General features: G+C 40.1%; 3 protein-coding genes across 6 annotated transcripts; 2 read left to right on the plus strand and 1 right to left on the minus strand.

The window, feature by feature from the left end:
- Window positions 1-7,192: 7,192 nt before the first annotated feature.
- kcnk12 (potassium channel, subfamily K, member 12) lies at window positions 7,193-30,800 on the minus strand. The gene is made up of 2 exons (XM_072391192.1): window positions 29,885-30,800; window positions 7,193-13,406 (listed from the first exon to the last, which is right to left on the minus strand). The coding sequence occupies exons 1-2, from the start codon at window positions 30,222-30,224 to the stop codon at window positions 12,514-12,516; spliced, it is 1,233 nt and encodes a 410-aa protein (XP_072247293.1). The 5' UTR covers window positions 30,225-30,800; the 3' UTR covers window positions 7,193-12,513.
- Window positions 30,801-48,358: 17,558 nt separating this feature from the next.
- Window positions 48,359-69,574, plus strand: golga4 (golgin A4). 4 transcript variants are annotated; one of them, XM_072391193.1, is made up of 25 exons: window positions 48,359-48,589; window positions 49,535-49,612; window positions 51,096-51,197; window positions 53,706-53,774; window positions 53,858-54,184; window positions 54,282-54,329; window positions 54,445-54,501; window positions 54,587-54,685; window positions 54,969-55,119; window positions 55,221-55,411; window positions 56,545-56,628; window positions 56,969-57,116; window positions 57,230-57,408; window positions 57,618-57,716; window positions 57,819-57,974; window positions 58,325-62,109; window positions 62,238-62,359; window positions 63,214-63,344; window positions 63,709-63,795; window positions 65,466-65,486; window positions 65,639-65,707; window positions 66,044-66,119; window positions 67,796-67,893; window positions 68,734-68,820; window positions 68,905-69,574. In XM_072391193.1, the coding sequence occupies exons 1-25, from the start codon at window positions 48,512-48,514 to the stop codon at window positions 68,917-68,919; spliced, it is 6,357 nt and encodes a 2,118-aa protein (XP_072247294.1). In that variant the 5' UTR covers window positions 48,359-48,511; the 3' UTR covers window positions 68,920-69,574. The 4 variants fall into 4 exon arrangements, with proteins under 4 accessions (XP_072247294.1, XP_072247295.1, XP_072247296.1 ...); XM_072391194.1 differs by having other exon boundaries at window positions 63,214-63,281; XM_072391195.1 differs by lacking the exon at window positions 51,096-51,197.
- Window positions 69,575-70,767: 1,193 nt separating this feature from the next.
- Window positions 70,768-120,414, plus strand: itga9 (integrin, alpha 9). The gene is made up of 28 exons (XM_072391197.1): window positions 70,768-71,423; window positions 71,674-71,801; window positions 73,038-73,144; window positions 75,317-75,440; window positions 76,936-77,003; window positions 81,114-81,243; window positions 81,374-81,459; window positions 81,553-81,615; window positions 82,081-82,218; window positions 82,646-82,751; window positions 83,760-83,854; window positions 84,342-84,432; window positions 84,764-84,809; window positions 84,943-85,097; window positions 86,379-86,539; window positions 102,128-102,280; window positions 103,139-103,215; window positions 103,535-103,682; window positions 109,420-109,506; window positions 109,652-109,731; window positions 109,864-109,947; window positions 110,416-110,524; window positions 110,647-110,754; window positions 112,083-112,208; window positions 112,378-112,497; window positions 112,584-112,679; window positions 116,119-116,238; window positions 118,120-120,414. The coding sequence occupies exons 1-28, from the start codon at window positions 71,233-71,235 to the stop codon at window positions 118,216-118,218; spliced, it is 3,096 nt and encodes a 1,031-aa protein (XP_072247298.1). The 5' UTR covers window positions 70,768-71,232; the 3' UTR covers window positions 118,219-120,414.
- Window positions 120,415-120,680: the final 266 nt, after the last annotated feature.

Consider the following 120,680-nt stretch of genomic DNA (forward strand, 5'->3'; position numbering starts at 1 on the left):
TTATTTGATATATAACCAAGGTGTGTGAGGCAGAGCTCAGTTATGACTTTGGAGTAAAAGAAGATTAAGGTATTTGTCGCATCAAATTTGAATGTAAATTTGAAAGTCCTGTACATGACATCTTTCTTGTGAACTCTGAAATCAAAAAAGCAGATGCAACGCTCTCTCCAACCCTCTTCTTCTTCCTCCCAATCCCCTTAAATGGGCTGCACCTCCGCTGCTATACCTGCTACGGTATTATTATTTCTTTATTGATTTATCTACTCTTTTTTTTTGTTGTTGTTCTTGTGTGTCTTACTTCCCCTTTCACCACTGCCGAATGCTGCTGTTACACAGTAAGCTCTATGGGGTTTCTGAGGGATAATGAGGACTGCACAACAGGCTCATGAGGAGAGTAATTCCCGAAACACTGCTGAGTCGGTATAGAGAGATAAACATAAAACAATACTCTCTTCTCCTTCCTCTTACACTCCATCTTGTGCCTTATAAGGTGACTACATAAAAATAGGTTCTATCTTTGTTGCTGATCTTACTTTTCACCAACATAAGACAGATTTTATGAGCATAAGGCTTTGTTATTTTCTCCTACTAAAACAGAGTCTTTCCAGTTTGCAGCTCAGCGCTCTGCTCTTTTTTACTGTTGTACCTTATTGAAATACCATAAACGTGTAAGATTCATTCACATATCAATTTAGCAGCCTCTGGGGAAGCAGAAGCGAGGGCAGCCACTGATAGCAGAGTGATAGTGCAGTCAGCATTTTTAACGCCGACTGCAGTATCTTTTTCAGCACAGCACTGTCTCCTCTATGATGCAGCATTAACAATTATTTTTCATATTTACATGAATTTGGTTTTCTTTTTCTTTGCAAACAATGTTATTTCAAGCACCCGCACCAAATTTTTACTATAAACTACCAAAAAAAAAAAAAAAATACCAAAAAGCCTGGTGTTATATTGTTTTTTCATCACTTCTAGTATATCTGCTCTACTTGAGATGTACCAAAGTTGTGCACTCTGCAAACAGATTTGCAATTCTAAGGCTTTTAAAGAGCTTCATTTTTAGAATCATTATTTCAAAGTGATGGAAAAACACACCGTGCACACGTTTCAGTATTAGTATGCAATGCACTGACTCAATATTTAGCTAGAGTTCAATCAAAGTAGGTAATTGTGCTCTTCATTTTGTTCTTTCCTTTTTAAATAAACACAAAAGTCCTGTCAAACTGAACCAACTAATTCTCACCGGTTTGCTCGAGGCAAATACAATACTTTTACTCAATTTCCAGTTAATTCCAATTTTTCTATCCCAGATCATTTTTGCTCAAGTTCCTCTAACTTGGGCAATTTTGACTTAAAACGAGGAGCTCACTGAACGGTTGATTGCTCACCAAAACCATTGAGTTTGTCTTATACGAAAAACATCCATCCATCCATCCATTTTCTATACCGTCAATCCATCGGTCGGGTAGCGGGTGGGCCGGAGCCTATCCCAGCAGTCATCAGGCGAAAGGCGGGGTACATACGAAAAACAATGAAGATAAAATATTAGGAAAATGCTCAGTGTTTGTTATTAAAAAATGAGAACTTTCTGGAACCTTTTTCAAATCAAGCAGATAGGAATGAACCTATTCCTAAACCTCACTTAAAGCAAATTTGCAGAAATGTTAATTGTCTGAAATTTCAGCAACAAATGATACACTATGATGTTTGGGTTCAAACAAAACCTATGTCTCTGATGACTTTACACTGGTTTAAATTGGAGCAATTTAGATTAGAGTGATTAGGTTTTCATTTTAGATTAAATTTACTTTCACTTTGCAGCGTACTGGGCTGCTGTTTATCTGAGTTAGAGTGACAACTGGTGAAAAGGGCCTCACCTATCACTCAAATTTTTACTTTGGAAAGGAAATGTGTTGAAAGAGCTGCGTGGTACTACCAAGGTCAGTTCATAACTGTCTGGAGAGTCATCTTACAGCACAGTTTTTCTGCACAAGTCTCTGACTGTACACACAGTAGCACACATATGATTGTCTTTGCTATAAAATGTCTCCACTTGATGCCATCACTCAGTGTCAGGCGACCAGCAGGAATCTACAGACAAAAAAAGAGATCACTTTTGCCCTTCAGCTCTTTAAAGCTGCTTCTGTTCAAAGGGAGTCAGCCTGAACAGCATATCATAAAAACAGTTGAAATATCTGAAAGAACTCTCTATGACTGTGGAAATGAGCAGAAATGTGGTTAAGATTAAGGTCTAAGGTTATTTCTTCTCACCTCCAGTCTGATTAGCTGTTTCTCTCCTGCAAACTCTCTGGTTTACAAATTGACAATGAAGAATTTCTTCAAATAGATTTGCACTATTCTTCAATAATACAAATCACTGCTTTCTAATTGGAGGAAGAGATCATATTAAACTCTATTAGCTGAACTGGTGAGTTTTCTTATCTTTTAACCCCTCTCTCCCTCTACCTCCCCTGTAGTGGTAAATGAAATAGCAGATGTTATGCTGTGATTGCCTCCTCATTGAGACTGCTAAGCTCCTCTACACTGTAAATGTCCCATTTTCACAATGACTTTTGATTTTCAAGCGCTACTTTTATTCAGATACGTTTGTGGTCTTTTCAGACACCATTGGAATTCAGCACGGCATTTCAACACACTGCCCCTGGTGCTTTCATTAACAGATTGGTGAAACAGTGACCAACCTAATGTCACAGTCTGCTCAGTGTGCCATGTCATAGTTTATGTTAATCATGTTTTCAGGTTTTGTTCTGGTCATGTTTTTCCCCTGTCACGTTCAGTTCACTCTTGTCACCTGGTTAATTGTTCACAGCTGCACCTCATGTCACTGATCACTCCCCTCACAGTATTTAGCTTCCTGGTTTACTTTCAGTCACTGCAGAATCCTCACAATCCCTCCATGCTTTGTTGCACTAAAAGATAAGTCTGGTTTCATGCCTCATAGTCATAGTGGTTTTTCATAGCCTTGTTTTGTTATAGCCTCGTTTTGTTTGTCATAGTTCTTTTTCATAGTCTAGTCATTTTGATGATCCGGCTTTGCCGCGCCCTTTGTTCATGCTCCCTGTCTTGTTTTGCGAATAAACCTTGTTTTTTTTTTATCTAAAAGAGAACTGCATCTGGGTCCTACCTTCCCATCGATCGTGGCACCTAAAAGGTTTATCTAAGATGAGGTTACTGGGTTAAAAGGGATCCCTAATGTGGTAAAAAAAATATTACTGCTTCATGAATCTCACTGGGGAAGACTTGACTGATGGCAATCAGTCAATTATGATAACGGTGATTGTTTCAGTTATTTATTAAACTGGTTTTGTAATGGTAAAATATAGGAATATATAATAATTTGCAAATCATTTACAGACAACACACCTCAGATGAGGAACAGCCTTTTCATACAGTCCATTAATCGGATCCAAGTTGTACACAACTTAGTTTTGTACAACTTTTGACAGAACCCAAAAGAAATGAGCACTCTCACAATTGTTCCAGCCTACTCGCATTGGCTTCCAGTACGTTTCCATTTATTTCCATGGCATCTCATCTATCGGACATTTTAGTACTAAATGAGTACAAGATCCTGAGGCAAAAGACTTCTATTTGTTCCAGAGGGATGGTTTAAGACCAGAGTTCCCTGATGAGATCAGGTCAGCAAGCTCGATGACCTCTTACTTTAATCAGAGTACTTCAGAAAAGATGTTTCTATCAAGTTATGTTATTTGATCAAAACGTACAAACAGACAAGACACAAAAATAGCAGATCACGTTCTGCACAGCTCAGTAGTGAAATGAATAAGTTTGTGCCTTTAATGCAGAGCTAAAGATCACAGATCAGCATCTAATTGGGTTTTCCGTCTTTCCCTATTTGTGCAGACCTGTGGATTCCCTCCCCAACATTTCCGACTCAGTCACGTTACTGAGCTGTTGCTGTTAATTCGAGAGATGTCCCATCAGGAGCTTTTTCATTTTGAATTACACAACCATCCCAGTTTCTAAATTATAGGTTTGAGATGATTTTAAAATCTGTTTTTTTTTACATCACTGACAGTGTCCTGATGTATTTTTGCTTTTCCTTTTGTCAGTGGATTATTTTTTTTGGGATGTGAAATGACTTTCTGTAATAACCAGGCACAGTGATAACTGTAATCATTTTCTGAAATTACGTATTTTGTCAGTGGTGAGTTTCAGCTGCAGATTGAAACACATTCGGTGCACCAGAGTCGGATAACAGAACCCAGATGGTAGATTTCGAGTTGTCTCAAAAAATTCATTTTAATGAAGCAGCAAACCACTCATCTATGGTGCAGCTCACTGATGTATTTCTGGTATTTTTGGGAAAAAAGCTAAGGTCTTTCGACACATTAGAATCTGTTATATCATGTCTTATGTAACAAAGTACGATCAGATCATTGATCTGAAAATTATTTGGATATCAAACGAAATACAACAAAACTACGAGTCATTTCAATGCCAAGTGGCCCTCAAAATAGTGTTCAAAATAGTGTCTTAAATGATCTTTTTCCACCAGTTTTACTGACACCAAATTGTATTCATTCCTGTCATTTCTCCTGTTTCAAGAGTGATTGGACAGCATATTTAATTTGACAAGAATTTGAAAGATTTGACTGTCAAAAGTTTTCAACAAAATCGCTTGTGACAACGTTAAATGAAGATAAATCATAAATGAACAGTGTGTGCGGGAAAGAGGTGGTTTCATGAGGACTAACTACAGAAAGAAATGATCAGATGGCAGCTGTGACCAGACTTTTTATAGTTTGTGGAACTGAATAAAGAGAAGAGGGACGGAAACAAGGAAGAGATGCAGGGAAACAGTGTGAGCAGTCCTTGACAAATGGCAGGGATTCAGTGCCGCAGTATAAGAATTGAGGCACATGTCTCTGACTCTGGCTGAAACCCAGAGGAAACACTTCAGCCTGCTGCTGGAGGTCTGACTGCAGTCCTGTCTCCCTGTGGAATAAGTTGTTCACACTAAGAACAGAGAGGTGTGACACAGAGGTTTGTTTTGTGTGGCTGGTAAGCTAAAAAACTGAGGAAACATACAATGAGGGATTACTTTTTATTCTCAAAAAAATTGTCGAGCTTGAAGCTAGACTGAAGGTGTTGCTGTAAAGTTGAATTCAGCGTATTTTGATTACTTTTGGGAACATGGAGGCAGTTCTGGTTATTTTGCATAGGTCTGGTTGCATGTCAGTATTACAGTTTAATGCAAGCCCTGGTGTGGTCAAGCATAAGAAGAAGGAGAACTGCAGCTGCTTTAAGTGGGTGTTAGCCGCCTCAACAACAATTCTGGACTGTTTTTCTGTCTATCCTCATACAAAAAACAAGCCTTGTGAACAGAAAATTGCTGCCGAGAGCAGACTTTGTTGCGCATTTCCTCTGCACCGACTCGTCGGCCTCTGTGTTGTGAAATAATGTATGCTGTTTTTCAGCATAATTTGCTGGAATCAGACTCATCTCAATAATGAATGCAATTACAGGTTCCCCTTTATGCCTAACATCCTGATCGAGCCATTACTGGAGAGCCAAGCTGTTTCACGGTCGTCTCAGTGAGCCGTATGTGTTCTGGTGGTACAGGGCTCAAGAATATTAATTCATGAGAGTTACTAACAGAGAACTACTATTAATATATTCTTAAATCAGCATTGATGAACTCAATCAAAGGGCTTTAAGTGAATGTCAAAATGAACCTCTTCTTGTTTCTTATCTCAGAAATTCGGGCAGCTTGCCCCTGAGAAATAAGGGGAATAAGGGGCAGTTGAACTAAACAAATCAAGACGAGTATGGTACTGCACTTCTCTCTTAGTGCCAGTTTTGATGCTTAATAGCCCTCTTGCAGTATTGCTTGAATGTATATTGAGAGTTTTTATACAGTCGTTTGAAATAATCTTGTAATAAAACCATTCACCAGGCCACCATTCATACAACAGCATAGAGGGCTTTGTTCATTAGTTGTAACTATTACATTTATTCATTATCAGTTTAAAAAGACTAAATTGTGGCAGATACGTGAAAAGCTGTTATCAATCTGATCTCGGTTGCGTGGTCGTGAAACAAAATCTCCCTCACTGTTGCGTTAATAAAACAAAAGGGCATCTAGAGAAACAATTTTAGTCTGAGAGAATTTCCATAAAATCTATAAGTGCTGGTGTTGAACTCCACCTAGAATAAAGGTTAGAATAAAGAGAAGCACTTTTCTTGGCACTGTCTGTTGTCAATAAAAATCTCCCTTATAAACGTTTAGGCTTTTTTGAAATTCACACAAAAGCCAAATGTACAAATAACATGTTTTTATGAGGCTTTCTTGATGCACCAGTTTATTCTTGGCAAGCCTCAGCAACTTCTTGGAATCTGTGCAGCTGTCTGAAAATCTCACTGTGACTCAAGAGGGATCATTAGTGACTTACAATTCTCATTTGTGACATATGAGAGTTAATATCCACTGCAGTCTCACATCAAAATGTCTGACAGTTATTTTGGTCCACAGTGCAAATTGTAGCACTTTCACAACAATAACTATAAATAAATTATTGCATTTTCAAGGCTCCATAATGTTACATACCTACATTTTCCTTACATTCTGCAGTGTACAGAGCAACCACAGATGTGATACTGTGCATCAGTGTGGCATTACCGCTTGTACTGTCATACAGGAGAACCATGTTCCAATTACATTCCACTGAATATTGTTTTCTCCTTCTGTGTAGTTCTCAGTCCTGCTTGGCTTTGGTTAGGCATAGATAATAGATGGTTCTATTTAGATATCAATAAAAATGTGGTCAGTTAATTCAGTTTCATACTTGAGAAGGCTTTAGGCTTAAAGCTGAATAAACACATGGTAACAAGTTTGCATTGTATTGCTTCAACGCATCTCTACATGAAACAACAGGCAATGAAAAACGTCACCATCTCACAATTTCTTCTCCTTTATTGAGACACTATTATACTTTGGACATGTGGGCAAACTTACCTATTACACATGTTTCGTGAGACAGGGCTGATGTATCACCCAGGCCTTTCTGAAAACCCTGTATGTGGTTGCAATCATTCCTTTTAGCTTGCCCTAAAGTCTGTCATTCGATATAATTAACTGCAGATAGAAAATCCGATATTGTCCCTAAAAAGACTTGCACTCAAAGGGATCAAAGGGATGTCAGTAAATATCAGTGTTTAATGATTCTCCTTCCTGTTTCATATATGCTTTACGTTTAAATACATAAATATAAAAGTACAATCATTCGTATAAATGTGCAACTTGCAAACAGAATTCATTTCCATACATTAACTGGATGTCACACCACAATGCAAGCAACATGAGACACACGCCAAGGTGTGGATTTATGTTGATGCCAAGAGAGTCAACGGTCAACATAACTGTGGATCACAGACACATGAAACACCTTCTACATCGAGAGCGTTGCTCTGAATCATCTGCTGTCAGAGGAGGAAGAAAAAAAATAAAAATGAAAAAAACAAAAACAAAACAGACACACATGTCCTTTTGGTTTGGAAATTCAAGCTCTGTATCAAAGCCAACAATATGACTCTTTTTAAAGATTAGAGGCAGCCAAGCACAGTGTATAATCAATCATTCTCTTGCAGTGCCACCCAGGTATTTACCTGCCCTCTGGTAACAGCCATTTCCAGTGTGCTCCAGGCAAATTAATGTAAATCCATACTGAACCTGAAACAAGCAGTTTAACATTCTAGCAACATTTAAGGGTCCATGCACTCTTCTTTAGCAGAAACTGGAGAGGGGAAAGTGTTATGCATCACCCTGTGATTATAAGTGTGCCACTACAGCATCAGCAGTTATCAAGATTAAACACCAGCAACGTCCCCGGTCTTTTCTTATGTCAAACAAATTGTTTGATTATCAGGTAATGATTATGGAAGCAAGACATTTTAATGGACCTTCTTTTTTCTTTTTTTTTATACAAAGAGCTGTTGCCTACAAACGAATGCTAATACAGTGTGATATTTGTTTAATGGACAACACTGCCGGTGGTGGTTTTGACCATTCAAGCTTAGTTTAACACTCACGTCTCCACTGAATCTCATGCAGCACTGTGATCCAGGTCTGGATGAACAGTGCAGCCTCCACTTTCATATTTTTCATCACTTCAGTCTGATTGTTTTTTTATTTCATGTGGATATGAGTTGATAAATTAGACTAAAGAACAAATCAACTGATATCACATTTAAGTGGTCTGCTTTTAGCAAATACAAACACAGTAAATCCTAACAACATGTCTCCTCTGACAGAAAAGACACAGAGGACATTGGGGAAATTAAAGCCATTGCAATCAATGGAGATAAATTTTGCAAAATGCAAAAGGATTGTATAGGATTGGATAGTATAACACACACAAGCTCTACACACTAAAACTGTTTCTAAAAGGAGCCTTTTTTCAATATGCAAGGACTAACAAAGGTCAATTGGTTTAAAGCCCCACATGCATTTTAGGTGACCAAACATTACTCTAAATACAATAATTTACTCTCTTAAAAATCTGATGTGTTTCAGGCTCAAGGAAAATACATTTCAATGTATTATATGGTGCTGAGTCAAATAACTTCCTGGGGGTTGAGTGTTGTGTTTCGGAAAGCATTTGAAATATAAAACAGTCTTTTAGTTACCCTTTTAGTCCCTTGAGGTGTGATTTAGATGCAGAGATACATGCGACACACATGTGATCTTTCTAGAAAATGAGGTTAAGGATACAGAGCAGCAGCAGGAGAAGTCATGAAACCTCTAACACTGTAACTTTAAGACTCAGAGGGAATCTGAGGGTTTCTGCAATGTATAATTCAGGAATTATTTATCTCGAAAAAAACAGCAACTTCCCACCAGTCCATGGAGACATATTACAGCGAGAAAATAGCACTGAATTGAATTGGTGCAGCACGCCCAAGCGGCTGCTCATACGTCCCAGGGTTTGTCACGTTTTTTTGTTTGGAATTTCACTGCAGTGTGTAAGAAAAGCATGACTCTTCCTGGTGCTGCTGCCGGCCTGTTGCCACCATGCGCTCAATTCTCTCCTCATTAGCCACTCAATTGGGAACTGTTGAAAGAAGAAACTGACATTTTGGGAAATACATAGGACTGCTTGGTGAGGAGAGTTTGATAAAAAACTCTTCCAATCTAAGATGCGAGAGCTGCGTCAGTATTGTCAGCTGACTCCGCAAAAAAACCCTCAAACTGCTCCTTAAACTCAGGAAACACTTTGTTCTGCTGGTTTTTCATATATTAATGTTTTTCATAGAGGATGCAGGTTCTGAATCTGCTGACTGACAGTGTTAGAGACATGTGACAGTGAGGCTTTTCAATCATCCACGTGTACATTTTTGAAAGCTATATGTAGAAAAATAGATTTTAAAGAGTACTCTGTTTTATATACAGCTATGGCTTTACCATATTGGCATGCAGGAAAAACTAATACAAGCCTGAAGAATTAACTACCTGAGTCATTTTCTCTATTCCTCCTGGTAAAACTGGGGAGTAAAGGAAATTATTCAGATATATGTATTGAAGTAATCCAAGTACAGCTCCAGGTTCAATTCAAAATTATTGTAAAAAGGGCATTTTAAGACATTCCAATACTTTACATATATATGTATATGTTTATGCATATATATACATTTATGCATGTCGCTTATTCACAGTGAAAAAGTGATGAGCGTGAAAGAAAAGCCGAAATCTGCAAGAAAAATCAGGCAGGAGGGTTTTGCTGCAGTGCATGGAAAGTGAATGCAGAGATGACAGGAAAAAAGAGGAGAGCGGTCTGGAGGGACATTAGATGCTGAAGATGGATGGCTGCAGTGGATTAACCCTTGGCTGTTGATTTGCATCATGCAGGAATTTGGATCTGAAGGGAGCCGATTAATGCCACCTAAGCTTCCCGCTACTGCTGTCACCAGCTCCACTCTCTGGTTCCCCTCTTTCATCACTGTCGCCAGGACAGTTTGACTATCAACATCTCCTCCTCTGACGTGCTGTTTGCAAACATCAAACAGCGTCACATCACTTTAAATCACTAACGCCTTAGAGAAATAGTTGCCAGCAACAAGAACATTGATCGTCAGCCCTGACAAGGCAGCGACACATCGTCTGCAAACACCTTCCATCCATTAAAACTCAGCTGCACATTTACGCTGAACTCAAGATGTAAATCAATCTCTTCAGGCTTTTGGGCAGCATCCTTTTTAACATGTAACATGTAAATGTGTTTCTTGTTTTGAAAACAGAAAATCCTTGCAATGATAAATCAGTCTGCATCTCAGTCTGACCCCGATATTTTCAGTCTAAATCATTTAACATTGTGTAGAAATGGGAAGAAATTATCAGTGGCACGTAAAGGTTTGGGCACCCCTGGCCATCATTTTTCTCAATGTGAACAGTTACCTGAGCAAAAGGTTACCTGATTTCCTAAAAACATAAAGGTAATGGTGGTACATGCCATGAATATTCAAAATGATCCAATTTCTAATCTTTTACTAATCAAAAAAGGGTGAAAGGACCATAATAAAACCATCAGCTCGCACAATCTGAGGTAGCCTGTTGTTGATTTATAAGCGGGTTTTCAATTATTACGTTGTTGTAGAAGTCATCCTCTTTTCAGAATAATCTTTCTTTGTTTTGTTTTTTTCAGACAGTCTTATGTTTGCCATGAAATTTTGCTGGTTTTCCCAAAGCATAATCAACACAAGAGAGGTGTTGTTTTGGTGAATTTCAGCACCCTGCTGAAACCATATGTAACCATAACGTTATATTTCAACATAATCAGCACACACAGGACAGGTTCATTTAGATTTGTACGCTTCTACTGCTGTATTTCTTGATGAAAAATTCAGGGAACATTTTCCTGAGACTACTCATCCATGAAGGTCATACTGTATTTGCTTGTGAATAGTGCACTACCACTTCAGACTGATGAGTGCTGAATCTTTTTGGAACTTTTTTGGATCCAACCTGGGATTCTGATTTGCCTTTCCAACAATACAATTAGCTATTTTCTGAGAAAGTTTTCTTGGTCTTTCAGAGCTCAACTTAGCCTCCACCCTTCCTGTCAATTTCTGCTTCTTATTTACATCGCATACTGAGGAATCGACTGCTTGATGATGTTTTGCTATCTGCTTAAAGCTTGCTCTTACTTTGTGGATACCAGATACTTTCATTCCAGTGCAGGTGCTTAGAATACCTTAAACTGATGATTATTTAAGGAAAGAGGTGCCTAAACTTTGGGATGGTACTTTTTTTCTTATCAATTAGAACTGTAATAAACAAATATAAAAAAAAAAATCCAGCTTCAAATGTTTATAAGAATGTTTCATCTTTAAAATGATGCCCTTTGGAGATCGTTCAGCTCATTTGTAGCATAGTTGCTCACAGAAACTTTTGACAAACTCTTGCATGCCACTGTAAATGACCTCCTTCTACACCTCCTTCCAATCCAAACAATTGCAAATGTATTTCTCACTGATACTCTCTTGCAAATATTTGTCTAGACTCTGCTTTCAATGAGTAATTAAAACACTTAAAGCCTGTCTTTCTCTACAGACAGCTGTAAGCTTAAAAACCTAAGAAAGAGAATGGCTCCTTCTTTTGCCCTTCAAGCTAATGTCTTTGGCCACCAAAACATGTGCTCAGCTGATAAGAGGGCCAGTTCCTCTCTCGCAAGAAATACATTTTCATTCTTCAATGCTGCTCTTTTCTCCGTCTTGAGAGAGAGGAAATTACTCTGTGTGTTCTGTGAGTAGCACTGGAAAACTGTCCTGTACTGACACCCTGCTGAAATCGGCTACATCATGGCCATGCTCAGAAAGTCTATTTCCCACAGTTGCCCCCAGAAAACAAATCCTTCACCTGAGGATGAAATAAGAAAAATGGGTTTTGCAGAATCAATGGAAGGTCTTTAAATGGTGCAAAATGCATGAGAAGTACAGTATTATGCATAGATCAGTATGTGCTATATCGCTCAGTTTTTATACTTTTTTTTATCGGCATTCAGTATGTACATTTAAATGAACTGCCAAAATCCCAAGACAATATAAACTGTGCTGTACGCTTCCATTGGCTCCATTACACAACATTTCAAACATAAAAAGGTATGATATACTGACCATGTACAGTAAACAACTTCTTCTGCAGTCAAACACTGATATTTTAAAGACTCACTGCAGTTTGTTCTGTCTTGGGCTTGAGGAATGAAATGGTTGATGGGTGGTCCCCATGCTTCCAGATCAACTTAAGTTGATCTCGCTTGACATTTTCATGAAATCTTTGCTAAAATATTCACAATCATGACCTGTATTATCACTGCAGGCTGGTAATTCCAGTCGAAAGCATAAAAAAATCACATGGATCATGCATAAAAAGTTACACTGGCAATCCCTTCCAAAAGTCCTGTATTTCAAGGTTATTTGTTGTACTGTGTGAGAATAAAAAGCTCCAGGTCCTTGTTTTCCTCCCCTCTGTGCCCTCTACCTGGAGTTACTCGTCTCTGCGAGCCTGTTGTTCATGATTCCGAGGGCGCCAACTCCCCCAGAGAAACCATTATGGCGTGAGCTACCACAGACTGTCCTGGGATATCCGTTGGCAGACTCAGACAGCTGTTTCTGCATGATGGCCAGCGACACCTTGTTCGAAGCTGCAAGGTCTTTCATTGAGATCATCTCCCCTGATAGTCTCCGTCCCTCAGTGTCACTATCACAAGGTCCATCTGAGTCAGGCAGCTGGCCAAACCGAGCCTGGCGACCCTTGGTGCCTGGGCGGATGGCATTGCGTCTGCCCAGGAAGGCGTTGGCCTTATTGCAACGCTGACAAAACAAGCAGCTCATTTTCTCCAGCATCCAGTTGAGCACCTGCTTGATGACAATTGAAATTACATTAAATAGCGAGTAGATGCAGCACACACCCATTAGCATGAAGAAGAAATTAGCCACCCTGTAGAGGCTTTGGTAATCGTAAGCAGCACTCTGGCTGCTGACAAAGTCTCCAAAGCCGATGGTGCTGAAAGTGACGAAGCAGAAGTAGAGCGAGTCTAAGTAAGCCCAACCCTCCACAGGGGTGTACATGGCTGATGCACAGCAGGAGATGGTGATAGCTGACAGGCCGAGAATCAGCATCACATGGTACACAGAGGGCTTCCATCCTGGGAGGGAGTAGGCTGAGAAGTCATGGCGGATGCCTGGTGGGAGGAGACCACTGTTTCTGATTCGCCTCTCCCTCACAGCCTTCATCACCACAGCCAGGAGCGTGATGATGCGCTCCAGGAAGAGGTTAAAGAAGAGGATGGTAGCAGCACAGCCCAGAAGCCCGTAAAAGATCAGGAATACCTTGCCTGCAATTGTCACAGGTGTTGTCATCCCAAATCCTGCAGAGACAACAGAGATATCACACCGTTAATCCCTCAGCCGAGGACAAAAACAAACTCTCACCAACAGGATGCCTTCTGTCTCCCCAAAGGAAATAACATCTGTAGTTTGAGACGAGGAAGGAATTTATGAAAGTAAAACAGCCTCAAGTCTAAACTGAATTTTTAAACGAGTCTTAAATGCAACGTCACTTTTTTGTGACTGTAAGTGATATAAAGGAATGAATTAAACACAGTGCCCACAAATAGTGTGCTTGAATTCTCAAAAAAAAAAGAAAAAGACGTTTTACACTGGGACACAAGTTAATGTCATGTAGTAGAGAAAGTGACTCGAGCATCATTATAAAGAAAACATGATGTATGTAAATTAAGCTGAACATTATGAAGTCTCCTTGGACTCGTTTGCAGGGTTTTAATGGTTTATTCCATTTTAACACCACATACAATTAGTGTATATTCTAAGACATTTAATATGTAGACAACAATGATTTGTATGAAGGTTGTCATGAAAGCTTTAGATTGCAAACAAACAGCAACGGCATCAGCAGGTGACCCTGTTAAACATAATCCTCTGTTGTTTGATTTTTCATGTGTAAATGTTCTGCTCTTATACACACATGGTACATGGAGCTCTCATATTTCTAACCCAGGGCCAATGTGAGGACATGCAACACACACACAAGCACACACACTCACATTTTGTCCCTTATCAACAGAATAGCAGATGGTCTATTTGTCAACAAATAAAATCGTGCTGAAAGATCAACAAGTTCACTTCAAGGCCAAGGTTAATAGATTTTTCCATCATCCATTTCAGTCTTCTCAGAGCATTAAGGCAGAGCGTTTCTTCCTTTTTCCACCAACCATCCTTGTCAGGTAATAAATGAAATCAATATCTTGACAATACTTCCGTTGTGATAGCCAAAATGGCTTTTTTGACCTTATCTGTAGCAGTGAAAACCACTCTCAAGCAGGTCTTCTGTTGACATCTTGGGTCATTTAGATCAACATTGATTGACACAGATTGTTTTATAGACAAGAGGGGAAAATAACCGCTACATGTCCGCACATATACCCTAACCTTATGGCCTCAAACACACAGTTTTACACATCACCTAAGACATCAAAATACACTTTTATGATTGTGACAAAGTTCAGTGCTGGACACCTATAGGTAATACTGGGTTACATAAGGGTGAAGGACAGTGATTACCCAAATTAAGCCCCTCAGTAAAATCCCATTTCGGTGATTCATAGTTAATTAATTAACCCATGACTCTTTAACCCATCTGAATCAGTGGGAAAACAGATTACATATTCTCAAGACTCGCAGAGACAGCCTTCTGCAGCATCTCTCATTACCAAGTCAATTACCTGAGAGAGGAAAAGGCACCAGGCATTGATTCAGTGTAACATTTCAGAGCCATTAATCCGGAGCGCTGTGCCAAGATGCGTTAGGGAATACCGAACAATAATAGAGAGCAAAGCCCCAGCAAGCAAACATGGTGTTATCTGCTCACAAAGACTACTCCATTTATACTTTAAAACTCTTAAATAAAGGCCAAAACCGATGTCAGCAGACTGGTGATGCAGCGGCTGACCTTGCTGAACAGGCCAGGATGAGTCATTTCATTCAGCAGGACTTGATAAGGTAAGAAATCATATGTGTGCTTATCCACTTTCATCATGGGAGATGATTTATTCTTTAACATTCAATAATTTATGAAACTGAATAAAATTTGCTCAACTCCACATGCAAAATTATGTGATACTCTACTCTACTCTTATGTGTACATAATTATACACTAGAGATTCAACTTGGAGGAAAGGCTATGGAGATAGTGCCATTTGTATCCATTAATTGCAAATTGGCAGCCCTAAGAATAGTAGGAGAAGGGGCTCTGACTGGGGACTCTTTCTCAGACTGAGAGGATATCAAATGGGAGGTTGATTCATAGATTATAGATTACTAGTGGGCTAGTGGGCTGTAGTTTATTTAGCTTTTAGGTTGGCTTTTATCGGCAGTGGTAAAGTGAAAATCCCACGCATTTGTAGCTACCAGCTGACACAATTTAAAATGAGCATCTCTCATTACACCCAAATGGCAAATTACTGTGGTTCATTAAGTCGTGTGGTTGGGACCCAAACAAATCACACAAATTACTAAGTGAGATGCCAATAGACATATTGAATGCTCTGCATTAGTTTTGATTGATTCAGCTGACCGCTCGCCTCTAAACAGCAATCAGTCATCACATTTTATATCGTGTGGGAGAACAGTGTAAATGCTTCAACACTCAACAGGTATTCATTATATGAAACATTGGCAACAAGGACGAGTTGACGGCAGCAATCAAATAACCTATAAAATCCAGCATTCAGTCACTCATCAGGTCCGGGTGTAAAATGTCCTCTGCCAATAAGTGATAATATGTGCAACTCAATAGAAATTAGTTTATTGAACCAATGGGGCAGTTGACATTATTTCCCAATACGCATTTGATTACAGAAGTGTGACAAACTGTAAAATATTTACATGAATGGAAAACCCTCCTGCTCGAACCTGAGGTTGGAGATATTCTGTGTTTTAGCTTGTCAATATATCAATAAATGACTAAAACAATCAGTGCATTTATGTGACTTCAGATTAAATCAAATTATTATGTTTGTCTGACTAACTCCAGACTTTTAAGATGCACGTTAACTAAAAATCGTACAAAATCCAATTTCTAAAAGTTGGACCACGGTCACAGTCAGTCAACACGTACACAGTCAGGTCATTTTATTGGACCACTGTCTTTGCCCCAGTACAGTGTACATGTACAGGAGGGGAACAATATCTGACGGCACATTGCTAGGTGCTGTTATATGCTCTTGGTGTTGAATTTATTTTGGTTGAGCTATTACACCATGGACTGAAACGACTGACAAACAATCTAGCTGGGAGCAAATCAGTATTATTAGACAACTTTACAGGTTTATACAGTTTATAATGTCTAAGTTTGGTTTTGGTCTAACTAGTGTTATGTGTTTAGAATTACCACAAGAGATGGCCTGCATCTTATTATGGAAAAAAAGCCTAATTTCCACCTTAGCGTTTTCATATGCAAGTCAGCCAGAAGACTACTCATTCTAATGAATTCACCTAAGGTACATGTGTGAAACTTTTCCCTGTTTTGTTCCTCTGGAATTAACTTCAAGTGCATTGAAATATTTAGATTTTTTGTGGTGGATTATAAAACTGTGTGCCTGGAAGTTTTAGAAATAAAGTAGAGATTAACAACTGGCTTTACAGACAAACTGATCCCTACATTTTGAACACATTCAGTCGTTTTTTAGCCAACATCGGCATTGAGATTTTGGGAGGTTGTGTAATGTACAGAGTATATGCATGGCTCATCAAGTCTTTCAACAGCGTCTTTTGCAGAAATTACTACCAGGCAGACCAACCTCTTAACTTATCTCTCCCTTTCTGTTATTAGTGTCATTCTGCCCCTGTAATTCCAAGCGAATGCTACTGTCAGCGTTTCCCATTGCTGAAACTATTTGTATCAGGCCAACAAAAAAAAGTAATATCCTTATGTTGAACACTAAGTGACTTAGTCAGTATATCAGACAGAATTTCAGTACACAAATATATGTGGAAACAAGGGAAGAAGCACAAAACACACAGGAAATTTAAAGAACAAATCACGTGCCATGTTACTCATGTGCTTTATGCTAAACTGTTTGTCAGTTATTTTGGTCCATGATGTAAAAGATGAATCAGAAAAGCCCAAGAAGAAGCCTGAAAGGCTTTGGTCCATAAATCAATTTCTTTCTATGCCTGTATTCTGGAACAAGACTAGTTGTCTAATTAAGTTGCCCATCTGAGCTATGACTGTAGCTCAACTTAACTGTGCTCAGAAATATACTTAATCTGTTAGTCTGTCTGTGGCACACAGACCAAAGCCCATGATGTCCTATTGAAGAGGTATATATGTAAAACTGTTATAATCAATATTCTTAAAATAAAAGCAGATTACATGGCCTCTTGTGCTGTAAAATATAATCATCATCCAACACTGCGGTTCCTCTCAGGCCCTTTTAACAGCGTGGTTACTCTCAGAACATCGGTACATTTAACTACAGGCTGTGGTGGACCACATTTTTTGATAAGTGTACCTTTCTGAGAGGAAAAATGTTTTTTTTTATTTGCTCGGCACATTTAGCTGAGCAAGTGTGTCCAACCAGATGTCACGTTGACATCACTGACAGTTGGACTTGTAGCAAACATACAGATAAAGAACAGATATTTCCGTCAAGTAGAGGGTAATTGTATTTCTTCCTAGGCCTTATCTATATGATTTTTTTTTCTTTTTTGTGAAGCCCCTTTTTTCTTGCTTAGTTTCCTTTTGTCCATATTTCGCACCTGGGTTCAGTAACTGAGTCCCGCTCACCTGTTTCGCATAAGTCCTCTCTATATATTGTGAATATTTTACCATTTGGTTCATTGCTAGATTTTCACAGCTGTTTGTCGTGTCTGTTATATTTTCTCTCCATGTCAGGAGATCATGTTGTTCCTGCCTTGCTTGTATTTCTTATTTGGATTTTTGAAAGCCCTGCCACCATATCACTATTTGGTTTGCTTAATTAACGTTATCGTTCTGCCTCCTGTCTGTGGTTCTGCATCTGAACCCTCTCCATGATTGCACATCTTTACACAAGCCACAAGTATATCAGCATTAAAATAGGAATACATTGCTATTGTGATAGGCTTTTTTGTTACCAAAAGTATTTTCTAAAATATCAACATATTAACTATCATTAAATGAGTTTAGCTAAGGTTTTGGTCCACTGTCCACTGTTTTGCTGTCTTGAATATGACAGGACATTTAGTACACACAAAATAAACTACTGTAACCAAGTTCATTTTAATGAAGGAGCCAGCCATCCAGTGCAACAATGGCTTAGAGAAACAAAACTGATAGCTACTTTGTTAGGCTTTGGACACACTGACACTGGCTTTTTTTGTATGTTTGCAAGTAAGTTGAGAATGACAAAAATATGTTTTTGCCTTGGATTTTCCCTTTTAAAAGTGCAAAACATTTGTGAACAGTATGTCAATTTTAAAAGGCAATAAAAGGAATGTTATTTGTCCTGTGTCTGAAAAAAGCTCACCTTGAATCTTGTCTCATAGCTGGTATCTTATTACAAAGCTAAGGATCCTCAAGGAGGCATATCGATTTGGTTCTTAAAAATAGCCTCACAAGGCTGTTGCCTGTAGAATGAATGAGCCCACTGGATAATTTAGGGATTACAAGAAAAACTCTCAATTAATTGGCAACAGTTAAGAAGATACTGAAGATACAGTAGAGGGAAAAAAGCAAATAAAGCTTCTTAAAAGCACTCAGAGTCATGAGTCCATAATCTTTCATCTAATGTTCACCACATGTCATCATGGATAACATGTCACCACTCCACAACTCCCTGAAGAGGACCATTTTGTTACATTTACAAACCAGAAATAAAATTTCTGCACCCTTTTACCAAGCGCATTAATGTCCCCAATTAATGAGCTTAAAAACAAGACCCCAGTCAAAACCAACTGTGTCCCACCAGTGGGAGCAATCTTAAATTGACCTGAGAAAAGCAGCAGTAAAGAACGCCATGCGTGCCTGTCCGTCTGATGACCAGCTTATGTGACGAACAGGAAATCATTAGTCACGAGTGTTGCGCCGCAGGGATCTGCAGAGAGGACAGAGGGCTGAGGAAGCAGCAACATGGCCAGACCTGCGACATCTTCACCGCACCATCTGCTGAGGAGCTGCCAAGATTACTGCCAGACTGGGTAATAACAGGAATATTCACGTTGTGCTGCCAGTTTTACAAAGCAGATGACAGATTACAGTAGGTCAACTTTAGCGTGAGATGTGGCTTTTTCACTCTGACTGCGCAGTGCATACACAGACTATGCTATTGCATGTTTGAATATAAAAAAAAAACAAAGACATGCCGCAATGTTTCTATAGGACCCTGAAGCAGATTAATGAGGCTTTGCATTTCTCACAAGGCTCACCCACATGTGGCACAATCAATGGAATTTGCTCTTCATGTCAGTGCATTCATAATGAGCATGCAATTATAAGAAATATTGGACTGATGTGATTCCTGTGATTCCTGTAAGAATCCTGTGAGTAACATTTATTAAAACAGGTTGACTGAGGTGTAAATTGGAAGTGTACATTTACACACTGTTAGAAATAGCAGCATAAAACAAATTTGGTCACGACCTAAAATACCTTGCATTCTGCCTGTATAAAAACTGACAAATTCTTCATAAATTGTATTTCAGTTTTCAATTTACTCGCAATGAGAGCCTGGAGGACTGATGACTCCACCGCAGTCTATATTGATTTTTTTTTGCCATTAAAAGAAATGCAGCATTGTTTTTAGATCAGCGTCGACATTTATTCTTTTGTCTTCATTCTTCGATCTGTTTTTCTTTTTAACTGGATTTGAGCAGAACTGGAAAACAGATCACAGATGGAGAACTCTGATCTTAGACAGGCAGAAAAGAAATTAAGATTTAATTAGTGTTCATCTGCAAACAGTAGCAGATATTTTGTCCTACCAGGTCACTGAGGAGTCATTCACTCATCAGATTAATAGCTTCTGCCTGATAGATCTAATGGCTTAGTTTTTGTGCTTCTTATTATCGTATAATGTGTGTTTCACTGTCAATGTTTGAATAAAAGCTTAATCATACAAAAGCCCTCTTGTTTTATTTCCCAAAGCAAACACACCTGTCCTGGTTCTGCCTTTGAAACCCTACTACAGATCTACTTAGATCAGTGTGATACGCCTCCAGGTTCAGCTAATAGATAATACAGTCTTGGTGTTCAATACAGTACTATAATATGTCTGTCATAGTTGCTTCAGAATTTTAACCATCACATGAACACAATCAAATGAGATGCCAGCAGCAAATTAGAGATTGAGTTTCAGCAGGCATACGGAAAGTGAAAGCACATGTCCATGAAATTCAAAGCTGTGTGAAAACTGGATCCCTGTCAGGGACTGCTAAGTTACAGACAACTGCAATAATGATCTTGGAACACACATAGAGAAAACCCCAGAAAGTTGTCTTAGAGAAATGATGAAAGAATGCTCAGTTGCTCATAGTTTGATCGTGTGCTTCTTTCAGGGAACTAAAAGCACCCATTATTTACCTGCCTGGAGGTAGCAGAATCATCCATGAATTCTGGCCTGAGGACAAAATGTGTTCATCAACATGAAATCCTTGTGTTTTACAAGGATAACAGTTATTTAATCTAACATGTTCAAGAGTCAAAATGGTGAAGAGTTGTGTGGGTGCGTTTGGGGACAGTGCAAACTAAGAAGCTCAAAAGGTTTTACTTAAAGAGCATTTTTCTTCTCATGAAGAAGAATCTAATTCAAACACATAATAAGATATAATCAGTTGTATTATATGTATGACTACAGCTATGTGATCCATGTTCTCAGCCTTCGGAGGTGGCATAGTGCTCCGTCATATTTTTATTTTTTTTGTAATCCAGTAATAACGGTGAACCATCAAACGGATTCAAGGACATGCTGAGGACTCATGTGTGCCTCCCCAACTTTCTCACGAGCCCCACTATTATCAGATTTGCTTGATTAAGTTCCTTAAGATCAAGGAAAAGTGATCAAGTTTATGGTAATTTTCAATTGGATTTTTGGGAATTAAAAAAAATGTGTTTTTACTTGTGTTGCCTTGTTTTACCTTTAATGATCTCCCAGTTAGCTGTAAGTGTTTAGCAATTTGGACTAGTCACACCGGTAGGCTCGTCTTTATGCAAAGAAACAGAAATATACCGATAAACGTTCCTCTTGTGCACCGATGGAGTTCCTGTAGAGGCATCTTGCAACTTGCTAACACTTTGCAACTGCAAGTTAGGGTTTTTTTTAAGGTGAGGTTGCCAGCTTGCAAGAAAGTTTCTCAAGAAAAACTTCTTCGCTTGTGGGGAAAAACTCTTTCCTGCAGGTTACTGATGGCTCCAGGCCATTTACAGTAAGGGAGTCTGCAAAAGTTATAATTATCAAAATATTCAAACCAGAATATAATTGAAATGGTGTCAAAGTCAAACCAAACAGGGAGCGGGTCAGAGTTTATTCTATCGCTGCCCTATTGGTGTAAGGAGCAGAATCATTGAAACTGTAATCAGTTGGAAGTCCAGAAAATGTTGCTGTGTCCTCTAAAATGAACTTGAAATCGCTTGGCCATGATGAGTTGGGTCTGTGAATTACTGTACGTAGGCAGTACAAGAGTCGGGGCAGATTTATGACCTGCTGCGCAAGAGCGCAGAGGTGTGCGCAGCATCCCGTACAGCAGCATGATAGGGATTTATTGAAGTCTGCTTCTCAGCATGTTTGCCTCTCACTGACACGCACACACACAGAAGTGCACTTCGACACTACCCAAGGAGAGACCCTGGATCAAGATAAACTGTGAGAGTGGAGGAAATAGGAAATGACATATGAGCATAATCTGCATCAGTAGATCTTTATTCACATTACTTTTTATGTAGGTTGTTGCCTGGTTAAGTCCTCAACAGTTAAACTAACTGTCCTCTAGTGCACGTTAACATGCTAACAAGATACACCAAGATGGTTATTGATGAGAGAGCAATATGTGGCTGCTTCATGAACTGAGATGAGACCAAGTCAAGTAAACACTGCCCCTGCCTGAACTCAGCATGTCAACACTGTCACAGTGAACATGTTGGCTGGCTGATTTTAGTATTGAGCCAAAAACAGGACAGTGTCAGACTTTTGTCAGGTCAGGTACACCCTCATATACCCTGTTCATCAAGATTTCTTGTCATTTCTTTATATTAGTCTTAAGGAATAGCTCTCCAGGCTTCTTGAAGGACATTTCAAAGCTCTTCTTTGGATGGTGGCTGCCTTTTGTTCCGTTCTCTATCAAGATGATCCCACACTGCTTCACTCCATAATGTTCAAGCTCTGGGGAGGATTAATAAGTCCATAATACCTGCTGCCCCTGATTTTCAGTCCACTTTATTTGTCATTTGGCATACCATAGCCTTTACTTCTTGTTTCCCCTGTGTAAGATTGGCTTCCTGACAGCCACCCATCCACTGAGACTGTTTCTGATGTGGCTTCAGTGAACACTAGATAGAATAACTGAAAAGGCGGATGCATTTCTCAAGTCCTGTATAAGGAGTTTGTTGGATTTTTTTCCTTTTTAGATTCTGTCTATCTGCTGTAGATAGCTTGGTATTTAATTATTTATTTGTTTATTTTTGTTCTAGTCAAACTGTGTTATCTTTGGCATTTTTCGTAGATGCAACAAAAGAAAAAGGTGCTAATAATCTTATTTGCGACAGGCTGCTTGCACCGGTGCCTAATGATACGATTTAAAAGGTGTTCTTTTAAATGTGTTTTCTAGGTGTTCAATTATGTGTAAATACAATAATGATTCATCCCTTGAGTTAGGTGACGTTTTTATGCCTAAACTAATAATTTGACAGTGTTAACAAACAAGCATATTCTTCTTGGTCAGGTCTGAGATTGTGTGGGAGATAGAACTGGACTTTGTCACAGAAGACATTTTGACATGTCACGCTGGACAAAGTAAGGAACATTGATGACGGCTGACTAGCTTTATATTCTGCCATTGGTTGACAATTAAGTCGCACAAGTCCATTGCTAATATTATGAGTCACAGCTGCGCTTTCCCTACTTTTGCAAGTCAGAATGTTTAAGGTGAAGTCTTATAGGAAACCCTCCTGTATTAATGCATGGACAAATCTCTTCAGCCTGCTCCTAATTTCTGCTTCACAAAAGGAGCTACATCACCCTCTCCTTGTCATGCAATAATTCTCTGTGAGCCTGTCACTATAAGCTAGGTTTTTGTTTTTTAATATAAAGTTTTGATTTGGTCAACTTTAAGGCAGCCAATGTATATTGTGCAGAAATGATTTGCCCCATAATTTAGACTTATCTTTATAGACCTTCCTTGCTGCAGTCAAACTATTCAGCTCAACTTAATTACTGATGAGGCCGTTTTTGTGCTGAGCGTCTGAACTGTACACTCTCTGAAAAGGCCCGTGGTGCCTTTCATGTCACTGAAGGCCCCCTGTTTTCCATTTTTAACAGTGACATTTCCTCTGAGTCTGTGGTTTCATAGAGCAACCCTGGAGATCTAAAGAGAAGAGAGGAAAGAACAGACTGCAGTAGAAATGAGTCCTACTGACCAGCTGAAATGTAGCTGACAATAATGGTCCCATAATGTGATCCTGATATTGTGCTATATGTACACCTTTCATTTTTGTAACAAATTGGAAATCCTATCGAGCTGAAATGTCAAAATGATTGAAAGAATAAATCAAAATAAACTGGTGTACATTGGAAGTAGCGATTAGATTGGCGATAGCGGTTAGATAGGAATCAGCGGCAGTCTGGCAAAAGCACCACAGTGAGAGACAGACAGCGACAAAACGTCTGAAACATTGCTCTGCAAAGATAATTTGCTTTCACAGATTGCAAACCCGTCCCACCCACCTGATAGCACATATACCACACAGTAACACCAACACAGATGGTTTTGCTCAAGCAAGGCAGTGCAGAGTTGTTGATCTAAATAAGAACTCTACATCAAAGCAAAAACACAGCTTGCCGTTGGGAATGCACAGCAGTCTATCATGTGACTTTTCACCCTGCTTTAATGGCAAATGTACACTCCACCAGGCTGAGGGGACATTACCTTGTGACTTCACCAGCACGTGAATTACAAAGCTAAGTACGTTACGACGAAGGCATTTGATTTAAAGTTCTACTTTAAGTACAGGAGCCCTGGATAGACATAGTTGTCCGGACCTCACAAGAACGAGTCAACAGAAGTCAGACATCAAATCAAGATTTTTTTTGGCAAATTTTTTGGCAAATTGGCACTGAAAGATATAGAAAGAATTTGTGAATAAAGAAAAAAATATTTTTTTACTGAAATTGATGATTACAAGACAAATTTCTAATCTTTATCATTAACAAAATACTATTATTTGTACCACTTCATGCTACAAACTAAATACTTGGAAAATTAGTTTGATTACTTCATTGTAAAACCATTGCTTTTTACATCGAGATTAGAAGATTTTCTATGATTGTCTGACAAAGAATAAAAGCCTGTCTTCCAGGGGTGCCTGCATAAGAAGCATGAGCTCTACAGATCTGCTGCTCTCTATCAAAACAGAAAAATGATGGAGTCAAATTTTGGGCACAAACATAAAATAAAAAACAATACTGAATCAGTGTCTGGTTAGAAGGACATCTGAAGCACTTTGGTGCTGTGTCTTGGACTTTGAAATATTAACTGATAGTTTTGGCTGTGCTATTTCAGTAGTATTGCAGACCATGTTTCTAATAAAGGATTGTGTCAGAGTTGCCCACTTTTAGCAAAATTTGAAGGCATACTACCCCTCTTTTGGATAATTAGATTGATGACATGGGCAAGTTGATTTATCTTGCAACCTTTTTACAATCTATTGCTAAGAGCCCCGTGTTAAATGTTATTTTACAGTAAAGTTTGTGCTGTAAATAAAGGTCAAATTTCACAATGCGTATGATGTCCATTTAGCTCACATGCTCAAATGAGCTTCAAAACATTCCAAAACATAACAGGCTACCATAGTAAAATGTTAAAAAGCAGCTAACACATTAGACAGCAGGTACAGTAATTCCCAAACACAGCAAACATTAAGCGATGTTCGTGTTTAGTCTTCAGGTGACTCAGCGGCATTCAGTGCATCATTTACCTTATTTTTAACTGCAAACTTTTTATCTACAACTTTGCTTGTTATGTGTTCCACTATGTTCACAAATCAGTCTCTAACCTTGTCTGTCTCCTGTTATGTTATGAGCAGGAAAAGTACCGGGGGGCTTCTCCATGCAGATGAGTCGAGGGAAGCTGAGCCAAGAGAGTGAAGTTGTATGCTGCAGAATTCTAACAATGAACTGGAAGACTTTAAAAAACACATGTCAAGTTGAGTAGGAACTCTAGATTTAAGTGACTTTTCTAATTTGGTTTGGCACTTTCCTCCCCATTACCTTAAAGAAAAGAAAGTGCAAGGCAGAGGGTCAGTTTAGTCTAATTAGAATAGTCTGTCTGAAATCCCTTATATGGCTGATATTGATAGTTGTATGGCTACAACAGTGACTCTAAGATATTAGCATCCCAACTGTGATGTGTATTGATGAATCCATGGCACTCTCCGTGGTGCTGAAATAGCAGACAGGTTTTCAAACGTGCCTTTTTCTCTTAGACCTGTCCCTCTTTTACAATTGTCTTAGATCTCTAAAGTATACACTAATAATATTAATTTCCACACTGTATTTTAGCCTTTAGAATAGTCACACATTTGTTATTAAAGTAACAGGTAGAAATGGGTGGTCACAGAGGAACAAGAGTGTGATTGTTCATTGAGGAGATATCCATAACCCAGAGGATGGATGAGAACATGTTAAAGCAGCATGACAGTGTCCAGGTCAGAAGTTATTGAAGCTTGGAGTAGACATACTTATTTTGTGTGTGGCGTGGCGTGGGCTGCTGTTATTGAGCTAAACCCCTCTGTTTAAAAACAACAAATCCCTTACTGTCACTTGAGTCATTGTTGATATAGAAATAATGTCATGGAATCCAAAGCAACACAATGATGTGATGGAAGAGATAATGTGTATCTTGCCGTATATGTGCATCATCATTGTCATTTCTCCTCATTTATGAGTTTTAGACAGCACTGAGGTTAAATTAGATATTATTCAAAGCAAAGGCAGTATGTGGGCCTGTTGTGAGCTGTTTGTTAAACTGTCCCATTTGCCTTGTCTGCCTTTGTGGCCTCTGTGAGTGGGTGGCTCTAAGCGTGATGAAGCAAGAAGCGGCAGTAGCTGCCAGGGGCAAGAAGAGACAGGACACAGTCTATCCCAAAGTATAAACAGCCCAAACCATGACGCACAAAACTGACAAACAACTGACTGCCCAAATTAGCTTTATCTACTTTGTTTCAACAAGTTAAAAGCCAGCACTTGACTCTCAAGTGTTCTTATGGAAGCATTTCAAAACTGACAAAACAGTCCCCCGAAATGTCATTGCTGAGAACGCACACAAAAACACACGGGCCCTCAAACGACTGCAGGGAGTTGTCCTAATTGGCAGTTGTCAGCTGTCAGTCAGCCTTGAAGGTTAAAATTAGATTTTGTATAGATGGAAACTGTGTTTACTGAGCAGATCTTTGAGCCCTCCTTAATGAGAAAGAAAATAGTAATGTTGTTGGAGAAAATGTGTGACAGTGCAACACAATCAAGAAGTAACTGCTAAATTAAAAAACAAGCCTGCAATCCAATACAGCACAATCAGACACATCAGACATTTTAACTATGCATTCAAGGAACATTACTCAGACACCCACACACTCGCATAAAAATGCCTTGTAGAGCTCAAAAAAGTTTTATAGCTTTGTGTATACGTTATGTGGACTGGTGCATCTGGCCCATCCTGCATGCTTCCTGCTCCTTATCTCAGGTCACACAAGTAAGATGCATTTCCAGAACTCATCATTCAAAGTTATCATGTGCAGCAGCTGGATTATCTTGAGATCTGTGTGCTGCCCATCACAGGAGAATGCATCTTGCCGGGCTTCAGACTACGGAACTGTGGCTGAAACACTGCAAGTCTATCTAACTAATGCAGCTTTGAAGCAAATTTGAGGTGTTACTTTTACAATGACAGCTCCCCAAGAGGTTGACATAGATGCTGTGATAGAATCTGTCATATGATAACACTGTTGAATTTTTTTATTAAAGTAAAATGAACTACACTGAGGGCTTTATCTTAGTGGAGAAGATGTTTTCACCCTTCTCTTGACTGGCTGCGACATGAGTGTGGCACATCAGGTCGAATTCTACGGATAATGATTAAATGTGCTTATACGTGTCGAAAGCATTGCAAATATCTGCTTTGTCAGAGCTGCCAAAAGGGAAATACAGAGAACAGGTATTTTTTTAATTGCCATTCTCTAAATAGTTATTTAGACTGCCTATAAGCAAGGTTGAGCAATAGTTCTTTTTATGCACACGATTTAGAAATTTTAATTACCTTTGTCACAATCTTAGTTTTGCTTGTTATTATGTTGAAATTTGCTTATCAGCATGAACAGCCGTTTACAGCATATGGATGGGAATGACATTAATTTCGCTTTTCAGTTAAGGACCAAATGATTTACTCTTTGCTTTAAATTGCATGATATTCCATCTCGCTTGTTTTAATACTTCAATATTGGTGCTATAACTGCTATTGGCTCTGAGGGAAAAATCAGAGGATCATCCATATCATGAGGCATTTGTGGCCCTTTGGGGAATGATGACCTCACCCAGCAGATAAAGCAACACTGTAATCCCTTGGAATAGTATTTCTTGTTTTGTTGTCAGCTCAAAGATATCAGTGATACTGGACTACAGCTGAGAATGATTGTGCGTTGCGATTGAAAACTCCAGAAGAGCATATTGAGGTTGTATTTGTCAGCTGACATTTTCAGGGACGAGGGTGAGCGTTCTGTGTCAGCTGCTCAGCACACTTGGATGAGAAGTCCTGAAAGTGTTCAGAAATATGGTAGTTTGTAGTTTTGTGACAATACAGTTCAATTTGAAGAAAAAACATGCAATGCAATCAAACTTAACTTAAGTAGCTTAAGAGCAGCTACTTACAATTATTTCCAATAGTAAAGAACCAATTACATAAAATTACTTATTTTCTGGTTGTTAAGACCACTTTTGAGAAAAAAAAAGCTACAATGTGGATTACATCTCTTGCAGTGTTTCCTGAAATTCTAAAATAACACATCAACTGCAGCAATAATAGCCAGTGATCCAGTCAAAAACCCCAGCCAAAAAAACCCTCACGTGGTCAAGGCTTTGCTCTCATTCTTCAAAGCGAAACTGTGGAGATACATCAAGGGGAGCAAAGAGTCACTGCTGATTTGAAGCCTCTGCCACAGCAGAGTCAGAGTGTTTGGGAGGAGCATCTGGAGTGCACAAGGGGATGTCGCTCTGTTAAAGAGTGGTGTGGGGAGGCGCACAAATCCCCTTTATATCAGCAGCTCACAAGTTTACAAAAAAAGCGGCACACAAGCCCAAGAATTGGAAGTGGAAAAGATCAAAGATGATGACATACACATCATAGACAAAAATCCCAGACTGAAATCTATGCAAGCACACAAGAAATTAAAATACTGGAAAGGTGGAGAATCTCAGCATCACCATTTTTCTCTCAATTTTACCCGAGCAGCTGAGTCAGTTTATACGATCCGCCTGTCAGAGAGGACAGTGATGCTACATGACAACTGGAGTACAAAGGATGTCAACCGGCTATAGACATGTAAGCTGCTGTAGTTCCCTCCCATATGATTGGTTGCACTGAGTACATGCTCCCTGAGAGCTCCGTATAAGTGTATTTGTGTATCTAAGAGCAGAAGGTGGGAGGGTCAATACAGCTCTCCTGATGGGTTTACAGTAAATAAAGTTGTGACAGGTTTTCTACTTATGTGAATTCAGTTCTCCTTGTGGACTCATACACAACCAACAGTTTTCATCATCGCCTGCCTCACTGCAGATTTCAATTAAAAGTAGGTGCCAGGGGTATCGCATTGTGGAGGGCAAGGTTAGAGAAAGAGCTCCTGTCAGCTCTGATTATTACCTGCTGTGTTTTCAGCTGCTCATTCATCCATTCACACTCACTCACTCACTGAAAGCTGTGTCTCCTCTCAATCTGTCTGGTGGGGGTGGGTAAAAGTGGGTGTCAGAAGCATCAGGCATGCAGAGCACCACGCCGCTGGCCCTCGGGTAACCCTGGGAGGGACACTTGCTCTTTTCTGACCTATCACATGGGCAAATGTTAAATGGGGGAGCAGAAGGGGCTTCTCATTGACATTCCTGCTGGTTTGAAAGGAAATATGGCAACAAAAAAAAAAAGGCTGCACCCATGGGTGCTGTCCTATAACCAGGGATGAGTCTGCTGTTCCAAATGGCAAACAAGTCAGATGTTGTCCCCATTTCCAAAGTCCCTCACAGCCAAAATGTATCTGTTATTCTGTCTGCCAGCCAGTGGAAAGAAAGCACTCCACAGGGAGGCAGCTCTGGTCCCTCTGACATCCGGACTGAAAGTAATGACATGATTATTTAACAATTAACCAGAATATGAGCCCCCAAATCCAATCTATAGTATGTATCATCTTCATTGTGTAAGGTGATTCACATGCATTCTTGAAATCTATTTTCTTTTTACATAGCTTTTATGAGCTATGGTTTCAGTTAAATGATTATTATCATTTTCTTTTTTTTTACCAAATACATTTAGAAAACAACATGACAGTAACTGAATGGACGCAAAGGTCAAGGGATTTGGTAATGCTGCAGATATCACCCACCTATAGTCGACACCACAGTTCCAACAAAATAAAAAGCCCCTGTAAAATCCCATCTTGGCCTCAAAGCGTCAGCCCGGATCCCGGCGGCGATGGCAGCCTCATACTCCCGCAGGAAGGAGTTGAGGTCCTGTAGGCTGATGTTGAAGGTCTCACTGAAGTTGAGGAGCGTCCCATTCCAGCGGCCGTGAGCCCGGAGCTCCGAGGGCCTCTCTATGGCCGAGAAGACCGCAGCGCCGCACAGCAGGTACAGCAAGATGAGGATGGCGAGCAGCACGAAGCGGCCGTTGTCTTCGTTGAAGTGCAGGGAGCGGCAGCCCTGCAGTCGCTGGCCAGGCATCATCCAAATTTCAGCACCACTCGCGCGTCGGACAGCGACAGGCACCACATCGAAGACGGCGCTCACCAGTCTGCAGGCATCCTCTGGAAGTCACTGTCCTAGTCCCTCATTGCACTTCTACAGGCAACATTTCCTTCAGTTAGCGCACCACATTGTCTCATTGTAGTTGTTTGTAGAAGTGATATAATCTGTAGCTGAAAGACTGAAAACACCCACTTGTGGATAGAAGTCTGAAGATCCACCAAAGAGTTCACGAGAAAAGCTGCCGGTGCCTATTTTCATAATCCATACATTCTCTCTTACAGTTATGTCAATGCAGTTGATGCGAAGTGGACTGCAGCTCAAATCCAACCGGACGCGCTTCTTCGTGCAAAAGCAAACAGTGGTATCCTCCGGGTCCGCTGCACCAAAATGTTTCCTTCCAGAGGATCGAAACGATGCTGGGAATTTTGCAAGTTCCAGATTTTTAGCCGTCTCCAGAATACCCCGTTTCTACACTCAAATAAAGTCATATGTCCTCAGGCTTGCCTGTTTGTGAGAGCGCCTTTGTGTGCACGTTATAGTGGCACACTGAATCTCACAATAGCGCATATGGTGAGATCACACTTTTGCTATAAATCCGAGTTTGTGCAGATGGCAGAGGAAAAAGGACTATCCTCGTGCGTCTTCAGTTGAGGTAGTCTTCAAATGACGGGATTTACAATTTGCCTCCAGGGCAGTGCCATGCGCATCGAGGACATGCATTGCACTGAACTCACACTCTTCACCTAGGGTGGAAATGCAGAAACATACTTGAGCAAGTACTTGAGCTAGGCGCTTTAAAAAAGATCCAAATGCTTCAACAATGAGTCGAGGACATAATAAAATGGATAATCCGCTTTGAATATTTACCTATTGTCGTAGGATCTATTAAAAGTCAGAAAACATCACAGAGCTGACTGAAATTTTGGTTAAAAAACAACAACAAAAGAAACACGGCTATGGATGCAGCAACATTTTACATGTGGCGTAACAGTGAGCTGAAAATGTGTAGAATGATCATTGATGATCAAAATGTGAATGAAGCTTGTTTAATAGCCAACTGTTTCAGAGGTTAAGAAGGATATCTTTATAACTTTGCATTAGAGCTAAGAAACTGATCCAAAATTGGACTAAACTAAAAAAGCTGACTATATGGAATTTCCTCTGTTTTTTGCCTTCTGCCTATATGGAAATGAAACAATATAGCTTCAAGATCATCACACAGTCATATGTCCTTTGTGTCCTTGTACATGTCACCGAAGCGAGAGAGTCATTAAGAGAATAGCTAAAGACAGATGGACATGATCTCACCCTGCTCCTGTCATCTTTTCTTTTGATTCAAATGAAGGATGGCCCATTAAGTTAGGGGAAAAAAATGTTTATATTAAGATGTGAGGCTTTTATGTGTGCTTTTTTTTAATGCAGTCATCTAAATTTGAGAGATTAAAACAATGCATCACTTTGTTGTTTAGATTTACTATAGATTTATACTTCATATAGGTAATAAAGTGACCCAAGGTCACTACAATAGGGCAAGCCAGAAGCCCCACGAGACTTAAATTGCTGTTCGGAAAAAAAGAAGCAGTTTCCTTTCTCTTTAGATGGCCATGCAATGGATCCTCTAACAAATGAACACCTTGTGCAGACTATATCAATGTTCTCATGTAAATATGTCAAAAATAAAGTTAGAAAAGATAACTTATGTTAAGTTAATGAAAAATTAAGCACATGACACAGTGAGGAAGCATTACAAGGAAGAGAATAAGACTCAACATTTTAAAGCAACATGGTAACAGGCAGGCTTCGCTGTTGTAATGGAAAGGCTGCAGCGGGGCTGCACAGGGTGGTTGTATTGATTATGCTTTCTAATCTAGTTAATTGACTTACAAATATCAAGGCAGACTGCAGAACAAGGACACGCTTGGAACAATTATCTCAGCTACACAGTCTGTCCTTGTCAAACCTAATCTGTACCTCTGAATGCAGGAAAGCTGAGGACAGAGATCTAATAGAATACAACTTCCATGAGGAGTTCAGTCTGTGGCACTGTCAGGAGGCCTATAGCTTTCTTTCATTATAACTTGTGCACTTTGTACATCTGGGCTTATACATAATTTTTCAGTGTTCAAATTTTTAAGAAAACACAAGCAAAAAACAAAAAACATGACCTCAGTGTTTGTGTTAATCGGAAAAAGGAAAATCAGAGGAAGTCAAGTGATAAAAATATGTTGTCTTCTTTTTTCCCCAGTTATTTTTTCCTCTTCAACCACTAATTTATTTTCAGGGTCATGGTAGGGTTGCAAACTATCCCAGCATGCACCGCCAGAAAAGCAGGAAAGTCATTACTGGGCTCTCAGACACTACAGTGCGGGCACTCTTCATATCTCCAAGTCATTTAGTCTCCAGTCCACCTGGCTGTGGGTGGAAACCAGCACAGAGGAGGCAAAAACTAACCCTGAGTTCATGTGTTTTCAGTCAACATTGACATAAAACACTGAAACCCATGCATTTACAGTTTTGTCTATTGCTTTTGTTTTCAAAAGCAGTATACAAACTAATAAAACTATAACAAATGAATAAAGCAGTGGCAGCATGTTTCAGATATAATTCAGCCAACTGTTTGAAGCATCCATTTATATTGTTTACATAATCCATAGTGTGCTGCAAAAGAGGGAAAGAATTATTCATGGCACACTGATGCAGCTGTTGTCATATATGAAGATAAGTTGTTGAACACAGTAATATCACTAAAAGACATTTATTTACAGTCCATCCACATTCATATTATCCACAGGTAGACTTAAAGCTATATATTCTATCAAATACAATACAACTCAACCTGTGTTAAGATTTTACAAAAGGGAGGACACGTTAATCAATGAGAGATCCCTTAATAAACACTTCCTATGTTCATATATAACAATAGTTTATTGCTGTATTATTTAAGTGGATGATTTTGATTGTAACATTTTTATTTATTTGTATGCATGATATGAATCTGTTCAACTGCTGCTCTGCCAAAATCTCTCTTAAAAAGAGGCTGCTCTGTACGATTTACCTCTGGTAATGTGTCAATTGTTCATATGGACCTGCTGCTTATAAATGCTACACTCCGGTAAAAGTAAGTAGAGCGAAAATCATCCAGAAAGCAATGATTTGCATACTATTATATTCAATTGAAAACAGTCCAAAGACAGCATCAACTCAAACTGAAACTGAGAATTGAGCATCCCTGCAAGTCTTCAGCTGTCAGAAGTTGTGGAGGTTCCAACTACTGTGCTGAGACTAAATGGGCAAAGAGTACAATTGCAAAGAATATGGGGATTTCATCGGCAACTGTTTGAAATATAATTAAAAGATTCAGAGAATCTGGAGAAATCTCTGTTTGGAAAAGAAGAGTTAAAAAATCATTACTGAATTGCTATTATTCTCAGGTCCTCACGTGCCACTGCATTAAAAACAGACTCAGTACTGCAGTAGAAATCACCTAATGGACTGAGGAGCACCTCTCTGTCAATCAGTGCACCACTGCATCCACAAATGCAAAGGAAAAGCAAACAGTGTTTAGAAATGCTGCCTCCATCTCTGGGTCTGATTTAATTTAAGATGGAATGAGGTGAAGCAGAAAACTGTCCTCCAATCTAATAGATAATATTAATAAATCTTTTGAAAATACATTACATTACGTTAAAAACACTTATATCCTAGCAAGATGTCTTCATAATTAAGTCATTGCCAGCCAGATTAAACCTATTAGCCGAGTAGAAATTCACAGTGAATTTATGAATGGACTTGGGTCTAACTGTATATATATGAGGTTATAAAAACATTAACTATCACAGACTGCTTGTCATATCAGATAATGTAAGGCATGAATTCAGCAGTTAATTAAGCAGAAGAGGAACGGGTCACTTTATCTTTTCAAAAATCTAAATTGTTTATCCTCAAGGCTGTTTGAACATAAATATTTGAGGAAAAAGGAGCTCCAAGGCAGCAGCCACTTTTCAGAGGTGTTGACCATGTGCGAAACCGTAAGTGAATTCTGCAGTTTGACACACATCCTAACTGTCTATCACAGAAATTACAGAGGGAATGTGGTGAAGACAGAGAAGAGACAATCCTTCAGAGTGCTGCAAAGAGAGCTCCTGCAGGGTAAAGAAACGAGACGACAAGGGAGGACACACGTCCATTAATTTATAAAGGGGAGTGAAAAAGGGAGGGGCAGAGTGAGGGATTTCCTTTCTACCCACAGAGCAGAAATGGCTCCAAATGATTGAAAACATATGGTGACATCAATCATTTTGTCATTTTTGAAAAGATTCCAGTTTATGAATGAATTTTTCAACCTTTAGTCTATATGTTAGTTTCCCTCTGAACACATGCATGGATTTGACACTGAGTACCCTTGAAATGGGTGAGTCTGTCTTGTTTCCTTGTTAGGAAGATTGATCAGTGAAAAAAGATCAACCCATTTAGCCTCCTTCTGGTGGACACTTTCTTTAAACAACCCACAAAGGATAATTTCACTCAAGTCATAAGACAGTACTTGAAGTTATATTGATTTAAGTCTGTGTTCAGTTCAGTTAGTGCAAACTTGTCCATAAAGATGTGCGAGAAATCCCTTAGGAACCTCATTTGCCACATGGGCTTTAAAGAGATTTAAAACAACACCTGCACACTGTTTTAAGATGTATGCATCCATTTTGTTTTATAACAAAAATATGAAGGAAAAGAGGAAGCGAGAAGGTAGAAATCCAATCTTCTTATGCCTCTTCTATTCACAAAATGCTGACATCATTAAGCTGTAAGTCATTATAGTGGGCACTTGTAGTCAAAGCTTCATGTAAAATGTAAGCTGCATGACCAGCTTCTATAGTAATGACTTTCCTGTAACCTCTAACATAAGTACAGACAAAAGTGTGAGTCTATCAATATGCGCGTACCATAGTTAATTCATATTTGCGTGATTTTGGATTTTCTGTCAATAAATAACAAGCTCCCAAGTCTCTCCAAATAGAGGGGTCAAGAATCTAATTAGATCAACAGCTCTGCAGCAGTAGTTCTCCCTGAAAATTAAATCATTTGTGGACAGGCAGATTTAAGGTTGCTGCTTCATTGCAGAACCTGCGTTCCATTGTTGTGAAGGAAATGTATCCACAGGCTATACTCAGCTTCTCAGCTGTGGATCAAGGTGAATCCAAGGTTAACCCTTGTTCAACAACATGATGTCTTCCACTCTGCAGGTTTCTTGCTGTACTCATGTCTTTTTGAGAAATGTACATCTGGTTTGGTTGTGATAGAGAGTAGAATTTCACTGTTAGAAATACAAGTTAATATAAAGAGCATGTGCTTAAAATACAACAAGCTGTCCTTGCTGTTTGTACATTTAGAAACAGGTGAGACTGAAACTGAATCTCACCTTTTACTCAACTATAATCTGGCTCATTTACTGCAGCACTTCTTTTCAGTCACCTTTTGACTGAAATGCTGTTTTTGTTTTTCTTAAAAGTTGAATACTTGGTTTCAGCATGCATAAACTGACTCTGCAGACATTTTGGTAGCTGTGACACTGTTACTGCCATGGGCTTTTAGTTCATACTGGCTGAAACAATCAATAATTACATTTGAAGAATATGTGAACTCTTGAGGTTGTGAGAGCTAAAGCATGTGAAGTGTAAATATGGCTTCCATTAAGGCGACAGTGTCTTAGTACAAAGAATGTCTAAGTCTTAACCATGCTATTTTTCAAATCCTCTCCAAGTCTCAGTTTTGATTTCCTTAACTAAGTGATGTTATTGCCTAAACTCATCCAGGAAGTGAGAAAGTTTCATCTTAATGTCCCAATGGAGGTCACAGTGACATTGCAAAAAGAATGTATTTTAGCTCTAACAATGGTTGTTTTCTTATTGTAACAAAGCAGTTTTGATTTCAAACCCTTACACAGTGAAACCACCCTACACTTTAGACAATGTTTGTTCGTGGGCCAGGTTCCTCGGAGACTTAAAGTACATCACAAAATGTGCCATTAAAACCCATTTTCAAATTTAGGATAATTTCATCACTTCTCAAATAACCATTTCACCGGAGCCATTGAGTGGCATAAATAAATTACAGCGCAAACAGAAGCAAAACTAAATTTGGTTGATCATTGATCCAAAGAAACTTAAACCCACACATTTGCAGGAGTCTGACATAGAGTAAAACAATGCTGCCTATTCAAGAGGGCAACAAAAAACTATTTGGGACCATTTCAATAAATATCATATTTGAAAGGGCGTGAAAAACATTTTCTATCTGCACCAAAAGGATGCAGTAGTTTCTGATCTCTGTCAATATCTGGATCATCATTGGCATATTTGAGTCATAACTATTAGAATTATTATGTTTGAAGACCACTAAAACACAACACTGTGCACAAGATAACAAGATGCCAGCATTTGTTGGCTCTCACTCAGGGGAGTTCTTTGTTTGATGCCTGCTTGTTTTATCTATGGTTATTTAATCGTCCACGTTCTTTTTCTTTTTCTTTTTTTCCTTTCTTTTTCTCAATCTGGCTTCAGTCGTGTTACATTCTGCTTTGCAGTGCCAGACAGGTTGAAAAAGCCCCGTCAAGACCAACAGCCTTTAATTTTAAGTGATATTGACTAATCCAAATCCTGGCTGTGGCAGCCACAGTTTTGCTTCTCAAGGGATGTGTCTAAGTAGAACAGTTACGTAGATGCGCATCCTCTATTGGCAGAAGTATGAGGAAGGGGTGGGACAAACATAGTTGCGTAAAAGTTAACTTTCTATGAGGTATAGACCATAGCCAATGGGAGAAATGAATTTAAATGCTCCCCTCCCCTCAAGTACTGAGCAGACTGTCAGCTTAACCTTACCCACTTCACTCTCAAGGGTTAAGATCTGTGGCATGTTTTCTTTTCTTCTTCCCAAATACAAATAGTTCAAAGAGTGTTTGTATAAAAATGAATATTCAGAAAAACACACTATTTGTTCCTCTCCAAATACGTGGGTTTGGCTCCACTCCTATCACACGGAAGTTGCTCTCAAGTGGACACAGAAACCATGAATTGCCATTAATGCTCCCTCTCTGGAAAGTCCCTGTCTGCTCTGATTGGTCGGGTGATTAAAATAGCGAACAGCAAACGTCTTGATGGTGATGTTGCTATGCAAAGGTAGAAAATTTAGATATGTGGGGATGATACCTCCTACAAACAACTTATTAAGGGACTTCTTTATGCTGTATCTTGTAAGAGAACAACTGTTATGTATTTAGCAGATGCTTTTATCCAAAGCAACTTACAGGTAGGCAGATAGGGTAAGAGGGTCTTGCCTGAGGAACCCTACTGGAGGTAGTACCTTTCATGCAGCAGATTTGGACCCTCATCGCCCACCTGAAAGGTGAAAATCATACCACTGCGCTATCCAACTCACATTAGTGAACGAGTCACACTGAGAGAAAGAGAGCAATCCAAAAATCATGACCATCTAATACCTTTATGCAACATATTCTTTTTAGTCACTCAGTGAGACAAGCTTTTCACATGTCCTCTAAAGTACAGCCTTTCAAGAGGATCCCGTACCATATTTCTCTTCATGAGCCACTCTGGGCAACAGTCCAGTCAAAACCTAGAGGTGGTCCTCACGCGTGTCAGCTCCAGGCTGTTGTCGGTTTGAACTTCTTCTCCATTATTATACCTCTCTGATCAACTCACCTTCCCAGCAGCTCACATATCTCAAGGGCAGCCAGAGGGGAAACTTAGAAAACATCTATATAATTCAGTCAGGGTATTGACAGTTCATTTACTACCATAATCTTTAATCAAACAGCATTTCACAACATGAACATAGTATGCGCGAAGAGTGCCTCACAGTGGATAAGCCTGCTTTGGATGCTTATCCCCTTTATTCCCCCCTTTATACGTTCAACACATCTGTCTGATGTTGTACAATGTATTCTACCAAAACAGGTGGATGCCTGACTGAGTCCAATGAGCTGAAAGTTTAAATTGCCATCTGACCAACAGCAGGATGAGATGCATGTAAACAAGGAAAAGTTAATTACTGGTAAAAAAGAAAAGAAAAAAAAGAAGCAGATTAGACAGCTGTACTTTCAACAAGCGGCATCCCTGGTTGTTGTGAAACCCTTGAAGCAGCAAATATCACGGACCAGTGGTTATGCCATAAACCCACAGCTCTGCCATCCAGTACATCAGAAAAGTCATTCTTCAGGTTTGACAGCACTTTTTTTTTACTTACAAATGCTAGATCTCGACAACCCAACACTACTCCTACAACACGATAAAGCGTAACCCACAGAAAAATAGATAAATCTCTGAATTATATAGACGCTTGCTAATGATGCGTAGGAAGAGTTCTTTTAAACCTTATCATCTGAATCCCTGTGAGCCCACTGAGACTTTGGGTAGAACTGATGGAAATTTGTCCTGCCCCTCGCGTCATTTATCATGATGACAGCAGCCTGTAGGTTTTTTCTCATTGCATATATTCTCACTGTTTGACCACTTTCCCAGAACATTTTGAATTTAGATATGTGGGGATGAAACTCTACACATTGCACACACAATGACTCACATACCCTCATCTACAGTATTTGGCTTTACTTTGGTTTTGCTGTATTACAGTTAAAGTAACATTTTTTCCCGTTTGTATTTTTGGTATTTCAAAAACTATTAACAGAGAAAGCATCGCAGCTCAGTGAGCACTTTCACTGTAAACTGGATGTTTAACAGAAGTGTTGATGTGCATTATACAGCAGATCTAAAGACCAAGAGGGAGAACTGAAGAATATTACAACTGATTTGATAAGGCCTACTCCTTTCTTGCAAGCATCTTAGTCAGCAGATTACAAAACCCAGAGCATTTCACAAAGCCCATTTATGAAGATAGTTGCGAAACCTCTTCTGTTTCAGACAGTGGGCTGATTTTTTATGCTCCCATAGGTCACGGCCTTGTGATGTGGGAATATCTCATGCCCACACATTTTTAAATAAATGTTTCCCCAATCGTTATATATAAGTAAGACTAGAAAGAAACTCAAGCACGATCATTTCATGGCGTGAACCAAGTTATCTAACGTGCACAGAATGCTTCACTGGTCCTCACGCTGCTGAGGTGAAATAAACAAAGCTTGAGTTCCCAGAAATATTCAGCAGAAATCATCACAACGTAATGTACGTTAATTCATCATCCACCTCCAGATATTGTGACTGTCTGTCATGGACAGATTATGAAACAGCAGGTATCTGGGTGAAAATGTGTAAAAGCTCCCCTATTCATCTCATGGAGGAGGAGGATGTCCAGACTGAAAGAGAGACAAGACAGCTGTCTTGTAGATGTTTTACATGGTTTCATGTTAACTTTGTTCTTATTTTGTGCCTCATTTGAAAGTTTTTTCCCTATCTCTTTCCGTTCTTTCAGACAAGTTTTGGCTATTTTGAGTATCTGTTCTTTCTGTGTCACATTTTCTGTTGTTTTGTATTCCTTTGTTGCCATACTCTGTCTCCTTGAAAGTAATCTGAGTGACATTAAAGTTATTTTGTGTTTCTTTTCTTCTTCAGCTTTTTTACATCTGGAGTATGAGCAATGCCATATGTCAAAGTGAAGTCCAAGGTAGTCTAGTAATTCATCTACCTTGCAAGTGATTAGTGATGTTGACAGTGATATTACAAATGGTAATGTTGATGTCATGACTAACATGATCAAAGACTGGGATTTCGTAAAAGAATATATCAGCATGCCGAAAACAATAGTATTCACACCATGTGTTCCTACTTTTCTCAATGGATCACTGCATCAGAATTTATTCCATAACAGTTAGAATAGACCTTTCAGCTGCAAAGAAATATTCAATATATGTGCAAAAGATGACAGGGTTGGAATAATGCACCACACCGTTTCTACACGCTTTGTAATCTTGGTAGTTTATTTAGTCAAATTGATCTATAGTGATGCATTGTGAGCATGATTTTCAGTCATAAGTCTGAGCTGTACCCTTCAGAAATATGAAACAAAATCATTTGTAAAATGTGGACTGATGCTTCAGAGAAATATTGGTAATATTTTTTTAAATGAGCAGAGAACTACGCAGGCCTACCATCTTAAAACTGAACCATATGTCTTTCTGTGTTAGTGTAAAGATTATTAGGATTATAAAGGCCCAATAATATGATCAAAACCACAAAGAGATAGTATGATGTAAACGGGAAAGAAATGGGAAATTTATGTTCGCTCCCAGGCAAAAGTTTAAGAATATGGCTCTGCTGACAGATGCAGTATTGGCTTCTATTGGACATGATCAGATTACTGTTTCATTTTTCTTCTAATGGCTTTGCTGTCTTAGCTCCACCTCCAGGAGTTCCAACAGGGATAAATGCACAGTTGCCAGAATGGCTGCTCTTATCTTTTGCCACAAAGCAGCATTTTATTACCACTGGCATCATGACCACAGGGCAGATAGATAACCCTTTGCACTTATACAAGGAAGAGCCCTCTCTGTACACCATAAACAGACCTCTGACTGTTCTCTCATAGCCGTAGTAAGGATGCTGGAGACATTTTTATTGATAAGAGTGATATGTAATCACGTTGTCAGCAACAGATGAGCCTCTGTTTGTGATGGCAGATGCCTTCTTGCCTTGCAAAAACATGAAAGTGTTTCTAATTGGACACATTCATATCAGTCTAGAGGGTAATTAGAACTCCCTTGACAGAATTCATGGAGATAAGTGGCAGTTTTTCTCAGTTATTATGCAACACAGCTTCTTCCTGTCTGTTATACATACACAGCAGAAAGGTGTAAAGCATTCCAGACTGTGGTTAGATTCCTGAAATAATAAGGTCAAGTGTCCACGTGTCTAAAATGCTTTATGACCTCAACCAGAAAGTAAAGTCTCTACAATTCTTAAATTCTTTTTGTTTGCTTTATAAGTCAATAAATCATTCAGTTACATATTGTGCCAATTCGCATTTAAGATGTAATCTTAAAGATTCCAGTCCTAGCTCTCACCCCTTACAGTTGTGTCCATAGTTCCACCAAATATGTACAGCAAACCTATGTGTAATAACCTCTTTGTGAAAAAATAATAGCTGTATATGTTTTCAAAGCAGCTGAACAATTTCATGCTGCTTTAATGAGGAAGTCAATTAAATTAACAGCAGTCTGGTTGTTTTAATGACTGTGACTCCTCAGACTCGGTCCATTTATCCTTTGCGAGAATTAAAAACCCTTTGATAGTAAATTCTAACTTCTGAGACATACTTGTGTGACTGAATGCCTTTGATTTCAAGCATCAGCAGGAGATAATATAAAAGGACTGAATAGATAAAATGAAAATAATGAATGGAATAAAATTCAGAAAAGAGGTTCAACATGGGCGTTAAGTACACTTGCATGACCTGATGCAGTTCAATACAACAGCCATTCCAGTGGTGACACTAACAGAAATACATAAATTCAATTATGCTTTTATGTGGAGGCCATTTAAATGTCAGAGACTAAACTAGATTAGATTACATAAATACTTGAGGGCAGCCGAATACAATGGAATTCAATGTAGCACCACCATAAAAACATATTACACCTCTAATATGGTGTGTACAGAAACAAACCACTATGAAAAAAATAAATAATTATATACACAGACAGCAACTAGAAAATCTATAGCAACTGGCTACCCACTGAGCATTTAAGGAATGTTGCTGACTATACAAGTTATTAAAAAGAAATATATTAAGAGCACAGTCTCTGTTTAATCAGAGCCCCAGAGGAAATGTAGAAATACAAATATGCCTGCTACGTTCTATTACACAGTAATTTACCGTTCATCAGTTTTGCTATTTCATGCCCAATAACTAGAAATAAGCTCTAGTAGGTTTTATGCATGAGATGTGTGCACCGGGGGATCCATGTCACCTGGAAATGTAGGGGCTCCACAACAGAGATAGCCAGAGATGCTGGCGAGAGATAACAATACTGTTACCAGCTGAGCATTCTGGAAACATTAAATCAACATCCAGATGTAGACTCTCAATATGCTCAACCTTTTAGCGGGGGGGGCCTTTGTTTTGGGCAACATCAGTCTCGTCAGACTAATGCAACTTTAGCCAGTCCCCAGGTGGTATTGCACAGAAATCTGAGCAATTACCAGAGCACATGTACCCCCCACCCCCCAACCAACACACTCACTCACAAACCCATAAACCTTTTCATCCTTCGTTCTCTTAAAGCTACGTTCATTATTCCCTTTTGCAGTTCCTATCGTGTCATTATGGGACACAATACCTCCAGAGAGCAAGATTAATGTTTTTCTTCTTTGCACAGCAATTATGGAGAAAGTTATGATATATTGTTACAGATTAAACAAAAGGAACTGGAAAAATATCAACAATGTCCTTGGGGAAAATGTGAAGCTGTGTGATTCCCCGGTGGTGGGGAATGTCTCGTAATGGCTTCTGCTTCTTATGGAGGCAGCAGTTTCACTGTTTCCTATTCTATGCTTGCAGCTGGTATGAATATCCACGAGAGACTCTGGCGTGCGAGATGAAAAACTGAGCAGAAAGTTATAAAGTCACAAAAAGCACTTTTTGAGTTTTTAGTTGCTTACATTACCAAAACACCTTCACTGATAAAAGTTTATGACCAGATTAAAGATGCAGTCTCTTTTCATAGCTTGGGTGGTTCATACACCTCTGATGTTTGATTCATACAAAGTAGTGATTGTGATTGTTTCCTATAAAATTTTGAGTACTGCTTAAGGTTTGGGGAAAAGTCTTTGTCACAGTTTATGTCATGGCAAACGCTTGTGGCATTTTTTGCATCTTTTGCACACTTGCTGAACAATTGTGAATGTAGCTAAAAGTACAGCAGAAAAAATAATGCATGCATAATTAGGTTATTACTTTAGGGCTGTTGAAGCTATAATCATATGTGTATCAAAATGAGCAAAATGTGGGTTTTGTTGCTTAAGATTTCATTTAGTAAGGGAAAAAAAACAACCTTATTTCTTCTTACTAAAGTTAGTTTGATCTTAACCTCTCATGCTATTTCTTCACTCTCCAGCATAAATCCCCAGTGTGTCATGTTTCCCAGCGCTGCTGATTTTCACACCCACTGCACAGCTGCCTCTATTAAGGAAAACGAGCTCTCCAGTGTAGAATTCCTGCCCTTTAACAACAGGTATTCCCCAGTTTTACCAAGCCAGTACAAATTAAACACAAATTCTTGCAGGTTTCACATCCCCTGTAGCCTATATTTGTTAACACCTAAAAAGTATCACCTCTCTCTCTTTTTTTCTTACAGAGGGGAAAAAGGCCTAGTGTGGAAATTGTACTATCTGTGCAGTCAAGGCTTGTTTGCTAAATGGTACAGAGCCATCATTAATGTCCTACCTGTGCTTTCCTGGTATGACATGTCAAAATATCTGGCAAAGCAAGTCTCCTGCCAAGCTTTCACATGGAGCTTTTAGCAGCTGCAAGGTCACTCTGTCTCATAAACAATGATTAATGTACTGAAGGATGCCAAAATAGAAAATAAAGAGAGGGGAAGGTAAGGCAAATTTAGTTAGATGCTACTATTCAACAACGAGGCAATTCAAAGTGCTTTACATAGAGCATTAAACCGTAATTTACAGGAAGAAAAAAAATAGCATACTGTAGAAACAGGGGACCCACACTAGCCTTTTCTTAAAAAGTAGACATGCAACCTTTAAGGAGCTGACGTTCAAGCTTACTGTGCTGAATGTTTATTTGTGTGATTTCCTCAAGTTGCATCCCAGAGGCGTTGAGTAAGAGCCTCAATAAGAGAGCAGTTCCTTATATGGGTGGTTGTAAAGAGGCAGCTAGCAAGCTCTCTGACAGAGTACTCAGCTATTGGTCTTTTTTTATTGCTTGTTTGTGTGTTGTCAGCTTTGTGAAACTAGAGCGCTGTTCAGTAAGACTAGAATAGCTATTGAGCCTTTCACTCTGTTTTGTTTTGTCTTTCCCTGCATAATGCACAGCCTTATCCTGGGTGAAGTGAGGTGGGTGAGTTGGGATGCAGGGGCAGCTCCACCTAGTGGATCAACACTCATCTGAACCACAGCCACAACACACGTGCAGAAAGTACCACAGAGATAACAGAATTACCTGTCAAAGATTCACAAGAGAAAGTGACGTTTCCTCATTTGTATGCATTTATGTGTATGTCTACATGTTCAGCACAGGGCTAAACTCAAGAGCCGCACCTCGTTTCTTGATATCTTTCTCCAAAGTATAAAATGAATTTGTGTTTTTCTTGAACAATAATCCTGCAAGCTCTCTAAAAGTCTTTAAAACATTTTCAATGTATTTATCCATTCATTTATGCATTTATTGTTTGTTTATTATTATCTATTTATCTGTTTCATATTTTGGCCTCTACATAATCTCTTTTGTCAGGTGGATCACAATCTCATGAAGAATCATCATGTATCACTGTTTTTCAACTGGGCATGAAAACGCATTGCTGTGCTCTCAGCTGTGCAGTGCTTATCCTTATGCCAGTGGAAAACACGTGCTTCAGAAAGCTTCAGAAAAGGATTTCAAAACTGGCACGCGTTCGCTGCGACAGGATGCAAGAGCACAAGACTACCAGATGATGACACAGTTGGAGATGGAGAAGGAGCAAGAGTTGATCAGTGTACTGGCCTTTAATAATCAATCAGTATCCAAAACAGTTTTTACTACAGCATGTAGTACATGTACATGTAGTACATGACAGACATGTTCAGCTTCTAAGGGGAATATGAATTTACAAACTTTAAATGTAGAGCTGGAAAAAATAACTCTTTTTGGCTCTTTTAGTTTGAAGCTGTTATATTTACATCATGATTCCTCCATATGGACATAGAAACACACAATATGCAAAATCTGTGCAAGAAGACAGGTTGTTAGCACTATTTTCTGATCTCAAAAATCTGGACAGAGTCCCTTTCAAATGAACAAGCAGAGTTTGAAATTCTGTTTGGCACACATACTCTCAATGAAGCAGTCTTTAAACAAACAAATCAATCGACCTTTGGTAGTGGTCAGGGGGATTCGTTCAAACTGTGGTAGGGGTTTTACCTCTTGAAAAATCTTTGTCACTTGCTTTAGCCTATGTAGAGAAAATGATTTACTGTCATTGTCTTTTTTATAGAATATTAGGATAGAGAAATGATGAAGAGGCTATAAAAACAGCTGCAGAGAGAATAGCAGGTGACCATTCCTCAGGCAGGAATAAAAGGTGCAACCAGGATTGGATCTGCTTTGTGGTGTGAAGGAAGGGAGATGAACACCTTTGAAAAGAGCCAGTAAATCAGAGATGCTCTGTATAAATCTTTAACCACTGTGGTTCCCCGCGGAGAGACAGTCATGCATACAGAAATTCCCAGGAATCCTGTATGAAGAATGTGGACCCAGATACCTCTACAATGAAGCACATGAATTTCAAAATGTCATTATGAGGTAAAAAACTTTAAACAGAACACTTTGCTTTGTAGCTTGCTTCCTCTCATTGAAATGTTGTCTCACTCCCTTTCTATAAGACTAAGGTGGATTGATTTTAAGTTAGTTTCATGCAAAAGGAAAAGAAATCCAATTTAGCATTTCACAATAAATGCAAATATTAGACAAAAGGTAAAAACAAGATAAATAAATATTTGTGTTGTTTCTTTTTTTCAAAACCCTCGAATTTATCTTGTGACCTATCTAAAATGCTATATATACTGCTGTAGTCACAAGAGTTCTTATCCTTTAATACATAATAACATTTGGCTCATATTTCCTCAGTAACGTTATCATATAACATGTAGGTCTTCAGTTGGTAATGAACAGCATTAGGAAACTTTTATACATTTGCATTTAGTGTGCCTTTACTTTTCCAGTCAGCGTAGCACACCATGGGGGTCAATAACCACATGCCACTTTAACAGCAAAGGTAAGAGTACCACTTTAACATTGCAGGTAATGTTAATGCTCACTCAGTTCTATTTAAGTATCACAGTCGGCTATGATAGAGCCAACATGAGTCATACCAGTTCTCTTGAACTGTAGCAACTAAATGGAAATCAGCCAATGTGATTTTGATGTTTTCACTTACAATCATTTTTGCTGTTCTACTGTCATCATACAATTAAGTCTTGGTCATTAATTGTGTATTAATTGTCGCTCCATAAAGTCCCAATACACAAACACTGCTTGTCATTCTTGTGTCAACGGAATTTGTCTGTATCTATGACACAGGATGCTAATTCTTTACTGGACAGGCTGCTTTAAAAATGGTGCAGAATCTAAGAGTATACCCAGTCCGCCAGGCACCACTACACCTCTTACATGTTTTGTATAGAGAAACTAAGTTGCTGTTAGAAGCAGAACTGCAAAAAGACCTGCAGTAGCCAATTCCCCATCTTTGTGTTCATATCCTCAGGGCTATATGTCTTAGGTAGAACCATTAACTGCTGCATGGTATAGGGTAGCTGCATCACTCTGCCGTTTACCTCCCATTGCTCATGCCCACTGCACTATCTACCCATCAGAGATCTAAACCCTGCTGAGGTGCAAGCATTTGAGTCAGAATGCTGAAAAAATGTAAATCGCATCATCATTTTCATTTTTATGGCTTTGGGGACCTAAATAATGTGACTTATAGTTGATTTAAACCAGACAGCAAAGTCTGAGTCAGAGATGGATCTTTCAGATATCTGAACATGGCCAGATCCCAAAGGAGGGAAAATACCATGTATTCAAACTATGACTCATGCGTACAATGTGATCTTTTCTATCAACTTCTCTGTCTGTTGCAGTTTTTATTTTCATTACTCAAGGACATCATGACTCAGATGGAGAGCAAACATACTCTTTCTATTTAAAGATATGGATCAATATGAAATTAATATGACTCATGAGGACACAGGCACCAACAGCAAGACATGTAAATGACAAACAAGAGTGCAGATTTTTGTGTGATGGTGCATGTGAAGAGTTGTTACTGTGAAGACAAATTCTAACCTACAAAACTTGTGAATCACTGGGTTGTCAGCACAGGTTGATGTGATGCACTTGCTCCAAGCTTTACAAAGTAAGGCAGCAGGGTATGATTATGATTAAACCTACACGAAGGACTCATTGTGTTTTTTAGGTTTATTGATTCAATATTCTTAACTCAACGTGTGCTTTCATGCACTTGGGAGAATTTGAAACATTTGTAATAATCCAGCTACTATTTGTGGATGTAATTTTTCTTCATACAAAATGAAGCACCACACTGGATAATGATATTGACAGTATGACATTTGAATTCACATTCGTACTGCTACAGCAGAAAATTTCCATTCTGCTCAGTGTCGCATTGGCAAAAAAGATACTGCAGAAGCAGAGGTCATTTGCTTCTCATGGTACAGTCATCTGTGCTTAGTTCAACAGCTCTTCACTGGAAAAACTATGAAAGAAATAGGTTCAGCTGTAGAAACAAAAAGGTATTAATTACCAAACAGGAAGCTGCTAAGTTGGCAACAATCTGTAACACAGCAGTTTACAACATTGAATTCAAAGAATAAAGATATTGATTCCTTTCTATATCAGGAAAAAGCAAATCCAGCACTGTTAACTTGATAGCGCATTCAATATTAAACAATTTTGATGTTTTTTTTCAAGCAAAACCATAGTAAAATGTGTTTTAACAGTGCCCTCTTTTGTTCAAACAGTGCTGTTGTATGCATCTACAGTATATGTTTTCCTTTGCTATCTGTACAAAATTGTTGCACAATTAATTTTCATATTATGAATACATATGACCTTCTCAAATTTAAATCAATTTCAACTAATACAATTGGATGTGGCAAGGTGACAGAAACATCTGAAACAAGATCTTACAAAAGCTGCAGTGTTCAAAATATTGTAAGATAAGAAAGGAATGGTCAATGTGTTATTAAGGTTTTGCACAAATATATACGTATATGTACGTATTAATAATAGCAGGACCTTTTATGAGAGATACTTGAAAAATAGCTGGGGTGCCTCCAAGGGTGGCGCTGTGGCTGATTTATCCCTCGCTGGCCCTTTAACTCTGACGTTTCAGTTTTCCTCCACGTTGGCCGCACATGCGCAGAGAGCCCTGCCACCTGCTGGAAATCAGAAACGAACGAGGAAGTCTTGTCCTGAGGATTGGATGTCTGGCTGAACAAAAACAAAATACATCTACAACGGATAGTCGGCGTCTGCTGTCCAGTTGTTAGCTACGTCAGCGTGACAAGATGTTTAAAAAACTGAAGCAGAAAATAAACGAGGAGCAGTCACCGCAGAGGAATGCGCAGTCACCTCAACAGGCCCAGGTTGGTTGCTGTTGTGCTCAGAGCTAACTGATTTACCATTTGTTTACACTACAGAGGTGCTAGCTTGGAAAACTATCTGTCGCGTCGTAGAAGTATAGTTAATGGTTTGAAATGATTGCTTATTAATGCATTGATGACCAAACCAAGAAAGCCGTCAGCATTTCGTAACTTCACTTGTTAATTGGCTCATTCGCGATCCTGTAAGTGTTAGCATTAGCCTAAAGCATTTAGTGAGCTGAGCTGCCAGTAGTTGAGAGTAATCTTCAACCGGTAATACTCGTTGTCCCAGGTAGAAAAAACAACAAGCAGCAATCAATTTTCTTCATTAGAGATAAAATACATGTTAATGTATTAAACTCTTTAATATTAAACTCTTGGATGGTATGGGCGTGACAATGTTGTTTTCTTTGGCTGCAAGTGTACGCTAGCTGTCAGTTTTATTTGACCCTTACGTATCCTGCTTGGCTCAAGCGTCTGTTATTATTATTATTTTGTTTGTTTTACACTTGCAGGACAATAGGTCAGGGAGAAAATAGTCAAAGTACCACGCAGATTTTACTGTGGAACCTCTCAGCTTCGCTCTGTCCTCACTTGATACTACACATATGATGATGTCATAATATTTTAATCCATCCCTCTCCTACTTGGAAAAAACAGGTCATACTGTGTTTTTGGAGCTCTTGCGTCATGTTTTTGCTTTGGGATACAAAACTCTATTATCAGAAACCCACCCCCTTGAAGATGTAAAGGGTTGCTATTTGTCCTTTGTTGGAAACATTTTGAAGTCATATTTGTGTTTACTCCAACAAAGGATGAGTTTTGGCTAATGTTTCTTCTCTGTGATGTTCGACCTGTAGTGTTCAGAGTTTGATCATATGGCGGTTACCACTTCTTAATAACAAAAACAACAAGAGTGTTAATACTCATTTATGTGTTTTTAATCAGATGGGCAGTGGAGACCGGCGCAGCAGCCAAACCCCCCCTTTTCATCACGACGGCACACCTTCTCCCAGTGACAGAGAGGTGAGGATGGTGTCATCCTGTGTTAGATGAATGTCTTTTTTCGCAGTATGGATACTGTATGTGCACTTATGCTTAAACTGCAGGCTGCACCCTCGTTTCCTAGCTTACATTGTGATTTTTTCTCTACCCAAAAGTAATGTTTCTGTCACCCCTCAAAAATCTGTCATGTGTTTTGCTTAATGCTCCCCAGTAACACATCAGGGCCTTCTGATGGCAGTGCCAAGAGACGAAGCACAGTTGACCAACAAGTGAAGTCAGATACCAAAAAGCGTGGGCCATTCATTTTCACTTCTTGCTCTCTATGCTGGGATTAAGTTTAATGATTAGAACAAAAGGCATTACATCTCTTCTGTGACTCCAAATCACATTAAACTGCACTCTCTGGCTGTCTTGCCACATCTTAATAATTTAGTGAGAACATATGGAACAGAGCAACATTGTAATCTTTAATCAATATTTTGGTCTTATTATATTTATAGAAATAGGTTTTGAAGGTTTTCATTGATTTAACCGCACGTTATAGGGCAATGTTCATCTTTAAGAGCATTTGGCCAGCTGTTATAAAGTGAACAAATGGCAGTGTTGGAAAATCTTATTGGTTCCTAATAATTGCTCGTTTAATGGTACAAAATAGAGTCGTTTTATCTATATGATGGTGAAACATCCTTGAACAGCTCAGCCAAATGAGATTTTCATTTAGGTACCAGGGGAAAGGCGTTGTGGCAAGGAAAAGCAGAACATTTCAGCACGTTTTTGAATAATTGATGCAACCTTCTCTCCGTGTTTTTCTGTCTCTGGTGGCCAGATATTTTACCACAGTGGATATGGGCAAGTCTATGCAAGAATTATGGTTAGTGTGTCTGTTTTAGAGCTTGAAGATGGATATTTACAGTTTTGGTGGTTTGATGTTCGGTAGAAAAATGATCTCGAAAACTCTTGTCACAACAATATTTCCACATTTTAATGACGCAAACCCAAGACTGGAATAGTGAGAATGTCTGTTAAAGTCAGGTTTCTTTACTCTGCTCTCTGGCATATCCTTAAATAAAGCACAGCTGGGTTGTTGTACCACAGGCTCATGTGCCCTCTGCTTAGAAGCTGCTGGTGGCATCGCAGCATCTGTTTTTCATCTCACACTGTGACACTTTGACATCTCTGAGAGTGCTTACTTAATTATTGGAATCTAATTTGGCTTGGTTTTGAGAAAGCTATTAAGACTTTATGTGGAGGTGTCAAACTGTTATTCATGACATTAATGTTGATCAAGTGTTTCACTTTTCAGCTTTTCTTATTTTTCTTTCAGTTCATGTAGTGTCCCCTCTGTCTCACTGTCTTCTTTCTCTTCCATCCATCCCAGCCTCCCTTGGATAGGCTGACACTCCCTCCAGCGCTATTTCACACTCATGGTGTTGTTTTTCTCATTGCTCTCTGTGTTCCTCTCCTTTCCCCACCTTTCGTCCCGTTACTGCACTGACGGCGTCAGATGCTGGCCGGGATGATAGCAGAGCCCGCTTTTCTCTCTGAGTATACTATCTTTGCTCTGGACCATTCAAATCAACCCAAAACGGCCCAGGTAGCCAGTGTGGTGAGTTTGTCCTCACTTCCTGCCTCTTCCTTCTTCATCTTTCTCCTCCTCCTCCTCCTGTCCTGTTCCTCCTTCCCGTCTTCTGCGCCTTTGGGGAATCGGTAGAGGACTGTGGCCCAAGTAGGGACAGCTTGTTCCCTGCTCTCTGTCTCCTGTTTGCTTTGGAATTAGCGACAAGAAGGCATCTCATATATAAGTTAACTCTGCATCTTAGACAAGATGTGGTGTACATTGTGGGATAGATGCTCTCTGCCCTATGTTGGTTTTTTGTCCTGCTTTTTATTGTGACAGAAGAATTAGATGCTACCCCTTTACCTTTCGGTAGCCTTAGCTGCTTGCATTTTAGACCCCTAACACCCTGTATTGTTGCCTGATGGCCTCTATCCCTTCTCCCCACCAGTCTGTTTATTTGGAGAGTTGACGGTTTCTGTGTGGGTTGGCTTTTTAAGGAGTTTGAATGTTACATTGAGTGTTAGTCCTCCAAGTGAGCAAACCTACCATATTGCCTTTGTAGGTGCCCTTGTGGCTGCTCAAAAACTAGGCGATTTGTGTATACTGTATTTGGATAAAACAAAAGGACTAGAAAACATAACACTAATTGTTATCATGTGTCATTCAAAGAATGTTAGTTTCTTCCAACAATGAACCTTCATGTTTGTGAATTACACTATTTACATTAAGTGAGTTTGACTTGCAAACACTGTCTCCAGAGCGCTGTATTTCAGTGTGTGCAGTGTAAACAGAGCTCTTGAAAAAAGGCAGCAGCTCAGTGAGGGTTTTAGACAGTGTAGAAATAAAGTTCAGGAAATATTGTTTTCATTAAGTAAGTAACGATGGTTGTTGTCGTTGACAGATTTAAGTTTTCTTGTTTTTTTTTGTCAGATGACACAATGGATGACACAAAAACTCAGATGCAGATAGACTGCATCTTTAATTTGGCTTTGCTGAAGTGAAAAGAGCTGGAGGAAATGTTCTTTGGTGTAACACACTATGATGTTACCTGAATTGGGTTAAAGTGGCAGTCAAGTTGAGTTGACAAATTTCCTTCCATCTCCACTTTTTCAGCAATTCATACCTTTATATTGTCTGTCTGGTGAAATGATCCATAAGTTGCCTTGACTGACATTTGTTAGCTTTGTTGGAAAGTTTGCAAAAATTGTGAAATAAATGCAGAGCAACGTTAATTTCTGCTGCTACTGCATTACGGCCGGGTTGAATATACTCTATGAGGCTGCGTTACAGTCGGCCGCAGACCATTGGAATAATGCCTGAGATGCAGTGAATACGCTTCTGAAGTCTGGAGAGTTTAGATCCTAGAGTCCCAATCATTTTATGTAATTAACTACAAGCATCATCTCAGCCGCTTTTCCATGTTTCAGTAACATTATGTCCTCGCATAATGTTAATGTCCGAATCCCATGTTACAAATTCCATCAAACAGTTTCATTGAAGTTGTTTTTCTCCTCCTTTTGAACATTTTATTTTAGATGTACCGACTTGTTTCGCCAGCTACGTCTGTCTGTCTGTTGTGGGTCGCAGGGCTTTGGATTCAGAACAGTTTTGGATTAGGATTTTGTCTCCTCGTGCCGTGATGCCCTGTGTTTGAGTTTGTACTACAGGAATAAAAGTGCTAAGAGCTTGGCTCACCGTTGGTGCACTGTTTCGCTCTAGTTTTCCATGAGTCACTGTTGCGTTTTTAATGTGAACGAAAATAGACGGGTGACAGCAGCAAGCATTCAAATGTGAAAACAGACTGGGTCAACTAGTTGAAGTCCACAAAGTGCAGACACCAGTGTAAGTGAGGTAAAATACCAAGGTTTTGTTTTTTGTTTTTCTTTTTTTTAAGCTGCTACACAGAAATAACCAGCCAAGTTATAATATTATTAAAAAAAAAAATTTAAAAAGTGGAACCAAAACACTCTTAATACAGAGACCTGCATTGTTAACATCTTTGTTTACTTGCAGAAGAAAAAAGAAATGAACAGGAATTAGAATATAAGTGACTACTTTGCTCAGTACTCCAGAGGAAGGAGTAACTTGGAGCTGGACAAGGGAGGAGACGATTCGCTTACTCTTTTCCTGTCTCTAACAAGTCAACTAAACCAACTAGGCTGCTAAATATTCACTGAATTCACTTATGCCTTTGTCTTCATGTAATATAAGTGCACACAGCACTGCCAAGCATCTTAATCCAAATACCAGCTCTCCTTCTTGACTTTATCTGTCTGTTTGTCTTGACCTCGTGGCTGTTTGTAGAGTAATGTTTTTAACCCCCTTTTTTTGTTTGTTTATTGTGCGGTCGAGATGCCTTCTTTTATGTATTTAACCCCTCTATTTTTCCAAGTTGCATGAGGGTACCCATTGCCCCTGCATTGCTCCCAGCAATACTAATATTGCTCCCTCCAGAGTAATCAGGGAGAGCCACGCTGGGTGTGGATGACTAACTGGCCCAGGACAAATTCACCGGCACGGCTTTTCCCTCTCTCATAATGTGGTTTCATCCTGCAGAGTGCCTCCAAAGGACCTGCGAGGTCTCCCAGAGGTAGCATCAATGGCGATGGAACGGCTTCTCCTCATGTATGTTTCATAGATCCTCTTTGATCTTCAAGTTTATTTTCTAATGCTGTTCCGCACACTGATGTGTCTGAAATTCACAACAGAGAGAGGAGTTGCAGTCATTTGCCCAGAAACTACAGCTGAAAGTTCCTTCAATGGAGTCTCTGATACGCGGTGGCGCCAGTCGGGCAGAGAGTCTGTTCCGCTCTCCGTCTAAGGAAAATCTGGTCCGAAGCCCCTCACGGGAATCGTTGACACCTTTGGGAGACAACGAGTCCCAGGGGGCCCCCGTGTATGACCCGCCTTCAGATATTGAGAGTGAAGCAGAGGAGCCATCAGGGAGTGCAGAGTCTCTCCCCAAAGAGCAGTTGTTGCACCGACTGCTTCAGGTGGAGACGAGCCTGGGGAAATACAGAGGAAAGTACTCAGAGGTGAGAGATGTTTGGCTCCTAAAGTAGCTGATGTGTTTTGTGAATTTTCATATAGCAGTGCCCCGAATAACTGTTAGTAATTTTTTTTGTCATGCAGCTGGTTACTGCATACCGAACAGTTCAGCGAGAAAAGGAGAAAACACAGGTAATTTCAGCTGTTGGCTGAACTGAATTATTAATATGATGGCTTTGGGCTTTCTTAGTGGTTTATCATCAGACATTTTTAGAAACTAATCAGATGTTCGCTTTGTCCCGCACAGGCCATCCTCAGTCAGAGCCAAGATAAAGCTCTCCGCAGGATTGGGGAGCTTCGGGAGGTGTGCCTATATGTTACGGATGAAGATAGATGTGTCTTATTTATAGGAGTTGTATCTATGCATAAACTTTCTGAATGTTTTCTAGGAGCTGCAAATGGACCAGCAGGCCAAGAAACACCTACAAGATGAGTTTGATGCAGCGCTGGAAGAGAAAGACCAGATGATCACTGTCCTCCAAACCCAGGTAAGTGCACTGGTCGTATGCACCTGCATTTACAAAAGCATGATCACTGATTTGGTATTTATAGACAAACGAGGTGAACTGAAAAAGAATGCTGTTCGAGTTAGAAAAGAGCACTCAGGAGGTTAGAAATGGCAAAAAGAATGACTTTTACTTGTAGTTATTTGGCTCACTCTCAAATGAAAAACATGTCACTGCAGAAACTGAATTGTACAAAGTTAAGAGTGTAAAACGTCATTTATTCAAAGAAGAGTTTCGTATGTGAGCTGTTTTTCCTCTCCGAAAGGTCACTCTCTTGAAGAAACGAGCCCAGGGGGTGTCTGATGTTTCGCTGCCACCTGAAGGTGAGGTCCGTCAGTCTGAGGTGGCTGAAGATTCTACATCTGCAGCACAGAGTCCCTCCAAGGTGCAGGGATTGGAGCTCGAGGTCCCTGAAGGTGAGCAAAACGTTTTGCATTGAACGATGGCTTCTCAGTTCGGGAAACTCAGACTTTTTTTTGTTTTGTTTTTAAGCCGTGCATTTTATTTTTCTGGACAGGAGAGGGCAACAGCGATCCAACCAAACATCTGGAGGCGCTGCAGAAGAGGGTGAAGAGGCAAGAAAACCTGCTGCAGAAGTGCAAAGACGTGATGCGCACGCACAAGGAGCGAAGCGCACAGCTGACCAGTGAGAATGAAACTCTGCAGGAGCAGCTGCAGGAGAGACTCCAGGAGCTGGAGAAGATGAAGGTGCCTTAAATGATTTTAACAGCAGTAATACTGGAGTGAGACTGCAGAAACGCTGTAATATCAGAACAAGTTAAACAAATCTATGCAGCTTCAGAGAATAATGCCTTTACACACAATTTCTGTGTAATAACCCAGATGTTTCTAAATGAATGAGCAGCACTCACTTGAATTTGCTGCTGGAGGAAAATGTTGTCATGAGGAGGCTTTATGAACGTGGGGCAGGGCCGAGATGCTGCAAATGACTGAGCAGTGTGTTTCGGGTAATTAATGTTGTTGCTGCAAAATGTCTGCCAGAGCCCTTACAGTCCACTGATAATGTGACTCCATTATCTCTGTGACACAGCAGATTGCTGTGGTTCTCCAGAGTCCAAACATCCAAATACTCTGGCCAAGCTCCAGAGCGAGGGTTCATGTCGTGTCAGCTTGACATGACTGAACCATTGTTTTCATTCATTTCAAAACATTTTGCTTCAGTGGTATCTTGGGCTTGTGTGGCTTGTCCTTAGCTGCTCTGATGTTTTGCTGCATGAGATAACGAATGCTTTCCCACTGTAAAGAAACTGATAATCGAGAGCTTGTCTATGACTGTAAGTTGATGTGCTTTCATTTATTTCGGTGATTTTTTCCTCTGACTCTGTTCTCTGTGTGGGAATAGGAACAGTCCGAGGTCAGGGGAAAGCAGAGGTTAACAAGCGTGAAGTCTTCTAAAGCAGCATGATGGCATCTTGTAACCCCCTGCTTCTGACAAATATCTCATAAAACAGACCATCTGTCTTTAGTTTAAGCAGCTGACAGAATATCATGCTGCTCTGTGTTTTATTTTTTTTTTCAATGCTTTTTCATCACAATACTTCAAAGATGCTCAGTCCTTTTTCACGTGTGGATCAATCAGCAAAGGAATATAGTAATCCCAACACTTCCTGTGCTGTAACCGCTGTTTAAACCGTCGTGCATCGCTACAGCATTCAGCTGCTGTCACATTGGGCTTTAATTTGGGTGAATTTGTTGGTTTAGTGGATCCGGTTTACACTCTGGTTATTTGGCTTGTGGGTGAGGCATCCGGGGAGTACAGGATATGTAATATATGACTTCTTTTTTTTCTTTTTTCTTTTTCAAATGTTTTATAATCAAAGGAACTGCATACAACAGAGAAGACCAAGTTGATCACTCAACTGCGGGATGCCAAGAACCTCATTGAACAGCTGGAGCAAGACAAGGTGGGCGATGTTTTTTTTTTTTTTTTTCTAAGACTTTCATCACATCTTGATCAAAGCTTCTGCAGTTTTGGTTGGTTACTTTTCCAGGCTGTCGTATAAAGAGGTCAGACGTTTTGAAGTCCCATGTTGTTTCTTTTAATCTCTGACCCCCGCTCTGCAGGATGAACAGCAGCTCGGGAGATCAATGTGATGGATGCTGAAAGCACTTAAAAGTCTAAGCTTAGGAGGGGTGTTAAATAGAGCGATGGTGCTTGTGAATAAAGTTGATTTATTTGTATTAAGAGTACAATTATACTGCTTACGTTTGGTTTTTCTTATTTTTCTCGGTGCTGTTTCTCAGGGAATGGTCATCGCTGAGACAAAGCGGCAGATGCACGAGACGCTGGAAATGAAAGAGGAGGAGATCGCACAGCTGCGCTCCAGGTTCCAGCTGGCCACGGCCCAGAAAGAAGAATTACAGGAACAGAAAGAAAAGGCTGAGAAATCAGGTAATCCTGAATCCCCTGAAGTCTGAAGTTGTACAGTTAAAAAAGACAAAAACATTTTTTTTAAAATCCTCTGGACATGATTATGATGGGTTTTGCTTGTTTATGTCCCAAAGCTTTCGAAGAGCTCGAACGAGCTCTGGGTGTAGCTCAGAAGGCGGAGGAGGCCAGAAAACAGCTGCAGGTTCAGCTGGAGGAGCAAGTGAGAGAGGTTGAAAGGGCCAGTGAGGAAGAGCGGAAGAGTCTTCAGCAGGAGCTCACACGAGTCAAACAGGAAGTCGTCACCATCATGAAGGTCAGAAAGTTACATCTGCAAAACAGTTTGTTATTCTGAAAAAGTCACTAATGCATTAATTATAGAAAATAACAGGAAATGGCTAAATGTTATGAGTACCGTCCATTAAACTAAATCTAAAGGCAGACAAGCATCTAAATTCTGTATACTTTTGCTGCAAGGCGATGTTATGTGTAATTTTTTAAGGATATTATCATCATTATTATTAGAAATCATCTGAAGAAAACGTGGCTCGTTTGGAGAAAGTCCACAGTGAAGCTTTGGCTGCTAAAGAAGAGGAAATGAAAGACCGAATCCGTGAAGCAGCGGTGGGTGTCAGGTGCTTTTCATTGTTTTATATTTGCAGCCCAATCAGGTGATTAAACTGATGCATTTATTTTCACACGTTTTCAAACCTTTGCGCTGTTTAGGAGCAATGCAAACGGGAGTTTGAGCAGTTATCTAAGGAACGAGAGCAACAGGCCTCTCTGGCTCTGGAGGATGCAGAGTTACAGAAAACGGCTATAAGAGCCGAAGCCGACAACAAGGTGAAGGAGATACAGCTGGAGCTGGAGACTGCAAGAACTGTGAGTTTGTTTTAACATAAATGTCTAAAATTAGAGTTGCATGATCGTGTCAAACCTGTTTACTACCAACTAGAGTACAAACTACGAGGTTTAAAACATATTTCTATATTAACTGATGGGGAAAGCATGAGTAAAGTAACATTTTATTTTTTGTTCACATTTTACAAAAAAAGCTAAACAACAAGTGCTGTAAAAGTGCCTCAGGATGGTTTCTCACACACAATCCTTTACGGGAATTAATCTTTAAATATTTGATATTCTTTTTCGAAGATCTCTTAATTAACAATGTTTTTGTAGCTGTCTCAGACTTTGTAGACTAATCCAGCTGCCTACATGTGATGTGATTGCAGAGGATATTAGAGCTGGAGAGCTCCGTGGACAAGGTCTGCCAAGATGAGTCCGGTCTGTCTCATGAATTTTCCAGTCAGCTGGATGAGCTGAAAAATAAACACAAAGAGCAAATCGCTGCATTAGAAGAAAAGCATCGGGAGCAGCTGGAAAAGCACAAAGACGCTCTAACCCAGCAACATAATGCTGCTCTTGAGGAGTTCAAGGAAAAACACAGAGTTGAAATGGAGACCCTTCTGAGAGATAAAGAGCTGCAGTTCCAGGCGCATGTTGAAGACATGAACCAGAAGACCTTAGAGAAGCTGGATGCAAAGCAGACAGAGTTGGAGGCACTTTCTGTTGAGCTTTCAGAGGTGCTAAAGAGTAAACAGCTTCTCGAGGAGAAGCTGGTCGCAGCAGAATATGCTTCAGAGTTAGCTCAGCAGGAACATGATAAAAGATTTCAAGATCAGGTGTTGAAACACAAGGACGAGCTGGCAAATCTCAAACATGAGCATAAACAGTCACTTGGGGGTATAAAGAAAACTCTGAAGGAAGAACTTAATGCGATGAAAATTGTTCTGAGGGAAAAGGAAAAGGAGTTGGAACAACGTATTCTTAAAGAAAAAACACTACAAGAGGAATCACATTCCACCGCACAAAAATTAGAAGTCAGGAATAAGGAATTTGAAGAGCTGCAGCAGAGTTTAGCGCAAGCCCAGCTTGAAAATGGGGGCCTAAAGGAATCTAATGTACAGTTGGATAAGATCTCAGATGATCTTGATCAGTGTAAGAGGGACTTGAGAGATTTGGAGCATCAGCTGGCGGTAGCTAAGAATGATTGCCAACAAAAAGAGAAGTCGCTTCAAGAACTAGAGCACCAGTTGCAAGAGACTAAAAAGGAGCTTGTAGAGAAGGAGAAGTCATACACTGCAGAGCTGAACACAAATCTGGAGGAACAAAGACGCCTCAAGAAACAGCTGGAGGGTGAAACAGCTGCCCATGAAAAGAAGCTGAAAAACATTAAGACTGAGATGGAGGCGAAGCTTAAAACGCAAGAAACAAAGATGGAAAAGTTCAAACAGAAAGCCAAAGAGATGCAGGAGAACTTTAAGAAAAAGCTTCAGCAGAATGAAGAAAACATGAAGAAGGAGCTTTCAAAGAAGGAACACGAGCTTCAACAGAAAGAGCAGCAGGTTCAAGAGAAAATTGTGGAGATGGCTCAGAAAAGTTCCCAAGGCCTAAGCAGCACAGTGTCAGAACTGCAGGCTAACCATAAGGAAGAACTCGAAAAACTGCATTCCAAACAGAAGCATGAAATTGAGGGGCTGGTACATTGCTGGGAGGAGAAGTTGGCACAGCAGGAGGAGGAACTAGTGGAGAAACACTCACTCGTGTTACAGGAGAAGGGACAGGAACTGGAAGAAATATCTCAGCAGCTTAGCAGAAGTAGAGCGGAGAACGAGCAAGTTTTGTGTGAATTGAAGGATTTAAAGGAGGGCCTGTCAATCCGAGAAACCACTGTGCAAAAGCTGCAAGAAGAACTTAACGAAGCTGCGGTCAAGCTTGAAAGTTTGTCTCAGGCTGAAGCGTTGCTGAAAGAAAAAATGGAGTCAGCAGAGAGGAACCTCAACCAGGCTTTGAGTGAGAGAAATGCCCTCCAAGACAAGCTGACCACAGCAGAGGAAGAGAACAGGGAGAGGGTAAAGACTTTATCAGATAAGTTGAGCGAAACAGAGCTACAGCTTAAAGCATTGGAAAGTTCCAGAAGTAAAGAAACTGGGGACTTGCAGAGTCGATTTGAGGAAACCTCCATTCAACTACAAGCCAAGGAGGTAGAGTTCCAGCAGCAGCTGATTGGGATCATCAGCAAAACGGACTATTACTGTAAAGAGGTTCAGTCCAAAGTAGAGTCCGCCTCGAATGAACTGCAACAACGAGTTGAATGTCGAGTGAAAGAGCTGAATGATAGACTGCTGTGTAGTCAGGACAAGGTAGGGCACCTCAAAAACTGTGTCCTCGCCAAAGCAGGAAACATTTGCACTTTAGAGGATAATCTTCGCCAGTACACAGAGGAGAATAAGAATCTATGCATTTCATTAGAACAGATGACTGCTCAGGTAAATGCTCACATGGAGCATATTGAAGCCTTAACACACGAGAGAGAGAGTCATTCTCAGTCCAACGGTGAACAAACGCGCAAAATTGAGGAGCTGAGTGAAGCGAACAGAGTCATATCAGAGAATCTGAAAACAAACCAAGTGCATATCACAGACTTGGAAAGCATTGTCACTGACTTGAAAAACCAGCTCGCAAGTAGCATAAAAGGGAAGGAGGAAGCCATAAATCAGTTGATCCAGCAGTATGAAGAGGAGAGACAACGGGCCGCAGCTCAGATGAAAGAGACCATCCAGAGATTAGAGGAGGAGAGGAAGTCTGCTTCAGAGGAGGCAGATGGGCTCAGGAACAGCTTGTCTGAGACTGAGAACAAGGCAGAGACAAAGTTCACCCAGGATGACAACACTATTAAATCTCTACAGACAAGGCTGAATGAGTTGGAACAAGAGATCTCTGAAAAGAATGAAGCTCTCCAGAGGCTAGCGGCAAGTATTGACAATCAGTCCATCAGCAAGTCTGAGTTGGACCAGGTGTTGAATGAAAAAGAGCAGAAAGTCAACAGCCTTACTGTGGAGCTTGAGAGTTGCATCAGTCGACTCGGTGAGCTTCAGGAGCAGTTAGCCTTAAAGACAAAAGAGTGCGAGCAGCTCTCGTCTGACCTCAAACAGCAACACGGCATCAGGGAGAATGAAAAGAAAGAGTTGGTGGAGCAGCTGCAGCAGATCCGGACGCAGTGCGCCCAGAATGGTCATTTGGAGCAAGAGACGGTGGAAAAACTGCAGTCCCTCGAGGAGGACAACCAGAGGTGTAAACACAAGCTTGAAAGTCAAAGGGAGGAATTTGAAAGGATGAAAGAGGAGATTATCAAGGGCAAGGAGGAGAGTCTGAGGGCAACTGAGGAGAGGTTATCTGCAGAGAGCGCTCGGAAAGTGTCCGAGCTGAAGAAGAAAGCTGAGCAAAAAATAAGTCAGATTAAAAAGCAGCTGACGACACAGCTTGAAGAAAAAGAGCAGACAATTAAGGCTCTTCAGAGTAGCCTGGAGGGAATGAAGACGAATGAAACTTTGGGCACAAAACAAACTGAAACATTAGAAGATAAGACGAAAACACTCGAGGAAGCTCTTGTCAAGCTTAAGGAAGAGCAAGAGAAGCAGATTGAACAGATTCTGAGTAATGAGAGGCTTGAGAAAGAGAGGTCTTTAGAGGAATTGAAAACCATGTATGAAGACAAGTTGAGCTCACTTCATAGAGATAACGAGCAACAAGTGGAGCTCAGAGAAACTGAATCAGCACTGAGCGAGCTTCGGGCCAAGCTAAAAGAGGCAGAGGAGGAGAATGGAAAGCTTCTTGCAGAAATGAATAATCTGAAGGAGGAGATGTGTAAGAAGGAGGCTCAGCTTGATCAGCATCGCGTCCAGACTTCATCGGAGGCTGAGGTGAAAGTGGAACGTAGCAGCATACAGCAAACCACCAGTGCCGTGGAAAACCACTCTCCTATGCAAGAGGTGGATGGTGATGAGTCTTTGCAGTCGCTCAAATACAAACTGAGTCAGATGAAGAATGACAAAGAGAAAATTCAGAAGGACTTCACCAGGTTACAGAAAGACATGCGATCCCTGAGGAAGGAGCACGAACAGGACCTGCAGTGCATAAAGAGAGAGCTGTTAGCGGAGAACGAGAAAAAGTTCAAGTAAGTCCACAGTTTACAGTCGTAGATGTAAAAATGCAACATTTTTCTTCTATGTAATTATTCACCAATGTTTTACTGTGTCACTAAATAATCAGTTCATTACCTTTTATTATTACCTGTCTTACTAGACTGGAGTTGGAGGACTTGGAAATGAAGCACAACTCTGCTATAAAGCAGTTAATGAGGGAGTTCAACACACAAATGGCGTTGAAAGAGATGGAGCTTGAAACAGCTGTGAAGGAGACGATCGGTGAGATGCAACCTGGTTATTTTGGATAAGAACCAGAGCAGCAGTGTAACAGTGGCGCTAAATATGACAGTAGCTTTCCCGTAGGGGATTTAAAGATGAAGAGAAGTTAATTTTTATACCAATGAGTTAAATATAACCTCAGATAAACAACAACACAGGCCATATTACACCGTGTTATTATTTATTTAACACAAACTGAGACAAAATGCAGAAACAGTGTGTGGAAAAGGACCTGGAAACCTTGAAGTCATTAAGACCATGAACTCATTTGGTTGCCAAACTATTCTAGAGTCAAATAGGAGTCCATCTGTGTGGCAGATAAGGCTTAACTGAAACTGGATCATACAACAGGACAATGATCCCCAGCACAGCAGCAAATCTACAACAGAATGGCTAAAAAGAAAAAAATCGAGGTATTGCAGCGATCCAGCCAAAGTCCAGACTTCAACCTGAAATGCTGTGGTAGAAGCCAACGTCCACAAACTTTAGTGAACTGAAGCAACGCTGAAAGAGAGGAGAGATTTAGAAATCCACCTCAGCAAAGTGAGAGACTGATGTCATTCACAAAAGCTTTACTTCAAGCTAAAGGTGGTTCTATGAGCTTGTGAATCGTTGCATATTCTTTGTTTTTCACACACTGCTCCTGCATTATCTCTTAGTTTTTGCTCTCATAATGACTCGGTGTGATATGCCCTTAACACACACATGCATCTTAAGACCTGGTAAAAACCAAATGGCTTTTGACACGTAAAACCTTAGAATTGAGCGAGGGTGCAGTTTCTTTTCCACGTGACTGTCGTGTCCTCATGTTTAGGCAGAGACTCAGGCTTATTCTTTTTCTTTTCTCGACCCAGCCAAGGCCCAGGCTGTTGAAGCCGAGCTCATCGGTTCCCATCATGATGAAGCCAGTCAGCTGCGGAAGGTGATTTCCCAGAAGGAGGATGATTTGCACAGAACTGTTCAGAAATATGAGCAAGTAATACAGGTATAGTTTAAAAAAAAAGAAAGAAAAGAAAGTAAGCTTAAAACATATTTTCCTAAAGGCCAAATTTTATGGGTTTACTGTGGAAGGGGAAACCACACCCACCATAATGCTCCAAAGCAGCTGCCCACCCTTGGTCTAAAGCAGACTTGGGTACCCCATCTTTTTCATGTCATTGCATCATATTAATGACCTAAAAGCAGACGATGACTCAGGTCTCATCAAACAGTAGAGCTGTTAAAGTCTGGTTTCGTATTGAGCCCTCTGAGACCATTTGGGAGGTTTTAAATACTTAGGTTGTGATGCAGAGATGACACATAGGAAATGACTCTGATATTTTTAAAGTAAGTAATTAATTTCTTTTCAGAATCGAGAGGAGGAGATGGGAGACAGAGTGTGGCAGGTTCAGAAACAACTGGAAGAACTGCAAACGCGCGGCCAGGACACTACGGAGGTAAAAAAACGTGTCTGACCCACGGCTTCATGCTGTATTCTGACCCACGGCTTCATGCTGTATTCTGACCCACGGCTTCATGCTGTATTCTGACCCACGGCTTCATGCTGTATTCTGACCCACGGCTTCATGCTGTATTCTGACCCACGGCTTCATGCTGTATTCTGACCCACGGCTTCATGCTGTATTCTGACCCACGGCTTCATGCTGTATTCTGACCCACGGCTTCATGCTGTATTCTGACCCACGGCTTCATGCTGTATTCTGACCCACGGCTTCATGCTGTATTCTGACCCACGGCTTCATGCTGTATTCTGACCCACGGCTTCATGCTGTATTCTGACCCACGGCTTCATGCTGTATTCACCAGGTCACGAAACATCTGCGGCCGCAGTTACAACTGAGCAATGTATTTTGGACACTTTAATTTCACACAGATGTCAAAAAAGCCACGTCTGTTGCCATTTCAGCCCAATTACAGACGGGACTCGGGGTAGAGATTGATACGATTTCTGTGGTGATTCTGTTTAAGTCGTAAGTCACTTCCCTCTGGCTGCATTAAGCAGCAATGGCCATATGAAATAATTCTTTTTCACCTTCCCTCCGGGACGAAGCTCGAGTCTGATGGAACCATTAGCAATTCTGGATGACGGCCTAATCCAGATGCATTTTTCTGTTCATACCAACAGTCTGTCCAGACCTATTGAGATATCTTTTTCTTTGTGTCGCTTCGTAATTGAAGGACTCCTCAAAAGAGCTCGGGTGACAGTTTACTTACCAGCTCCCCTCTGATCGGTGCCTTGCTGCAGTCTTGTGGCGGCTCTCCAAAGAGCTCCGGATGCTATGAGGCGCATTTGAATCACTCAGGAATGCTCTCCTCAGAAAACAGAGACTGTGAGGCAGCAGCCAGCCTCAGTCCCTGTTCTCAATTATCATCCTACGAGGTGATTCTACGCTTTAGATTTATACTACAGCAACACGCACTTGCAAGATGTGCACACGGGAAACAGGCCAGCTTGGACTCCAGGGAGACGTCTCCTGGTGCTACAGGACCCTTGCGTTGATTCTTTTACCTTTTTGCACACGTCTATTTTTTTACAGACAAACACAGAGAATTATGCTGCTCTCTTAAGCTGCATTTTTCCCAGCTGAGGTAATACCTTTTTTTCTGGGGGTATTGTTTAACTTAAGGCTCACAGAGATGGGCCTCGAAAAGCATTCTTCACACACACTGTGGCTCAACATGTCTGTACATAAAGACAGAAAACCAACACTAGAGGCTACTTTAGTCAGCCCAGTCTGACACCCAATACTGCAAAGTTCTGTTTGTGACTCTTAATCTTTCTTCTTCAATCCCAGTAAAGAAATGTAGGATGATTTCCTATAGCATCTAGATACAGGAGTTTCAGTGAATGCTACACTCATGATGGGCTCTTGTTATGTCAGGGAGTTCAGCAGCCTGTGTTTTTTGTAGCTTTTAGAAGACAGTTGAGCTGAATAAGCAATGTCTGTTATTTTTGTTCAAGTATGTTTTTGTTGTCGTCTTATTGGTTGAGTCATGATTTGCTGCTCGTTTGATTAGGTTTACTCAGTAGTTGTGTTTTTCAGACTAATCTGCACATACATTTGTTATGTTCTAACGTATCATGTCTGTGTGTTTGTGTGCACAGATGACTCCAGAGGACTTACAGGTATGTTTGTAGTTTTAGTTCCTCTCTTCCTGCTATTCAAGCATCACAATGCAAACGATTGTTCGATCCAGTAAAAGAATACAGAGCCACGTTTGTGCTCTTAGTTTCTGACTTCAGGAGGAGACATTTATCTTCTGTCCCCTTTGACGCAGGCTCAGCTCGCTGAGAAGACGTCTCTGCTGAGTGACGCTCGGCTGAAGGAGCAGGAGTTTGTCGTGAAGGTGAGTGTCGGACCTGCTGTACTGTCTTCGGCGGGAAAACCGAATAAATTCCTTCCACTGTATTCCCAGAAATCCATGGCTTCCAGCAATAGCAGCTACTGCTCTCCTACTGCATCGACTTAATTGCACAACACATCTGTTTACATTTGGTTTAACCCTATAAACAATCAGATCTCCCACAGGTTTCTCACACACGCCATTATTCTCACAAACATTCTCTGAGGATGACCAGCAGAAGGCTTAATATGTCCCAATCCACAATTAGGGTAAATGCATAGAATTAACCCACAGGGGTCAGAAATAATCTGTGCACGCCTTTGTGTTTCTCCACGCTAGATTCACTCGCTCGAGGACAAGATTAAATTTCTCCACCGCAGCACTGTTGTAACTCATCTCGGGAGCACGTTCAAAGGTAATCTCGACACCATGAATCACTTAGTTCTGCTTCTTGGTCCAGTTTCCTTTCAGATGAGCACAACAAAGATGACATGCATAACTCCTGAAAACCATTCATTACCATGGGAAAGTGTAATGTATACTGCTTCTATTCTACTTCTTACAGCAATCATCCCAAAAATGATTATATGTTGTGTTAACACTTGCAGCTTGTAGTAAATACTGAACCTCCCTTTGAAGGAATCTCTTTTGCATCGTCTCGTTCAGCTGCTCTTCTGAGTACATTTCGGTCAACCGAGCTGGATTGTAGGCTTGTATGTAAACACAAGAGCTGTGGTTGTAATTTGGGTTTGGTTCAGGTTAGAGTCACTGTTTGAGGAAGTACATAACGCCACTGTGGTGAAGGTTGGGGAAAATGTCAAGGGACTAAATGTAAGTCAATGCAGTATCTTCAAGTAAATCATCAGCCTAACATGGTGCTTCAGAGTTGGTGTTTAGAGAGATGGAATGAGTGCTGCTCTCATATTAGATCTGCCCCGCTGGTGTAATCCGGAGTATCTTCTGTTAGGGTGGGAGCAATAAAGAGGCCATCTTAAAATGTAATGCGTTTTGCAGACTTTGGGTCTAAAATTCCGGCAGCACACAAGACTACTTGAATCCCCTCTCCATAGCAAATAGTAGATCCAACCTAATAACCTACTTTCTTGTGTATTTCCTTAGGATTACAACACTAAGTCAGACCGCTTCCCACTCAATGGGGGCTCTGTTAAGCCTCATAATGCCACCTGGAGCAATGATTTTAGGCAGAGGGCCGGTCAGAGGGGGTGTTGATAGCTGGTTTCATGTCTGTAGATGTGTGACTGGTGGGATGGCAGCTCAGATCAGGCTCAACAAGGTCAAGAGGGTAAAGGTTGGAGGATTTATTGGTGACGTGTTAATTCAAGTCAGAGATCAGGGAGTTGCTTGCTCTCCTCTATCACCTTTTCTTTCGCTCTAATCGCACAGTCGGTCTTTGAATTTATTGATGTTTGATCATTTCTCATAAACAGAAAGCAAGAGGGTGCTGTTGCTTGTTAAAGACCTGATGGGGATATTTCATTGGTAGGAACTGTAGCCTAAGTGTTACCAGCCCCGTCCAAGCTGTAAACAGTCGTTCCCATTCATAGTTTGGAGTGAGATAATGGTGTTATTGCTCTGGGCAGAGAATTAAAACATTCACCGATCACCTCTTGCGGTTTAAAGTGCTCATGCTGGGACTTGCCATTCTTTCCTCTACTTACGGCTGGTGCTTAATTTTTGAATCCATACCTGTGTAAAAGGGGCTTCTGTTTGTGGTCTCTTTCACAAACACGTGTGTTTGGGAGGAGAATTGAAGGCTAGCTTTCAACATGCAAACCAAATGAGCAGCATTCCAAGACTTTGTCCTGCTTTATATCGCATAGCAATATTTTCTCTTTTCTTCCTTAACCAAGGCAAGAGACTCCTGGATGTTTTCAGTGGTGTTTGTCTGTCAGTGAGATCATGCAAAGGCTACCAAGACTTTTTTTCTGAAATAAGATGTAAAACATGGGCAAAGAATATTAATTGAATTAGTTTCAGGGTGCTCACTGGTATCACTGTGCTAGATCTTTTTGAATGTGTCACATTCTTCATACAGTATTCTTTGAATTTGGCTGTTCTTGCTTGTTGCAGACCCTGGGATCAACACCCCCGACGCTTTCTCAGAACCCACTGAGATGGAGTACCTGAGGAAAGTGCTGTTTGAATACATGATGGGACGGGAAACTAAAGTATGCTTTTCTTTCTTACATTTTAAGTTTGATTACAAGGAGTTGAGTCCTTTTGTAAGTGCAGCCTTCACGCTGATAAATCTGGTTTACAGTGACAACACCAGCTAGGACTCTGACTGTTTATACGCAACAGGCTGATTGGTGGATACATTAGAATGCTGTCGTTCAGTTAAACCAAACGATTTTAAAACCACCCAACTGAAAACGCAGTTGATCAGAGCGAGAAGTGACGCATCACTTCCGCTTTCAAACAGATGACCTTCATCTGCTTCACAAACCGAGACCATAAAAGTCATTTTGTGTCCAGTCTTGTGTTTCGATAATTAACAGTGATCTCTCTCTAATTGAGTGTGCTGTTGACTTGGTCCTAAAGTCAGCGGGATTTTCCCTGCTTCTCAGCAAACAGTTACTCTTTATGGCAACATGGCAGACCTCCCCTGTGTGAAGGATGTCCTTCAGGCTGCCTGAGAGCACATGCATCTTGCATGACGCAGATTTGCCATTTAAAGCCATGCTGGCCTTGTTTAGTGTTAGTCAAGTGGTTGGGTTTCCTACACAGCAGCCCTGTTTCTGATTATCTCCTGTGTTTATTGGAAAATGCATGCTCCCTGGCAGATGGGCCTGGAGTTGATTATGGAGACGGTTTTCCTTCTCTTTTTGTGCTTGTGTGTATGTTTGAGTTAAGTTGATAAGTTGATTGTGTGACTCTGTCAAAGGTAGTAGTTACCACATCTTGTTTTTATGAAATGGATATTATATTTTGTGCGACTGATTTAGATGAAACATGTAACAAATTTATTAATTGTCTGCCTTTTTTTTTCCCTTTTTATCCATCTGCAGACAATGGCCAAAGTGATTACCTCGATTCTCAAGTTTCCACCTGACCAAGCACAGAAGGTTTTGGACAAAGAAGATTCAAAAACAGTTGTAAGCATCACTTGCATTAGCTCACATGTCCAGCTTGGCGACTCCATCTGTATTTCAATAAACTTCATATTCATCTCTCCGCAGCCATGGTTACGATGAGGGTTTGATTTGGGTACTTCTTGATGAAGATTTGCTGCTACTGCTGCTGAGGGAGAAGACTGCCATGGAATATATCAAACCATTCGCTCAGTATCTGGTGTCTTTTTATGTATATGTATGTTTGGGAGTGTGTGTGTGTGTGTGTGAGCTCATTCTGGGGCATATGTGTGACGTGTGATAAAGTATGTGTGAAGACATATAAAAGGTATAAGGGGAATTAGAGATTTTGACAGAAACACAAATCTTCCATAATCCTCGTTGACTTAAAATTTAAGTTTCTTAATTTATGTTTTAGATGAAGATACATGGTTTCCCTCCTGTTTTAGAATTTGTTTATACAGATTGGCTTGTGCAATAAATGGTATTATCACATACTGATGCTGACGGTCAGTTGATTTTTTTAGGATTCTGTGTGGTGTCATCGTTTAAATCGCTTCCTCTGTAAAACTGTAAACGACCCTTTAAACTGTGCACTCGTACCACTAAGATGTTGACTTCTGGACCTTGTTTGTTCATCACAGCTTTTTTTACGCTTTATAGTCTACACTGACAGAAACCCCAAAACACAAAAGTGTAAATTGTATTATGAGAAATAAAACTGTACTATAGGGCACTTGCTATACATTTTCAGACTAATTAAATCTTATTTACGAAACACCTTTTGTCGGTTTTTATTTGGATCATCGCACAGATTTTGGGCTTATTTCATTCCCTGGTTTTACTGGGTCAGGTCTGCAAAAAGCTTCTTTTAAAAGGGGAACCTGGAACTTGGACATCACAACAAATCTGCCTTATAAAGATGTTAGGAAGTGGGTTACAAACTGTACTTCTAAAAGGGGAACCTTTGGTTTTCCTGTTATTGTCATTTTGTCTGTGTTTTTCTTTCTTGGTCCCAACAACCAAATGTTGCAAAAGATCCTGCGTGATGGTTCAACGGTATGGATGCTGAATTTGACCATTATCTCTCTTTGAATGTGTGCAAGTCCCAGCATTACTGCTGGATAATACATAGACATTGTACAATAAGACAAAGTTGTTATTGCACATCGCTAAAATTCCTAGAGATGTTAGAAGACATGCCCATTTTTTTTTCCAAGCTTTTACCAAAAGCTTTTTTTTTGTTGTTGTTCCTCTAAAGAAAAGTGAGGACCCAAAAAAAGTGTATTTTAATTCATCCGTCATTATCTGGCATAACTCTCTTGATTTATGGCAGTTGCATGTTGGAGTGAGGCTTGACTGTCATATTAGTTGAGCCACATATAAAAATAGCAGCACAATTTGAAAAAAAACAGCCTTTTAGAGTCAGAATGCACACTGTGCAATGTATTTTACGAAGAAAAGTGAATATGCAGATTTGAAACAGCGCAGAAGACAAATTTATAAATGAATATTTATTAAACACAGTTTAACCTGAGCAATCCTATGTCTAAGTTTGACTGTAAGGGGCTCAACAACAGATATGCACTAGTCAGACTGTCAGTATGTAAAAATGTGTATACACAATATAGTGTAACTATTCCTATATGTGTATATATACAATGGATGGAGCTCCAGTCTGCTTTTCCACAAATATTTACATTACACAGCGATTCCTCAATTAGACAAAACTGATCAATTGAGAGGTAGAGATCATTTTTTGTCTATTTTTAAGTCTTTCCATGTTGGGTTTCTTGAGACGGTGTACTCCTGCCACTTTCTGTTTATATAAACTGTAAAAGCACCGTCATACCTGGAGCTGAGAGGTACCGTTAGATGGCAGCAATGCGCGCTCGTCTCCCGTTTTCGTTGAGTTGAGCCCCAATAAAGCCCACGGGTGAAATGTGATGCTTTGCGCCTGAAAACCGTTCTCGTCTCTCCATGACCGCGTTGTGAGTGTCCGTGGACCATAGTAAAAACGCGCGTTCCGGTTCGTCTTTTCGTGTTAAAAGCCCTACTTCCCTTCCATTGCCGTAACGACGGCTCAGGCAAACACCATGCTTTTATTTTGAGCTAAACTTCTCTCATTTCCAGCATATCACTTGTTAACTAGACAACCGACTGCATTTATCTCCGCGACAGGGAGCTTGCAAGCAACAACTTTCCCAGTTTGACACAGAATGGAGAGAAGCTGACGCACTGTTATTTTCCCGGACCGTTACCTTTGCTCCTCAAGCTTTTGCTCATGCCATCACAGCCTGTAGGCTGTGCCATACCAGAAAGAGAGGATTTTTTGTGACAGTTTGACCACTGAAGAGCTGACAGTTATTTCTTTTTTTGTTTGTTTGTTTTGTTTTTGTTTTTGTACTTCTGGACACTTTAACCGCGTTATTACGCATGATGCGCAAAGGGATGGCTCCTCCGCCAAGGCACAAAACGGGATTACATCATATTTTTTATGTTTTTCTCTCCATTTCAGTGGCTTCTTCTTACAATATAGACTTAGAACACCCATTGGTGTTCCGTGGACCGAATTCTAGTTTTTTTGGCTACTCTGTGTTGGAACATTATCATGACAACACACGCTGGTTAGTGTCATGTTCTAAAGTTCCTGGGAAGGTCTTTATTTCATCCCAGTGATGTAATGAATTTGTTCTTGTTTAAATGTCTCAAGAGTCCGACTTGGGTTAAGATCCAGATCATTTAAAGCATGTTTATGTTCCTCATTTGATTCCATGTTGGCAGCGTGGTTTTCTCTTTTTGTTTGAAATTTATATTGACCTGAATTTAAGCTTTAGTGAGTTGGTTCTGTCGCTTCCTCTCCCCTCCTCTGCGCAGGGTAATAGTAGGGGCACCCAGGGCAAACTCCACGTACAGCAGCTCTGTGCACTCTCCTGGAGCTGTGTATAAGTGTCGAGTTCACAGTAACCCAGAGCGCCGCTGCACAGAGATGGATCTGGGAAGAGGTTAGTCACCACAACCCGCAGCATCAACACATCTTGTCGTAATGACATATTTACGGACTACAATGCGTGGACTCATGCACAACAGCATTAAAAGTTCACAATATAGTGCAATAGAGTCCACACAAATGTAAAGTCACTTTGAGGGCTTTTCTGCTGTTTTTTCTTGTCCGTTTTATGCATAAAAGGCTCCACGCCAATCATCTGTTTTGTTTTATCAGCCTTACACTGCACCTAACTGCCCTCAGTTGTTTTGTTTCAAATCCCTGGACTTTAATATGGAGACATGCAAAAATCGAGAGGGTTCTGTGTGCAGAGGTACATAAATATTTTTGATTGATATGATTTATGCCTCTGCTAATATTTTCCAACCATGTCAGCCAAAAAGTTGACCTTGCCCCCCCCCAATTAATCTTTGTGTCTCAATCTTCTGCACGGTGCAACTCTTCACACCTCTCTGTTGGTGTTAGAAGTTTTTATTTTTAAAGTTTGATTTTCTCTTAGGCAATATGTTTGAAATAAACAGTTGAAAAAGCTTTTATTATATTCTTTTATCCATCAAAGTGGAAAAAAATAGATACGGTATTGCTTTTCTTTTCTTTTCTTTTCATTTCTTTACTTCTTTTTTTGCGACTAGCCTTAAACGTCAAAGCAAAGCGCCAATTCTCTCCAGTGCATGTGTGCACAGTTTTTCTTGGCACGAGCTGGTTAAGCTACTCCAAGTTCTACTGTGGATTAAGGCTTTCTCATCATGACAGCCTGGATCCATGTAACCCCAGACTGACTCAGTGATGTGGAGATCATCTACTCCTTGTTACTGAAGATGATGTTTTTTTTTAATGTAGGCATAAATCTTTGAGGTTTTTTGCTATGCTGTTGAATGAACATGTTACCAATCAGATGGCTTTCTGAAGATTTTGCATAATGGAGAGTCTTAATATGCGAGATGTCTTTGTGCGGGACTCTACAGTATCTTGTTTATTGAAATAATCTTAATTTTTAGTGCTAAGAAAACCCTGAAAAAGACTACATGTATACATTTAAACTTATGTCGGTGTATGTCATAAGTAAATGTAAAATATTTTGACTCATAGTTTTGGTTGTTACATGAAAATCCATATCACAGTTAGAATAAATACAGTGTGAAACTCAAAAGGCTGACAATAGTTAACAAGGAACTCATTCCAAGACATCCTCCTGATGACTAAACATCTGCAAACTGCTCTCATTGTCTTTCAGGAAACAAGCGGAGAGAGTCGTGCGGGAAGACGTGCCAAGGAGACAGGGATGATGAGTGGATGGGGGTCAGCCTTGCCCGCCAGGACAGAGCCAATGGCAAAATACTGGTGAGTTCAGAGACACGGCACCACTGTTGTTTCAGACATTTGTTTAATGTGAACCATGTATGCTTGTAAAAACAAACTGGTTTATACCCACATCATTGTTGCAAATGTCTTCCCATGAACCGCACTGTTAAACCACAGCTGGTCCCAACATTACTCTCTTGCTCTGATTTAAAAAAAAAAGGCCATTATTTCCATTCTGTTACAGCCTTACAAGCTGTGACAGGCACAAGTAGAAAATAAAATAATTTGAATTAAGGATCCTGAATGACTTTTCGCAAATTCAAAGCTGGAATAACAATTGAAGCCAGACAGGTTTGGAAGCTGGTGCAAGTTACATAACTCAGTGAAATTTTTACCTCGTGTGCAGAGCTGCAAGAGTCAGATGAAACTTCTTTTTTTTTCTTCTGTTAAAGAAGATTGTTTAATAAAGTAAAAGGGGAGCATGGTTTAAATACATCAGAGTGGCACTAATCCCAGACGTGCTTGGCTAAGTGTTTGCACAGAGATCATAGGGCTGTGTTTGTTTAGCCTTCAGCCCCGCTGTGGTGGTCCCATCTATGAGCAGCCATTCATTAAATATTAACTCTCATCTCCTGTAGTGGGCAGTGAGCAAACTTGTGCGCTTTGCAGGACATTTTGTTGTCCTCTGGTTTGCTGGCAACTTTTTGAGCCCCTCGTGACAGGCGTGAATATCTGTTGCTGATTGATTTTTGAAAAAAGTAAAAACTAGTTTCTCTCTCTGAAGACATCCAGATCACTTTTGATATGTCCAACATTCTTCTCAGTGCCTTTGTTTGCGGTCCATTTACATCATGCCTTGGTGGAATGTGCTGGCATGATTTTCAAACCAATGTCCTCAGCCTTCCTCCTCAGTCTATCTGTAAAAGCTTGAGAAGCTCTTGGAGTTGTCATTTTTGGGAATGTGAGCATCGAGCTGTGTAACAACAAAGCTTTAGCTGCGCGCTCTTCTGGCAGGGTTCTGATAAAACATAGGAGGTGGCTTTCCAAAGCCACACGTTGCTGTGCTTCTCCAAAGCACGGATTCTTTTTTTTTTTTTTCCTTTTTTTAAAAATCTCTATTGAATAGACTCACCAGAGGGAAACGGCTGTTTAGCAGATGTGTACAGTGGTGATTTCATCTGTGCTCTCTGTTTCTGTCAGTAAAGGCCTTGTTTGTGATGACTAAGCTCTTTCAAACCAAACAGGAACAGAACAGCAGTACAGGCTTCATTCTCCAATTGTGTAGTGCCTTATTTGCTGCAGAAGATGTCAGTTGCTTTAGCAGTGTATATTTTTATCAGCTGGCTGGTCTTTTTTTTTATAGACTCTGCTTCTACTGAAGAGGGAGAGTTGATGCTGGAAATGTTGTGTCCCTTGGATAAGCTGCCCTTTGAAACACAAGTGTTTCTCAACATAGCATTATGCTTTCAGACAGTCATCTGATGCTGTGTTTATGCCCACAATCTGCTGAGCTCTTATGATAATTTACAATGGCTGTGTGTGTGTTGTTTCTATCGGGAGAGTGAAAATGGGTTTGTTGGGAAATTAAGTGGACTTTGTCTGTGCAGAGGCATCCAGAACTGTCCCAAGAGCCACAGGAGCTCCACCACCAGTCCCAAGGGTACTAAATTATTACCACATTCACACATTTATGTGGCCTATTTTGCGCAAGCTATATTCTCCCATTTGTGGAATGTGTCATTAAAGAAATATAACAGGAAAATATTGTTTCAAGGTTACTCACTGTCCATTTAATAAAAATACTCCCTGATTCAGAAGGACGATAAAGTCGAAGTTGTCTTCTGAACTCATGGCTCCCTCAGTTTACTGGCTGTTTTGAAATAAAAACACGAAAGTTGATGTGAAGATTTTCTTGTAGAGCATTAAATGCTGCTTGGCAAACCCAGATCTCAGGCTGTAGATGAGATATTCACACCACAGACCATGGCTGTTACAGTTTGGTCAGGGTTATGGACGGGCTTTAATTCCCCCTCTCATTGACGATCATTCGACAGCCACAGAGGCCCACTGACTCCAGCTCAGCGAGATGGAAACGGCAGAAACAATCAGCGTGGTCGAGGAAGGCCTGCCCACAGTCTGAAGCTCTCGTTTTTACTGAATGAGCATGTGCCTGAATTTGTTCTACGCTCTCTTTTTGCTTTTCTCTCACAGGCTTGCGCTCACCGCTGGAAAAACGTATTCTATGACTCAGAACATATCCTTCCACATGGATACTGCTCCATCATCCCTTCAACACTTCAGGGCAGGACACAACCTCTCATCCCTTGTTATGAAGGTACAGTACAAGCACAATGATTATGAATCTTCATTATTTAAATGTTTTAACCTCTCAAATGACACTTTCAAGCATCAAACAATTCAATTCAGTTGATTAGTACTTTATCAGTCTCCAAAGATAAATTATACTGTTACAGTATAAGTAATAGATAATTATAATGAGAGCATAATGATATGATAAAGAGTCATTGTTTAAGGCTGTTGTTGGCAGGGATGAATGCTTGTACAGTGCCCTATTGCAGCGGAGTTGAAGAATCCTCTGTTAAGACACTGATGTTTAACCTCTGTATTTCTGTAGAGGATATGCATTGTTTCCCATTATGTTTATCAGTTTATGCAACATTCTTTTTCCACTATAAGCGCTACAGTTCCAGTGCAGTCCTTTTGTGATGCTGTCAAAGTAGAGTACCTCTTTTTGCTTGTAACACCTGAAAATTAAGCAAATAGAAGGTTATACCTTTGTGTAGACAGAGATTATGAACAGCTAGTGTTTCTCTCTAAAACAGTAACAAAATCAAAGAAAAAATATCTTGGTAAATAAGATTCGATTTTAGCATTTGTAGTAGCTGAAAACTGCTTGTATGGAGGATAGGTTTCATGTTTCTTATCCTTTTAAACATCTTGTGACCCCACAGATATATCTTGGAACGTCTAAAAGGGTTCAGACTCAAGGTTTGAGACGCTTGTTTCGTCTGTTTATCCCTGTACATTTCATCATGGCACATTATGTCGGTAGCTGTCACCACGAGTGAAACCACCAAGGTCTGTCTCTGGCCTCAAGCTGGTTTTCAGGCAAAAACATTAAGAGCGAAGCACTGAAGCTCGATCTCTCTTGCTGAAGTCCAATAAAGCTTCTATCCTTTGCACCATTTGAAAGAAAAACACTCCCACAAAGGTGCAATAATGGTATTTTTTTCTTAAAGCAATGATTTAGGCTTGATGATCCAGAAATAAAGTTATTTTCAGGAAAGATTTCCTTGCATTGTTGAGAAGTCAGATTTTGTTATGATTGTGCTAAATCAAATCCATTTGTCATGCAGATTGTTTTTCTTTGCGTATGTGGTGCAATCCTAAAAATCAGGTTCCATTTGAAAAGTTTTGACTCATGGAAATGTATTCATTATATATTTTTGCACCTGAATTGTTCTTCCAGGTCAGTATTTCAGTTCCTTTGTTACAGTACATCTGGCTGCCAGTAGTTGTGAAGAAGCCAGAAACACTTTGCATGGGGCCATATTGACAGTGCATTTTGCACAGATCCAAGCTCAATATTTTTGTAACCTAAGAGCACTGTGCTCCCCTTCCTCTCCAAGTAATAGGTCTTTTTGTTGAAACTTGTGTCGCACCCCTTCTTTTAGTCTGCACTCTGCCCCTGGATTCCTCTTGGATGGGATCGGGACTTTGACTAGCTCCATATGGAATGCAGGAAAAACTCCAGCAAATGCTGGCTCGAACACACAGTGAAATAATTTGTGGTTTGTTTTCTCTCGCAGACTATAAGCAGAAGTATGGGGAAGAACATGGCTCGTGCCAAGCTGGGATAGCGGGAGTTTTTACGGAGGTCAGTAACAGTGCTTGTTCATCTTCATAACACATGTAATCCCCTGTTTCTGTAAGTCAAACATGGAGATAGTTGTTCATTTACACCCAAATTGAACATCCATCTGTCAGTTCCCTGTTCTCAGGGTTTAAAGAGGTCCTGTTATGATGTCATCATTTCCTCTCATGCAGGTGCAATGTTATCATGTTAAATGTTCATGTCAAGTATGACCAGTTTTAAATAGTGCATAAAGAGATTAAAAACAGCCCTCTTCATTCAAAGCCTTGGGTCTTACACTTGTCACACATTTCTTTTTAAAGTCGCTGCTTTGGAACAACTTGTCCACAAAGTCAAATGACGGTATTGTTGGTAAATGTGAGCATCCTTGGTCAGTAATATTAAAGCCATTCAGTGTGGTTCAGCATTGAAAGAACCAACAGGGCAACTCTTTGGTGACAGTGGAATGATATTTGTCTTGCTACCTATGGTACTTTAGGCAGCAGTGGAGCATATTTCCCACTTGTGCAACTTTAACCTGGGCATATCTTGAAAATTTCAAGTACAGAAAGACTAAATCCACTATTATGTAGTGACATGTAATGACCAATGTTGGGTAAAGCAATGTTTGGTGCTTTTATAAGTATCTTGTTATGTCACACAACTGCTTCCAGTAAAAAGTAACTTGTTTGATTATGGCATTAGCTTGTGGGAAAAGAAGCTATAATAATTTCTTTTCTTTTTTTTTGGTACCAAGAAAAAGAAATCTTTGACACTTCTTGTATATGCTTAGTCTTCTGGATGTCTACTTTTAAATGTAGAACCTTCTCCGACATCCAACATAAAGCCAGCAACATGTATCCTGCCAAAAGCTCTTTCTAGGAAGCCAAACCTTAAACAGCCGTCCCTGTTTCGGAGCTATAGTGCCAGCATTTCACTTTTTTTTTGTGGCAATTAAAGAAACAGGGAAATATGGAAAAATTTTAGCCGTAATTGACTATTTATTTAAAAAAGGTAACTGAATAACTTATTTCTTGAATTGCGAAAATAACACGTGAAAAACCATTAGAAAGAAGTGCTCTTACAAATTACTGTGTTACATTACTCCTGATGGGCACATGATATGTGCCAGTTTACAGCTGTAATAAATATCCAATATGGTGGCTCCTTTTCACTGACTGGTTCCATGTTGTTCCACTTAGTTCATCTGCCTGGTTGAAGTCTGCTGGTTACTTTGACAGACAGTTTAGTCTTCCAGTCACCTGTTAGTATTTTTTAAAGGGACCTGACATTTTCCAAGCGGTTTCTACCGAGGCCTTCCTCGATGCTTGTGTAAATACACCTGCCTCGGACCAAGTGATGATCAGAGTTGGGTCGACCTCTGCTTCCGGTCGGGTCAGTGTGAGTAGAGAAACGAGCTGATCCCAATGCCAGAGAGTTATACAGAAAGAAAGTGAAAGAATGGAGGTCTCTGTAGGTTTTATTACTGGTCTGCATGTATGGTTGCTGTCAGGTGGCAAGAAGTGGCCGAAGGTAAACTGTTGACTTTCATGGTCAAGCTCAAAGTGCAATATTTACATCTATGGCTTTTCGCTAGTCCATAACAAGAGTAAAAGGTCAGTTTAACTCAAACAAATTAACAGATGGATGTAAAGAGTTAAGTCCCTACATGAGTGTTGTATTCACTGAAGGAAACTTAATCTAATCTTTGTTGCTGTAGATGCACTCTCATGGTCTGGATTGAATTCAAGATCAAACATGTACGGACTAAGCTGTCAGGGATATGAAAGTATGCAACATAGTAGGTTTACAGTGTTCTCTCTCAGCTGCAGTATTACAAGTTTACTAGTTTGTAAACTAATAAACCTGTAAAGAGACAGGAGGGAAAGCAGCTTATATCAAATAGTAGATGAAGTGAGACGGTAAATGAAGGCCCACTATAAAAACACTAAGGAGTTTCTGAACTGCATAGTGGAGTCCCAGAATGTTCAGCTTACATAACAGCAGACACCATCAGCCTTGACTATCTTCCTTGCTGTGTGTTTTTTCTTCTGTGGAGACTCATTTTCTCACTTGAAAATGTGATCACTACTGACACTTTCACATGCCAAATGCTTCAAAGGATCCCCCCAATTCTTTGTTGACTTTAGCTCTGGTATTCTGAGGATAGTTAGCAGAGACATTGTCTATGGTGGGGCAGACGGAGGTCTTTTCACAGTTGTTTAAGTTTGTCAAATGATGTGGAAAATCTAAATTCTTTGGTTAGATATACACGCGTATTTATATCAAAGCGACCAGCGCTCTGCTGATGAACTGCTGATAAGTGTTTTAACTTTCCATCAGCAAATAGGAAAGGCTGTGGCTGGCCCATGTGACCTCTGGTGTGGTTCCACAAGATAAAACATTTAAGAAAGCAAGAGTTTCCTTTTCTCTGTAGCCTATTTTTTAGTTTCATTCACACATGACATCACCCTTGGATGTACAGTCACTTTTTGTATCCATGTGGTGTCCCAAACATGTTTGTCTGAAAGCCTGTGAGGCTGCAGCAGGGAGGATGTTTTAGGAATAGATTTAGCAAGATTTGAAAAAAAAAGAGCTTTAAAAATAGAATTGAACTATGACAAATTCTTATTTGACTAGATTAGACATCTTTCTTTCAATACATTAGCAGTATAACTCTTTCCTGATGTTTGGCATGGGTGCCGTGCTCTGCAAGCATTCTTTTCGTGTCGCAGTTTACGGTGACGCTCATTTAAGCACATACAGTAGTGTGATGTGCATAACTTAAATGTGTCCTTACTGTGCAGCTATGCTCTCAGAGTGGAATCATTTCATGAATGAGTAAGAATTTGACTTCATATATTGTAATGTAATGTGTGCACTTTTCCCTTATTTCACACTTTGACATTGTTGTAGCAACAACAAGCAACTATCTCACCAAAAAGCCCCGTTTATTCTTTGGTCTGCCAGTGTAAACGCTGATATTTGTTTTAAATCAATATCTGTAACTTTTTTTTTTTGGTTTGTTTTGGACTGTTTTATTTAACATCCCATTTGATCTTAGGTTATGGGAAGCTATGCTGGATATTTTTTACTACTTACTTTAGATCAAATGATTCATTGAGAAAACAACATGGATATTGACTGATAAGAAAAAAGCAGCCTTACTAATACTTGCTAAGACGAACAAAGACGCATTCATGACACTCATACAGCTCTTTTAAAAAGCTGCATTTCTATCACTGTTGCTTGAATTGGATTATTACACATGATCTGTCCTAACCTCTTGGAAATTTAATTACAAGTTGTTTGATGTGCGTGTTTGTAGCGCAGCATCAAATAATCTCCGGCTCACAGTTGAACACTTAAAGCGGTGCGTGACATCACTTGCAGGGGCTTTATAGATTAGTTAAACCAATCCCATTTTAATATATCAATATGTATGCTGCAAAAAACTTCAGGAAAACAAAGATTCTGCTTCCACAACAACCCTACTGGCTTTTTTATAGAAAGAGAATGTCAGAGTGGATCTGTTAGAGCATTTGAACAGCCCCCTTTGAAAGAATTCGAGGAATTTATAAAAAGATATCCAACTGTTAAAGCTTTATCCTCGCCTGAACCTTGCTCCGTGTGCCTGGTGGTGCCCAGATGTTTGACGCCACAGCATAGAGGAAGGCAAACTGCTGAGTAAGGTCCTGACTTTGCTGTTTAGTTTGTTTGTATGCAGGAAGAAGTTGTGGTAAATCCACATCATCCCCAAGTGAAGCCGACTGGGCTGAGGACGAGAGATGCAGTGCCTTTTTTGGTGTGTGTGCAATCAAACAGAGCATCTTAACTGATGTGCTCTTGTCCCCTTAAAAACAGTGTGAACATCTCATTTTACGGCTTTCAGTCTTGCTTTTCCTCTGAATTCCTCCTCACATCAAAGGAGCCTTCATCAGTTATGCCATCTGGTGTTTAAGAGCAGATAGCACAAACCAGTCTGTGGCCATTGGTTAACCAGACGTCCACCCAGCAGTGTTTTTCTTTTCTTTTCTTTTTTTTTTCATCTCAGTAACAGCCTGTCGCAATGCAGATAGCACGAGAATCACATTGTCATTTATCTGCATGAATGTGGCTTTTTTTTTGCCTCAGGAGCTGGTGGTGATGGGGGCGCCGGGCTCGTACTACTGGACTGGGACGATAAAGGTGTACAACATGACATCTGACACCTTCTACAGCCCGAACAAAGACAGCATCGACTCCCACCGATACAGCTACCTAGGTAAGAGACGCCTAATCGATTTGATGTTGAATAATCAATCCAATAAAGGATAAAGTAAGTACAGCAAATAGATGTTTGAACACTGCGTCAGCACACAAGCGCTGTAACCAAGAATTCTCTGTGTTTCTAGGCTATGCTGTGACTGCAGGACACTTCTCCTCTCCTAATGTAATAGACATAGCTGCAGGGGCACCTCAGCACAACGGCGTTGGAAAAGTAGGGGTTTTATCTTTTGCCTGATGTACAGCAGTCGAGCTGAAGTCTTCTCATGTTGGTTTCTACAGTGATTTTGTTTCCACTCCTGCACAGGTTTACATTTTCAAAATTGATGGTGTGTCTTTGGTGAAGAGTTTTCAAGCCTCAGGGAAAATGGTATGAGCCAGGATGTGGTTTTTGCATTCTTCCAAAGATTTCTGACTGTCCTTTTTTGAATTAGAATACAGCGCATGCAGTGTTTTTTTCACTGATGAAAAAGACACCATACAAACATATTTGTTTGTCTGCCTTAGGACTAGTGTAGCTGATTCTTCAAACTAAGCTGCTCTAATTGCTTTGTTGTTAAAACCACACTGTTTATGTCTTTGCTAGTGTTTCGACAGCAACAGCCATTTAAACCACAAACCAAAACCAAGGAGGTAGCTAATGCTTTTAATGCAGAGTAAATAAAGGAATTTCACAGTTGCTCAAAAACATAAGTAACGTGAATATTGCTTTAATACTGGTAGAGATTTGAGAGCAGAAATAAGTCCAGTGAGAGTGTGATTTGTGCATCAATCGTATGAACTGAGGAACTGCCTGTGATCTGACCCATTGCTCTGTGGCTCGACTTGGTTCCAGATGGGCTCTTACTTTGGCTCCTCATTGTGTGCAGTTGATCTGAACCAGGACGGCCTGTCGGACCTGCTGGTGGGAGCACCCATGCACAGCCAGCTCCGGGACGAGGGCCAGGTGTCTGTGTACCTCAGCAAGGGCAATGTGAGTGGGATGTGTGGGTTAGTGGGAACTTAATACCGCAACATTCAACTTTATTTTACCGTATGTCCTCACTTTCCCCTTCACCCACACATTTGCTCATTTCTTTACAGTTTCATTTGTGTCTGACCATGTTTATTACAAAGTAACTTGATTAAAACGGTGTGCGTTTTAGTGGCGCAATCATTTAAGACCAGAGCTTCTGTTTACACATTTTTTATTTTAGAGTTACTGCGAACAATGCAACTTCTGTTTGTTTAATCTTTTAGATAAAAGACGACTATCTGCAGACGTGATTATGAAATTTTCTCAGTGACATGTGACAATAATTTCACACCATCTGGTTACTGCAATTCCTTAATTTTTTTTCTTATGTTACCTCTGAATATAAACTATCATCTGACCTGATCCCGGCTTTGTGATGTTTCAGGGTGTGATGGAGGAGGATGCAGTCTTGACTGGTGACAAGGCTTTCAATGCTCACTTTGGAGAGTGCATTGCAGCAATCGGAGACATAGATGACGATGGTTATCAAGGTTAGTACAAAGCAACTTAGAGGCATCACATTCTGCCACAATGAAATTGTTAATTTGAGTTCTGATTTTTGTTGTTTGAGGGGATGCATTTTTGAACATTTATATATTTCTGAAGGAGAGAAACTCGTATATGTAAATGAATCTATCATCCACACAATGGAAAACACTTTGTGACAGCATTCAGTTCAGTTAAGGTGAAAAGTCACTCTGTTTATATTCTCCACATCGGCCCGCTATTTTCACAGATTACCCTGGAAATCTAACTAAGTTACGCACCAACGCTCAGAGGCATACGTTTATGCAGTCTGTTTTCCTGATACTCAAATGGCTTGGCTTTGAGGTCTCAACTTGGCGTTGGTCTCACTTTCCAGCTCGAGGCTTCTGCCTGGTTTCATCTCCATGTGAGACACGGCGGGAGGCTTGGAAGCCTGGCACAGCGTGTGCATGTGTGTGTGCACAGAAAGATGGCAATTGGGAATTATAAATCATCTTGCAACTCATCGCTCTTGGATTGTGGAAAGAGCCAGATGTACTTGGTGACTGACAGATGATTATTTACAACTGAACTGCTACCATTTAATTTGAAAGAGCTACTGTCAGTTCACATTTGGCCTCAATGACAATAAACTTTAATTATGTTTCTGTATAGAAAATGAACTATTGTGTAAGAAAATTCTTAAACTATTTCTGCTTGTATGCTGCACCACATGGTATAGGAGCATTTTAGTTTACAAAATCTGTGTTGAAATGGGGTGAGGAGAGGGTGTTTCAGTGCTCTTGCCAGCACTTTGTAGTCTTATTTTATCTTTCTCAGAAGTCTAACAACACTTAATTGGCTATTATTAGTCCTACTTTTAGAGTTTGTCTCGCAGGCACTGGCCAGCTTAAAGTAAACAGAGGGTTAATGAAGGCTTTCGTGTGCATTCACAAATTCGCTCAGTCGTTTATGTACTCGTTGGTATGACAGCCTTTCACAGAAACATTTGTTGTCCTTATTTGTCCCTTCAGATGTTGCCATTGGAGCACCTAAAGAGGATGACTATGGGGGAGCTGTGTATATCTACCATGGGGATGCCACAGGAATTACTAGGAAATACTCAATGGTAACAAATATGGTTTCATTTGATATGATGCAATATCACAAAGTCATCAAGGCACATTAGGGTTACCATGTTTTGAGGCTGTTAATCCTCTTATGGGCGAAACCCCAGTGGCTCAGAAGCCATTTGGGAGATGTATTGTGTTCTATTTGTCCTTGGTTGGCCTGGGCCTGACACCAAGGTCCTTGCCTCAAATGAAAAAAACATCCATAGCTGGTGCTTCAGTGAGAAGGAGTAGCAGACTGACTCTGAATTTTCAAATTTCTTACCCATCTCAGCGAGTAAGCCCAGCTGCTGAGAAGATGAAAATAATTTCAGCCACACCTTGTTCTTTCACTCTTTACTCAATGTTCATGGTCATAAATGTGTGAGCTATTTAATTATTTATCTAAAAAACATTGGAAAAACAAATTGTGCAGTGTGCTCTTTTGTCCACGCTGGCTCACATGCCCATGTTTAGTTATCTGAAGGCTGGTATCATCTGTTCCAGAAACTGTCTGGGCGCAGTGTAAACCCTGGCCTGCAGATGTTTGGCCAGTCCATCTCTGGCAATGTGGACATGGATGGCAATGGATACACAGGTATGGCCATAACAAGTTTTCCTAACCACACATTGAAACTGAACAAAAAAAAAAAAAAGTCAAATGGAAAAGAAAGTGGATTGTTGAATTTTTCATTTTTCACTCTGGTTGTAGCTTCTAATTCTCAGGCAATAGCAGAGTTTCAGACTCGTGATAGAGGCATCTTGTTTACTGCATTCCACAGCTGACAGTCAGACCGAGCTTGCATGACAGTTAAAGACATCTGTGCATTGTTTTGAATTTTGCAGGTGTAAAGACAGCTGACAGCCGATGTTGCATTAATGTCATAGCTTCTTAAAGGATTTCCAAATCAATCCTGTTTTTTCTGCAGATGTCACTATTGGAGCTTTCATGGCAGACAGCGTGGTGCTGCTGAGGTGAGCAACATGGTAATTCCATGTAAGAGTACACTATTTATGAGAAGCAAAGTAGCATTTTTTGCTACTTCTCAGTCATTTAAATGTTCGCCCTCTCCCACATGATGTTTCTGGTTGATTCCTGTGGTTGTAGGTCCCGGCCTGTTATTACAGTGGATGTCTCCATCTTCCTACCCATCTCCATCAACATCTCTGTGCCGCAGTGCCACGAAGGCCACCAGAACCTGAACTGTTTCAATGTCACCGTCTGCATGAGATTCCGAGGAAGACATCTACCTGGACAAATAGGTGATAAAGAGGTTTTTTTTTCTTATCAGATATGCCATGGGTATCCAAAAATGGGCTCAAACAAAGTTTAGAGTTATAAATGTATTTAAAATGTTTTGAATTTCTCTGCTTATCTGCATGATATCTATGCATGGCTTGTCAAATGCCACTGGTGGTTTAATCTGTCAGAAGGTGGACTGCAAAGATGACACCAGAATGAAAATCTCAAAGTTAGGACATTTTAAAAACTATTAAAAAAAATGGCGAACAGGTCTTCCTCATCTTTATTTTGTTCAATCAAATATTTCAAATTTTATAAACATGGCAGCATTTCTCAAATAACCCTATGGGCAACAGTTCACCTTTCAGCCTTGCTAATTTGTTCTTGGGTGCGGCTCCTGTTTGGAGCAGAGGTGCAGTCCTGTTCCAGTGTTTGGGTGTGGTTACTCACAGTCTCCCCCCAGGGGAGCAGGAGCCCTGTTGTTACATAATAACTACGTCCTTGCTCGAAAGGATAAAGCCTCTCTGTTTAGCCGTCTGGCGATCACTATGGAAAGTGCGGCAGCATGTGTTCGGTGACACCCATAATGAAACCTTCCTTTACCTCCTCTTGAATGAGCTCATGGCGTTCTCTCTGCTGGACGACGGAAACAGTAGGCTTTAGTCCCAATAGGGTGTGTTTACCACCACTCCCACTGTTTTAGCAGTATGACACCCTCTTGAGGAAATTACTACAGAATAGGGCTGATTCATTCAGAGAAATGGATTTTAAATGGCCAAAGGTCCATATATGGTTTTCTCTGAAACGCTGGTAATGGTTGACTTCTTGTTTATTATTCCTGAATTCCAAACAGATTTCATATGTGTCAGCATCACGTCAGTGGAGTGTGTAACCAGCAGAAATGTTGCTACTACAATGTAGTATCAGGTGTAGTATCAGCATAGGCTGCAATGATGAAACACAATAGCTGCTGCATATTTTTTCCCTGGCTTGTCATGAAATATTGTTCATTACAGGAACAAAACTATGGGAAAATCCAATGAAATCTTCAGCTTTTTTTCATTTCACCACCCAAATAAATTTTCAGTTCCTAATGATCTGACCAAAAAATGTTTCTATCCTCCCCTAACTTATTCTAAATTGACTGCAATAGCGGTAATTCATTTCTTCCCATCTTTTAATGGCAAACACCAGAAAACCAAACCCTGCATTCTTCAAGTGTTTCTCAACTTTGTCTTTACTCAAAAGAACCATCTCTGTCAGCTGATGTTATGTGTAAATTTATATCTCCCTTTTCTCAGACTTGTTGTATAACTTGACTGCTGATGTGGATAAGCGACAGAAGAGCCAGCCTTCCAGAGTTTACTTTACTCAGAGCGGATCTCAGATCACTCAGTTGAACCAGGAACTGAGCCTGGACATCAACAGAGAGGAGTGCCAGTGCTACACTGCCTACGTTAAGGTAAGTTTAGATCGTGAGGTTCCACCGCTGGCTCTGTTTGTGCTTCCCATGTCCTCAGCTTGTCTCTCAGCTACTTTCCCATGACACTGAGAGCACCAAGCAGTGCTCATTTGTGATATGAATGATTTGCTTATGTTGGCAATTTCTCTCCTGTCTTTGTTTATGTAGTTTTTGGGTGAAGTTTCAAAGTCGGTTTATTTCCAGCAACAAGTGTTGATACAAAACAACAGAGGAAATAAAATGTCAAGATATGATAAGAACCGTGGCATTGCTCATATTTTTAAGAGAACAGGCAGCTGGAACAGAAGGCCACATAACAGCAGTCATCTGCTGGGAAGCTATTTGTGTCACCCTGCTGGGTTAGGTTAAAGGTAACAGTCGGGAGCCATCGAGCTTCTGACTCCATGCTGCTCAAGTGTGCCCCTCCAGAAACAAGAAACAGAGTCTCCTTTGTCATCGCATAGTCCCTCTATTGTGTTCCTCTGTGTATTAGTCTTGTGGCTATAGAGGGTCCTCGTCCTGAGGGCACCATCCATGTTTCACCTCCTCTAATACAGAGGCCCACGACTGGCCTGTAAATTTAACTGGCATTCGTAATGGTGCTCTTGAGGCGCTTTCACTGTGGGAGGCAGAGCTGCCAGCTGAGGGAGGCTGTCATTACCGTGCTTTCCTCTCTTCCTTCAACTGTTCAGGCAATAATGAATGTATACTGCTCAAACCAGTTGTAGCGCCTCGATATAGCATAACACACATGTTACAGTTACCAAGGTTTACTTTGGGAAATCAGGAATATTTAACCTGGTTAGTTTTGCTCTAATAAGGATCTTAACACTTTCTCCCTCCAAGTTTTAACACAGCATTAAAATGAGAGTAAGTGGTGTAAAGTAGTGTTTCTGCTGAGAATAAATCTGACATTTCAACCCTTGAGCCAAACATCTAAAGGTTTGTGGGTGGCCAAAGCGAATTATCGCTCAGTCGTAGCTCGTAGCTGCCACATACCTGTGGCATTTCTCTGGCTGTGAGATAAACACACTACTACTTAAAGTGCCATCCATCAGCAGTGATATTACTTCAGGGAACGAGTCCTATTTCGTTTCTCTGTTGGTTAGTTCAGGCGCTAAAATAGCTGGATGAAAATATACTTTGATGTTGGTAATGAAAAGCAGTCTGTGCACTGTCTCAGTGATCTCTAGAGGTGCACCTAAGCAGATTTTGTTACCATCACAGAGCAGACTAACTGCTTCCTCCTGTTGTCATTCTTTATGCTAAATGTCTTCAGGCACCTGCCTCATGTATAGACGGAGTTGTTTTGATCTTCTCTTCTAGCTCTTGACAAGAAAACAAATAAAGGAACCTTCAAGAATGTTGGACGACTGCTGTCACACAAACATTTGAATTTATAATTCATGAATGTCTTTTACGATGACTTCTGGAGTATTTTGAAAGGCTTTGCCAAGGTGCAGCATGATTGCCAGTGTGTTCATGTGATCATTACTTTTTCAGAGAGATTCCACCTGCTCAGCAGAAAAAGCAGAAGTTAATTACCAAAAACTCGAAAACCCCATGGGAATGTAAAGGTATGGTGCCCAGATTACAACCTTACCAGACTGTTTACAGGCTGAATGGCCTAAAATGTGGATGAAAGTGAGCGTGGCCTGAGATTACTACTAAGCATGATAACGGTCTTGATATGCGTTTTTGTCATCTAATGGTATGTGTTAGCCCTAATCTGAAGAGGAAAGCTAGAAAAATAACCATAATCAGAAGTGATCTGACTCCACTCTCTCATAGAGAAGGTCTAGTCTGCTTGACCAATTGCATCGTCTATCTCCTTCATGTGTCTGCCCGCATGAGCCAGTCCTCTCATTCCTCAGAAGAGTTATGCTAATGGAAACCAGCTGGTTGCTGGACTGCATCCTCAGGACGGGGGGATTGTGTGCCTCCCTCCACCCAGTTCACAACCAAAGCTTACAGTGAAAACACAGGGCTAAGAGTAACGTCTCAACAGGGTGCTAGGCTGCCGTTGTGTTAACTGTAACTGCTGATGGAAAACTCTCACGTCAGGGTTGATTGCTTAAGCCCTAATGTGCAAGGGCTGGTGGAGGCAGGCCATGAGCTATTCTGAGCCGGTCTCACGTTTATAGTAACTATGACCATCTGTTGACCGGGTTTGTTGACTTTATAAGTTAAACTTTTTCAAAGGACCCCAGTTAAAGTGAACATGAATTTTCTTATTCTTGTTTTTTTTCCCCTATTCATAATGAAGCTTGTGAAAATCTCAAGGTTCAGGCTGTTATAAAGCCTGATAGAATAGGATTTTTTACAATGTTTTTTTTTGTTGTCATAATAAAGACATCGATTTATTTATACAGTCACCTGCTACAAGCACGGCATCCCCATAAAGCACGTGCAGATCAGCTGAGATGAAAAAATAAGATTGGGTGCTGTCACTTGACAGGCTTCCAGAAGTCGGTCAGTCAGAAAAAGAAAGGCTTTTAGGTAAAGAGTGTTGTTAAGAAACGGGAAGTAAAACAGAATTAACACACCAAATTTTGGGTCACATACAGGGCCAGCAAATTACTAAATTAATTTTATTTAGTTATTTATTTTTATCTTTAATCATGGGAAGTTTCTCTGGTGGCAGAGTAACAAGTAATGGAGCTGGAAATGACTATAATAGGTCCCCTTAAACAGCAAAAGCTAATCTGTAAAGGTTGGGCTTGTTGCACGTAGCACACATGCAGCAGAAGCTCTCAGTTTTCACCATCTGAAATCAAGTAAAAACCTGGACCTGCCACTCATTAAATCATAAAGTACTAAGAACACCAGAGCACAGAAGCTAGTAGTTTAGCGTCTAACTTTTTCAAGTGTAATTCCATCTGAAATTATGCAAGTCTTTCACGTTGTTCATTTTGAGCATGTTTTCTTTGGCATTGATCAACAGCATACCAGCCCTCCAGATGGTCTTTGTTTGGTTATTTTTAGCTAAATAAACCCCATGCTGCTTTTCGATTGAGTCGTACCTCACATTTAGGGAGGGGAAGCAGTTGGGGTGACTGATGAATGGCGAGAAGTTCAGATGATCAGAGGCGCTGTGCGTGAGTTGGAAATGACTCATTTAACAAGACGACCACTGACTTCAGTTTGATATGTTGCAGTTAGATATTTCATACAACTGGCTTCTCGTAAGTTCCTGGCATAGTAGCTCATCTTATTGTGCCAGAGTGTTTTGTAGTAAAATAGTTTAAATGTTTGTAGTGTGATTCATACTGAAATGAAACCCTGCAAAATTGCATTTTATATTAGGGGATTTTTATATGCAGTCATAGGTAAAGACAAAAAAACAATATGTCTTATATGGGTGGGTGTGATACAAACTGTTTCTGTGAAAGTTGGGACTTTGTGTGAATTAATCAAATCACAAAAGCACTTTATCTCTTTAGTTTAGTTCTTCAGTTGTATTTTAGTTGTACTTAGAGAGGAGGACATTGGTGTGCGTACATTTAGAGAACAACAGGTGTAATGTCCACTTTGAATTGTGATGTGTGTTTTACAATAAACTGTAAAGTAGTCATAATTCATTCCGACAGGTAGTATTTGAGTTCAGGCTGACGGCTCACTTGGCTTGATCTATCACTTGTAAAACTAAGTACTGTGTAGGCATTCCTTTGTTGGATGGTCTGCACTTCATTCATGTTTACATTGTTGGCCATCCATCCATCATCATACACTAGCTGTTTTTACACTAGCAGTCCTATTACCATGGAGCCCACGTGAGCCTTGAAGTTCTGCCAAAAGGCAGTTCCATTTGTCATCGAAAGGTTTTGTGTAGCACTGCAGACCCATCACGTTCTCCAAGGAGGAGCTAAAATAGGCAGCCAAGGCCCTGCCTGTAACAGTTGTCCGTTTAATTTAGCTGGTAAAGCATCCAAAGCCCACTTGCCCCCACTTTCCCCTGGCCTATATTACACTGTGTCCTACATGTATATCTCATGCCGTCCTAACATTTGCTTGGCACCACTGGAGTATTTAAAGGTCTGTCAGACATTATTTTGATGACTGCTGCTGTTACTGAGGAATCTATGGGATGAAGGTCTACATGTATCTATCAGAGATAAATGTACTGATGCCCTTTCCACTCTCATATGTCTCAATGGAAATCTTGACAGTGCAATGCAATCCAAGATATTATCAGAAAGCATAGATGCTTTAAGGTTATAGAGGGAATCAGGTTATGTGTACCAGTACCTCTGCAAATTCAATTGGGTTAGGACTTAGTATTTTAATCTGCCTGCTGCCAGCTTCATAGCTCATTTAGCTAGATGTCAGTAGACAGTTTTGTTATTCCTTGTGCTAAATGTGAGGACTGTTGGCCTCTCACGATGTTCACTGGTGTTATCAACGCCTACAACTGTGCAGATCTACCACAGAAGTTGTCTGAAGCCTCAAAGTTTGATGGAATAGCTTAAAAGAAAGAAGGTTATTCTTCGTGAGATGTGCATTCACAATCTTTTTGAAAATGTGTTATTTGATAACTTTTTTTTAAGCAATATTGCCAAAAGGATTATCACAAGATGCAGCCTCTCACGTGAACTCTCATATTTAATTTGCTCAAGTGATGGCAGACTAATACCATTAGGCTTTGAAAAGAAGACTCCAAACTCCATTAAACAGTTTCATAGGGCTGAATACCAGCTGATATACCAGAGGCTCACTATCTTGTTTTTTTTTCAACAGGTATTTTGGGTTATCAGACAATGAGATGTGACTCATAAGATGTGAATTTGCACCCCAGAAGATTTGGGCAATGAATGTGAAATCTCTAACTGCCCTTTTCTGAGACTGACAGATTATCTCATTGTATTTGACCTGCATTTTGCAGTGGAATCTGCTAAGCTGCTCCTTAAAGTTAGACTAAATGAATGTGAAGAATCGGCTACACTCAGTGTTTGACCCAAGTCTGATCTCCACCGACAAACAGGAAACTCAGGATAGTAAGGTGAAGCTGAAGTTCCTGTCGCTGCATCCCAAACAGGCCACAGTGAGACAAAGTCCCAGAAGCTCTTATTGGCACGTGGAAACCCAGAGCCACTGCCACACTGCCTGCTTTGTTTGCCTCTTCAAGTTCAACAGAAACGTGCTATTCCCTTGATACTGTCCCCCTCTTTTCATTCAGCTCGGGCCAAGAGAGCTGATCCAGTGAAAGTATAGAACAGGAAGGTAATCAAAACCAGCTGTCTTCTGTTACACATGGCAGCAAGTCAGGCACCTATTTATAAAGTGTATCGTAACTGTTGAAAAAAAAAAGCAAGAGCAGTGCACTGTGACGATAAATCTACTAGAAAATGTCATATACGCTGTCATGAATAAGTTGTGCTTAATGCTTTGGCTGCAAGTAATAGTGTTAATAGCATTTACAGGATACTTAAGAAGACCTGTTCCAGTTAATTTTAGCTCAGGGTAACATTTTCATCAGGATTTCCCTACATGGTCGCGCCAACAAGAACATCAGACAGTTCCTCTCCAGGGCTGTTTCCGGAGTGTGCAGGCTTTTCTTACAAGTCAAATTTCTCATGAAGTTCCTCTCTTGCATGTGTATGCAAGCTGTAAGTGAGGTATTATTTTTGGTATGACTGTTCATTAGACTTACTCTGTTGCCATAGTAAATCCATTGTTGCTACACATATCAAATCTGACCAAAGCTTGGGCAGATTTGATGATTTGTTGATTTTGGCAGCTATGCATGCTGGGCAGAATGTTTCTGCAGTCTTTTGGCCGCGTCACTGCCACACGATGCCACCACAAGGCAACTTAATGGGTGGCCAAGTCTGACCACAATGAAAGAGTTTCTCTGGCCATGATTCCCACTTCCACTGCAGGGGAAACAGACAGTATATGTATTTCAGTGTTCAGTGGGAACTCTTGTGGAAGCATAAATGCTGCTTGTGATGCAGGGATGCATGTTTGGGAGGCTTCCCTGACAATCTGGTGGAGACACTGTTATCATTTGTTATTATGTAGATGTGGTGGCATCAACTTCCAATTCCGCTTCCTTTAGGAACAGACAGGATTAAATACGAGGAAATACAGCAAATATACAGTATACACAAGACATTTGTTTATGTCCTGTGGAGACTGCATCCTTCGGGACCCTCTTCAGGTAGATTTGACAAATTTGTGTTGGCGTGCTGCAATTTTATCAGGGGTTTGTCTGAAAACAATGGCTCCAACAATAACAGTGACGTAAAAGTGCCCCATATTTGTCCACAGTGACAACATGAGCTGCAGGAAGCATCTGTAGACCTTCCCTATCACCAGGATGGAATAGACTCAAAACACATTGAAAAAACACCCTGAACTCCAGGGTTTTAAAACTGCACATTTCAGGCTGCTCCGACCAGCTGATATCTCATCCATCAGATAAATGTTTTGCCATGAGTCTCAAATAAACTTTTTTCAATAAATATCTGTCGTTACAGCATAGTGGCTAGTAACACTTTAAGGATATCCTCTTTCCTTTAAAATGTGTACTATTTTTCACAATTACTTGTGTAGAAATGCAGATAACTTTCTTCCTGTTTATGCACCGAGTAGATTTATCAAGATCCTGAAGGAAGTCCATCTCTCAAAGGCAGGAAGTCTTCAGATGCTTGTTGTTCCTTCTAAACAGCAACAGAATGTAGAAATAGAACTCTGATGCTTTTAGTTAGATAAGTTTTTAAGTAGAGCCCAATAAAACATTATCTATGACTGAATGTTTCCCCAGAGAGCACGAGTTTTACCCTCCTTCACTTTTATCTTCAAGTCAAACAAAATCCCACTATAAATAAAAGAATAAGTAGATGTTTGCCATGAGATGCACTATCATTGGCTTTGATAACAGTTAATCAATGATGAATCAACAAAAGATGAATCATGTAGAAGACTGTCAATACAGTTTTCACTTCTAATTATTCATTTAGAGAACAAAGCTGATCTTTGGATTCAGCTATTAATTAAGTTGGCTCCAAGCACTCGTCTCGTGTTTCTTGCTCATTAATAGCTCTTACTGTTTTCATTATTAGTATTTTCCATTGCTTCAAACATAATGCAGGCTAATAAGAGGCTTGAGGCACCTTGCCTCTGCTTGAATCCCAGTTCTCAAGTCCTAAAACTGCTTCCTTATAAGGATCTCCTCTGGATTCTCCTTTTCTGTTTCCATCTTTTTCTTTGTAGGAAGATGGGTCCCTGCTCTACGATAGCTGGGTTCAAATGGAGCTCAGGAGGGGGTTGTTGGTACATATTCATGATGATGACTGAGGCTCTGTCAAGACTTTGAGGAATAAGGACCATTTGGATGTATAGGAATGATATACCCCCCCGCTTTTTTTTTTTTTTTTGCTCCAAAGCAGCAATGTTTATTTTGAGTCCTTGGTCTTTCCAAGGAATGAAATCTTGCATTCAAGTCAGATGTAATTGTGATACTGACAATAGAACAGAAACAGATAATGTGTTGAGAACATCCCAGTGTGGGAGCTGAGTGAGGAGGAACTGAGATATGTGGGAACACATCTGTGCATTTATAGGCGACTGGCTGGATTTCAGGTCCAAATATTACAATAAAACAGTTATAGTTAGCATTGGCGTTCAATCAAGTTGTTGCTGATAGAATGTTGTAGAAATAACACGCTGATGAATTTGGTGTGTTTGAGCAGTAAAGCAATTCCATGTGCCTATTTCCACTGGGGAAGTTAGGCACCTTTTTCAGCTCCTTTATAAATCCCAGCTGTGGCTGTTACTGTCCAAGGGTCAGATGCTGAATGCCTTCTTCATGATGCATACGAGACCATAAAAGTTTCCTGTAGTTTGTGTTTATGTGAGCATTGTTTCAAAAAGCGATAAATTCAGTACACTTGGATTCTTGAGGGAGAAAGGTATATCTTCTTATTTGCACGCTCGAAATCTTTATTGAGAAGAATAATTTCACTAAGACTCTGGAGCAGATAGGCGTATTGTTGCTTGTGCGCTTTAGAGGAAGTTTTGTTTGTGAGAAAGGATTCTCAAATAGCATGCAAATATCAAGCGGTCTTCTTTGTGATATGGCCTCATGACGGCACACATGGTCCATGTTTCCTGTCACTAAGTGATGTACTTGTCTGTGTTGCTGGGAGGGAATGTGCGTTTGTTCATGGGAGGCATTGCAACACACCGTCACATTGAGAAGCACACGGCTTTGTTGAGGGTTAAATTTTTGATTAAGTTTGGGTTGTTCTGTTTTTTACAGATACAACACCTCAAAATCAGACTATGGAATCGGTGGTCTGTCCTTGAAAATATACAGCACTGCAGCTTATCAATGCATCATAAATCAAGAACAATAAGAAAATGTGAGACAGTATCAATTTAGAATTGAGGCAGGAAAAGACCAGGGATTATTGATTGAGAGTTAAGAAGAAAGATGACACATTTCTCTGGCTTTAAACTTTGTATCTTGATTACTTTTATTGTTCCATGAGTTCTGTTAAAGTGCACTACTGTCCTCATTTTTCCAGGTTGATCTACTGGCGCTGTGACTACTGTAAGATTTAGAGATGTGTGCAATAGTGCATTGCATAGTTGTACAACCCTGTAAATCTGCTTTATAGTTTTCTTTCAAGCCATCTTAGCTTATTAAGTACAACTATCCTCAGACTTACAATGCAGCTCTCAGTACATGTTTGCTTTTTGTTCTTGACACAATCTACAATGATCCTCAAACCCTATTCTGCCTTTATTTGAAACCCTTTTTCAGTTTGGTTTTGCCCTGTTCACAGTGTGTTTTATTGCACAGTTGTGTGATTTATCAGGTTTGTGGCTGAAGCTGGACAGAGATCTAACAATCACTGCTTCTTCTACCACCATCACACAGAGTGAAATCTTTTCCAGTGAGTTGGAGTAAACATGGCTCATGTTGAACAAAGACATGCTGCATACATTTGATATGACTGGTCTTCTGGCATTTTCACATTACTCGGAATCGTTGGGTTTTGGACGAGCTGGAGGTTTTTTTACTTTTTGATTATGAAACTAGCCGCTATGTGCATGCTTAGTTCCACTGATTCATTTCATTTTTTTTTTCAGACAAGACCTGATGCAGAATTATTGATGTGATCAAAACTTTTAGTAACAATGGGACTATGTAAAAACAATGTGTCAGTCGTGTTCACATACATTTTCAGTTCCCTCCAACCTTAAAGGATTTACTTGCTAAATTTCAGCTTGTTAGCTGTGAAGTAAAAATAATCCCAGTTAGACCCTTACTTCTGATGCAGTTTCCTTTCAGTATTTTTTGCAGAATGGTTAAGTTCAGGCATCAAAACTCGGTTAAGTGTTGGGGGAATCACAGTCTGGGTCAAGACCAACTCTTTCGTAACATTGACCACACAATAGAGCCAAAACTCCTCCTTGATCTACAACAAAGGAGTCCCGTCAACAGTGTAAACCTTGGTCATTGCAACCAGTATTGATGTTTTTCCTCATGTGGGCTGGTTTTGGGCACAGAGAAATGACTGTAGACCACCATTTCAGCCTCAGACAGAGCATGGTGGATTATTTAGCAAGTCAGGATTCAGGTATTTCCTTGAAGAATTGAAAGAAAGAGAGCATGTATTTGCTGGATGTGCAAAATAAGCAACTGTTTTGGTCACAAAGGGGAGAAAAAGCTTGACAACTATTTGTGACGTGAAACAAGCTGCTTTTTAAGAGGAACTAACAGATCATTATCACAAGTTTGTTATTGATTTTATATATTTTATCTTGTGGTTTTGATTTTACCTCCTGTAACTTGATTCCACCTTTAATTAATTCTCTCCTCTCTAAGTTCTTTTTCACCGATGCAGCTGAGAACTCCTTACCTGAACTACTTCCACTCAGGCTTATTGTAACCTATGTGCCATTTAATAAGCCAGTGGGCGTTTCCACCGATTTTAAGCTTAACCATTTTAACCGAAGATGCATAATTGATGCATAAAGGATGTATGCTGTATTAGCAGTTGTTACTAAATATTGTTTTTCTTTGGCTGGTTAGGGCTGTGATTTCCAATTTTATTGTTTCTCTTTTCTCTCTTTCCAATATTTTTGATTAGACATGCTCACCGATGTCACAGTTCAAAAAAATTCTTTCATCTGTTGAAAAAATGATGTAGTCATCTGCTGTTAGACATGAAGCAGAAGCAGAAGGGCCTCTAACCACCGGCGGCTGCTAGGAGCTGGAGGTCTAATAGACTTCCATTTAAAAAGCTTCTCTTATGAAATATTAAGTAATTAATTTTCCCCAGTAGTAATAATGGTGTCAGCTAGATATATTCCCTGTGATTGCTGTGCAGGTGTTCCTTCGGTATCACCCTCTATCTGCTTCTCCACATATGTTCAGTTCTGGTTTTAGAAAAACAACAAAATGCATCACCTGGGCTGGAAACCAACTTCCCAGGTCAAGAATCAATTTACTTTGGGTCTAAATTCTCAAAATGGTTTAAAATAAGGTTCGTGACCCAGAAGTAAATCTGTTCCATATTGATGAAAAATTAATATCAGTGTTTCCAGCTGCTGCTCAAGTCCAAAAAGTAGACAAAAAACTTTTTAAGAGTCTTTTTAGATAACAATGTTGAATCCTTAGCAGATAATCAGCCAGATGTTACTTTCAGGATTTGTTTGCTCTGTTGATTCAGTTTTAGAGGAGACTGAAGTAGAGCAAATAGAGTGTTTGATATGTGATCATAAGAGAAAACTGCTCCAGATTAATATGCTTTGGAAAAGTTTGTTTTGCTGTTCTGAATTATCAGTTACTACTAAAATGACGCTACAGTTAATAACGAAGTTTAAGAAAAACATCCTCAAGATGTGGAAAAACTCTTATTAACTCTAATTAACCTAAAAGTTATGATTCAATACAGGTGCAATAGTGGGCACGATAACTGCCCTGTGCAGACACAGTAAAGGCGACAAAAAAAAAAAAGCAAGAAGAAAGCCACAGGAAAAGTAGAACTGAATGAAGCAGAAACCCAAAGACGTCCTTGACAGTGTTCTTTCAGGAAGTTGTATAGATTAAAAGAATGAATGAATATCCTGTCACTTAAAGCATCAGTGACCTGGGGAGTTGCTCCCTGGGGAATTTTAGCAGGATGTGAAGGGTGGCTGACAGATTCGTCTGTTGCAGATAAGTAAGCATTGATCGATGAAATAATTCTGGGAAATATGTTTACGAGCCATTTGATTTCCTCATGGATAATTCCTGGTTGAACAATAGCAAATGATAGATCTTTTATTTTATGAAGTTTATTGTCCCAGTGCTGGTGCTGACAATATTCATTCTGCCTTGACACATAAACAAAAAGATGTAGGAGCTTGAGGAACCTTTGCTCCAAAAAAATTAGTTTTTACGTAAAACAATTGGGCAACACTCTTTCCTACTCCCACACACTTTGTCATTCAAGGCCTTCCAACATCTGCTAACCTAGTCTGAGCTGAGCAGCAGCTTGAGTGTAACCTGCAGTCACGAAACGTTTCAGTAATTGTCTCATTTCTGGGCCTTTATTTTTTTTTAAGGACTAGCTGAGATTAACTTTTTAAGGGCAGTTATGCCATATGCTGTGCACATTACTCCAAATACTTTACTTCTATTTTAGGTTATCTCCTTGTGTCTTACAGTACACACATAAACCTTCCCCTTGGCCAGGCTGAACCCATTCATCATTTAACTAAAAAGCTTTTTCCATTTAAGACTCCCTGGCATTAACTTTTGAATAAAATGGCCTCAACCTGTGAGTCATCCAAACAAGCATTGTCCTAAAAAGGAGCGCTGTGTGTGTTTTCCTCGTGAGTTAATAAAGACTTCCCATGACCAAGCTTAAGCTATATGCTTTTGTGGGAATGGTTTGGCTGAGGCTGGGGCTCTTGAGCATTTCAGCCAAGCATGAGGCGTTTAAACTGAGCATCAGAGCGTTTTGCCGCCTGACGTCAACCTCCCCGCACCCACTGTGATGGAGCTGGTCTGTGTGCAGGAAGTGGGCAGCTTGATGTGTTGCCATCTTCCTGATCAGATTAATATGTTAAAATCAGAACTTGCGTGCACACGAGTGTAACTCGAGTACAGCTCAGTTTCAGTGGAAATCTATTAAATATGTTCAGATTCATACAGTAGCAGCATTATGTTCCTGGAGACATGCACGCTAACTTCATGTATGTGTGGGAAAGAGTTAGTGAGCAGCAGAAAGGTGTGAGTTATGCCCTGTTGTATCAAATAAAAGGGCCCCAAGTGTGAACATAAGCACTGAGAAAGCATATTGGCAGAAACTTATTCCAGAGCGACAGAGTGCTGCAAGTTGAAGTTAAACCACAAGTTGTTTTCTTTTAAGACACGTGGAACTGCAAGCTGACCTGCATCCTGTGAGTGAAATGCATAAATATTCAGAGAGGAAGCACCCGTATCAAGTGTATCATAACAGAACTGAACTGCAGGAACATGCACATCTTATAGCTGAAAATTTACAGTCATGGTGGAAAACAGCTGTTTCTCACTGAATTGTCTGGCAACTCCCCACTAGGGACTGAAACCCCTAATAAATAATCTTATCCTTAGAATAATGACTTTTTTTGTGACCATGAACTGCTTCTATTTGAATCAAGCTGTCCAGAATATTCTTCAGACCTCTAAGACTTTGAATGTCACCTTGTTCTCTGCTCTACTTGAAGGCTACAACAGTTAGAGTTTTTCACATATAACTACTACAGCCGTGTCTATCTCAGTCATTTGTGTTTCAGTTTTTTCTTCTTGATGAATGCAAGCAGATAACTAGTTACCTATGTATGAATTTACATGTTCAAGTTTACAAAGCTCAGGGGTAAATTGTTTCTGCAGTACATGGAAGCAGCCATACATGGATACAATGCTTGACTTGTTTGAATTTCTGCACCAATTGGTGGTCATTCAGAGGCATATATACACTTTAAATACTGACATTCAGATTTCAGAAATCCCATCCATTCTATTTCTCTATCTGATGCAAGATCTTGGGCGCACCCTGCGGCTTATGTGTTTCAGTGTGGATTAACACAGTGCATGCCTGTTAACTATAGAATGGCCCCTCTCTTGTGAACTTCTCCAGGGTGTGAGGAGCAGTTGTTGGGTTTCTTTCAACAAAATTGTAGGTAGCTGGCAGTTAACACTAGCCAGTGTCTTATTCAGCTGCAGCTCAGGAACTCCTCTGTTCCATAAATACTGGAACTCAAAACAGGAACAGAAGGAAGCAAATGACTCGATGAGGGGTGTGGATTGGGGTGGGGCAATTGGCAGCATTGATCAAGGGATAATAAAAGCTCAGGACAAATGTTACCAAATAGTCTGGTGTTTCTAATGCAATCGTGTTGTGAGTCTTGGGGGCTCTCCAGTTAACTAGCAGTCTTTACTTCTGCATTTGAAGAACGAGATCCCGCATCTGCACTATAATACAGTAGATGCTGTTTGGAAATGGAATGGTTAAAATCCCTAAACAGCAAATTTGTACCAGTGGACAGATGCCTGTCTATCAATATGCCTATTTACTTGTGTATTAAAAGTCACCTTTAAGTATGAGATTGTGTATAAAATTACCCATTCCTTTTTAAGCCATTATGTCCACTATTGCCTGACTTGCGGCATATGAAAATGTGAGATAAGCAGAGGGAGTTAGGGGATGGAGATGAAGGCAGTCATCTCCCAGGAGGTCGGTTCACTCAGAGGCCAGTGGACAAGGGCCATTTCAAGCATTCTGCTTTAATTGCTCCTGAGGCTGAAGTTTTTGCCAGTGCTTCACACAGTGCATCATCATTCGTCCTGGACTGAATAACTATGTCATGTTACCCCCCGGCTGAGCCGACATGCGGCTCGAACAACCAGCCTCTGTACGTCCAATGAGGCGTGAATTGCAGTTGTGACTGATGTGGAGTCTAAGTGTTGGATCAGAATTGCTTTAATGTTAAGCTTTAAGCATTAGTCAAGCAGTCAATTAAGCTGATTTACAGAAACTATTATTCAAATATTTTAGTGATTTATTATTAGTTTGTGTGAGTTTCAAACATGCAATCAGTTTTGGAAAATTAGTTTGAAAGCTCAGAGCACAGTTTTTATTGCAGCTTTAGACCGTGCAAATATGAATAACACAATCAATCTAAAGAAGTCAGCTTGCCCTCAGGGAAGGTTTTCTTTTTTTTTTTGTAAAGGAAAGGATTCTACAGTTAAGAAATGTAAATGCAATTACAGTGATGTATGAAAGTTTGTCGGCCTTTGCTTTCAGTCTGTGACCCTCTTGCGCAGCTATAACAGTAACTTAATGACTTTGTCAACAGTTGAAGAGTTCTGCACATCTGTTGGAGAATTGTTAGCTCTCCGTTTCCTTTGTGAATTTGTGTACTGTTACACACCTGCTCTTGTGTTGGTTTACCACCCCTGGGGAAGGTAACAGTGGTCTTGCATTTCTTCCATTTGCACATAATTTGACTGAAAACTGCTGAAATCCAAATTTATTAAAGAATAAAGTAAGAAAGATTAAGAAAGTCAAGGGAAGAACCAAGCTGATAACAACAAAAATTCACTAAAAGTTATTATATTATCATCAAAAGCATGTTTTTATCTGTGTGCAGCACCATTTCCCATTTGAATCTTGAATCTTTAGTTTGTGTCTTTTCATGTCCTGTAGAATTGGCTCTTTCCTACTATTAACCGATGTTGAGGTGGGTGGGTTCGACTCTGGTAAAGCCTCACATGCTCGGAGCCAAGTTTGGCCCTGCGCCTGCCAGAGGAAAGAGGATGGGTGGGAGGACAGTGGAAAGCGCTCTGATAAAGAACAAAACAGAGAAAGTGCTGAAGAACGAGTGGCCTAAATGACCACCGGATATTGACATTGTGGGCTTGGCTCGGGAGGCAGTTTGCAGCTTTTAAACAGTCAGACCCCACCAGACCCGTCAAACTGCCTTCAAAGAGGATGAAACCCCAACCAGCTTTTCCCATATGTGCCTTCCAGCACTGACATCTAATGAAGAGTCAAGATTTGATCACATTGAGCTCTCTGTTTTCATTCTGTCGGCATTGTTTCCAAGCCCAACGCCAAATCAAACAATTCTTTTGCTGTCTTAAATGGAGCCACCAGAAACTCCACGATATCTCCCAGAGGCAGTGCCAGCATGTTTTAAAAAAAGATCCCCTTTTCTGAGAAGCCATTCTGCTTTTATTACTTTTAACAAGTAAATGACTTCAAAAAGAAAAAAAAATGGCCATCGATAAGAAAGACGTGTCACCCATCCATTTAAACTGATTTGTATGTTCTTATCAGTATACTTGGATCTGCATTTGACTTTGTGGCTTTTTGGCTCAGCAATTACTATAATAACATCATATCCAGACTGTGTGATCTTCAGATAATCTGCAGAGCAATCAGTCTCTGTACCACGCGTTAATTGGAGAAAGATGTTGAATTACTATAATCACCCAGACACTTACAAGACAGTTATTTATTTGATTACTTTTAGTTTAAATGGTTCTGTGCATATGGTGGGACAATTTCCTCGCAGTAGCCTGGTGGTTTGTGCTCTCTGCAGAAAGACGTGAAGGACGTGTTTACAGCCATCACATTTGAGGTGGCTTACAGCTTGGGGAAGCACGTGCTGACTGGACACCCGGAGCGAGACCTACCTGCGCTCACTCCAGTGCTGCGATGGAGGAAAGAAAGCAAGATTGCAGTGAGGAATGAGGTAAAGCACAGAGTCACATTTCTTAGAAAGTAGGAGTTAAATTTGTCCCAAATTTAGCGGTCAGAGGATATAGGCCATTTTATTTGCAGAACTGCAAAGATAGGGGGTAACAAAAAATTATGCAGTTTGATGCAGTCATTAATAACATTAGGAATATTTTACAACACTTACTTATTTAGTTAAAAAAAGCAGCCTTTTTCTAAAGTTGTTTTTTATTTTTTTCTCACTGCAAACTTGTTTTTTATTCATATAGTAAGATGACATCAGTTATTTTCAACCAGCTCATATTCTTCCATATTTTATTTTCTCAACTGACTGCACTGAAGGAGAGATTCTCCCACACCTGAAATAAAACAAAAGTCATTTCTCCCTGTGGACTCCAGAAGGAAAGACGGAAATGGCTCAAATAGGGGTTATAATGATTTGGGTCTTGGTTTCCCGCTTATTATTGTCTGTGTTAGCTTTTCTTGAGTGGAATCCAAAAAGTCTGATTCATTTATTTTCTTTCCGACCCCCTCTAACCTGCCCCACATGTTTCCCCAGTGTCTGCACTTTTTATGAAGGGAAAAAAAAAGGGATTTACATCTTTTCAGTGTCTACAAAATCCATTTATCAGAAACTCACCGGGCTAGACGGCTTGATTTAAGTTTCCTTTCATGATTCAGCCTCGAACCAAATACCCTCCTCTGACTAATTAAACCACGGATCAGATGAGTTTTTTTGGCTTTCCTGTACAAAGATCTACTGGGTAGCTCCAACAACAACACAACACTGCCCCCTAGTCTGAACATGGAGTCAGTGTTTTTCAGAGCATGAACAGCATGTGGTTATACGAACTGTGTGCTTCACTCTCTTCAGACTTGGTTTGAGAAGAACTGCCTGTCAGACGATTGTGCTGCAGACCTGAGGCTTCATGGGAAGCTGCTGCTCTCAGGGTAAAAAACATCTCCTTTACCTTGAGACTCTGTCTCTGCCTTTCCCCTAGTTCTGAGGAAGCGAACTGACATCATAGGACATGTGGGTGTGGGTAGTGGAATCATGACGCATAGTTGGAGAACATCCATATGTTTTTCCATAGTCAGGGAGTTCCTTTTTTTTTTGTTGTGTATCTCAGTTCATGATACCAAGCAGATTTTCTACACATATTCTGTTTTACTCTAATAATAAATATTCAAACTTCAATAAAATAAAAGAGTCCTTGTTAATACGTATCTTTGCTTGCGACCATATCTAGTTTTTTTATGCTCCTACCAGATTGCATAGCAAACCCCATTTGGCCCTGGGAGGCGTGAAGAACGTGTCTTTGAACGTCACCATCTCCAACGCAGGAGACGACGCCTATGACACCAACGTCTACTTCAATTTCTCCAGGGAAGTTTTCTACATCAACTATTGGCAGAAGGTCTGTTACTCTGGAAGTATTTGCTGTTTGTTTCCTCTGGTTCACATGTTTGTTTCTGTAACGCAGCGGTTTGTTGTTTTGCTCTAGTAGCATACAAGTGAATCTGAAGTTTAAAGAAGATACAAAAACATCTTTGACACACACAATTACTTAAAAGTTAGTGAACCTTTTCAAATATTTTACATTTCTGCATGAATATAGGACTATGACTATATGGATAAGCAGACGAGAAAAACCCAGTGACACAAATTAGACAAAGATCGGTCATTTATCTAAATGATGATGAAAAATAATCCAATAATACATACCTGTAAGTGGCAAAAAGTAAGTGAATCGTTCATTTGAGTGTGTGCTGTGACCTCAACAACTGTTAGTCAGTCCTACAGGAGTTTTGGAGTAAATGTAGCTCATTCCTCCTTACAGAGCTAGCCCTGGGATGCCGGAGGATTTCCTCAGATGAACTCAGCCCACAACTGTTTTATTGGATTTAGGTGATGACTTTGATGTGGTCATTGCATAGAGTCTTGGGGTTCAGTTCATGATTAGATGTGCTGATAGTATCATACTTTCGAAACTTCTGGCGTAATCTTCCGTTCATTGTCCCAATAATGACGACAATCTGTCATGACTGAGATGCTATAAAACGGGCCCAAACTATGATACTTCCACCTCTCAGATGGGATGAAGTTAGTATGCCAGAATGCAGTGGTTTCCTTTCTCCACACTTATGTATACAAGTTCTATTTTTGTCTCATCTGTCCACAAACAGTTTTAGAAATATCTTCATGAGATCTTTAGCAAAATGCAGACAGGCATTAATTGCTTTCTTGGAGAACACTGGCTTTCTCTTTGCAGCCCTGCAATGAAAACCACAGTTGTTCTGACAATGGGCTGATGAACATTGACATTAGTCAAAGCCATAGCGGCCTTTAATTGCTTAGAAGTTACTATGTGCTCCTTTTTTTTTACCTCAGAGGCCATTACACTGCTTGTTCTTGGAGGGATTTTACCACTTGTGGGTAGAGTAACAATGGTGTTGAATTTCCCCAGTACTGTGCACAGCCTGTCTGACTGTGGAATGGTTGAGTCCAAACTCTTTAGAGATAGTTTTGAAACATTTTCCTGCCTGGTGAGTGTAACCACCTCTTTTCATTAGAAATCTTTTTTTGTGCAGTGGTGCACTTCTACTTGCCTCAATCTCTGCCCTTTGAATGATACAAGATGCCTACAATTGCAACATCAAGTTCTCAGAATTCCACATACTTCTATGTATAAATAGATTTAAAAAAGGAAACAAAACTCTTAAGCATTAAGATCCATCCACTAAGATGTGCTTCTCTTCTTTTTAGATAGTTCTTCAGAAGACTGTAAATATATATCTGGGATTATACAGCCAGAGTGCAGTCTCAACAGTGAAGCACAAACATGTTAGAGGACTGATGAACTTGTAGCTTTTTGCTGTGTAGGCAGAACTGAAGATGAATGGATAAATAGCAGAGGAGGCCCGACAAGAGCGCCAACAGCTGTGTCGTCTCAGAGGGCAGCTCCTCTGGCTGACCTGTCATACGCCTCTGTGACTCATTCAAGACAGACTCACCATGTCAACAACCAATGAGTTATATTCAAGAGAGCATGGCAGAACACACATATCCTATATATTATGTACCATTCAGAACACATCATTCATGTTCAGAAAAACTCTCTTAGGGCCATATTTTATGAGATGAGTGCAGGGATGCAAAGTGTTGATTATAACTGACCTTCACAGAGATACAGATCAGACCTGCTCCTGACATGGTTTGACCTCAAAGGATTTCAGCATTCTGTCAATGCTAAAGAAATATCTACCCACTTCCAGCCCACATTAGACCTGAGAGATTTTCCCTCCGTCCACACTGTATGCAAATGGATTTCACAGCGGCCACTCTGCCTCTGCTCGCATCTGTTTGCTCACTTGTTGCAAAAAAACACCAGAGGATCTCCTCGCAACTTAGACAAATGCCACGTCAGATGGTGCACTAGCCCAACATCCATTAGGAAGGCTTTTCTTCTTTCATAATGGACCCCATGTTTGTCTTCCAGCTGGGTGTTTTTACCCCTGTGATGGATAAGACCAGTGTTTGTAAGGCACACAGCCTGTGGCGTGGTTTAAAACTCCTGACAGAGGTGTAATTGAATTTAAATAGAATACATGCTGCAGGCAAATATTAGAAAAACAATGAGTCAGTTTCAGTTTCATAGCAAATCTGATGAACCAAGCTGACATTAAGTGTCAGGTTACCAGCAGCCCCACAGCCTTGTTTTGCTCAGGAACTTGATAAGTCAGGGTGGCCTGCAGCACAAAGGGAACAGGAAGTGAACAGTATGAAAGAAATACAAAGAGGCGACTGAGATTTTATTGCTATATGCTCCCTGCGACATTTCTAATTACTACTGGAAAAGGCTGAGGTGATGATGCGACCCCTTTTTGCAGAGTTGAGATCAGCTAGCCCTCCTCTAAGGCTTTTTCTTCTGTTGGCAGCATGAACTTGTAGTCCCCTCATATTTAAGAATCAAGTGTTATTCTTCTGTTGTTCTTGTAATACAAGCTGTTAGAAAGTTGGGGAGGTGAATTGGTTCCGGAGCATTGCCTTACCCCCAGAGATGGTCTTAGAGACTAAAATGTTTGATTATCTGGTTTGATTTTTTTTTTCTAAATGACCAAAGCTGTAGCAGATGTTTCTTTTTTGCCACTGTATTTCTGGCTGTGCTCCACTACATGTGTCTGAGACTTACGCATTATAACTGTCACATACTTACTTTTCTTATTAAGACCAGAGATTGAATATGAAGAAATGCCACGTCAACTTGGAATTTGACTTAATGAGCTTACTTGAGTGAGCTAACACAGACAGCAAAGATTGTCCAGCAGTATATGACACATTAAATGATGGAACTGGATAAATATAAACCATAAAATAAACATAAAGCATTAAAACTAACATTATTTTGCAGGATGGACATTCCTTAGCGAGCTCAACTCACACACTTGAGAGTAAAGCTGATACTCTTATCACAGAAAATGAGAACAAAAAGCACTTGGTAGATGTCAGCAGGAACCGAAGGAACTGATGCTGATCACAGTTTGTGGGTTATCATTAGCTGATGGTAAAACTCTCTTGTGTCTGTTTGTGTGTGTGTCAAGCAGACCAGAGAGAAGTTTAGTGATGTGAAAATGACGTTACTCAAGTTGTGTTATTGTAATAAGATATTACAAAAGTGTGTCAGACATGTCAGTCCCAGAGGCCTGAAAATTTGAGCAAAATGGTGGCATTTTATAAACGCACTCTACTGAATCTGGCAACAGTGGCTAGAGGCTCTTCTTTACTAAAGACAGTTAAGCTAGTGCAATACTCTCATTATATAGGCAAAAGAATACCAATTATTATTTACTGATTTGAACCGACTTAGATTATCACTAACAGTTTAATTTGAATTTTTACAGAAAAACAAAACAAAACTGTGGAAAAGGCAAATCCAGCAACTCCATGTTTGATTTTCCTTTTTTTCTTTTAGTTTTTGCCCATTTTGCTATAATTCTACCTACTTTATTTAATGTAATTATTAATAACCAAACAATAACATGTGATTGGTCCAAAAATACAGATTAACTCACCCCAAAGGAGCAACATCAAACAATCCTCTGCTTCAATGCACCGAAAAAACGTACATTTGGAGCTTTCAGGAAGTGGACAGCTTCAGGACGCACTTATCTGAAACCTGGATGTTCTGACCTTAATACGTCATAGAATCTTTGAAGAAGCCAGAAGAAAATCCAAAAGGTTTTTAGTCAGATGAGAGGAGCCCTTAAAACTTTAAAGCCACAACATGCCTGCATCTAAATTCAGATTTTTTTAGATTATACCACACTGCAGTAACTGCAGTTTGATGGTATTTATTGAAGGATGTACTATGATATTTAAGATGCTATGCACAGTAGAAATCTAATTAATGTTGAATATCATTGTTTTCCACTGTAGTGTGTTATGTGCACACCTATAAACAAAAAAAACACATTTTGCTGCAGTATAATACTGTACCTTTACTCACTGTGTTATTACCACTTTTGTTTAAGTAAATTATCTGAATGCAGACTTCTGGCTGTGTAACTTTGGGAACAAACGAGCATTGCTGTGGGGAATAGCCCACAAGCTGAAGTTGTAAATGCAGGTGAGAAATTTGCGAGTTTCAATTGACTTTCCAGCTAAAGAATAGATGAATCCATGATATCCTTGTCTTTGAAGGGACACTTTTCATAGCATAGGCTATTAAAAGCCTGAAGTAGGGCTTTATCTTCATACCTACCAAAAGAATATTAAGTAGGTGATGACACTATTTTGGAAAAGGTAGGCCAAAGTAAAGCCAAATGTCCAAATACCAAAGCTGATAGAGATATAAAGAGACACAAAACAAGCCTCCTGTCTATTGTCATCCACACTGACATACTACGCCAGTAGATGCTTCAGCAGTAACTAAAACAGTGTAAACAGTCCTTGTTATATTTAATGGCCCTGACACTTGTAAAAATCCCAACACGTATTTGTTCCTGACAGAGAAAGACCAGAGAAAGTAAGAGAGCGAAAGTGAAGAAGTGCTTAACAAACAGACTTTGTCACGCTTGTCACTGTGGAGGCACAGTCCATCACATGTCTGAGTTCTCTGGTCTCTGCCATAGGCTGCCAGGTGGGTGATGAGTAAACAGGCTGACCTCCCCAATCCTGCCCAGCCGCATGGGATAGGCGTTGTTTTCACAGCAGCACAGAGGAATACAGGAAATAGAGGAAATTCCATCATTGCCAGTTATGTTAGGGTCCCCCTTCCCCCACTTTTCCTCTGCGGGTCTCACCGTTGCCTCCGTGCAGAGCGGTGCTGCTTATTTAAGCTGACTTAATGAAGATGGAGGGCACAGCCACACCCTGAGAATCTGCTGAACAAGGAGAAGCTGGAGTGTGGATGATACTGTGGATGGATGTGCACCTTTAAATATGTCACCAGACTCAACCACCACCCCTCTTTCCTTATCACATTTGGAAACATGTTGTGAACTCCGATTCAAAGTGGACAGCAGCCCATCCGAGTGAACATTCTGTATGACCTAACCAAAGCCCTTAATAAATATTCCAGGAGCACTAATCTGTATTTTTTCAATTGTAAGGTTTCTCTTCTCCCAGCTTAGCTGACAGCCTCTCACTGAATTCTTGCTAAAAGAATTCCTACTCCTCATGGGGTCAAGGCCTTAGTGTTTATACAGCGCAGCCGGTGAAGCTCCATATTGTTTAGACAAGCCTTTAAACACACAGTCTGGAGGTTGTCCAATTACCCACCCGCCAAGATGTGTGTGTCATTGCTGTTTTGTGTATTCTTTATTTAACCTAATTTAGAACTCAGTATGACTCTGAGACCCATTCCTTTGCATTTAAAAATGTTCAAAACGATCATCTTTGGTCATACTGTAAATGTTGGCTGGTACGTCTGCCTGAAATTATGCAGGTGTGGCTGAAATTTGGATTTATTTCACCATCCAAAGCCAACTCTGATCCTTTTTCCTTAGCTTATCAGAACAGATAGCTTTGTCTTAAAGTCTGCCACTTGTTCACTGGTTGGTAGTCACTGTCTCATTACATGTCACTCACTCCGTCTCCATTCAGTCTGTCTCTACCGCCTCCTCTTACACATCTGTCTATCTTTCTTTTTCCAGGAAGAGAAGGGTATTTCCTGTGGATTCGTTGATTTGGGCTTCCTTAAATGCAGAGTGGGATTTCCCTTCATGAGAGCACAGACCAAGGTAGCTCAAGTAAAAAAAAGAAAAATGCATGCACTATGCAAAAGTGTTTAGATCAAAACGTTCTTTATCAATTTAAAAAAGAACATTTTGTGCTAAGATCGCAATAAGTAACACCACATATCATATCTGTCCTTTTTCTGTCCAGTATCATTTTGCAGTAATTTTTGACACAAGTCAGCTCTCAGGGGAAAATGACACATTGCAGTTCTTAGTCCAAGCAAAAAGGTACGTGTCTCACATTTTAGTGCTTATCTAACAATAATCTTTGCAGTGAGTGAATTCTTGTGAATTCAGATTCAGATATATCCACTGAAATGTGTGATAAGTTTCTACTTTTTGTTCCTTCAAAATTTTTAGCGCCAATCCAGAGCACAAACTCTCCGACAACTATTTAGATCTCTCCATCCCGCTTGTCCATGAGACCGACACCACTATTACTGGGTAAGAACTGGACAAACCCGATTGCTCTTAAAAGTGTTGTTACTAGCATACAATTGCACAGCTGTCCAATGTCACGTATCCCACTCAGATGAAGACTTGAGCCGGGTGTCCATCTGTTGCTTCTCAGGAAGAGAAGGCTTGCTTTTCTGCATATGGAGGATATCAGCTCAAAAAGCCTTATCTCTGAATGCTTTATCATAGTTCTGCTTCACAGAGGAAGGAGAGAGATGTAAACCAGCACAGTTCTGCCAGAGCTCTGACATCTGATAACACTGCTGTCTTTAATGTGAAGGGAGGCTTCAGAGAAAAGCTGGACACATATCTCAGCTGCTAAAGAAAACACTTCTGACCAGCTCAACTGAAACCAGAGTTTTTCAGTATCATGACTGTGGCCTTTTAAACAAGTATTTTATATGTTAAAGCATCATCGTCTCTCTCCCTCCTGAACACTGTGGGTCTTCTCTGCAGTGTGGTAACACCGAGCTCCTTCGTGTATGGAAACTCCATCGATGCCTCGCGCTTCATCCAGTTAGAAGACATGGAATGCCACTTCCAGCCTCTCAATCTGACTTTCCAGGTATTTCCCTGGCAATTTTAACCCAGAGTACATTCTAATTTCATTTTAAAATCTTTCCTTATGTGTTCACTACTCTTTTCTTCATCTCCTTCTGCCTCGTTGTCTCTTTGATGTGGTTCCAGGCCATAAACAAGGGACCCAGCAGGCTGCCTGGCTCCACTGTGGACATCAGAATACCCAACCGGCTAGCTGGCAGCGGAGCTGACATGTTCCACATCATTGAATCCCAGGTGGATACCAACAGCGGCCCATTTGTATTATATATCCAGCAAAAGTCATTTTTCATTAGTTTGTTCACCTGCAGGGAGCCACATTTTTAGCTCATTTATGCAGCCCACGTCTGCCGGCCTTGCTCCTCCTCGTGCTTGTATCCACTTCAGAGGATGCATTTATGTAGATAGAGTTGCTAAACTGCTGGGCACTTGGTCAGGGCATGGACAGTTTGCTTAGAGTAGGGCTCGACCGGATCTGTGAAAATTGAGGCCAAAATGCTGGCGCTGCTACTGAAACTAGCCATCCAGTTTGTTTTACAACATTTTGCATTTAGGTAAAGGAACCCAATACTCCCAGTGGGTTTGAATGTTTTCTTAACCCTTGCAGTGCTCCTTTCATACTGGTAGATCATGGGGGAAGCTCAAGCTGTTAATTGTACTTACTGTGAATGGAGAGACAGCGTTGGTGTATCCCACCCTCCTAGATTCCATCTGGAATCACTTTCAGGGACAGCCTGCATGAAAAAGGAATGGGACACCTGCAGAGCTGACTACTGCCCCCGTACCACACAAAGCCTAGAACCACATATTATAAACACTACTAACTTTGTCCAGGCTGTGGCACAGACAGTTGCACACTTATATTTTCATAGCCAAATACTCTTACATTTCATACAAACTCAAATTTGTTCAGATAATATATAGGTTTCCGACTGTAACTCCATATGTTACAGTCCGGTTTTTTTCTTTCTTTTTCTGCACAAAATACCTCAGTCTTCAATATTTACTGTAAAAAATCTCTTCTCATGGGGATTTCACCAGGGTTAAAGTTAGTACAGCCGTTAGAGCTGCCAATGAATCTTCACACTAGCAGACAGCAGAAACACAGGACATAAGCAGTAAAAAACAGACATGCTGGGAGGTAGCAGAGCAGACAATGAGGAAGGCCAGAGGAGAGTTTACCTCAAAAGCTTCAGGTCGGTCAGAGGCGAGGGGAAAGGGGAAGTGCTCCCTGGGGGGCTGGGCAGTAAAGCACACACCTCTAAATCACTCCATATGGGAAATCTGTCTGGGAGGGGTACCAGTTAGTTGCTGGGGAGAACTTCCTGTGAGCCCTGGAGACTCATAACAATGGTGGGATTGGACCATTAATAGTGAAAAGTACTGTGTTGACATTTTTGTGTTGAACCCAAATTCAAGCCTATAAACACAAACACATAAAAACTCATCCATGCCCATGTGACACATGTCTATTTCAAAAGGCTCTTTTTACGATTGAGAGTAGTTAGTGATTTGATTTTTGCTAAATGCCTTAGCACAACTCAGATTTTCTGTCCTGTTTTCAGGTAGCTGATGGTCGGGGGAACTGCACCCCTCACAGAAACCCGACACCGTGCACCATCCCCCAGGACAAAGAAAGCATCTTCCACGCCATATTTGCCTTCTTCACCAAATCAGGGCGCAAAGTCTTGGTAAATAAGCAGCCCTCTCACTGCACTTTGACATTTCAGAGATCACCCCCTGTGAGGATTCTTGTTGTTGTTTTTTAGTTGTTTTTTTTCATTTTTAGTCAGTGCAACATCTGTTTATCACACATCCGTCTCCCACTCCTTCTCAAGTCCACTCTGTATTTTCTAACAGGACTGTGACCGGCCTGGAAGACCATGCATGACAATCTCCTGTAGTCTGGGTCCACAGTTGAAAGAAGAAGCTTTGAGCATCGATATTAAACTTCTACTCAACACTGAGATTCTGAAGAGGGTGAGACGCGTGCCCAAAAATTTAATCCAGCTGCGTGATATCGTGATTATGAAATAAATACCAAATAACTGTCTCTCCACCTGCAGGATAGTTCCTCTGTGATCCAGTTTGTGACAAGAGGAAGCGTGCAAGTAAATGACAGGGCCGTGGAGGTGCCAGATGGCCTGCCAGATGACATTTCTGTGAGTATGATGTGAATTTGTGATCCACAGTCTGCATTGAGTGCAGCTGAGCCAAACAGCCTTCTCAGGGGTCATTGGGGACAAAGGCCTCAGTGAGAAATCATTAATGTTGCTCCCTGTCTGCTGGATTTAAAATAGACCGTTTTTTTGCCGTGTCGATTTTATGACTGTATCACATTACAGAACACATTCAAAGGCAGTAGTATATTTTCTGCGGTGCAAATTAGTGAGCCAGCAGGTGACTGATGACCAAATAGGAAAAGTAGAACGACGTAAACTTCATCACTAACGGTTCTTCCGCTATTTACAATTTGTTAGCTACATAACGTTCTTGTGAACCAGTTTTACTACTTTCTCACAAGCTTTGTTGCCACAAGTATCAACTTTATGTTCGTGCTCCCTCATCATAAACTTGTAGGTTTTTTATGGATTCCATAATGCGCAAAGGTTACATTTTTGTTTGAAATCTCTATACAGCATCTCATAAGCTTGTTTTGAAAGCCTCTGTCAGGTGAAAACTTTAACTAAACAAACAACTTTCTTTCGTTAGAAAGATACCAACAAAAGAGAGAAATGAGCTCAGAGTCCATATCGGTCTGTTTTGTTGAAAGATTCATGAGGTGTTTGAAGGGCTCCCTGTTTAATTTCACTTTTGGATTGGCTGCTTGTTTTGCTCTGAGTTGCAGCACCCAGTTGTTTCCAGCGGCTGAATATTTCTCCTTTGATTTTAAATCAATTTTTCTCTGAGGTTGAACAAAGTAAGATTTGATCAGTTATTTCCTGAAAACTCCTTTTCCACTCAACCAGACAGCTTTTTTTTTCCATGGTGGGTCATCCATCTTACTTCTACAGTATGCTGCTGAGCTGTACATTGAAAATACTACCTGCAGCTTATAGTGCTTATATAGGCAAATATGACTTTGTTGTGATATTCACACTGAAACGCAACTTTGAATTGCTTTTTGGCATGAATATTCAGGATATTCACAATTTCAGAACATGTACGCTGTGGTTGGCAAGGTTCAGTCTTGCTTCAAGCCATGGTGGTAGGGCAGATGCTCACTGTGACTTTAATCCAACTATTCTGATAGAAAACAACAAACTCAATACGTGACTCCGCTGTAAAAATGATATCAGTAAATATATACAGTATAAATATATCCTTATCATAGATGTATAGTCAGTCATGCTGTGATTAGATATTCTTTAAGCCACTGAGGAGCTCCAGTAGGGATCAATCATAAAGGATATGAGCGCGGGGAACAGCTGGGGACTGTGGGTTTACTGTGTGGTGTGACTTTGATTGCCTGATTTTGGGTCCTCATCTGTGCACAAGGACAGACCCTCCCCCTACTCTTTGGTTTGCTAAGAGATTGAATGGCACACCAGATCAGATTTGACAATTATATTGAGCACCCTGCATGTCTGCGATGGGATTTCTTGAGAGATTAGGGTGCTGACTGGGTTGCAACCTGACTGACCCTGAGCTCCAGTGGTGCTCAGAAAACTCAGACCTCCTATGAATACGTTCCTACCGCTCTGCTTTCAGCACTAACAGAGCGTGCTCATTCCGCTGACCATTGCCCCTCTTTAGTTTTAGTAAACAATGTTACCTTCTCCCTCAGGATCCCTGCAAGCAAAAGTACACACTGCAAATGTGATTTGTGGTCCCTGATTTTACTGCGCACAGCGAGTCTAATGGTTGTCAGCAGAACATGCCGCTTGTTTGTTTTTTATCACCCGTGATATGTGAACACATCCACATAAGTCCATGTGTTTTTGCTATAAGCTAGCAAATTACAAATTTAGAAATACAAAGTCAAGTTCAATGGACTTTACTCTAAATGGCAGCAAAAGTTAAATTGAGAAAGTCAAAGTTTGAGAGCAATGACCAGCAGAGCTTTAATTTTTTATAATCTTTCCATGTCAACACAAACGGCTTGGCATGCACGACAACAGTTAGATTCCACTGCTTGGGGTTAAGGGGGAGAAGTGTTAATGTGGGAAACTATTCAACAGAGCAATTAATCTTCACTTGTCCACTTGGTTTTATCTCTAACAGTTGGTGTCTCATGCCACATTTGACTTCAAAGTCTATGCAACAGTACATCTTAATGCGGTGACATTCTTCACTCACCTCTGAAATTTTGCCGCTACGATACATCATTCGGGGTTATGTGATGCTTGAGAGAATGCACAGTGTTTGTCTTCATTTGATCACCGTTAGTTTTTACACCCACTGGTTTTGTGACTGTACAGAATATGTGTTGTTTTCCATAGCACAGCAAATTCTATGCAAAGCGGTCCAACGAAATCAAAGCAGCTACGCTGGAGATCCTTAAATATGTATCAGTCAGCTTCATAGGGATATTCGTTTTTGTAAATGTAGAAAAATAACGGTTGTTATAAGAAATTACAATAAACATCCCAGAAAGTGATTTGAAAAAAATGTTTTACATAATTACAGTAAATGTAGATGTTCACTCATGTGATGAAAACATAGCCAAAGCCCCCGGTTTAAAATAAATCTTAGAATCAGCCTAATTCTGGCCTTAAAGAAATTTTAAGTGGATTATATTTTGTTATTAAACTGATTTTTTTTATTTTCATTTTGTTCAGTGCTTTATTACTGAGTTTTGAGCAAAAGCTGTGTTGACTCAACTCAAAACCCAATGTGTTATCTGATTTGTCTTGTACTGCGCCATCTATACACCAGGATCTGTCCCGCCACTGAAAATTGGGAATTTTTCTTTTTTTTCCCATTGCATTTATACTTATGTGTAGCAGTTACTGTGTACACAAAGCTGGGGAATGTCACGGATTACCAGGATCTTTGTTATAAACCAAAGGGAGCCCCAGATGAAAGGCAGGGGTCATCAGAGTCATTAAACTTCATCCTCTACAGACCAAATGTCTGGCTAATGAATTTCACAGTACTCTGTCACTGAAATTAATCTATCTAGGTTGTAGTGTCCTGACTTGTCTTGAAACTCTCAAAAATGTCCACTTATTACAACAATGAGAACATGTTCCAAAGCACAACAAATTGTTTTCAGCTTGTGCTTGTAAAAACTGTTGATGCTGTTGTTGCATGTGGAGCAAAGGTCACCATCCCACCCTGTCCTCTCATGGTCATATGTTCAGAACGCCAGAGTCTTTATTGAAATTCATTATTGATAATAACTTGGAAGTTGCTTGAATCCTAATACTGTATAGTTTAGTATTGATTTTGTGCTGCTGTCGTATTAAAGACACACAAAGCTCCTCTTTAGTCAGGCATTCAGAGCACAGCTTAAACACACTGAAATTAGATGTGTCTTGAGTGTTTTTTTTGCACTGTATTGCATCAGCAGCAGCTCATGACTTAATGCACATTCTTGTGTGCCTCAGCGTGGGTGTTGTATTTAAGTGTTGCTCACTAAAGCTTGTTGTGTTTCAGCTGGTGTTTGAGGCTCTCCACAGTCAGGAGCCGCGGGGTTACGTCGTTGGCTGGATCATTGCCATCAGTCTGCTGGTGGGAATCCTCATCTTTCTCCTGTTAGCTGTGCTACTCTGGAAGGTAAACTAAAAAATGTTCAGCTTGCAATGTAGAAGAGCTTGAAAAGTAAATACAAGACACAGAGCTATGTGTGACAACCAGGAGCACCATTTAGCTCTGGTTAGATGTCAGCACAGTATCCAGTTGAACAGAGACAGCTGGAGGTCAGGAAAGACGTGGGGGTGAGAGCTTGCTTGGAGCCTTTGACAACCATGAAAAGGACAAATCACAGACCGGACAGTAATTCACACCATGCCACTCACATGAAAGAAGAATCTTAAGGGGAAATAGCAATCACACTGATATCTCGAGGCCCTGTTAGCACAGAATTCCTTTTCTTTTTCAATGCTTCATCTTCCATTGGGAATATCACAACTAAGCCTTGGAATGTTGGTCCAGGGATACATTTCTCCCCCATACCCCAGCTCCTCAAACCCTGCCAAAATAAACCCCACTTACAAGAGCGGCGCATGTCCTGTATTGCTCTTTTCAGGAAATGCCTGAGGAGAGCACAGGTCTATATCAATAAACTTTAGTAGCCAAATGTAGATAAATGAATGGAGTCGTAGTGAGAGAGGCAGCTTTTGTTTAGATACACACCAGGAGTCTGCTGCTCTCTCTTCATATCTCCTTCATATTAAACAGTATACGGAGTTCTACGATATGTAAACAGGCACACTGTATTACATTCCTAAAGAAACAACATATTTATGCACAGGAAATATTTTATGTGCTACTTTACATGCTTATTGTTTTTGCAAGCTTTCGTATATTAACTTCAAATTATGGATACTTGTGGATAAGATGAATGCCATAATGTTCAAACTGATTTCAGGGCTCCACTAAAAATCTGTTTTTTTTTTTTCCATTATTTTAACTGCAGGAGAAATCTTAACTTGCAGATATTTCACTTAAAGATATAATCCATCCCAGCAAACTCAAGAGTATGACTTGTTATCTGATCGAAAGTTATATTATTTTTGTGATAATGCAGCTGAAACAAGGGTCTGTTTCAGATAAGCGCTCACTGTTAGTGTATTTCAGTACTCCTCACAGTCAGATGCGAACAGCTTTTCATTTGGCAACAGAAAAATCAAATCCGGGCAACAATCGAGCGAATGTTGCAATCCCACTTTTGTTTTGTTTTTTATTTCATGCATGATAAATGTTGGTGTCATGCGTCTGAATTTCATAAGTTTTATGTTATAATGGACAAAATTCTCATACTACAGGCCAAAAGATTAATTGCTAATATTATTGTTATAAAGTTGAAAACTTAATAGACTGAATAGATATCAACAGCATGAAATCAGTTTCTCATTTCTCATCTCAGACTCCCATTTCATGAGTGTCTCTTTAATTAATCAATCATTAAACCAAACTGTGTTTGGTTTCTATATGTTATATGTTTTGAAATAGTCACCAACATGCAATTATTTGATTTATGCATTGCCTTGTTCTGTTTTTTTAAAGAAATGGCATCTTAGCAACCTTTATGTCCGCAAAGGAAATATGAAGCAACAGCCAGTGGCCAAAAAGTCAGGAAGCTTTATGCTATGATTTTTGGAGAGAAAGTGAACATCATGCTCACCACATTATTTCAAAAGCACTCCAAATACCCATAATTTCGTGTAAAAAATTAAAGTCTGTGGTTTTAGACGACGACGCAGCTTATTTCACCAGTAGCCTGGAAGTTATCTTCCTAACATTACAAATGTCTGCAGCATGGCAGTGACTGGATATTGTAGACTTCGCTTGAAAAGTCTCTCTACATTACACATGCAGTCAAATATTTAGTGAAGTGTATTCATTTTGTAGGTAATGAGCTGCAACATGCTCCAGTCAGATGGTAACACAGATGTACTTCTAATTGCCCAAATTGTCGCCCCTCTCACTTGACAGATGGGATTCTTCCGTCGGCGCTACAGAGAGATCATAGAGGCTGAAAAGAACAGGAACGACAGTGATGAAAGCTGGGACTGGATGGAAAAGAACCACTGAGATATTTGAAGGGGGTCACAGAGGAGCCAATGAGATTAGGGATTGGGTCAAAAACAGATCCAATAGCACGGGGTGCGCAGCCCAGCCGCCCTGGTGGCACCATGTCCTTCAAGTCTTCCATATGTGGAAGAGAAGAGTATTCTCCATATTTTTTGGAGACTCAGTATTTTTTTGTGGGTGGGGAGGGGTTGAATTGGGGGAGGGGGTCAAGAAATAGGCTTCTGGGGTGACAGTGTGGCTTACCAGAGGACACTTGCTGTGGAAATCAGCAAATCTCAAAGGAGGTAACTTCCAGCCACTGGAGCGGAGTTGTTGATGGAGACCCACATCCATAGGGGGGCTGTGGAGACGGCATGAGTACTGGTGGACAACAAAACCCTCAGGGCTGTGTTACATAGCAAATTTATTTTTTTACATACACTTCAAGCCATATTGTATAAAACTGAGCTTTGAGAAGAGCTGGGGTTTTGAAGGCCATTTTAAACATACTGTATCTTCAGTTTGTTTTCTTAAAAGCACTGATGTTTGATAAGAATGAATGCCTTGGCTCCAAAGCTTTAACATTTTGTGCCATAGATATGTCCCGTTTAATAGTAAATGAGTGCAGTTGTTTGTATATTCAGCTCATCCCAGATGTTGGGAGTGAAAGATTGTATCTTTTCTGTACTTTCTCCGGTGTATGAAACATTGTTTTCGCGCATCTGACCTTTCACAAACAATCACCCCGAGCTAATTCCATGCATCAAAATGCACTGTCCACATGTCAGCCACCAGAAGCTCTGAAAGGCCTCTGTGAGATCATTACGACCTCATTCAGCATGTGATAATCAACAGTTCTGCAGAGCTCTCTATTCCTACTTTATCCACCATGTTTCAATAATTTACATGTCAAAATTAAAAAAAGTAATAAAAATGATAATAGAGCTGTTGGCAGGTGATGATATACATAAGTTAAAGTCCTCAATAGATTTAAATTTCAGTCTCTACGCTTTTCAGTGTTTTAGATCAAATGCAGTGCACAGGAAAGCAAATATAAAGATGATTTTGCATGGAACTAATTGCTCAGATATGCAGGAGACTTTTCAGGTGGAACTTGCAAAATTTCCCAGTTGTGGTCAGCATTTCTTGTTATGACTGACTTTTGACATAAGACCTGATAAAGATGTATTTCCAAAACCTTTCCAGACCTCACCCTTAGCAGACCTTATTTAGTAATGCAATTGTATTATTAGGCATTGGGTTGTGGTGTGAAAAAATTAGATCTCCGTAGACAGATTAAAGTCAGCTAAGGGAGTGCACCTACAGTGGATTACAAGGACCCGTGGCATGAGTAATGCCCTAAAAATAGGTGGGAATGTGCTGCACTCAATCACTACACAGAAACGAGTGCTTTGGGGCTCATGGGGAAAGTTCACTTTAACTCAAAGTGGAGGAATGTCTGTGCATTAAAAATCTGTCAACATGCAACTCCACAGCTACACAGGGCTGTGACTTTCTCCCCATATATTTCTCATGGGTGTTTTAAATGCTGGGCTTAAATTTGTGGATGTAAACATGGTAGAATATGTTTTGATAAAGAGTCCCCAAATAAGTCTGAATATGAGCAACGTTACAAATTTGATGAGAAAATCTCAAAATAACACGAACAAAGCAAATAAACCATACCCTTGAAGGCTATTCATGTCGATTTTGGACATTTGTTTGTCAGTGACCATTAGGTGATCAATATATTAGTACAGATATTCAACATGTAAGGATTATATGTGCAATTTCAAATAACAAAAGTTATTTTTAACCTTTTCAGACTTCAGTTCTAAGTCACTTTAAGGATCACTATGGTTGCTTCACTCTTTCTTGTGCTGTATGAATCTTTTGACACCATTAACTTCCACTGGCGTTACAGCATATACTGTGCACATTCACGTCTTCCCTCTGCGTCAGTTAAACCGATGCTATGCTACATGTTTGCAAGAAACCAACACTTGACTTTTTTTTTTTTTTTGTAAAAGCTTAACTGTGATAATTCTGTTTGGATTCTATGTTTGTTGTCACCATTAATCACACCTTTATGTGGGGTTTTGTTCCGAGTATACTACTGTCACTGAGTATCATTTCCATTATAGTGTGCTGTATGTTTGATGTTTAAAGTCATTGTTTGAGCTGTATATTTATCTGTTGATAAATTTCTGAGTGAAATTTCTGAGCTGTGTGTGCTGCCTTTATCAATATGATTGCAGTCTAGTCGTAGGTTGATGTAATGTTTTATGGGGTTTTTTTATGTAGTGTGGTGCTCCCTACTGGCAGCATTGCTGCAGTTGTTCTGATAAAAACTCAAAGGAGGGGACAGAAGACGTTTGGAACTGTAGTATTGGTGATATTTGCTTAAATGTTACGTTTTCTTTGGAAAAAGTGGCAAATAATTTTGAAGTCTTGCAGCTTGTAAATGAGAATTTGTTGTTTTT

Source organism: Leuresthes tenuis, unplaced genomic scaffold (assembly GCF_036924035.1).
Source record: "Leuresthes tenuis unplaced genomic scaffold, fLeuTen1.0.hap1 SCAF_8, whole genome shotgun sequence".
Taxonomy (NCBI): domain Eukaryota; kingdom Metazoa; phylum Chordata; class Actinopteri; order Atheriniformes; family Atherinopsidae; genus Leuresthes; species Leuresthes tenuis.

Excerpts from the sequence above, each read along its gene's own strand:
- kcnk12 (XM_072391192.1), bottom strand. The coding sequence starts at position 30,224 with ATGATGCCTGGCCAGCGACTGCAGGGCTGCCGCTCCCTGCACTTCAAC. Across the intron at positions 13,407-29,884 it reads AACTGTGGTGTCGACTATAG|GATTTGGGATGACAACACCT; the intron begins GTGGGTGATATC and ends TTGTCTCTGCAG.
- golga4 (XM_072391193.1), top strand. The coding sequence starts at position 48,512 with ATGTTTAAAAAACTGAAGCAGAAAATAAACGAGGAGCAGTCACCGCAG. Across the intron at positions 54,502-54,586 it reads GGATTGGGGAGCTTCGGGAG|GAGCTGCAAATGGACCAGCA; the intron begins GTGTGCCTATAT and ends AATGTTTTCTAG. Across the intron at positions 55,120-55,220 it reads GGAGCTCGAGGTCCCTGAAG|GAGAGGGCAACAGCGATCCA; the intron begins GTGAGCAAAACG and ends TTTTCTGGACAG.
- itga9 (XM_072391197.1), top strand. The coding sequence starts at position 71,233 with ATGATGCGCAAAGGGATGGCTCCTCCGCCAAGGCACAAAACGGGATTA. Across the intron at positions 102,281-103,138 it reads AGATTGCAGTGAGGAATGAG|ACTTGGTTTGAGAAGAACTG; the intron begins GTAAAGCACAGA and ends CACTCTCTTCAG. Across the intron at positions 112,498-112,583 it reads ACACTGAGATTCTGAAGAGG|GATAGTTCCTCTGTGATCCA; the intron begins GTGAGACGCGTG and ends CTCCACCTGCAG.